We start from the raw sequence: 144,179 nt of genomic DNA, 5'->3' as shown, positions 1-144,179 counted from the left end.
TATCATTTCTAAGGAAAAATTGTTTTAATTCTGCCTCCACCCTACTTCCCCCTCCTTCATCATGGATCAAGCTGTCATCCAGGCGCCACATCGGCCGCTGACTCCTTTGTCTAGCTAAAATAATTTTCATAGAGACCGGAGCATGGTCTGATACAGTCATAATTCCAATTTCCGTCTCCATGATTGAGTCAATCAGCCTGTGGTCCGCTAGGATGTAGTCGATTCTAGAGTACGTCCCGTGGGGGGGGGGAGAAAAACGTGTAATTATGTTCTTTTGGATGGTTAATTCGCCAAACATCCACTAGTTGACATTCCTGAAGTTTATGTTTAATTCTCTGCAGATGCCCACTCTCTGTCTCCCTCCCGCGGGACGTACTATCATCAGTTGGGTTCAAAACAAAATTTAAATCGCCCATCAGGATTATAAAACCCTCGGCAAAATTATTCAGTTTTCCCAGGATTTTGTTTAAATATTGAGTTGGACGTACGTTTGGGGCGTATATGTTAGCTAATGTGTACATAATATTATCGATTCTTAATTTAAGAAACAGGAATCTCCCTTCTGGATCCGACAACCTTGCCTCCAAGGTATACCCAAACCCTCTTATGAACCCAATCGCTACTCCCCTTGCGCGTTTCGAAATGGAGTCAGCGTAGAACCAAATAGGGTATGCCGGGGAGTAGAGCTTGATGTTTGTATCCAGAGTCAAGTGGGATTCCTGGATAAAGACTATATCCGCTCTAAGTTGTTCGATCTCTGCTAAGACCTTTAATCTTTTTCCTGCTGAGTTTAGTCCCTTTACATTATAGGATAAAAATTTTACCTCTGTCATTTCTAATAACTAAATCACCTCCTTTGACACAAAGGACTTTACAGGTAGATCCTGGGAGCCATGATCCCCTTCCCGCCCCCCTTTCCCTCCCTCCCCCCCTTCCCATGTCCCCCCCCCCCACCTAGGCCTATCCATCGCCTCTGAACCGTAGGGATCCTCGATCTCCCCTACCCGTCGGTTCTCATGGATGAGGTAGAGCCTCCAAACCATCCCGCCCTCCCATTTCCCCCCCCCGAGATATTCTTCTGGGGGTTGATCTTACATGGGTAGGGTACGGACCTGGCCTCCTTACTCCCCTTCTCAATCTCAGTCCCCCCCTCCCTCCTTCCCCCCTTACCCCCCCTTCCCCCTTGATCATCCTAGCTCAACCTTCGTTTCACCGCTTTAAGAGGCGGTCTGTATCAAATGAACTATTCATCCCAACCTGGGATCTCCAACACCGGCATGTCCAGTTTGCGACAAAACCCTACCAAGTCCTCAGGAAATATTAACTTTGCAGAAATCCCTTCTTTACGGCCGATCAGACATGCCGGGAAACCCCATTGATACTTAATATTAAGCTGACGCATCTGTTCCAGGAGAGGTTTAAGAGATCTTCTCCTGGCCAGAGTCTCCCAAGCCAAGTCCGTGAAGATCTGAATTTCAGTCCCGTCATAGCGTAAGGGGGCCTTTCTCCTGAGTTTTGTCCAGATCTCATCTTTGTCTTCGGAATGTCTGAACCTCACAATAATGTCCCTAGGCCATCTACCTTCTCCCTCTCTCATCTTTCCTACGCGATGTACACGTTCCATTTTGAGGGAGCCCTCCGTGCCGTTATCGAGGAGGGGGAGGAATAGGTCGTTAAGAATTTTTCTCAGGTCTTCCCCTTTCTCCTCCTTAATAGATCGCACCCTTAAATTTTTTCTTCTGTTACGGTTCTCTTGGTCCTCTAGTCGGTATTGTAACCACCTCTGGTTTTGTTTCATCGTCTGATGTTGGATTTTTAGGTCCATTAATTCTAGATCCTGTTTTTCCATTTTTTTTTCCACTTCCTCCACCCGTTCCAACAAATGGAATAAATCCTTTCTTAATGCGCTAATTTCTTCTTTTATCGCTGTTTCCACTCTTCCTAACATCCCATCCAGTTCCCCCCTTGTGGGGATATGAGTGTCCAGTCTGGGGTCGTCCTTTTGACTAACCTCGTGTTCACTTTCTATTGAGGTGTCCGTGGTTGGGGTGACTGCCCCCCCTACACCCTTTTTAGTTGTACTAGTTTTTTCAGTTTTTTTTGACAGGCCTGGGCTCTTGGAGCTCCCCTCAGATGTCATGTAGTGCCTAATCGTACTGGTGGGGGGATTATCTTTGGGGTTTTTAGGGGCGGCCCCCCTCGTAGACTTATTCATATTGTATTTCTTTGTCCCTCTGATCCGTTTCCCCAGTTTGAACAGCAGGTGGTCGCCTCCCCGCCTCCCCTTTTTTTTTTTTTTTGGCAAGGGTTTTATATTAATTTGGGAAGGGAGGATAATACCAAGCAGCTTTAACCTCACCTTCTGGGGGTTACACTGACGCTTTAGAGGGTCACGGGGTCATCTCCCGTTTCTCAAGCTATGGACAAGGGAGATCTTCCCACGCACATGCGTGCTTCAGTGGGGAAGATTTACCCCCCACTGAACCAATGTCATAAACCAGAAAATGCTCAGAATGTGGACACACAGTCAAATGGTGGGGGGTGGGGGACAAACAGCTGGAAAGATTAAGTGAATAAGTAAATGAGTGGCGCCAATTTCTCCACCCGTGCTTCAGTTCCTACCCGTTGTGTTTTGACGGTATTTGGCACCGAGGGGGATATAATGTCTCTAGTCAGCCGGGGCCCTTACAGCCGCACCCCCTTGCTGATGTCCTCAATATTTATGGGATATTATTGATATACAAATTAACCGTCCGTGGATTTTTACTTTTTATGATGCATTCAGAGACAGACTGTATAATGGTTATAAGTTGTATCTTAATGGGTGCTGGGCGGCTGAGCCTCACAAAGTGCCCAGGACAGTATTGTACAAGTTAGTTCAGACTAGTTCAAACTATTACCATAACCAATTGCTCTGGCTAAATTGCATGAATTGCATATAGGATGAGCCTTTCATTGCAGTGGTATGCTTGATTATCTTACCACCTCATCCTGCTGTCAGGGCACAATCCCAAGTTGTTCACTGAGATTTACCTCCCTAGTCCCATGTCATTTTAATAGGAGAAGGATAGGAGAAGGATAAGTAAAGGGTTGATATTACCTGGAGGGTGAATTTTCTTCTTTTTTTTTTTTTTTCTGTTACACAGCTAGATGTTAATAGCAGCAAATATCACGGCAGGCAGAGGGTGTAACGGTCGGCTGCTTTGTGAATGGAGGCGCCCGTGCCTTCCTCTGCACTATACCGTGCCTACCTTCTCCTCGGGGGGGGCTGTGGTTTAGGGGGAGGCTGGGTTCCTGGAGAGCGGCGTTCCTGGAGAGCGGCGTGGAGCAGCGCGTCGGGTGTCCGGCGAACTCAGCCCCCTATCAGCTCCGCAGGCTCCCGCTCTGCATCGTAGCTGCTGCTGCTGCCGAGACGCCGTCAGATCTCCCTCCTTCCGTCTTCTGCTCACAGCTCAGGCCCGTAGCATGGGGAAGCCCTCACCTCAGACGTGCGTGCTTCACGTGCACCACGTCATCCCTGTGAAAGTATTATATATCTAACTGTAAATAGTAATATCTACAGGCCAGGGGTAGGAACATCACAACTTTTTCTGTTATTTATCCACTGTTTTTGTGAAAAGAGGATAGTATTAGAGGTGCCAAATTTAAAACCATAAAAAATGGCTCCAATTGTTATTTTTTCCAAGCAAACTGGTATAGTTTTTATTGTGTTTCTACTGTATTCATATGCAACTTAACTACCGGTACTTCTCTACCGAGCCAATTCTGACACTTCTCATATATATGTTATAATCAAATGTTTTTTTTTTTTTTGCTAGAAAATTATTTTAAACCTCCAAACATAAAAACATTTTTAAGCATAGGCCCTACAGAATAAAATGGCAGGTGCCAAACTACCAGTCTTTAGTGACACAGTAGATATGGGGTTAAAATTATTGCTCCCACTCTGACGTTCGTGACGATATCTCACATGCGTTGTGTGATCACTGTTTACATATGCCTGCGGGACTTCCCTATATGTTTGCATTTGCACGTGAGCACAGGGGATGGGGCACTTTAAAATCTTTTTTATTATTATTTATTTTATTTTATTTAAAACTTTTTTGCACTGCACCTTTAATTTTTTTTTATCAACTTTTAATCCAGTGCCTTCAATGCAGTCGATCAGACACAGATCGGTCTAAATTGGCTGCTTCACTGGCTGGTAACAAGCCAGTAAACAATCAACTGTAGCCAGAAGTGATAAAATCCTTGTTGATTCCAGTTGTCACAGAGTGGGAGGAACGATGTCAGTCTCTTTGTTCACTCCAGAGAATGCCGCCGGTCAGAGCAGTCCCAGGCTCCTCGATTGGACAGGAAAGCCCAGAAACGGTGGTGGTGGGGGCATCCATTCTGCCACCTGTAGAAGTGATCATGTGGATGTATAGCCTAGCCACTTAAATCACTTCTACAATAAAGAGCATTTCAGGCTGCAAATTTTAATAACAGTATGACGCCTGTACCACTTTGTGGTGGCCACCTTCATTTCATTTTCCAGGTGTTTTTTCCTTTTTTATTTCACTTGGTAAACCTGCCAGTAACACACTTTCTGTCTTAGGATGACAATGCTACTCACTGTACTGTATCTATGGAGGAGCAGCATAGTTAACCTAGGACAAAAGTACAGAACACCTCCTCCTCTCCTCATAAGTTATGAGTTTCTTGGATTTTCTTGCAGAATTACAAGGTATTTTGTTGCACTAATTTGCTCAGGTTTTCCCAAGAATGGGCAAATGTAACTAGCAGCTAGGATTTTTTTTTTTTTTGCTGAAAATGTGCCTTCAAACAAAATTTAATTAGAAAATAAAAAATACAACAGATTCACAAGACGTGTTTATAATCATTCATTTTATTTAGCTTTCATCTGGTCTATTCTTTAATTTTACATTTTGTTTCTTTTGCAGTATTATAAGTTTCAGCCAACAGCACTTATGTATCTGTTTAACTACTTGAGACCCCGGCCATTGTAATTTGACGGCCACAAGGTGGCTCTACAGGTCCGGGAGGCCGTCTATTGACGTCCTCGGCTCCTCCAGGCCACTGGGGGGCGCATGCCCGCTGCGTCACTCAGGTGCCGATGCGCTTGCCTGGCGGCCACGATGTTCTCCGGGTACCCACGATCGGCAGTTACAGAGCCAGGACGTGGATCTCTGTGTGTAAACACAGAGATCCACGTCCTGTCAGGGAGAGGAGACCGATGGTGTGTGCCTTGTACATAGGGACATCCATCGGTCACCTCCCCCAGTCAGTCTCCACCCCCCACAGTAAGAATAACCTAGCAGGGAACACATTTAACCCCTTGATCGCCCTCTAGTGTTAACCCCTTCCCTGCCAGTCACATTTATACAGTAATCAGTGCAGTTTTATAGCACTGTTCGCTGTATAAATGTGAATGGTCCCAAAATTGTGTCAAAAGTGTCCGATGTGTCCGCCGTAATATATCGCAGTCCTGACATAAATCGCAGCTAACCGCCATTACTAGTAAAAAAAATAAAAAATCATAATTCTTTCCCCTATTTTGTAGGCGCTATAACTTTTGCGCAAACCAATCACTATACGCTTATTGCGTTTTTTTTTAAACAAAAATACTTAAAGGAATACGTATCGGCCTAAACTGAGGAAAACATTTTTTATTTTATTTTTAAATTGGATATTTCTTATAGCAAAAAGTAAAAAATATTGTGTTTTTTCAAAATTGTCGCTCTTTTTTTGTTTATACTGCAAAAAATAAAAACAGCAGATGTGATCAAATGCCACCAAAAGAAAGCTCTATTTGTGGGGAAAAAAATACATCAATTTTGTTTGGGAGCCATGTCGCACGTTCGCGCAATTGTCATTCAAATCATGACAGCGCTGAAAGCTGAAATTTCGCCTGGGTGGAAAGGGGGTATATGTGCCCAGTAAGCAAGTGGTTAAAGGACAAATCAGCATCTACCCTTGCTAACCCAGACCCTTAGACCCTTAGACCCTTTTCAGACTGAGGAGTTTTTCAGGCGGTACAGCGCTAAAAATAGCGCTGCTATACCGCCTGAAAAACTCCTGCCCAGCAACCTCAATGTGAAAGCCCGAGGGCTTTCACAATGAGGCGATGCGCTGGCGGGAGACAAAAAAATCTCCTGTCAGCAGAATCATTGGAGCGGTGAGAGGAGCGGCGTGCATACCACTCCTTCACCGCTCCTTCCCATTTAAAACAATGGGAACCGCGGCTATACCGCTCGCAATGCGCCTCTGCAGAGGCGCATTGCGGGCGGTATTAACCCTTTATCGGCCGCTAGCGGGGGTTAATACCGCACTGCTAGCGTCCGAATCCCGCAGCAAACCCGGCTCCTGCCCCAGTCTGAAAGGGGCCTTACTTGCCTTCAGTATGCAGCTGCAGTATGGTCCAGTCCAGTGTAAACACAAAGGTTGTGCTACAAAGGTAAGTAAAGCCCCGTACATACCGGCCGACATTCTGTGTATGTTGGTCTGTCCGACAGAAGTTGGCACCCGCAGACGGCCGACTCCCGATCAGCGTGTGTTCTGGCGGGGGGGCTGTCCCCCTGTCATAACACACCAGCTCAGCGGGGAGATCGATGGACTAACCTCACATGGTTAGTACAGCGTCTCCCAACCAAACCTGTCAGTTTTTTTGTGCAATCAAAGGGGTTGCATAAAAAAAAACTGTAGTCTGTACCAGGCTTAACGGCTCTGAGCGTGTGTGTGTGTGTGTGGGAGGTGTTAGTCCAGTTTAGCCCTAGGACGGCTAGAGGGGGGGGGGGAGTACTGGTTTAGATAAATCTTTTTCATAGGGATAATATTAAGCCTAGTACACACAAGCCGGGCAAAATTGGTTGGTTCAATAAAAATATTTGGCCCGTGTGTATGGCAGCCGGTCCGACAGATGTTGCCATTTGGTCGGCTTCTGTTGGACATGCATGCTGGAAAACCAGAAGCCAACTGACTCCCGATCAGCGCTCTCAGCCAATGGCACAACAGAACACAACAGCTCAGCAGGGGAGATCGCTGTACTAACGCCGGTTCATTAGTACAGCGGCTCCGACTGGAGCTGTTTTGGGTGAACCCCCGCTTTAACAGTGCAAATATCAATATTTAAACTATAAACATATAGCTAGTGCTATCAGCAATGGCCCAGATTCTCAAAAGAGATACGACGGCACATCTCCAGATACGCCGTCGTATCTCTGCGTAGCGCCGTCGTATCTATGCGACTGATTCTTAGAATCAGTTACGCATAGATATTCATTAGATCTGACAGGCGTAAGTCTTTTACGCCGTCGGATCTAAACTGCAATATTTTTTTGGCCCTCTAGGTGGCGCTTCCGTCGATTTCCACGTCGAGTATGCAAATTAGCTAGATACGCGAATTCACAAACGTACGCGCGGCCGACGCAGTAAAGTTACGACGTTTACGTTAGGCTTTTCCCGGCGTAAAGTTGCCCCTGGGTCTATGAGACACAGCCAATGTTAAGTATGGCCGTCGTTCCCGCGTCGAAAATTTAAAAATTTACGTTGTTTGCGTAAGTCGTCCGTGAATGGGGCTGGACGTCATTTACGTTCACGTCGAAACCAATGTTCGGCGCGTTGACGCGCTTCATTTAAATGAAACACGCCCCCTACCCGCCTAATTTGAATTCCGCCGGGTGATTTACGCCGCCGCAACTTTACAGGCAAGTGCTTAGTGAATAAAGCACTTGCCTGAAAAACTTGCGGCGGCGTAACGTAAATGAGATACGTTACGCCCGCACAATTTTGCGCCCATCTACGTGAGTCTGGGCCAATGTGTTTAAGTTAAACAAAAGTCAAAAAACATATTTCTCCATTGACATCAAGGTCAGGTTACTATGACACTTCCGAAATTTTTGTATATCTTCCAGAGCCTACCAATCTGCATCCCTGGGGCATATTTTAGGACCCTGAGAAGTCTAATACAAAAATTTGTTTGGAAGGGGAGAGGAAGTCGTATCTCATATAAAGTAATGAGTAGATCAAGAGAAAATGGGGGGGTACTACTTCCAGACCCCCAAAAATATTATGAAGCAGCAGTAATAAAAAGAGTAATAGACTGGGTCCATAATATATCACATAAGAAATGGGTGTCTCTAGAAGAAAATATGAGTAAAATGGAGTTGGGACAGACTATTTGGATCCCGAAAAAATACAGAGATCTCCCGAAGGCATCTTCCCCAATTACAATAGAAACATTTAAGATATGGGATAAAGTAATTAGAGATTCGGAGGGGAAATATAATAGCCCACTGATGTCCTTAATGGGAAATGATTATTTCCCACCGGGAAAAAATAATAAACTATACCTAAAATGGACACACTCGGAGAGATTAAGGTTAGGGGATGTTTTAACGGGGAATAGGCTGTGCCAATTAGAAGAACTACGAGAAAAATATGGAAGATCGCAGTGAGATAGTTGGAGATATGTACAGCTCCAACATTTCACTGAATCCCTTCCAAAACCTTTGCGAAGTATTGAAAGATTAAATCCCTGGGAAAGATTAATAGATCAAGGAGGGATGAATAGAAAGGGGACGATTTCTAAAATTTATAGGTTATTGATATCCACTAATGAGGAGGGGACCACTCACCCCCTGGAAAAATGGGAAATAGAACTAAAACAAAAAGTTCCGGAGAGGTTGAAGAAAAAGGTCATGGATTATGTACACTCTACATCAAAGGACACAAAGGTGAAAGAAATGAACTATAAGTTAATGTCCCCACTAAAATGCGTAAAATAAATTGTGATACATCGCCTCTGTGCTGGAGGGAATGTGGGGAAGAAGGAAACCATGCTCATATCTGGTGGCATTGCAGATTTATCCAAACATATTGGGTGGAGGTACTAGGATTAATAAAACAGATAGAAGGGAAGGAGATAGGATTGGATCCCTGGAAATGTTTATGTCATGCTATGGAAGGTCAGAGGAAAGATTATAGAGCATCCCTCACCCCATTTCTTTTAAATGCAGCAAAAACATTAATCCCGAGAAATTGGAGAAATAAAGATCCACCAAGGATAAAAGAATGGTTTAGTGAGGTAGATAAAATAAGAGTAATGGAAGAGTTAATAAGTTATCAAGAAGAGGCAGAAATAAAATTTCAAGAAATTTGGGGGAAATGGACACAATTCAAGCAATCCCAGATTTATCTAAGGATTATGGGGAGAGAAGAAAATCTGCTGGCGGATAATTATAAAGGGATCCTTTTCCCTCCCTCCCTCCACCCCACCCCCCCCCCTTTTTTTTTCTCTTTTTTCTTCACATAATATGATATGATGGTGGACAGGGGGACCACCATCTCACTTCCTTAAAAAGTAAGGGCAAGTAAGGGCAAGTAAGTGTATATTATAAAAGGGATAAGTTCCCAGGGTTTTTTTTTTTCTCTTGGTTTGAAGACAAGAGACAACTGGGTGTACATACATACATATATATAAAGGAAGGGGTTGGGCACAAAGGAGGAGCAGGTACAACCCCTTTTTTCCTGCTCCCTCTATCTTAAATTATTTGTGTTTTTTTTTTTTTTTCATTGGGGGGGGGGGGGGGGAGAAGAGCGGGAAATGTGGTATTAATTAAAAGGACATCATTATAGAGACAGTATAGTAAGGTTGGACCCAGCTCTGTACCCACACAAGTGTTTATTGTATTGTTGTAATATGTAGTCTGTATATGTTAATGTTATGTGTATGAGGAACTTGTGAATTTTATAATGATCAGTGAATTTAAAAAATGTTTTTAACGTAAATATGTAAAGTTCTTCTATTTATGTGAAAACAATAAAAATAATTTAAACAGGTTACTAATTTGACGGCCACAAGGTGGCTCTACAGGTTCGGGAGGCCGTCTATTGACGTCCTCGGTTCCTCCCGGCCACTGGGGGGCGCGTGCCCGCCGCGTCACTCAGGTGCCGATGCGCTTGCCTGGCGGCCACGATGTCCTCCAGGTACCCACGATCGGCAGTTACAAAGCCAGGATGTGGAACTCTGTGTGTAAACACAGAGATCCACGTCCTGTCAGGGAGAGGAGACCGATGGTGTGTGCCTTGTACATAGGGACATCCATCGGTCACCTCCCCCAGTCAGTCCCCACCCCCCACAGTAAGAATCACCTAGCAGGGAACACATTTAACCCCTTAATCGCCCTCTAGTGTTAACCCCTTCCCTGCCAGTCACATTTATACAGTAATCAGTGCAGTTTTATAGCACTGTTCGCTGTATAAATGTGAATGGTCCCAAAATTGTGTCAAAAGTGTCCGGTGTGTCCGCATTACTAGTAAAAAAAATAAAAATCATAATTCTTTCCCCTATTTTGTAGGCGCCTATAACTTTTGCGCAAACCAATCACTATACGCTTATTGCGTTTTTTTTTTTAACAAAAATACGTAGAAGAATACGTATTGGCCTAAACTGAGGAAAACATTTATTTTTTTATTGGATATTTATTATAGCAAAAAGTAAAAAATATTGTGTTTTTTCAAAATTGTCGCTCTTTTTTTGTTTATACCGCAAAAAATAAAAACAGCAGATGTGATCAAATACCACCAAAAAAAAGCTCTATTTGTGGTGAAAAAAATACATCAATTTTGTTTGGGAGCCATGTCGCACGTTCGCGCAATTGTCATTCAAATCATGACAGCGCTGAAAGCTGAAATTTCGCCTGGGTGGAAAGGGGGTATATGTGCCCAGTAAGCAAGTGGTTAAAGGACAAATCAGCATCTACCCTAGCTAACCCAGACCCTTAGACCCTTTTCAGACTGAGGAGTTTTTCAGGCGGTACAGCGCTAAAAATAGCGCTGCTATACCGCCTGAAAAACTCCTGCCCAGCAACCTCAATGTGAAAGCCCGAGGGCTTTCACACTGAGGCGATGCGCTGGCGGGAGACAAAAAAATCTCCTGTCAGCAGAATCATTGGAGCGGTGAGAGGAGCGGCGTGTATACCACTCCTTCACCGCTCCTTCCCATTTAAAACAATGGGAACCGCGGCAATACCGCTCGCAATGCGCCTCTGCAGAGGCGCATTGCGGGCGGTATTAACCCTTTATCGGCCGCTAGCTGGGGTTAATACCGCACCGCTAGCGGCCGAATCTAGCTGGGGTTAATACCGCACCGCTAGCGGCCGAATCCGGCTCCCACCCCAGTCTGAAAGGGGCCTTACTTGCCTTCACTATGCAGCTGCAGTATGGTCCAGTCCAGTGTAAACACAAAGGTTGTGCTACAAAGGTAAGTAAAGCCCCGTACATACCGGCCGACATTCTGTGTATGTTGGTCTGTCCGACAGAAGTTGGCACCCGCAGACGGCCGACTCCCGATCAGCATGTGTTCTGGCAGGATGGCTGTCCCCCTGTCATAACACAACAGCTCAGCGGGGAGATCGATGGACTAACCTCACATGGTTAGTACAGCGTCTCCCAACCAAACCTGTCAGTTTTTTTTGTGCAATCAAAGGGGTTGCATAAAAAAACTGTAGTCTGTACCAGGCTTAAGGGCTCTGAGTGTGTGTGTGTGTGTGTGTGGGGGGGGGGGAGGTGTTAGTCCAGTTTAGCCCTAGGACGGCTAGAGGGGGGGTGGAGTACTGGTTTAGATAAATCTTTTTCATAGGGATAATATTAAGCCTAGTACACACAAGCCGTGCGAAATTGGTTGGTTCAATAAAAATATTTGGCCCGTGTGTATGGCAGCCGGTCCGACAGATGTTGCCATTTGGTCGGCTTCTGTTGGACATGCATGCTGGAAAACCAGAAGCCAACTGACTCCCGATCAGCGCTCTCAGCCAATGGCACAACAGAACACAACAGCTCAGCAGGGGAGATCGCTGTACTAACGCCGGTTCATTAGTACAGCGGCTCCGACTGGAGCTGTTTTTTTTTTTAGCAGGTTGAATGAAAAAAAAAACTAGTATTGTGTACTAGGCCTTAGTTTAGGTGTTTAAATCAAACATGTCAACCACTTAAATGACAGAGGTTCCCAAGGCACCACCTTCTACTACCAAATTAACCTGAACATTCTCTTCTTTGCACCACCGCTCTGCTCCTTTGCTTTAATAGTTTGAGTTCCCCCAACTTAGTGCCTAAACCCTAGTTGCCAAAAGTGCCTCATATCTCACCAGCCCCCAGTGTGTGGCCCAAAGTTTTCCAGACCTCCACTTTAGTTCCTGCTCCATAAAAAATTGGCTCTGACATATATAGTGGAGACAAAGAAAACACCTTTTAAGAGTACTTTTCAGGCACCATAATAGGTCTATACAGCAAAACACAATTAAGGAATTGTGTATAAAAGTTGACAAAATCTATTAAACAAAGATAATAATTTAAACATATAAAAGCATATGATATCCCTGTAAATTGGCACTGAGTCTCAGTGGCTGTGGTAGGGGTTTATTGCTGAAACCCCTGACTGTAAGTGACAGCTGTTCTCCAACATTAAGCACAGGAGCTGATCTTTATTAGAATGCTCAGTGAAACACTGAAACACTATGCTTCTGTGTGCAAAAGTGCTAACAGGCACTCAAAAGAGCAATGTCTCTGTGACTCAATAACAGAGTTGCAAACCTCCCCGAAGTGAAATTTACTGGCAGGATGGCAAAATTTACAAACATCATCAATTTTTTACTAACAAAAATCATAAAATTTACTGACAGACACATTTTTTACTGACACTGCAAAAAAGTACCTAAAATTACAATTTTCAGTGCTTAAAGCGGGGGTTCACCCGAAAAAACACATTTTTAACATTAGATTGAGGCTAATTGTGGGAAGCACAATCGGGTGTTTTTTTTTTAAATCAATGCAGTACTTACCGTTTTAGAGATAGATGTTCTCCGCCGCTTCCGGGTATGGTCTGCGGGACAGGGCATTCCTATTTGATTGACAGCCTTCCGACCGTCGCATACAGCGCGTCACGAGTTGCCGAAAGTAGCCGAACGTCGGTGCGCAGGCTCCGTATTGAGCCGCACCGACGTTCGGCTTCTTTCGGCAACTCGTGACACGCTGTATGCGACGTTCCCACGTCGAAAATGAAAAAATTTACGTTTTTGCGTAAGTCGTCCGTGAATGGGGCTGGACGTCATTTACGTTCACGTCGAAACCAATGACGTCCTTGCGACGTCATTTGGAGCAATGCACACTGGGATATTTTAGGAACGGCGCGGGGACGCGCTTCATTTAAATGAAACACGCCCCCTACCCGCCGAATTTGAATTCCGCCGGGTGATTTACGCTACGCCGCCGCAACTTTACAGGCAAGTGCTTTGTGAATAAAGCACTTGCCTGAAAAACTTGCGGCGGCGTAACGTAAATCAGATACGTTACGCCCGCACAATTTTGCGCCCATCTACGTGAATCTGGGCCAATGTGTTTAAGTTAAACAAAAGTAAAAAAACATATTTCTCCATTGACATCAAGGTCAGGTTACTATAACCCAGCCAGCACAGAATTCCCCCTTACATTAGAGTCTGCAGGATCCCCCCTTACAATGAAAGGGATCTCTTATGTAAAGGGGAACACTGCAGATCATGATCTAAGGGGGAACTCTAATGTAAGGTGGGGCTCTGGTGACCAGAGACCACCTTATATCAGAGTCTACTGCATTCCCTTTATGTTAGATTTCCCACTTGCATCAGGGTCTGCAGAATTGCCCTTGCACTGTAAGGGGGAATCTTGCTGACTCTGATTTAAAGGGGTACGCCAGGAACTCTGATATGGGGGGGGGCACTCTGGTGACCAGAGACCACCTTCTGTAGAGTGAAGATGGAATCCATTCGTTCAGTGGTAGCTGCGCTCCATCTGGGGGACGTCCTGGCGACATCAGGGACGCATAAATGCATGTCCCGTTTTGCGCATGTCACAGTGTTTTTTTCTGTGCTTCGTGATGAGAGAGGGTCTCTGTCAGCCTCTGGCCCTGCCTTTTGATCTGGCGTCAGCACCATGGGTTTTCAGCTGGGAGCTCGCACTTATCCTAACTTTGTTGGGACAGCGAGGCTTTGCCTCATTGGCTACTTGGACGACTTTCTTCTGAGAGCAGCTTCTGTCTCAGACCTAGTGGATGTGTTGTTCCCATTCAGACCCTCCGAAGATTCGTGTGGGTGTTAAACGTTTAGGCCAGAAGGTGTAGCTTAGTGGCAGTAAGCCTGCCTTCCATGTGTGCGACCCAGGGTCCAAATCCTGCGCATGCTAGGTTCCAACTTAGCGTTGGAGTATCTAGGGTTGATCCGGACTCCACGGTGGCAAAGGTCCTTCTTCCCCTGGAGAAATTGCAGACTCTTCAGTCTTCGGTGAAGGGATTGGCATCACGCTATCGGTCTTCTCTCCGGGCACCTGCTGGTCCGGGGCCTGTGGGTAGCCTCCTTCAAGGCGGTACTGTATGCCCAGTTCCACACTCGGTTTTCCAGGGGAAATACTGTCCAGGTGGTAAAAATCTCTTGTCTCTAAAATCATCAGATTCCGGTGCGCCACCTAGTCAGAGTCTCTCTGAGTTGGTGACGGAGATCCCCGAATCTTTGATCCGGGAAGTTGTTTCCTTCAGTGGTCAGTGTTTACGACGGATGCCAGACTCACGGGTTGTGGGGGCACCTGGGGGGTCCAATCGGCCCTGAGTGGCTGGACTTGCGTGGACCTACAGCCACACCTCCCTGAATGTGCCCGCTCTCGTCTGGTCTCGGTAGCTACCCAGGGTCGGGCCTGGCTAGTGCCTGGGTGGGAGACCGCCTGGGAATACCAGGTGCTGTCTAGCATTCATTGTCCTACTATTTTAGGTGATCTGGCTATGCTTCTCCCCGTGGTCGAGGAGGTTGTAAGGTCGTCCGATCTGGTTTCAGCTGGACAACGCCACGGCCATGGCTTCGGTCTACCATCAGGTATATCGGCAGACGGACTACTGGAGTTGCCAGATGCTGGACCAGGGCGACTGGTCTTTGTGCTTGGGGTGTTTCGGCTCCCTTGCAGGAGGTGAGCCTCACAGGGCATGGATCTCCTGGCCACTCGTCTCCACCGCAAGGGTGTCGAAGTTAGTGGTCAGGTCCAGTGATCTGGTACAGACTCGTCAGTTGGCCCTGTGGGGTCTGTATCGGTGACTTTTTGCCGTTCCTCCATTGTAGTTGCTTCCTCGGCTGATCCACAGAGTGGAGGCTGAGGAGATCCCGATGATTCTAATCGTTCCAGATTGACCTTGGCGTCCTTGGTACGCCGATATCTGGCACCTGGTAGCGGAGGTACCCTGGCGGTTGCCAGGGTGGGAGGTCCCTCTTTCTCGAGGTCCCATGCTTACTCCTGTTGTACAATCACTGACTTGCTCAACATGGCTATTGGAAGCCAGACTTTAAGTGACCGGGGTCTGTCCGACTCGGTCATCTCAACAATGCTGAGGGCACGGTAGTCTTCTTCCGGAGGATCTACCGTCGCACCTGGCAGGCCTACATCTCTCGGTGCGAAGGGATGGAGTGACGTCCATGGACATACTCGTTGTCCAGGGTCCTGCTGTTATTACAGCTTGGAGTGGATCTAAAAATAGCTTGAAGCGCCGTTTGGGGGCAGATTTCAGCCTTGACTGTTCTCTCAGTGGCCTTTTTGCGGCCCGTTCTCTGGTGAGTCCCTTTTTGGGTGCAGGGGGTTTGTCATATACTTTCCCCTCTTGGCCCATCTCTTCCCCCATGAGTTTTGACTCTGGTGCTCTCGGTTCTTTAGGAACCTTCCTTTTGGAAACATCGGAGGGATTTTCTCTTGACACTCTCTCAGAAGGTGGCCCTTTTAGTGGCCTTTACCTCTGTTAGAGGGATTTCTGAGTCTTGTCTTGCAAGCCGCCATGCTTGATCATCCATAAGGATTAGGTGGTTCTTCTGAAGGTGGTTTCGGCCTTTCGCCGGAATAAGGACATTGTTTTTCCATCCTTCTGTCCTCGGCCGGCGCATCCTACGGAGGTTGCCTTTCATACTTTAGGCGTAGTACGCGTTTTGCGGGTGTACCAGCCTGCTACGGCTCCATTTCGGATTTCTGACTCTCTTTTGTGTCAGTGTCTGGTCCACAAAAGGGCCTGGCAGTCTCGTCGACCACCATTTCTCTGTGGATCAGGCAGGCTGTCATACAGGCCTATGCTCTTAAGGGGCGGGCCCCCCTTTCCGGTCAGGGCACTTTCGATCAGGGCAATTGGTGCTTCCTGTTTTTTTTTTTTTTTCGCCATCATGCATCGGTCTCACAGGTGTGCGAGGCAGCGACTTGCTCGTCCGTTCACGTTTCTTCCAGAATTTACATGGTTGCTGTGAGTGCATCTTCTGATGCTTTTTTCGGCCGCTAGTTTTTGCAGGTGGCTGTTTAAAGTTGCACCTCCTCTGTTGAGGAGCTCTGCTTGTTTTGGGGTGAAGTTAAAATTGGTTTTACTGATATATTTCCCACCCCTCGTTTTTGACACTGCTTGGGGATGTCTCACTTGTCAAGATTTAAGGAGCTGTGTCCGTCCATGGACGATAAGATAAAATAGGATTTTTTGTACTCACTGTAAATGGACGGACACAGCACCCACCCCTCCTTTATAGGTTTGTACTGCTTGTTACGAACTGAGGCTGCATGCGCAATGAGGAGGGTTATGTCTGGAGGGACCGCCCCCTGGGCGGGGCTGTTTAACTCTGTTAATGTAACATGTATTTAATTATCTAACTTGTCAAGATTTAAGGAGCTGTGTCCATCCATGGACTCAGAGAAAGGATTTTACGGTGAGTACAAAAAGTCCTATTTTTTTCTAACACGAACCGATAAATAGAAGTTGAGTTATAGTAAATGCTATTAACCTTTCTCTAGGGTGGTACATGGTTGAGCATATTACAGTCTTCACTGTTAACTAATAGAAATTATTATTATTATAAATAAATATATAAAATAAAACCTGGTTAAGAGCCTTCTTCAAACGAGAGGGTATCTATTTGGGTTTGTGGTAACCATTCAGCATTTAGATTATCACCTTATTTATTTATTTATTTTTATTTTGGCAAGATCGGACAAGGATCATGTAACGTAACATTCAAAGTTTCCTATATCAGCCCACATTTTCAGATGAATGAATTTAATAGAATCTATTTCACCAGTAGGGATGAGCTTCATATTTGAGTCGAACTCATGTTCGACTCGAACATCATATGTTCGATCGTTCGCTGAGTTACGAACGTTTTGGGCCGTTCGCGCCAAATTCGAGTTACATTTCACAGCCCATAATTCACGCAGCGTTTCGTGTATAGAAAACACTCCTCAGGGGCAGATGAGATGGGATATCTGGAATAACAGAGTAAAAAATAATCAGAATATAAAACTGGACTTCCACCAAGAAGGTGAAAAGTCAGTTAAGGTTACTTACAGGTTGTGCCCCGTTGTGATGTATGCGAGATAATATGGAGCCAAGAGGCTGTCCGCTCCGGGAGCTGAGGTGGCAAAAGTCAAACAACTGGCAGCACGCAAAGGCATCCCCAGGTAACAGGTCGCCGTGAGTGTCATGGAGTGGGATATTCCCTCAAATTCCCGTGAGAGTCTACAGTAAATAGGTGAATACATTAGAAGTAGTCCATAATGTGAAAGGGTAGTGGGAAGAGAGCTAAATATGGAGTGGTTGTAGTTACCTTGTGGATGTGTGGGGAAGCAGCACTAACCAGCATTGGGGCGTCTGAATGCCTGGGGGGGACGCCTATATAGCGTGCTGCACGTGCGTGAGGTTGCCACCAACGTCACGCATATTTACACAACTTTAAGAAGATGCAGCCTTCTTGCTTCCTATAATGTTTGTCCCAAGTGATTAATCCTGCATATAGCCCTGCTGAGAATCATCTGAGAAGGGGCAATGTACAAAGCGTAATCAGGTGAAAATCCCTTCCCTCCTCATCATGCCTGGAAATCAGCAGGTAGACAAAACCCATAGATTATGTATAAACCCCTTAGAGGCATCAAAGGCCACTTACACATTAGCAGGTAAGGAATTGCTTTTCTTGTCAAAAAAATATATATCCATGTGTATAAAATTATCTCTGGGGACGGCATGTTTGATAATCCTGCTTTAATGATAGACTTTCATTGGGTCTAATATGCAATCATACGAGGCACAAAACAGATTATTATCTATGGAAAACTTAATACGATTTTAAGATTAGTTTCCTCTGTAGCAATAGACAATACCTAACAATTACTGGGATTTAGACCTCTCAAAACCAGTTTAGCAATTCTAAAAGAATAAGGTTTGGATGTTCTGTACACACTATGAGTACACATTGACCAAACACCTATAATTCTGAACACCTACCATCACCCAGATCCAGCTCATTTTAGGGTCCTCGTTTGAATGAATTATCAGATATGTTACAGACCGATTCAATATGCATTTATAGCTGTTTCACAAAAACAAAAACATAATTTTGTAATAAAAATATGTAATCTGCATATACAGTCCACCGGAGTTTTATATTTCATTTCTATAAAATAAATAATTATGCAGATACATAAGAGTGATTGTATTATTTTAAAATGTGCCAACATTAAATGTTTTACTGGGATAACAGCATAAATTATTTCCTCCAGCAAGGATAATAGATAATTGGAATTTGAAAATAGTGATCTATGATTTGCTTGCATTAAGTTTAACAAGCACAGATGCTGCTTGTGTCTGCCATGCCAATAAAATCTTGTAAAAGAAACTAGCCTGTCAACTCACCTTGTATCTTCTTAAAGTGGAGTTCGATCCAAAAACTGAACTTTTTGGAACCCCCCCCCCCCCTCCGGTGTCACATTTGGCACCTTTAAGGGGGAGGAGGGAGCAGATACCTGTCCAATACAGGTATTTGCTCCCACTTCCGGGCATAGATCACCTCAGTAATCACGGTCACCTACGCCACTTCCTGCGCCCACACAGGTCCCAGAAGACAGCAGGGACCAGTGAGGACGTGCAGCGCGACTCACGCATGTGCAGTAGGGATACACTTCCTGATTCCTTCACAGAGGATGGTTTCCTCCCGGTACTTTGATCCCCCACACTCCAAAGGCATGCTGGTAGGTTCATTGGTCCCTGTTCAAGCTGGCCCTAGCATGTCTGTGCATGTATGGTTGCATGTGAGATGGGGAATTAGATTGTAAACTACTTTAATGCAGTTACTCATATGAATGTACAATATGATATAGAGTGCTGTGTAAATTGCCTGCAATAATATAAATTTTATAGGACTACTCAGAAGGAAATACAGCATTATAACATTAATCCAGAAGCCGACAACAAGGAATCTCTGGTGGTCTCCTATTAAGCAATTAATAGAAGCAGACTGGTGGATTATAGAATAGGTTCACAGTCATGGAAAAAAATTGAATAGTTGGCAGCAATCCAAAAGCAATGAAAAAGAATTAAAGTAGAACTATAGGCAAAACTTATTTTTTTCATTTTGGAAAGGAGTAGGGTTTATTTTTGCCATCTTTGTCCCATTGGGGAGATTTACCTTCCTTCCTGTCCCATAGCCAAACAGGAAGTGAAAGGAAATCCCTGCAAATTAAGGGATTTTCTTGGGGACCCCCTCATCACCAGAACTATTGTCCCCATTGGAGGAACATTTTTCCTCTGTTATTTTTCTGGGGACTACCCAATATTTGGGATTTTCTTTTACTTTCACTTTGAATGATAATGTTAAACATTATCGGGGACACAGACAACAGTAAAAACCCAATAGATGTTACAATCCCTTTACATTCTGGAAAAAAACTCTGCCCTTAGTTATACTTTAAGCATTTACCTGTTGGCTGCTGGCAAAAAGCTAAGTAATTGTTAAGGAATATATCACAGTTGGAGTTATTAAAGTGCAAAACCAGGTATAAAATGACATATATAGATATCTATGGGGGAATAGTGCTGTCGCCCCCAGGCTGCTTTTCTGATTTGGACTGCAAACACCTCTCCCTCATCAGTACAAATGGAGGTGGAAAGTGTTTTATAGTTCAAAGAGGATAGCTTGGAAGGTTGATCTGGTGTTCATACCTCTGACCTGTAAATGTCATAATTTACAGTTGTTCCATGTATAATATATTATATACTCTGTAAAAGTTCTAGTTATTGTTACTGTTATGATATACTCATCCTGCAAGTCTCATTATGGCTGTCTGAACTTGTTTATAAAGCAGTCTATTTCTACTCTGCCTCTCAGACTACAGAACTCAACAAGACTGGCAATGAGGACATTATCTCTACAGCAGCCTGCACCTTTTCTTCAGGCACACTGGTAAACCAGCAATTTCTTTAACCGAATTGTATGTTTGAGAATTACATACTTGCTGCTAATCTAGACTTTCCTACTGCCAGAAAGCCTGCTTTACTTATTCACTGCTTGAAAACAAAAGCATATTTTTCTTCTAAATGTGCCTAAAGTAAACATGGTTGCAGAACGATATGAAGTAAAGCAACATGGACTGCATAATGGCAGATCTATAGTACAGCCATGGCCAAAAGTTTTGAAAATGACACAAATATTAATTTTCACAAAGTCCGCTGCTTCAATGTTTTTAGATCTTTTTGTCAGATGTTACCATAGTATACTGAAGTATAATTACAAGCATTTCATAAATGTGTAGCCAAGTCCCGGGTCCCCTTTGGTCTAATGAGAACCTTTAGAGTTAGGGATAGATGACATCCTTCTATGTAGAGTGGGTGACGAGGCATGGTGAGAGTAGTGCAAGGTAGATTCATAGGCGCCAGACACTTCTTGAATGCAAAGAGATTTATTGTCTCTTAAACAGAACTGTGGGAGAGAGGGTTTAGGACCAGGACACCCTTTAGTAGTTGCAATGTTAATTGACAGACTCTGAGACTTCTATTGGTAGACAGCCATGGGCAATGCACCCACATCTGCACGTGTAGACGCGCTGTCTCTTATGGCAACAATCGTGAACAGTTTGTAATGAGGGTTACAATTAACTCTTTCACTTCCTCTACAATCTCCTATTGTAGATCTTCACTCAACCGAGCTCCCAGTCTCTCTCACTAGACTTGCTGATTCACTGCCACTGGATCTCCTGAGCTCTTCCAACCTTCTCTCTCAGTATCTTTTTCAAGCGTCACCCCCGCTTCCCTGGTGGGTCTCTAGCTTGGCATCCAAGATACGCCTCAAGCATCACCCCACTGGCCTGCTTGGTCCTTGGCTTGACACACTGCTCTGCAAGCATTACCTCCACTGGCTGGGTCACTGGCTTGACTCCTATTGAAGTTTCCCAATTCTTCACCATCCCCGGTTGGTAAGAGTACTTGCTTCAGCTACTCACAATGGTCCCCAGTAATAAGGTGGATGGTCCCTTAGTGGCAACAGCTTCCCCTCTACCCATGACCATGCCAAGTTATCTGGCTGGATAGGCCCTCAGATAGCTTAGCAGCCAGATGTCCCCAGGATAGGCCTTAGGCTCTGGCCTAGAAACCTGAGGCAGCACAACACACTTCCACCCAGACAGCCATCAAAGTTGCACAGAACACTGATCAATCAATTGATCCCCTATCAATTGGCCAAGGCCATCATGCTGGAAAAGGCATTGTTTGCCACCCAAAACTCAAAGGATGTTTTTGTACCATTCTTTATTCATGGCTGTGTTCTTAGGCAATATTGTGAGTGAGCCCATTCCTTTGGCTGAGAAGTAACCCCACACATGAATGGTCTCAGGATGCTTTACTATTGGCATGGCACAGGACTGATGATAACACCCACCTTTTCTTCTCCGGACAAGTTTTTTCGGATGCCCCAAACAATCGGAAAGGGGATTCATCAGAGAAAATTACTTTAACCCAGTCCTCTGCAGTTCAATCCCTGTACCCTTTGCAGAATGTTAGTCTATCCCTGATGTTTTTCCTGGAGAGAAGTGGCTTCTTTGCTTGACACCAGGCCATCCTCCAAAAGTCTTTAGGTTCCCGATAAATAGTTTTCTCTTTAAGCTTGTTCCCAGCCCAGGTGGATAGATTTCAACTTTGCAGGGTCAGATTGCCTTGGCCCAAAACTATATTTTTTACTAGTAATGGCGGCGATCAGGGACTTATAGTGGGACTGTGATATTATGGTGGACAATCAGACACTAACTTTTTTGGGAACCAGTGACACAAATTCAGGGATCAGTGTACTAATGACACTGGGTGGGAAGGGGTTAAACATCAGGGGCGATCAAAGGTGTGTGCCTAGCTGGTGTTTTCTTACTGTGGGGGAGGTGCTTTTACTAGAAGAAGACATGGACCCTAGACCCTGCTTTGCAGGAACACAGGATTCATGTCTTCCCTCCTGGCAGAATGGCAATCTGCCTCGTTTACATAGGCAGACTGCTGTTCTGCCTGTGTACCAAATGATCGGTGGGTGCTGGCGGACATCAAGTCCGCGGTACTCATCCATCGGATCCTGCTGTGCTTATGTGGGTGAGCCAGCGGTGGCACGCATTTGCGCCCGCTACCCGAAAGTTCAGTATCACGTATATATCGCTAAGTGGTTAAGCGCAGTTCTCATTGTATGTTAATGTAACACAAAGGTACAAATAGGCCCTTAGGCCAGCTATTGACAGATTGCAGGGCAGGCTGATTGTCAACCAGTATGTTGGATTTTTAGCATGTGATTAGTATCAGCGGTTATAGCCAATAGAAATAATTATTGTGTTCTCCCAGCAGGGACAGCGCCTTGCACCCAACACCTACCCCCCCACGCCGTAAAAACAGAACAGCTTCGCAGGAGGTATTCCCCCATCAACAATGACTGTGTTGATGGGTAACTGAGCATATTCTTCAGGAAAGAAAATCACATAATCTATGGCCTGCATTAGTAGCTCATACAACTGTTACGTTTGTAGAGTACTTGTTGTTAATCTGCAGTCAGAAATGAATATCACCACTAGCTGTTAAAGACTGGAGGGCACTTAAGATGGTTTGTAAATTGGGTTGTGACACCCATTTCAAATGTTTGTTAACCTAGCAAGCATACAGGGAGTGCTGCATGTTTTATAAATAGGTCTATAAAAATAAAATGCTATACAATGTATACCTTTTGCATTTTGTCCACCAGTGTATCAGTGTAGTCTGAACCTTGCATACGTAAAAACTATTATCTTCTTAGTAACTTGCATGCATTAACTACTTTTTTGCAAAACATAATTCACTTGCTGACATTATGCTTTTCACAATTCAATACACAGGACAAAAAATTGGTTTTATGAAATATTGCATTAGTTAATTACATTAGGAACTGTCAAACTAATGTAGTTAAACCCTTTGGAGATTTTCATCCTTCATATCCATCTTGTATGATGCCACCGGGCACTGGCTGTCATTGTGCCAGTAAGAATTAGAGATATTATTTGCTTACTGCAGGGGGAAGAGTTGTACTGTGTCTCAGGTTCACAGCTTATTACACCCACATAATGCACGCCCTAGTAAATTATTGTTTCAAGTGTTCTGGTTATTTGAGGTTTATTTACATTTATTTTGCATGGTTATTTACTTACCTGGTAATATGAGTTGCAGAGTGAATGCTGGATATTGAAATGCTTAAAGGTCAGTCCACCCAAAACTGGTATTTGAAGGTGTTTTAGATGTTAACCGCTTTTTTTTTTTCTTGCAATCTATTGGTAAGGTTTGTTGCAGGCACTATGAGGGTTAGTAATATTTCTGCTAAATATGCAAAACCAAACAGAAGGCATAATTATTTGGGGTAGGGATACCAAACATTCTAAGGTGGGAAGAACAGAGACAGGCACTGAGGCAGGAAGACCTTGCTGTTGGCTCCTAAAGGGGCATAGGAAGCCAGAAAAGGACTCAAGCCACCAGACAATACCAGTAAGTGAAATAACACTTTTGGATGGACCCTTTAGTAAAGAAATCATATTATCGGCCTATAAGAGGAGGTGTTTTAAAACTGTCTCTTAGTGTAAATTGTCATTACACAAAAAAAATCTGTATCTCCTGCATACTGTTTTCATTTTTCTTCTATAGTATGACAAATGCCCAGATCACTTGTAAGTGTGTTAACGAGTTAGCTTCCAAATACAGGTTGAATAGATAGATCTGAATAAACACCACGAATACATACACAAAGATTATATCTAACATATGATTAGAGCCTTTGTGACATCAAACTCTCTAAAAGACATGAGATTCTCCACTAGTTATGTTCGGCACTAAAAATGTTCATTCCAGAATAGGCCTGAACCTGGTTACATACAAAACCATGGCAGTCACCATAATATGATCACAGAAATATCGTCTTTTTCCTAAGCACTAATATACGCTTCAGTGACCAATGGTCTTTGGTTGTGTGGTGGTGGTCTGCAGAGCCTCCCATAACATGCTGATTGTCATTATACAAAAAAATCTGTATCTCCTGTATAATGTATTACTTTTGCTCCTATGACAAATGCCCAGCTCACTTGTAAGTGTGTTAAAGAGCCAGCTTCCAAATACAGGTTGAATAGCCAGATCTGAATAAACACCACAAATACATCCAAAAACACATCTAACAATTGGTTAGTGCCTTTGTGACATTAAACTCTTTACACGACCTGAGATTTCCCATTAGTTATTTTCGGCACTAAAATGGTTCACTCCAGAAGAGGCCTAAACCTGGTCATGTACAAAACCACAACATTCACCATAATATGATCACCGAAAAAACTTTCTTTTTTCTAAGGACTAATGTACATTTTAGTGACCAGTGGTGTTTGGTTGTGTGTGTGGTGGTCTGCAGAGCCCCCATAACATGCTGATTGTGACTCAGTCCAGCCTAAAGCCCAAGACATGGATAATAGGTGTACATGAAAGAATAAAATTAAGGCACATATAAGAAAATGAATGAGTAATTAAATGGCATAAATTAGCAAGAAAAAAAAGAAAGCGTGAGTAGAAATGGTCAGTTATATCTTGCAATGTTCTAAGAATCAAAGTTTAGGTGTTTTCATGCTGAGCAAGAAATCACTCCCACAAGAACACTTCTGCCAAAAGAGCCCAGATTCAATTTTCTTCCTGTTTACCTTCATCTTCTTTCATGTTTGTTGCTCTTATCATCGTATTATACTTCACTGGTTCCAGATGTAGCTACACAGGGTTTCTTTGCTTTCTTCCTCTGAAATGTGAGTAGTGTCAGGTGGTGAATTCCACTGAGTACGTGAAGAGCTTTTGAAAATTGGATCAACTTCACTCAGCTCCATGAATGTTAATGAGACTGTGAGTTTAATTAGAAAGATTTTGCTGCTATTGTCTAAGCAAAGATATAATAGGATAGAAAGATAGATACAAGTTTGTAAAATATTAACAATACGTTTTCTAGATGAAGCAGTCATCTGTGAACACAATATAACCTCACATGAAGCCTCTGAGCACTTAATTGTTGTGTGTTCCTATTTACATACAGTGTATCTAGCTAAATACATACAATGGTATTTTATCCAAGCAAATTATGTAAAGATGTATCACAGATTGCTTGAAAAAGCTAAGAAATTTGTGGTGTGGCACTCACCATAAATTATAGTGACTTTAATACGGTTTTTGGCTGCACGGGCATGAGTCGATTAAAAGAAGTACACTGCTCAAAAAAATTAAAAGAACACTTTGAAAACATATCAGATCTCAATGGGCAAAAATCTCATGCTTGATATCTATACTGATATGGACTGGGTAATATGTTAGGAATGAAAGGATGGCACATCATTTGATGGAAATTAATTTTATCCACCTACAGAGGGCTGAATTCAAAGTCACCCCGAAAATCAAAGTGAAAAATTATGCAGCAAGCTAGTCCATTTTGCTGAAATTTTATTGCAACAACTCAAAATGGTCCTCAGTAGTTTGTATGGCCCTCAGGTGCTTGTATGCATGCCTGACAACATCAGGGCATGCTCCTAATGAGACGACGGATGGTGTTCTGGGGTATTTTCTCCCAGATCTGGACCAGAGCATCACTGAGCTCCTGAACAGACAAAGGTGCAACCTGGCGGCACCGGATGGACTGAAACATAATGTCCCAGAGGTGTTTTTTAGGACTTAGGTCAGGTGAGTGTGGGGGCCATTCTATGGTATCAATTTCTTCATCCTCCAGGAACTGGCTGCATACTCTCGCCACATGAGGCCGGGCATTGTCGTGCACCAGGAGGAACCCAGGACCCACTGCACCAGCGTAGGGTCTGACAATGGGTCCAAGGATTTTATCCCGATAGCTAATGGCAGTCAGGGTGCCATTGTGTAGCCTGTAGAGGTCTGCGCGTCCCTCCATGGATATGCCTCCCCAGACCATCACTGACCCACCACCAAACCAATAATGCTAAACAACATTACAGGCAGCATAAAGTTCTCTGTGGCTTCTCCAGACCCTTTCACGTCTGTCACATATGCTCAGGGTGAACCTGCTCTCATCTGTGAAAAGCATGGGGCACCAGTGGTGGACCTGCCAATTCTGGTGTTCAATGGAAAATGCCAATCGAGCTCCACAGTGTCCGGCAGTGAGCACAGAGCACGCTAGAGGACGTCAGGCCCTGAGCACAGTCTCAAGAGCATGGAGGAGATTCCAGGAGACAGGCAGTTACTCTAGGAGAGCTTGACAGAGCCATAGAAGGTCCTTAACATATCAGCAGGACCAGTATCTGCTCCTTTGTGCAAGGAGGAACAGTATGAGCACTGCCAGAGCCCTACACTGCCACCCCCATGAAGTCTGTTTCTGATTGTTTGGTCAGAGACATTCACACCAGTGGCCTGCTGGAGGTCATTTTGTAGGGTTCTGGCAGTGCTCATCCTGTTCCTCCTTGCACAAAGGAGCAGATACCGGTCTTGCTGATAGGTTAAGGACCTTCTATGGCTCTGTCCAGCTCTCCTAGAGTAACTGCCTGTCTCCTGGAATCTCCTCCATGCTCTTGAGTCTGTGCTGGGAGACACGGCAAACCTTCTGGCAATGACATGTATTGATGTGCTATCCTGGAGGAGTTGGACTGCCTGTGCAACCTTTATAGGGTCCAAGTATCGCCTCGTGCTGCCAGTAGTGACAATGACCCTAGCCAAATGCGAAACTAGTGAAAAACAGTCAGAAAAGATGAGTAGGGAAAAAAATGTCAGACACCTCCATCTGAAAAAACATTCCTGTTTTGGAGGTCATCTCATGGTTGCCCATCTAGTGCACCTGTTGTTAATTTCAATTAAGTGCATAGAAACTGAAACTGATTAACAACCCCCTCTGAATACACTCCTCCCCCTATGCTACTTAACTGACCAGATCAATATTCCAGGAGTTCTGATTCAAAAGTGTTCCTTTAATTTTTTTGAGCAGTGTATATCAAAAGTTATCTCAAGGTACTAACATCTCCAAGAACTTAAGGCTATATTATACACATATTACTATACATGGGACTTTATGGGTACCACAGATGATTATAACAACAAATTATGTAAAATTAAATGTATAAATGTTATTAACCGCTTGAGGACCGCCGCACGACGATATACGTTGGCAGAATGGCACGGCTGGGCACAAGGGCGTACATGGTCCTCTTCTCGGTGACCGTCCCCACGGGAACAGCGGGCCCGAAATGCAATAAAACTATCCCCTATTTGGTAGACGCTATAAATTTTGCGCAAACCAATCAATAAACGCTTATTGCGATTTTTTTACCAAAAATATGTAGAAGAATACGTATCGGCTTAAACTGAGGAAAAAAAAACGTTTTTTTATATATTTTTGGGGGATATTTATTATAGCAAAAAGTAAAAAATATTGCATTTTTTTTCAAAATTGTCGCTCTATTTCTGTTTATAGCGCAAAAAAAAAATGCAGAGGTGATCAAATACCACCAAAAGAAAGCTCTATTTGTTGGGAAAAAAGGATGCCAATTTTGTTTGGGAGCAACGTCGCACAACCATGCAATTGACAGTTAAAGCGATGCAGTGCCAAATCGCAAAAAGTGGCCTGGTCTTTAAGCTGCATAATGGTCCGGGGCTTAAGTGGTTAAATAGAATGTTAAAAACCCACTTGATAATTCGACTGAAAAAAATATATCTTTGTACAAATATAAATTAGTACATTAAAAAACACCTCTTAGTCATGCTACCACATGTGGTAAACACTATATTATAGAAGGAAAACAAGTGTATAGGTGCTGCAACCTTCCCACATAAAAGCTTCGCCCCGATGCTCAGACCTTAGGGCTGCTGACACCTCCAATGTACCAGAATAAAGAAAGGGATGACCACCAAAATAGTATTCCTTTATTAAATACATGTACAGAGCTTTAAAACATCCTATGCGTTTCGGACCTTAGTTCTTAGTCATGGCTGATAAAAAACAAAATAAGTAACACTCAAATAATATATACAAACGTCACATGATTAACCAACACAAGTGAATTAAAAATGCAAAAGGGAAAACCAGGCATTACTCCGTGCAATCACTATTTTAACGGTCACCACCGTTTACGATATTCCCATTCCATCAACCACGACAGCTTATCTGACACTCCACAACCAGACAGACACGATCCATTCCATTCCCCAGAATAACCGAGACTCACACAGCTCTGGTACTGGTTTCAAAATGTATGAATGACTTTAATGGTATCTTAGCTCTCTTATATACAGTACAGGCATGTTTACAGTAATCAAAGGAACAAATGAACTCTCCACCCACACATCACACAATGGGAGGGCTTCAATCACATTTTTTAGAGAATGACATTCAGAGAAGTTAATTATTCCCCAGACGTCCGGACTCCGATACTAAGTGATTCACCTGAATAATACACATTTTTATGTCAGACGGTTTCTCAGCTGTAGTAATTAGGTCATGTTAAATCGGTATTTAACATGACCTAATTACTACAGCTGAGAAGTCGCATTCCTTTAGTAAACATAATTCACATGCTAATTCTCTACCCCTGAAAGAAGACATCTAACCCTTAGACTGCTAACTCACAACAACACATACAGTAGGTGAACCCGATTTTGTGTCAATCTCGCTCTCTTTCTCGGCGAGATTGAGCACCTACGAGCCCCATCGCGGGAGCCACCGCCGAGCTGGTTTGCCGCGATGGAGACAGAGCCGTCATAGAAGCGACGGGAGATCCGACTTGGATTCCCGCCAATTCTACACGTGTGCGGCGTTTGTTATGAATCCTGAGGGGGAAGTCCCCGCCGGATTTTAAATAAAAATCTGACATGGGTTCCCCCCTCAGGAGCATACCGGGCCCTTAGGTCTGTTATGGGTTGTAAGGAGAGCACCCCTACGCCGAAAAAAACGGCGTAGGGGGTCCCCCTACAATCCATACCAGACCCGTATCCAAAGCACGCTACCCGGCCAGCCAGGAAGGGAGTGGGGACGAGCGAGCGTCCCCCCCCTCCTGAGCCGTACCAGGCTGCATGCCCTCAACATGGGGGGGTTGGTGCTCTGGGGCAGGGGGGCGCACTGTGGCCCCCCCACCTCAGAGCACCCTGTCCCCATGTTGATGAGGACAGGGCCCCTTCCCGACAACCCTGGCCGTTGGTTGTCGGGGTATGCGGGCGGGAGGCTTATCGGAATCTGGGAGCCCCCTTTAATAAGGGGGCCCCCAGATACCGGCCCCCCACCCTAAGTGAATGAGTATGGGTACATCGTACCCCTACCCATTCACCTGCAAGAAAAGTGGTAAAAACACAAATAAACCACACAGGGTATTAAAATATTTTATTAGTCTGCTCCGGAGGCCTCCCCTGTCTTATAAGCTCTTTTACCAGGGGAAGCTTCTTCTTTGACGTCTTCGGGTGGGTGGGGGCCGCCGTCTGGTTCTCTTCCACCGCCGGGGGGGGTCGCTTTTAAAAAAGCCCCCACCCCCCGGCGGGTTTCCTCCGGCGTCTTCGGCGGGGGGGGCTTCTTCTTCCGCTATCCCGACGGGTCTTCTCCGCTATCCGGGGGGTCTTCTCAACTCTCCGGGGGTCTCCTTCTATGTTCGCCGCTCTCCGCTGTTGACTCGGCGCACCCCGGTTCTTCGTCTCGCTGTCCGGTGTCTTCTTCCGTGCTGTACGTCTTCTTCTCCTTCCGTGCTGTGAGTTCTTCTTCCGTGCTGTGACGTCATGTTCTTCACTTCTCTCCTTCTCCCGATGTTGACACGCCGGTCCTTCTCGCTGAAATGACGGATGCGTGCCTTGCATCGGACCTATATAGGCCTCACAATCCCATCATGCTCTGTACCTACCCATGTGATACCTACCCACGTGGTAGGTATCACATGGGTAGGTACAGAGCATGATGGGACTGTGAGGCCTATATAGGTCCGATGCAAGGCGCGCATCCGTCATTTCAGCGAGAAGGACCGGCGTGTCAACATCGGGAGAAGAAGAGAAGTGAAGAACATGACGTCACAGCACGGAAGAAGAACTCACAGCACGGAAGGAGAAGAAGACGTACAGCACGGAAGAAGACACCGGACAGCGAGACGAAGGACCGGGGTGCGCCGAGTCAACAGCGGAGAGCGGCGAACATAGAAGGAGACCCCCCGGATAGCGGAGAAGACCCGTCGGGATAGCGGAAGAAGAAGCCCCCCCGCCGAAGACGCCGGAGGAAACCCGCCGGGGGGTGGGGGCTTTTTTAAAAGCGACCCCCCCGGCGGTGGAAGAGAACCAGACGGCGGCCCCCACCAACCCGAAGACGTCAAAGAAGAAGCTCCCCCTGGTAAAAGAGCTAATAAAGAAGACAGGGGGGCCTCCGGAGCAGACTAATAAAATATTTTAATACCCTGTGTGGTTTATTTGTGTTTTTACCACTTTTCTTGCAGGTGAATGGGTAGGGGTACGATGTACCCCATACTCATTCACTTAGGGTGGGGGGCCGGTATCTGGGGGCCCCCTTATTAAAGGGGGCTCCCAGATTCCGATAAGCCTCCCGCCCGCATACCCCGACAACCAACGGCCAGGGTTGTCGGGAAGGGGCCCTGTCCTCATCAACATGGGGACAGGGTGCTCTGAGGTGGGGGGCCGCAGTGCGCCCCCCTGCCCCAGAGCACCCAACCCCCCCATGTTGAGGGCATGCAGCCTGGTACGGCTCAGGAGGGGGGGGGGGCGCTCGCTCGTCCCCACTCCCTTCCTGGCTGGCCGGGTAGCGTGCTTTGGATACGGGTCTGGTATGGATTGTAGGGGGACCCCCTACGCCGTTTTTTTTCGGCGTAGGGGGCTCTCCTTACAACCCATAACAGACCTAAGGGCCCGGTATGCTCCTGAGGGGGGAACCCATGCCGGATTTTTATTTAAAATCCGGCGGGGACTTCCCCCTCAGGATTCATAACAAACGCCGCACACGTGTAGAATTGGCGGGAATCCAAGTCGGATCTCCCGTCGCTTCTATGACGCGCTTGCTGGGATGTGCTGTCACTATTCCAGTGAGTGCGAGATCTCGGCACCATGTCGCCGAGAATCAGCGCGATGCTGTCGTGCTAAAAACACAATATCACAAACACCTATCTATCATCAATAGCATCTTCACACAAACAGTGTTATTAGCATACATAATGAAAGGTCTTGGAGCAGACCCAATTAACACCTCAAAAGCATGTGTCCTCACATTGAAGGAAAACACTCCACTGACCTGGTGTGGGTCAAAATAACCAATTGAATATATCAAGATATCCTGCAATATGAATTATCAGTTATCAGTCACATCTCATGTAATTTATAATTAATATTTCTCAGTCACCCTATGCCCAGGAGAACCCCTCATCCTTCAAAAGTCTCTGGGTGTCATGGATCATTCCGTTACAACTATATTATAGACATTCAGTCGCCATAATATTGTTTATACATATTGTCCTATACATCCACTTATAACAACAAACGTGGCAAGACATTTTGTGAAAAGCAGAAACACCATTTTGTTGAAGCAACTGCCAACTTCTTCAGGAGAATTAAGGTAAACAATAAAAACAATAAGCATGCTTTGATAAATTACCAGCTGTGCATAGACATTCACCAAGTGGAGACAGGGAAAGAACTGTATGGAATCCCAGGGGGGAGTGCACTTAATTAAAAAAGGCGTTCATTATAATTAAACCTTTAATAGCCACAGGAGGGGGTCCATTTCTATAAAGTTCCTGAAATGGCCATATAGAATTAAGGAGTTTTCTGCTTTGGAAGTTAATAAATTAGCTGTGTTAGATAGGAACAATGGAGAAAATATAATTCTCTACCAAAACAAAACATCTACTTCAACAGAGAGGCTTCAACTCCAGTTTTTATATCTCAGCAGTCTTAACAAATTATCCAACTAGAGGTGGGTAAGTGCTGCTTAAAGTATAATACTGGATTTCCATCTATCATGCAGCTAGGATTTTACTTAAAGTATTAGCAATGGCACCCTTCATATTTATATATTGAAAGGGTTTCTATAAAGTGGACTTTAACTCAGAAAGTGAACATTTTCTGTGTTATAGGTAGATTTTAGAAACCTTAGTTTTGCTTAAGCGCTACCTTCAAAAATCTTAATTTTTGTCTTAAATTCCTCTAGAAAAAAAACATGCACTTCTTAGTATGTAAAAAGGGACTAGGTACTGCTGCCTCTGCTAGCCTTAAGATATTTCTTCTGTTTGCTGGAGGCTCTCACAATCTGGAAGCAAAACCCTGCCTCTTTTAAAGTGGAGTTTCCATCCCAAAATCATTTTTTCATTATTGTGCTCATTAGACCTAAAAAAGTAGGAAATGCCTGTTGCTATGCGGTCCCACGAAATCTGCCTTTGAAATCACCTAGATTCTGACATCATCTCCCTCTAATGCTCCTGGAAAAAGTGTGTCATAATTTCCCAGGATGCAGTGCGCTTTCCAATTATCACTCCCCATCCAAGACTTCCAGGAAGTAAGGGCCAGATTCACAGAGCAGATACGACGGCGTATCTACTGATACGCCGTCGTATCTGTTGTTCTATCTATGCGACTGATTCATAGCCATAAGATCCGACAGGTGTAATTGTTTTACACTGTCGGATCTTAAGATGCAATACCGCGGCCACCGCTGGGGGGAGTTCGCGTCGTAAACCAGCGTCGGGTATGCAAATTAGAAGTTACGGCGATCCACGACGGTTTTTCGCGTTCGCTACGTCGCCGCTAGTCTAGTTTCCCGTCGCAAGTTTTGGTGCCTTACCTTTACACAGCAATCGTATTGCTGTATAAAGTATGGCCGTCGTTCCCGCGTCGAAATTTAAAAAATAACGTCGTTTGCGTAAGCCGTCCGGGAATACGGAATTACGCTACATGCGTCACCGTTCAAAAAAATGACTTCGCGCAAAGCACGGCGGGAGTTCGGAAACGGAGCATGCGCGGTAGGTCCGGTGCGGGAGCGCGCCTAATTTAAATGGCACACGCCCATTTGAATTGGCCCGCCTTGCGCCGGAGGCCGCCGGCGTAGGTTTTCATTGCAAGTGCTTGGTGAATCAGGCACTTGCGATGAAAAATTGCGGCGGTGTAATGTATCTAGGATACGTTACGCCGCCGCGATTCTGCGTGAATCTGGCCCTAAGTGCTAGTAGGCTTCACAATGAACACAAGCAAAATGACAACGGTGTAGACATAGTTTTATAAACTATTTTTTTTTAATATCTATGCGGATCGGCGGCGGATTGTAAAATAGTAAGTGACCGGATTTATATTATAAAAACGCAGGATGAAAGGACATACATTTAAAAAATGCTAATTGTGGTTGGAACTCCGCTTTAAGTTGGCCATCTCCAACCAGAGTCTCGGCGTTGAACATGAGCGTGGTGAAAGATCAGCTGACGATTAGCCCTTTGACTTCTGTTTGGTTTTTTGGGCACAACTTTCAGAGTTCAGTCCCTCTAAAAGCTGAACTGAGAGTAGGTTGCTAAACAAACAGCAGAAATATAGATATTGTAAATATATATGTATTATTTGATGTCAAAAACTTGAATCCAGTATTTCTGTTTCATATGTAAAAGCAGTTGTATTAAGACAACAAAAAAATACGGAAGTATTTTAAGTCGTCTTAAAATAGCTAGCTAATTTTACACTTGGAACATACAGTGGATACTGGATTGCAATGTGTAAACATCACATACCGTGTGCATATATACTGTATATATATGTATGTGTGTGTATATATATATATATATATATATATATATATATATATATATATATATATATATATATATATATATATATATATGGATCAGCAGGGCTTTTTTCCCCCAGAGAATAGGGGCAGGAACTCTCTGCGTAGCAGCAGACCAGTCAGGGTGCTCATGATGCCCCATGTCCATAGCCAAAAGTTCTGGCAATAGACACATCAGCATCAGAAACTGGACCATGGAGCAATGGAAGAAGATGACCTGGTCTGATTAATTCAAGAATGGTTTGAGGAACACAACAATAAGTTTGAAAAAATGACTTGGCCTCTAAATTTCCCAGATCTCAATCCAATCAAGCAACTGTGGGATGTGCTGGAAAAACAAGTCAGATTCATGGAGGCCCACTTCGCAAATTACAGGATCTACTACTGATGGCTTGGTGCCATATACCACAGCATACCTTCAGAGGTGTAGTGGAGTCCATGTTTCGATGAGTTATGGTGTGTAGTCATAATGTTATGGCTGATCGGTGTACATATTTATAGTATGTAAGGTACATATTTTTGTAATGTACTGTAATACTAGTTATTTGTTAATTTGTATTGTCTTATATTACAATTTAATAAGAATACAAAACAATCAAGCTAGTATTAGTGCCAAGCCAAGCCATGTTATGCTTGCTGACTGTATATTCTGCAGCACTGAGTACAAATTTGTAATCTCCCTTGAGAACAAAAAGAAGAACAGTTATTAAATAAACAGAGGCCTATTGTAATAAAAATTTTAATGCATCATTTTAAATCTAGGTCACAGATCTAATGTAGTGTTTAGCTATATTGAAAACGTGCTGCTTAAAAATTATGTTTAATTAGACATGAAACCCTAGAAGCATCTTTAAAAAAAAAGATTAGAAATGTCTGCTATAAAGTAAATACAAAGTGATGCTGACTATAAAGTATACACAAGAAAATTAGACTGAAAAATATTAACGTGACAGGTTCGTGAACACAGTTTGGACTATAACGATATGCTATGCACTGTTTATTTTTTTAAATTAATTTTGAATGTACTAAAGTTAGCTAATTAACTCTTAAAGAGCTTTAGAGCCAATATTAACAACTGTGAGGCCGCGTACACACAGTCGATCCAAACCGATTAGAATGGTCCGACGGGCCGTTTCCATCGGTTCACCGCTGAAGTGGCCAGACGGTCTGATGTGCGTACACACCATCGTTCCAAAAACCAATCGGGTCATAACGCGGTGGCGTAAAACACACGACATGCTGAAAAAAACGAAGTTCAATGCTTCCAAGCATGCGTCGACTTGATTCTGAGCATGCGCGGGTTTTGAACCAATGCTTTTCTGTACTAACCATAGGTTTGGACCGATCGGTCAGCGGCCCATCGGTTCGATTTTAAAGCATGTTTTAAAATTTTGGACCGATGGGCCATACACACGGTCGGTTTGGACCGATGAAACTGAACTTCGGTCCATTCTCATCGGTTTGGAACGACCGTGTGTACGCGGCCTGAGTGACCTACATTGTCTGCTAACCCTTTATTCTGATGATATTTTTGTTAAATAATTCTTCATTTTACATTTTTTACTTTTAGTTTGGGCACTTTTTGTTAAAAAATGTAAGTACAATTCTATTCAAAATGTTGTTCCCCTTGCAGGAGTCATTATATTGTTTTACAGAGGTGCTGAATTAAATGGACATGTAACAAAAATAAACAGTAAATAGTTTATCATGTCATTTTTTTGTGTTTACAGTATATATTCAAAAAGGAAAAGCATTTTTTTGACATCTTGCCATCTATAGACATCTACTATATGTCATGTCTCTGTGTTCTTTTGCCTGTGTAAGGACAAGATCCTTTAGAATCCAACTCTAATTGTGGAATAATCAAAATACATGTGAAAAGTGCAATAACCTATTCCAACTATTTACAGTAAGTCTAGTGCTGTGACCGTGCTCAGTGCCTCTCCAAACTCTTCAACATAAGTGCTACATACATAAATCATTAATTATTATAATTATATCTGGTGTCTTCCACTTAGTACCTGCAAAGAATGTGAACCCTAAATTTCACACTGCACTAACCAGAAGAAATTGACTCCTTGACCTAACAAGTGAGTCAAAAAGCGCCAAAGAGCTCCCTTACTGGCTACACTCCAACTGGCAATCCTCTGCAGCACTTCAGGATTTCCCATGTTGAGAAACAGGCTAGTCCATAATGTATCTGACCTCCCTAAATATTGGTACCATTCCTCTATTTTTTCATGTGTTGTAGATGTATTCCTTGTGGAGCAGTGACCCATAAAGAGAGAAAAAGTACTAATTTCCAATCCAATACCACCAAGTATGCAATACCTACATTATTATCCCGTGACAGTACCCACACTACCTATCTCCTGAAGTGCCCCTGTGGTCTTCAGTATGTGGCTAAAACCACTAGAAAATTGGGAGTAGGATTAGGAGAACATGGGAATAATATCAAGAGGGGGTTCTGGAAATACAGTGTTTCTAATCACTTTAGGTTATATAATAATAGGGACCCCAGGGTACTGTCTTACTGTGGAATTTATAAAAAAAGAGAAGGAGTACTTATATTAAAAATGCAGTATTAAACAATGAATCCCCTTGGATTCATGAAATTGGGCAAATTTTACCCTGATAGTATAAACTGACTAATGCAAAATCTGGTGCAGCTTTGCATAGAAACCAGTCAGCTTCCATTTTATTTTTGTCAAAGCTTAATTGAACAAGCTAAACTTAGAAGCTGATTGGCTAACATGCATAGCTACACCAGATGTTGCACTCTCCAGTTTTAGTAAATCAACCCCTGTTTATTTATATATCCCCCAGATGGTGTTGAGTGGCATTTAGCATTAGATATACAACACTCTGCTATTTTCATTAGTGAGGTCGTTGCCCTTTTTAAATATATTAAGTAAGGTGCATCAAACGGGGCCTACTGTGCACTTCCGGCGCCAGGGACCAATGTATCAACTGTTACCAAGTTGAAGGAACCGGTGTAAGTAAATAAATAAATAAAAAGGAAATGTCAGTGATAAGGGTGATATTAGTCCCAAAAGCAGCTATTTAAAATAATGGAGTAAACCATTAAAAGTATAAAACAAAGTATCAAATATATAAAGAACCGTGGTTCAGATGATAAAACAGCGCTTATAATGCCCCGTACACACGACCGAACATGTCTGCTGAAACTGGTCCGCGGACCAGTTTCAGCAGACATGTTCGGTCGTGTGTAGGCCCGAGCGGACAGGATTCCAGCATACATTTGCCCGCCGGGCCTTTTCCCAGCGGGCAAATATTTCCAGACTTGTTTTAAAACAGCCCGCTGGAATCCTGTCCCCTCGGACATGTTCGGTCGTCTGTACAGACCTACCGTACATGTCCGAGCGCCCGCCATCCCTCGCATGCGTCAAATGACTTTGACGCATGCGTGGAAGCATTGAACTGGCAGGGTCGCCCACGTCGCCGCGTCATCGTCGCCGCGGCGGACACGCCCCGTGTATTGTTTACGCACAGATTTCTGTATGATGGTGAGTACAGCCACCATACAGAAATCCCCGGGCAGACATGTATGGTGAAAACAGTCCGGCGGACCGGTTTCATCGTACATGTATGCTCGTCTGTACGCGGCCTGAGTGTTTTTGAGAATAGCCCCAAAAGGAGCTTAATAAGAGAAAAAGGGGGGTGATGTGCTAGATGATCAAAAAACAAGGTGTTAGTGCACCCTACACCCGATTAAAGATTCACCAAAATAATGTGGATAACTCCCCCCTCTGGGGTGCAGGCTTACCACAAACTGGAAAGGAGATGCGTGTTAATGCTTTCCTTATCAGACACACCATCCACAATTTTCCAAATAACTGTAACGGTTAATCTCAGTAGGGGTACATGTAAGCAAGAAAGAAACACTAATAGTGTAGTATTGCTTTAAACTGGTAACCCCCACAGTAGTTAGGAAAAAACCCCCTCTAATAATGCCCGTACAGAAAAAAAGTATTGAATGAACATAAAAGACAAGCCTGGGTTCCCCGCTGTCACCGCCGTCCTTTGAGCACCAGGGGCCGCACGAGTGCTTGTAGCGCTGGTAAACAGTGAGATCCGACTGGTTAGCTGTGGAACGCAGGTAAGCTTCCGTGTTGCGCCATTGTATCCTGACGCGTTTCGTCACTTCCGACTTCGACAGAGGGCGTGGCTACACAGCGCTGTCTCTCTCTTTATACCCTATCAACAGCAGCTACTGGTTACGATCGTACCTCCCCCCTTTTCCGATTGGTGCATCCCAGGCCGGAAAGAAGGCTAGACGTCAGCTGTGTTGTTAAAGGGTTTACAAAAGAGAATCTGAAAACATAAAATCGTGATGTAATAGATCCTCTCGTCATATAAAGACAGGAAGATCGATACTACATGTTTCAAGTCAAAAAAGGAATTATACTATCTTTAATGTGTGAAAATATATTAGTCTCCACAAAGTAGATTTATATTTAAAATAGCGCTGTGTTGCAGCCAATCACAGCGAAGTTGGGTGTGTCAAAGCATCTGTATTGTTTTGATATACGTGTGTCTATTCATTCATTGGTCCTTAGAAGCAGATATAAGCTGGTTCAGAACCCATAGACATAGTTATTTTATTTTAACAAACGTTAATAGTGTATGTTAAGCGATACACATTAGTGTGGATGATCTGAATGATATAAGTTTTATAGAAAATTATATCCACAAAAACTTGCGCATAAATATGTTAGTATGTTCTCATGATGTGCTCTGGGAGGGGAATATATAGGTATTCCGTACCTATTGGTAGTATATACAGGTATTTTAGTAACCTATCATTGTGTTGCTCTAGTGGTGGTGTACATTTAGGTGTAAAGGGCAGGCATTTGTTGTATATAATGAGAGGAGATAAAGCTGACAGGACTTACTCCTGATAACGTTGCATGTTGATGACGAAATGCATAGGGCGGGATTTCTTGTAACGTCACATCAGGTCATTGGCTTGCATGCAGGGCATACACAGCAGTGCTTTCTTATGAGATCTCCTAAAGACTTTTATTGTAAATGCACTGACTTTTCATTTTCCATAAATAAAAACAGTATTTCACGATGAGAGGATCTTCTCCCTTCTCTTTATGGAACTGCTACATGCTTTCTGCCTACATATGAGTGATCAAAGTGCTGCAGAGGATTAAAGATTGCTAGTAGGAGTTTAACCAGGTTGGGAGGTCTTTTGTGCTTTTTGACTCACTTGTTAGGTCAATGAGTCAATTTCTTCTTGTGAGTGCAGTGTGAAGACACCATATGAAATTATCATTTATGTGGCGCTTGTTGTTGAAGTGTTTGGAGTGGCACTTAGCACAGTCACAGCATTGACTTATTGTAAATTGTTGGGTAGGATTATTGCACTTGAATATAATTATGCATTCTTTTTTTTTAAGTGTAGTTTTACTATTTTCCTTTTACAGCGCTGTGCCTAATTATATTGGGGCCTTATATACTCATAATTGCTGAAGCTGAGACTAGTTGGAAGAAACAGTGATTGGACTGAATAGAAGCCCCTGTTCAATGGCTATTTTATCACCCATAAGCTGGAGTCATTGAAGTATAAGGTCAGCCTCAGGGAGATTTTCTAAAAATCCTCCTATGCAATTCCATATCTTCTGAATAGTACATACCAGCATTCCTCTTGTATTAAATGCTGCACCTCCTCCCAGTACACATGTGGCTGTGGGGGGGGGGGGGGCCTCACCACAAACACTGCTAACCCCTCTACCCCCCTCTGTCCTGCTGTTTGCAAGACAGCCTGGATAATACATAATAATACAGGCAGGCATTATTCATACAGGAGCCACTGTTAGCACTCCTGATACACAACACTTCATATTACACAGGGAAACAGTGAAGATTGGGGGATGGGAGCCTGTGTGATAGGGAGAGTGCCCAAACCAGAAACCCTGAATAACAATTAAGAACTGAAAAGTTGTTATAAAAGCTACATCAGGAGTGCTCAACCCGGGGCCTACAAAGCGCTCTAGTGTGGACTGCAACATCACACCAGGAAAGCACATGCCCATGCTCTGAGATGACAAGCCCAGATGGTTGGTCAATGGTTTGCCAACCCGCCATCCCAGTCCCCAGAGCATCAAAGTGCATAGAGGCACATAAGCCGACGCTTGCTATGTAGCACCAGCTTCTGTCCCAGGCTTAGTGATACCAAGTGCACCTCATCTGGGACCTTTCTAGCAGAGAGCGTTTTAAACATCACATTCACTGCACTTTTGCAATGGGCATATTAGCACGTATAAAAAAAGGGTTATTAGGTTTCTTTCACACTGATCTGCAGATGCGGCTTTCCTGCTGGTTAGCTGCACTGAGCCATTATTATATCCTGTGGGTTTGGTACGCGCACCACACCGGCAAGACGCAATAGAAGTCTATGGCTCAGTGCAGCTAGCCCACAGGAAAGCCGCAGGTGCCTTTTGCTGCACCCGCAGTGTTGATAAACTGCAGCGCATCAGTGTTAAAGCAGCATAGAGGACTCAGGAACTTAAGGGATAGTTTACATTTGTGATTGAGGACAGGTAAAACCCCATTGTTCATTGTGGACCCTTATCTGTTACCAAATCCCTCTTCAAAAGGCTGAGCACCTCTGAGCTACACTGTCCAGTTTAAAAAAAGATAGATGCTTGCTTTTTGTTTGCAGTGGGTACATAATGATATTTCACCTTTCACAATGTAAGCAAATAAACTCAAGACAAAATCACTTTTAATTCTGATTGTTATAAATATCAACAAGAATTTTAAGCGCTTGAAGTATTTTCATTTGCCCATTACCATGTGCTTTCAGTATTGAGGCCTCATATAACATAGTTGTAGTCTCCAGATTTACACAGAATATTTATGAAGACAGAGCACATAATTAGTTCAGTGGGTGAGAATTACCATGAATACCTTTTCACAGCTGATTCATCTGACTTAAAAATAGGAATTATATATCCAGCTGATTTTAAGAAAATACCATTTGGTGAAAATTAGTATAATTATATATACTTCCATGCACATTTTCCCTTTTGCTTCTGTCTTGCTCAATTATTGTAGCTTAATGATACACATAGACAGATGTTCTTAGTTGAATAAAAAAAACTGATATATCAAATAGTGACTGTACTTGTGAAGTCGTATGTCAGAAAATCCAGGTACGGAATATACCTTGGAAAATTATAATACTGCACCAACAGGTCATGCCTTGTGGGGGGGATATGGATACTGGATCATATGCAGATATAATGTACAAGCTCAACAGGTCATGCCTATGTGGTGGATATGAATACAGGATCTTATGGAAAGATAATAAACCAGTTCTCAACAGGAAACATCATAGATATTTACAAAGCATATCTGGCATGTGTTTGGCTGAAAATATGCACTAAACATTGTTGTGGAAATTTAATGAAGATGTGTTTAATATGTATTGTCCTAGTGTCACCCATTAATGGTTTTCCCGCAGCCTGCTCTAAAGAACTGACTGGGGCAGACTGAGACTGGTTGAGATACACTGCCTGATTTGGAGAAGGGTGTTTGTGGAGTGGGGGTGTCGGCCGGGCAAAAGGGCCCCTGTGTCATGCACAGATATTCGCCTGTCGGGTGCGTCCACTCTGCAAGCGCATTGTCAGTTTGGCTGGTGTGCGCTCCTGTCATCTCTCGGTGCCTGATCAACACTGTTTTGTGATGTGAGCGTACACCTGCAGATAAGCTCCCCTCATCATTAACTGGGTTCATTGGTTATTGAATTATTACTGTATCCTATTGTTGTTATTACTGTATCGTTATTGTATCATGCTGTTGTTGTATTATGTTGTAGTATTCTCCCATCCATATATGGGCATTTGCTTTGTCGAGCCCACATGCTGTGACATCACTTCCTATGGTCACATGCTGTGACATCACTTCCTATGGTCACATGCTGTGACATCACTTCCTATGGTCACATGCTGTGATCTCCTCCAATCAGCTGTGGTCTGTAAAGTCTTTTGTGCTAATAAATAGACTCTGTGTGGGCATCGCCAGGGAGTCTGGTGAGGATGTCGAGATGAGAACAAGCTACTGGTGATGGTGTCTTATTGAATGAATGGAAGGGGATGAATGGTGAGTGAATCTTTTACCTTAACCACTTAAGACCCAGACCTTTAGGCAGGTAAAGGACCTGGCCAGTTTTTGCGATTCGGCACTGCGTCGCTTTAACTGACAATTGCGCGGTAATGCGACGTGGCTCCCAAACAAAATTGGCATCCTTTTTTTCCCACAAATAGAGATTTATTTTGGTGGTATTTGATCACCTCTGAAAAAAATTCAATATTTTTTACTTTTTGCTATAATAAATATCCCCCAAAAACATAAAAAAAACATTTCCTCAGTTTAGGCCTATTTTTGTAAAAAAAAAATTGCAATAAGTGTTTATCGATTGGTTTGCGCACAATTTATAGAGTTTACAAAATAGGGGATAGTTTTAATGCATTTTTATTAATTTTTTTTTTTTTACTACTAATGGCGGCGATCAGCGATTTTTTTTTGTGATTGCGACATTATGGCGGACACTTCGGACAATTTGACACATTTTTGGGACCATAAAAAATGCATTGTTTACTGTGAAAATGCCAATTGCAGTTTGGGAGTTAACCACAAGGGGGTGCAGAAGGGGTTAAGTGTGACCTCATCTGTGTTTCTAACTGTAGGGGGGTGTGGCTGTAGGTGTGATGTCATTGATTGTGGTTCCCTATATTAGGGAACACACGATCGATGACGGCACCACAGTGAAGAACGGGGAAGCTCCATAGGGATGTAGTCCCAAGGGAGGGGGCGAGCATGCTGACTAACCCCCAGCCAGAACGGCTCTGATGATGGGGGCAAGCTTATTGAGGAGGAACAGGAAGTGAGAAATTCAGACAAAGGAAAAAAACATTTAGAATGGAAATCGAGGGAAAAGGTAAGTGAACCAACAATGCACTAGCTTAAAGGAACCTATTTAGAAAATAAAAAATAAACCTTTACAACCCCTTTAATATGATTGTGTAGTGGCCCTGTCTGATTTTTTTAATTGTGGACTAAGCAGGGGTCAAGCTTCAAGCCTGACTGCTTTTTTACATTACCCATTAGTCCTGGGTAGACGTTTTATGGCATGCTATGTATTCCCTATCTCCCTGCTCCCCTTTTAACTCCTTGAACGTCTAGTCTACAACCAACTGAGCATCCACCTTGCTGATAATAACCTTCTTGATCCCCTTCAGTCTGGATTTCGTCCCCAACATTCCACAGAAACCGCTCCCCTAAAACTAACAAACGATATACTAACGGCCAAAACTAAGGGACACTATTCTGGACCTCTCTGCTGCCTTCGATATGGTTGACCACCCACCCCCTCCGCCTCAAAAAACTCCACACCTTTGGTCTCCGTGACTGTTCTCTTCGCTGGTTCTCTACCTACTTATCCAACCGCACCTTCAGTGTTGCTTACAATTCTACTTCCTCCTCTTCCATTCCCTGTTGGGGTCCCCCAAGGTTCTGTTCTTGGACCTCTCCTATTTTCAATCTACACCTCCTCCCTGGGTCAGCTGATAGCCTCCCACGGCTTCCAATACCACCTTTACGCTGATGAAACTCAAATCTATTTCTCTACCCCTCAACTCACTCCTTCAGTCTCCTCACGTATCACTAATTTACTATCAGATATATCAGATTGGATGTCACACCACTTCCTCAAACTCAATCTATCCAAAACGGAATTTATAATTTTCCCTCCCCCACATGCCTCTTCCCCTGATCTCTCTCTGTCAAAATTGATGGCACAACTATCAGCCCATCCCCACATGCCAAGGTCCTAGAAGTAGTCCTGGACTCTGAACTCTACTTCAATCCCAACGTCCAATCACTGTCCAAATCTTGCCGCCTCAACCTCCGCAACATCTCCAAAATACGCCCCTTTCTAACCAATAACACCACAAAACTCTTAATTCACTCCCTGGTCATCTCTCGCCTCGATTACTGCAACTCCCTCCTCATTGGCTTACCTCTGCATACTCTAACCCCCCTTCAGTCCATCATGAATGCTGCTGCCAGACTCATCCACCTTACCAACCGCTCTGTCTCTGCTACTCCTCTCTGTCAATCCCTCCACTTGCTTTCACTCACCCAACAAATTAAATTCAAGTTACTAACAATTACCTTCAAAGCCATCCACAACTCGGCCCCCAGCTACATCAATGACCTAGTCTCTAAATACCAACCTAATTGTTCTCTTCGTTCTTCTCAAGACCTCCTACTCTCTAGCTCTCTCATCACCTGTTCCCAGGGTTGCCAACTTTCAGAAAATTTACGAACAGTTTGTAAAATCCATGATTGTTGCATCTGTCCATGAATGTCAGTTACGGACATGCAGCCTACGTGTCCGTAATGGACATTCAAGGACAGATTTAAAAAGTACAGATTTTACAACCTGTTCGTAAATTTACTGAAAGTTGGCAACCCTGCCTGTTCCCATGCTCGTCTCCAGTACTTTTCCAGAACCTCTCCAAGCCTATGGAACTCCTTACCCCAATCTGTCCATCTATCTCCTTCTCTATTAGCTTTTAGAGGTTCCCTGCATCCTCTTCAGAGAAGCCTATCCTTCCCACACCTAACAACTGTATTTTTATTTGAGTCCATCTGATCATCCCCCACAGCTAACTACTCTTTTTTCCACTTGACCCTCCCTTCTAGATTGTAAGCTCTAATGAGCAGGGCCCTCTGATCCCTCCTGTTGAATTGTATTGTGACTGTACTGTCTTCCCTGATGTAAAGCGCTGTGCAAACTGTTGGCGCTATATAAATCCTGTATAATAATATTAATAATATTCCAAATTAATTTGATTGCCCTTCAAACCACTGGTGATAGAAATGGATTTTGTTATAGTTTTTTACGATAGATCCCTTCCAACCCCCTCAGAAATGTGATAAGCTGTAGGCGTTAATTGCTAGCAGACCCTGATAGATCTCTGGCCTCAGTGGAGATAACAGGTTCTTTGAAATTAGAGCTAAAAGGCTATGAAGGCTAGAATTTCAATGCTGCAATGTGTAACTGTTCTACCTAAAACCATCATGGCCAAAGTATGATTCTTGGTCAATATGTAGATACAAGGATTGGAAACATTTTACTTTTCAGGCATATTATTATTATTATTTTTGTTAAAAAATAAAAATGTTTATTTATTACAAATCATTAATGAAAAAAGACTAGGACAAAGTTTAATTTGAGGGTGGAGCTCCGCTTTAAGTACGTAAGAAAGGAATGTGGGACTTTAAATGAGGCAACTGACTTGTGAAAGGGTGGTTAGTAAACATTTTTTATTCGTAACAATAGTATAAAACAGCTAAAAAAGTATTTTCATATATATGTATTTTCATATATATATATTGTAAGGGATTAGCTCGGTAGCGGGGGTGTGTGACCCCCTGGATGGGTTCACTACACACTTAACGATACAGAGAAACAGCCGAAGACGGTTGAAAACAAAGAATTTGGTTTATTCTTCCATCTTGCTGGAAACAATTGCAAGCATCCAAACAGCATAAACAAAATCAAACATAAAATAAACCCTGGCCACTTGGGGCGTCTACCTTCACCACACAGGAACCTATCTATGGAGTCTGGCACAGCCTAGTGCTGGGCAGACACTGCTGGTCATACAGCAGAAAACAAATAGTCTTTTTGATTTTTATCACACAGAAAAATCAACAGCACCTCACCTCTTCAGAAGTATTTCTGTCCACTGCTCTCCTTTACTCAAAAAGCCTCAGGATGCAGCAATCAGTAGTAATCCTCTGGATTACTTATAGAGGCCTTAATTGGTGTATTGTCTAAACAAGGCAGAAATGTATCTCCTGTCTGTGACAACACCCACAGATTTACCTGACTTCCTGTCACAATATACACATGCACACATGGCATAAACATAACAGATACATATATGTCAGCTTGGCAGCACATAAGAGATAGTGAATATTGATAAAATGTAATACAAGGTATTTCCTATTAGCAGGCATTGGTACACCATATGCAAAAGAGCTGCTGTAAGATGCACATACACATTAATGGTTACATACTACTCAATGAATTTTGAATGTATAAAAGATATATATGGGCCAGTAAATAGGTAACGAGCCAGACTTGACTGAGCACCCCATGGAAACTCAATGCGTTTCATGGCTATATGCCATTCATCAGGAGTAGGTTACAGAAGTAAAAGGTCGGCTAGAGCACTGTGCTTGACTAGCATTGAGCAAGATGGGATCCAAAATGGTTGTCTATTCTGTAGCTGAGGCAAGGAACCTCACCCCAGCCAAGAAAACATCCACATAGCATGCCCGATTAGCACAACACATTCCACATGTGTGGGGATGATTGCAAGTATGGTGTTGTGTGTGTATCCAGTAAATGGGCTGTGTGTGTTACCTCCCTGGTGTCAAACACATAGGGCCGGATTCAGCAAGAATTTACGCCGGCGTATCTATAGATACGCCGCGTAAATTCAAAGCTGCGCCGGCGTATCTTCTTTCTGTATTCAGAAAGCAAGATACGCCGAAATTAGGCTAAGATCCGACTGGCGTAAGTCTCTTACGCCGTCGTATCTTAGGGTGCATATTTACGCTGGCCGCTAGGTGGCGCTTCCGTCGTTTTCGGCGTAGAATATGCAAATGACCTAGATACGCCGATTGACAAACATAGGTGCCCCCGGCGGAATTTTTTTTACATAGTTTGCGTAAGGCTTTTCCGGCTTAACATTGCTCCTACTTCTATGAGGCGTACGCAATGTTAAGTATGGACGTCGTTCCCGCGTCGAATTTTGAATTTTTTACGTTGTTTGTGTAAGTCGTTCGCGAATAGGGCTGGACGTAATTTACGTTCACGTTGAAAGCAATGACGATTTGCCGATGTCATTTAGAGCATGCGCACTGGGATACGTCAACGGACGGCGCATGCGCCGTTTGTTAAAAACGTCAAAAACGTGGGGTCACTACTATTTTACATAGTACACGCCCCCAACTAGCCTATTTTGAATTAGGCGGGTTTACGCCGGCCCAGTTACACTGCGCCGCCATAAGTTTCAGCACAACTTGCTGCTCAAACTTACGGCGGCGTAGTGTATCTGAGATACGCTACGCCCGCCTAAAGATAGGCGCTTCTCTCTGAATCCGGTCCATAGTGTTTGACACCAGGGAGGTAACATATATTTGGTTATCTCCAGTGCAGACTCCTGACAACGAACCAGAAGTGCACATGCACAGGTGGCTCCATGAAACCCTGCAATGGACAGAAGCCACCTCGAAAGGGGATGTCAGGACTAGCGCTCATTGGACAAGATCATTCGGAAAATAAAAAGTTGAATATAACAAGGAGAAGCAAGTACTGTAAGTTATTTCAGACACATCTAAAATATCTTTAAAAAGTTAGGGCCAGATTCACAAAAGAGATACGACGGCGTATCTCCTTATACGCCGTCGTATCTCTGTTTCTAACTATGCGACTGATTCATAGAATCAGTTACGCATAGATAGGCAGAAGATCCGACAGGTGTAATGGACTTACACTGTCGGATCTTAGGATGTAGTACCGCGGCCGCTGCTGGGGGGAGTTTGCGTCATAAACCAGCGTCGGGTATGCAAATTAGGAGTTACGGCGATCCACAAAGATTTTTCCCGTTGTTACGTCGTCGCGAGTGTTAGATTTCCGTTGCAAAGATAGGGCACCTTTAACATGGTGTAAAAGTACTCCACCATGTTACAGTATGCCTGTCTTTCCCGCGTCGCTTTTGAATTTTTTTTAAATCTTTTATTTTTCCCGGCGTAAATCTTTTTTCACGTCGCGATTCACAAAACGTTGGCGCGTCATAATTTCACGCAAAGCACGTCGGGAAATTTGCGATGGGAGCATGCGCAGTACGTCCGGCACGGGAGCGCGCCTAATTTAAATGGTACCCGCCCCATTTGAATTGGGCCGCCTTGCGCCGGACCTGTTTACGATACACCGCCGCAAATTTCCAGGTAAGTGCTTTGTGGATCGGACACTAACTCGGAAAAATTGCCTGCGGTGTAACGTAAACCGGTAACGTTACGCTGCGCCCGCTGTACGTGAATCTGGCCCTTAGACTTTAAAATGTTAAGTTCACCTTCTGAAAAAAAAATAATGCATGCATATTCTTTGCAGGTAAAGGAATATGCATTTATATTTTCTAAGGAACCTACAGAGCATTGCACTCGCAATCAGCAGATGGGGGTTGCAATGTCTGGCTCCTGCAGACTCTCAGGATAGCTGTCTACCAGTTACCGGAGAGCAGAAAGTTAAATGAACTACGAAGACGCTCACCGAGAACTACTGTAAAAGGCATCAGCTGCAATGGCTGATGGTACTTGTAGACATTCATTCACAGGAAATTGTAAATGAATGATGCGGCAGTATAGGAGCCCCGCATGGGCCATGCTGTCAGCTTTCACATGGATGAGGTTCGGACACTGTTACATGTTCCACCCTAAAAACAGGTGGAACATGTAATATGTTCCACCCTAACAACGGGTGGAACATGAAATATGTTCCAAAGCTGAACTTATCCTTTAATACCAGCTTAAGCCTTGTGACATGATGGGAGCACAGCCCAACTGCTCAGTTCTTCATGCAGACTTTGCTGTAGTGTGCCAATTTACCCCACTTAACTGTAAGTGCTGTTGAAGTTAAAAACACACACACACACACACACACAAAAAAGCAGTACAAATGTGTACTATTGTGTAATGTGGTGCCACAGCTCAGCCCCGTGCTGGGGAGTATGTCCTCCACATGCACAACCATGCCATCTGGTGGGGGAGAACTTACTCTCTTTAACCCATTCCTGCCCAGCAAAGGTTGGCTAAACGGCACATCAAGAGGCCACAGACCTGGTCTAACTAGCACCACAGTTGTCCATCCCATGCCTTTCTTGGGTCTTATGACAGAAGACCCCAATAGTAGTCCACATAATGGAAGTCTTTTAACTCTATACTGTTGATTTGTTGAGATACGAGCAGCACATACCTTTAGGGGTATTTAGGTCTTATATCCCAAGCAATCCTTATTCCTGCAACTCTCCTTCCTTGCTTCCTCCTAACGGGAAGCTCCCAGACACTAGAGCATCAAAGATTCCTTTTTTGCATGCCCTGGTCCTTGCACCTACGACCAACTCTTTAGGTGGACTTTATACAAATCTCTCTGTTCAGGATGCTGTCACAATTGGGTTTATGTGAGGATCAGAATATTCAATCAAAGTATCAAAAAAGTACAGGCTAGCCCCAAAGGTTTCCTTCCCTTTATTTATTTACCATACACACAGGCTGCATTTTGTATGAACTATGAATAGTGACATTTCCTTTTGTGGCTGGTTTTCATTTTATATTGGGGCCAAATTCGTTTTGGTAAATAGAACTGTGGGTGATATTTTTGCATCCTGTCCATATGCAGGTGGTAGCATCCTAACAGACTGGAAACCTTCACCCTAGGTTACAACATAGGACATTTGCATTGCATTTAGCAATACATTTCTGATCCTTTGAACACTTCTATTCACAAACAGCAAAGTTGTATACTGTACATCCAAAAAATCCTTGGGATTGTGTAAAATGTTTCACAAAATCACATTAGTACAGTAGGATGTAGACAGAGGTAGATTGTGTCTTCTTTTTGAATTACTCTAAAAAAAAGTATTGGATTTCAACTTCTTTTGGCAACAGCATAGTAAAGATGTTTTAGCTGACCCAATACTTTATAAAAAACATTTTGGTTTGTTACAATGATCTATTAGCTCTATTACCCTTATGTACAGTGCTTGCAATTGTGCTGTGCTTAGAAATGCTGATTCATCCTCCTGTGTAATTGATTGCAACATTTTAAAAGGTATGCTATAAAGATTTACTGACCTATAAATTGAATTGTATGACTTGTTCTGTTTTTCTGAGTAACATTACTACATTATATTTGCAATATTTCTGTCATCAAAAATGATTCTTGTAAAAGGAGACAATTAAGAAAAACCGATAAGATGCAAATAAAATTGAAAACAGCAGTTTTAAATCATTTTATTTACAGATTAAAAGCTTGGCAATAAAAAACAAAAAAACTTTTGTATCAATGTATTCTGTTGTGAAATAAATGTTGACTGAGATGTGCATTTGAGTATGACAGATGATACTTAAAACTAATGTTTATTTTATTGTGTGTGACATTTAAAGGTAAGCTGTAAAAATCTAACACAGAAAAGTGACTGTACTAAAAAGCAAGCCTTCCATTTTACTACTGCTAAAGACTAGTTAGGTAACTTTTTATATACTAGTGGGTATACTAATCAATGATAAACTTAGAAATTTGCTTAATGAATAATAGATATTCACTCTAGAGTGATTCAATGGGGTTTGCACTGAATTCCACAATTCACAATTGAATGGATGTGCACCAGGGCCCGGATTCACAAAGGACTTACGACGGCGTATCTCCACGTACGCCGTCGTAAGTCCGAATGTGCGCCGTCGTATCTTCGCGCCTGATTCATAGAATCAGATACGTCTCACGGTTGCCAAGATACGAGCGGCGTAGGAGTCTCCTACGCCGTCGTATCTTGGGGTGCATATTTACGCTGGCTGCTAGGGGCGCTTCCGTATATTTCCGCGTTGAATATGCAAATGAGCTAGATACGCCGATTCACAAACGTACTTGCGCCCGGCGTATTAAAATACGCTGTTTACGTAAGGCGTCAGACCGGCGTAACTTTACCCCTCATAAAGCAGGGGTAAGTCATGTTAGGTATGGACGTCGGAAACGTCGGAACAGCGTCGTATTTTACATGGTTTGCGTAAGTCGTCCGTGAATGTGGATGGGCGTAGGTTACGTTCACGTCGACTAAGCACTGAGCCGGCGTACGCCTTTCGTTAGGTGCGTCATTTACGTGGGGTCACGATTCATTACCATACAACACGCCCCCTACCAGCCTAGTTTGAATTAGGCGGGCTTACGCCGGCCCATTTATGCTACGCCGCCGTAACTTAGGGCGCAAGTTCTTTGTGAATACGGTACTTGCCTCTCTAAGTTACAGCGCCGTAGCGTATCTAGGATACGCTACGCCCGCACAAAGATACGCCCTCCTACGTGAATCTGGCCCCAGGTGAATACAACTGCTCATGGACAATCATCAAATCTCACAGTACAGCATCAGTAAAGATTTGGATAGCCTGAGGGCAAATGACCATGAAGCAACTATAAAAAGCATTTCTAATGTGCAAAATGGTGTGCAAGGGCATTAAAGTGTTACTATATTCACTATATCTGGTCTCCCACAGTACACAGAACATGGAAATGAAATAATTTAAGTAATTTTCAACAGCTAAATACCTTTTCTCATCAGCAGTATATAGCACAGTCTTGTGACTTCTATCAGTGTTGTGTTAAAGCTAGTAGGATAAGTTTTCATACTGCACTGAGCGGTCCTATCATGATGCAGGGCCCCTGACTCTCTGTCTTGACAGTGCTTGGCTCTGTGCTGATCCCATGCACTCTTCCAAGAAAAAAAAAACTATCTAGCAACGCACAACAAACTGAGCATGTGTAGCCTGACTCCAGAGACGCTGTCTTATCCGGACATGTTTTGGAGTCAGTAGAAGAAGAGGAGGATCTGTGAATACAAGATCAAACAGTCTTTTTACACAATGCAGAGAAATAACACCTTAGGTCCACATTGAGTAGAACAAGCATGCTTTACTGCATATACAGTACAGACTGATTTTACTGTTGTGGGTTTAGTAACACTTTAAAGAGGCGTTCCGACCCCCCCACAAATACTGTAGCTACTGACTTTTATTATTAGTACACTTACCTGTCCAGGGTTTCCCGATACGTCGGCACCCCAGCCGATTTTTGGATCGACTCTCGGGTGCTGCCACTGCCATTTATGGTAAGGGAAACTAATACAGTGAAGCATTTCGGCTTTACAGCCGGTTACCTACTGCACATGCACGAAGTGTCAATATTTGTTTGGAAGTCATACACAGGGAAATCCAATCTAGTAGAGCAGGGCAGACTAACAGGCAGCTTGATCAGTTATTACACACTCTATCACAGTCTAGCCACAATAAATTACCTTGCAGGTGGACTGACAGACAAGAAGAATGCCATAGCCAAAAACCAGGATGCTGGAACCAGCAGCTATGATGGAGCAGGAGTGCATACGCTCCTGACAACATATAGCTCTGTGAAGGGTGAGTAGAAGAAAAGTAGGAGTTAACTTCCTGAAGCCCATTCTGTGTGACTTAATATCTCTGCTTCCTGCATCACCTCAAAGGTAGATTTGTGTCCTAATGGGGATTGGGAGATTTTTTACACAAGTGCTTATATATCAAGGCCAGTGAGACCTGTTTTTATATTATCCCTTATGTGTGTCTTGAGGAAGCCGGCCAACGAAATGCGTTGATGCACAGGGGCTCACACATTTGTGAATCTGTAATATCAAGTAAGTTTTGAGGCCATTTTTGGCCAATCGTGTATATATATATATATATAGATATATATATATATATATATATATATATATATATATATATATATATATATATATATATATGTGCTCCTTTTAAATAAAATGTTGTATGCATTTTTCCCTTTCTATGTAAAAATAAAATATGAATTTTTAATAGGATTTTCGGTCCAATCTGCCTTTAAAGTCCGGTCCAGTGGTTCTGTTTTTTTGTAATTTAAAGTTTGATTTACGGATGTGGCTAAGGAGTGACACTAATATTGACAAAAAAAGTTTTATTTAGGATATCTGTTACAGAACATTGTTTAGTGGCCAAGCAGTAATTGCACTCAGACAGCAAATTTGTTTCTAAATGCTTTTGTCAATCAAACTCAAGGTTGTAACACAATATTCGATAAACCAGAATAAGTTGTGTAATTTTCCTTATCCTTACCCCTCAGGCTTGCTGTCTCACTGAAAAGATACAGCTGACATGACTAACAGGCAGTTTGCTCTACATCCTGATGCCGCGTACACACGGTTGTTTTTTGGCATGAAATAAAATGACATTTTTAAAAACGTCATTTAAAATGATCGTGTGTGGGCTTCACATCGTTTTCCGTCCTCTGAAAAATGACAAAAATTCGAACATGCTTAAATTTTTTATGTAGTTTTTGAAAATGTTGTTTTTTGTGTTGTAAAAAATGATCGTGTGTGGGCTAAAAGGACCTTTTAAACCCCGCGCATGCCCAGAACCAAGTTATGAGACGGGAGCGCTCGTTCAGGTAAAACTACCGTTCATAATGGAGTAAGCACATTCATCACGCTGTAACAGACAAAAAATCGCAAATCTTCTTTTACTAACAAGGAGTCAGCTAAAAGCAGCCTAAAGGCGAATAGAACTTCCCCTTTAGAGTGCCGTTGTACGTCACCGTGCTTTGTTCATCATTTTTCAAAAACAATGGTGTGTGGGCAACGTTGTTTTTAATGATGAAGTTGGAAAACCGTCGTATTTTTGACATGCTGAAAAATTACATTTTTTTTTCATGCCGAAAAACGACCGTGTGTACGCGGCATTATACTTTTCCATCGTTTCAGTCAAAGTAATGAAGATACCCATTACTGCAGTGAGATAAAGAGCCCTTTCTTTACCACCTTGACTCTCTACAGTTACTGCATATGAGTTAGTGTTGAGCTTCAAATCTAGTGCCCACCTAACGGTTCTCAAAACATGGTGTGAATTCTAGATTTTTCCCAAGCATCTATTATCCAGCACTTAGTTAAGCTTGGGTTTCTTTGATGAAGCCCAAAACCCAAACATTTTAAACATGTGACTGAAATACAGAAGCTGCGAAAGTAACCTGAAGCCTCGTTCACGCGATCCGATTGTTGGCAGGAGATTGTCTGTTGACAGACTGTTGGCCTAAAATCTGACCGTTAGTACACTCCTTCAGACAATTGGGGCCAGATTCACAGAAGAAGTACGCCAGAGTATCTACTGATACTCCGGCGTACTTTCAAATTTGCCGCGTTGTATCTTTAGTTTGAATCCTCAAACCAAGATACAACGGCTTTTGGCTTCGATCCGACAGGCGTACGGCTTCGTACGCCTTCAGATCATAGGTGTAATACTTTGGCGCCCGCTGGGTGGAGTTCGCGTTGTTTTCCGCGTCGGGTATGCTAATTAGCTTTTTCCGGCGATTCACGAAGGTACGCGTGGCCGTCGCATTCTCTTACATCGTCGATAGTCAGCTTTTCCCGGTGTATAGTTAAAGCTGCTGTTTCGTGGCGTATAGATAGACTTGCCATGTTAAAGTATGGCCGTCGTTCCCGCATCAAATTTTAATTATTTTTTTTGCATAAGTCGTCTGTGAATAAGAAAGGACGTCATTTCGCGCAAAGCACAGTGGGAAATTTCAAAACGGAGCATGCGCAGTACGTTTGGCGCGGGAACGCGCCTAATTTAAATGATCCACGCCCCCTACCCGGATCATTTGAATTAGGCGGGCTTGCGCTGAAGGGATTTACGCTACGCCGCCGCAACTTTACAGGCAAGTGCTTTGTGAATCAAGCACTTGCCCGTAAAACTTGCGACGGGGTAACGTAAATGCGATACGTTACGCCGCTGTAAATGTACCTGAATCTGGCCCTTGGTGTCCAACTTTCTGCCAACAAATGTTGGATGACATGCTAGTAAATTTTACACGGACAATGGTCTGTTGTCAGATTTTCTGATGGTCAGTACACAAGTCTGTCACACAAAAGTTGAAATTATAAACACGCCTGCTCGGAATCAATGCTCACCAAACACGAAATTAGCAGAAGAGACCCAAAGGGCGGCGCTCAAGAGCTGAAATTCCTCGTAGTACGTCACTATGTTCGTGTTTGTTGGCGACAGTTGTGTAACATTAGTATGCAAGACAAGATCCAGGCACACGCCCTGAAGACAAAAATCAGACTCTCAGTTGGCCAACAATCTGATCGTGTGTACCAGGCTTCAGGCCTTGTACACACGACCGGACATGTCCGCTGAAACTGGTCTGCGGTCCAGTTTCAGAGGACAGATCAGATCATGTGTACAGGCTAGCGGACAGATTTCCAGCGGACAAATGTTTCTTAGCATGCTAAGAAACATGTCCGCTGGAAAGCTGTCTGGCGGACATGTCCGCTGGTTAGTACACCTAACCAGCGGACAGATATCTCCTGCATGCGTCGAATGGATTCGACGCATGCATGGAAGTATTTTACTTCCTGGTTTGGTGACGTGGCGGCGTCAACGTCACCGCCACGTCACCACGCTGTCTGTCCGCGGGGATTTCAGTTTGATGGTGTGTACAGCCATCAGACCGAAATCTCCGAGCGGACATGTCCGATGAAAACGGTCCGCGGACCGTTTTCATCGGACATGTTCGATGGTCTGTACGAGGCCTAAGACATACAAGAAGCTTGGGTGTGGGAGTTGATTCAGCCCACCTTGTTCCAGCCAGGCCTAAATTATAATTTTAAGTTTACTAATCTTTAAAATAAAATTTTCAATTGCGTACCTGAAATAAAATGAACAAGATGTGTTGGGCCTCCTTTGGATTGTGTGCATGTGTAATTGAGCAGCACCTGCATATTTGCTTAGCACAGAAGTGTCAGGCTTAAGTAATTACAGGTAGAAAGCAGCACGCTGTCCATTTATAACACAATAACACAGATCATCAGCACTAGCAACTATGCAGTCCACAGGGAGGGATTCACATTGTTATAGAAATACTGGCTAAGCATATTTCCCTATTTTCTGTCGAACTCATTACAAATTAGAATATGCAGCTCTTATATAATGCCTTAGAAATAATTGACTCAAGTGTAATTACATTTTGGGAACAAGCTGGATTAGTATTGTACATGTCTATGGTTACATTTTTATTCTGCTATACCTTCAAATAAAGCATTTTTCTGGCAGACAAGAGATTATATTGAAAGTACACAGAGCACTATATATTATTATCAATAACATACACTGACCTTTATCCAAAAATTTGACAGAATTCTAGCTAGTGAAAAAGGAATTTTTCAAATTCTCATTCCCAAAGGATTAAGATGTTATATGACCATCAATTAACTGCAATCAGACCACGATGACACTGTAGGATCCACTGCGATGGCACTCTTATGGCATGTGAGCAAATATTCAGTAGTCTCTAGCCTTTTGCCCCTTGGGGGGGAAGGGTAGCAGTGCTTCTGTCCCTTCCCCCCAGCACTGGCATTCTTCTAAAATATGATACTAGGTCTAGTATGTTTTTTGGATGCATAAACCACTTAAGGACCGGAAGGTTTGCCCCCTAAATATGGGGCAACCCTGATGGGTTTTACTTCCTCTTTGTTTCCTGCAAAGTTAAAGCATAATGGACTAGTATGCATCACATACTAGCCCATTATGTGCCACTTCCCTGCAGAAGAAGCCCACGATGTCAGCGATGTTCCCTCTCTCTATTCGTGTCCATCTTCAACCCCTCTTCCTTCCGGGGTCGTGGACTTCGGCTCTGCTATTGGCCGGAGTTGCGTGACATCACTCCCATGCATGTGCCCTGGAGCTGATGGTCACGGCACAAGTACTATCGTGCCCTTTCCTCAGTGTGCATGTGCTGATTATGTCGGCGCCAGCATATATGGCGAATATCTCCTAAACCGTAGAAGTGGAGATATTTCCAGTACCTACAGGTAAGCCTTATTATAGGCTTGCCTGTAGGGAAAAGTGGTTGTACAGGGTGTACAAGCACTTTAATGACCAGGCCATTTTTTTGCAATACGGCACCGTGTTGCTTTAACTGACAGTTGCATGGTTGTGCGAAACTGTACCCAAATATAATTGACATTCTTTTTTCCCCATAAATAGAGCTTTCTTTTGGTGGTACCTTTTTATTTTTTGCGCTATAAACAAAAAAAATAACAATTTTTTACTTTTTGCTATAATAAATATCTAAAAAATAAATAAAAAACAAATTTCTTCATCAGTTTAAGCCAATATGTATTCTTCTACATATTTGTGGTAAAAAAAAAAAAATCACAATAAGCTTATATTGATTGTTTTGAGCCAAAGTTATAGCATCTACAAAATAGGGGATATATTTATGGCATTTTTAGTATAAAAAACAATTTCTACTAGTAATGGCGGTGATCAATGATTTTTATCGGGACTGCGACATTGTGGCAGACAGAATGGACACTTTTGACACTATTTTGGGACCAGTGACATTTATACAGCGATCAGAGCTAAAAATAGCCACTGATTACTGTATAAATGTCACTGGCAGGAAAGGGATTAACACTAGGGGACAATCAAGGAGGTGTTTCTAACTGTCGGGGGACTGGACTGACAGGGAGTAGAGAGAGATCGCTGTTCCTGATCTCTAGTAACAGCAGATCTCTCTCTACTCCCCTGTCAGAATGGGGGATCTGTCTGTTTACATTGACAGATCCCCATTCTGGCTCTCTGAGGAGTGATTGCGAGTGGCCGACAGACATCTTGGCCGCCAGCCACGGGCATTGGCTCCTACGTCACACCACGCCCCCCTATACCCCTTAAATCGTCCGCCATACAGCAACGGCGATTCGCGCAGGGGAGCCAACCTGCCACTGTATAATGTCAGCGGCTGGTTGGCAAGTAGTTAAAGTAAAACAATCAAGTGTGTACACAAGAATTCCATATTTAGGCATTTGATATATGCTAATCTAATCAACTCTAATGGATATTGATCTGCTACAATAGGGGCAATGATGAAAATGAAAATCAATTTGAAAATCCAGCAAGTGTCAAACAGCAAAGGCAGGCAACCCTTTACCTGTCCAATTATACTACACTAAGCCAAGTCATTACAATGCATAAGTACCATGTTGAAAAAATAAATAGATATAGCTATATATATCTAAATATATATATTTTTTCTTTCTTTAACTGTAAAAAAATTAAAGTAATGTTATTTACCTTCCACCCAACCTTTTATGTTGGCAATGAATGATTTTATGTAAAACGTGCAGAATGGGTTAATGCTGGCATACGAGAAGGAAGTTTTCACAGGAATAATTACTACAGTGGTCAGATGTCAGTCTAGCACATATTGGTTCCATTTGGCAGCCTCCAGGATGCTGGTAGTTCAAAGAATTCAGTGACTGTACACTGCTACCTAGCTCCAGGTGAATCTCTTGCAACCGTGGCTATCCTGGATCTCTCTACCTCTAGAAAAAAAGTCTTTATCTACTGAATTATAGTCATAGAAGTACTGATACATACAGTATGTGTCTGAAATAATGAGTACTGCTAGCTATGTTGTGTGTGCATCTGCCATACCCCCCATTTTGCTGTAAAGCATGGCCTTAGGTTCATATAAAGTTCCCCTTGGATGAAAGAAAAAGCGCATTCGGTGAAAACGTCCGATAATTTGATCGTTAGTACACAGCTTTCAAGAGCTGATCTCAGCAAATCATGCAAAAATAGCCACAGGGACAAGCACAGAAAAGTTTTTTGTAAGATAACAGAATTGATGATTTTTGTGTTTTAGTGTGGTACTTGTACGAAAATAATCAAGTGGTCAAGACCACGTATGCTTGGAAACAAAATAATACATTACAATACACTACACTACAATACAATCACTTCTGAAGTTGTATTCTGTTTTACGGGAATTTTCCTAAATTTAGTAACCTATTTGCTTTCGATATGAAACTAGCATGCAAAAAGAATAACGGACGATCATCCCTCTGATATTCTCATTGGGGTAGATTCAGGTAGCAATTGCATCTGCGTAACCATAGTTACGCAGCGCAATTGCTTACTTGCGCCGGCGTTTCGAATGCTCCTGATTCAGGAACCTCGATACGCCGACTGCAGCCTAAGATATGACTGGCATAAGGCTCTTACGCCAGTCATATCGTAGGCTGCATTCTTACGATGGCCGCTAGGGGGCGTTCCCGTAGTGGTCAGCGTATAGTATGCAAATTGCATACTAACGCCGATTCACTACCCTACGCAAGCCCTGCGTACGCAGTTTACGTCGTTTCCGTTTGTCAGGTTTCGCGTAAGGCTGCTCCTGCTATTAGCAGGGGCAGCCAATGCTACGTTTACCCGTCGTTCCCGCGTCGCGAAGTTTAAATTTTACGTCGTTTGCGTAAGTGAATCGTGAATGGCGCTGGACGCCATTTACGTTCACTTTGAAGCAAATGACGTCCTTGCGACGTAATTTGCCGCAATGCACGTCGGGAAAGTTTCCCGACGGAGCATGCGCACTACGTTTGGCGGGTGAACGCGCCTAATTTAAATGATCCACGCCCCCTACGGGATCATTTAAATTACGCGCCCTTACGCCGGGCATTTTTGAGGAGCGCCCACGCAAATTACGTGGCTACTGCTTCGTGAATGAAGCGTAGCGCAGATAATTTGCGGGGGCGCAGGGCAAAAACGCTACGCTGCGCCTCCGTAAGAAGTGCGCAGCGGTACCTGAATCTAGCCCATTGTGTGTACAAGGCTTATAGAATAACCTCTTTCTTTGGAGGAAAAAAAAAACTGAAAGAGTCTTCATATTTTAATTCTATCCAAAAAACATAATGAAAAAAAAGTCAGTTGAACAGAACCCATAATTTTCCTTTTCTTAAGACATGTTTGTTTGTCTACATATCGAGACTCGAGACTAGGAACATAAAAATGGTTGACATTAAGAATACTCTGTGCAAGGTTTTCTGTAAAAATATTTTATTGAAAAACAAAAAAAGGGACAGGAATACAGACATCATTAATCTTATACAGTACATATATATATGGTTTCTGAATACACAGCATGACATCTGAGAATACAATTGTCAGCACAAGTGATAACTGTATGTCTCATAAACCTTATTCTATACAAAGATCTCTTAAATATAGATGGTAAAAAAAAAAAAAATCTTACACAACTTAAAATATTCACCCTTGTTTAGATAATATTAAAAATACAGCATATGCAACACAAACTATTGCTTTTTTTTTTTTAAATGATGGTGTTCTTTATAAAAGGAGTCTTGTAGAAATCCAGCTCTACCACATACAAATAGTAGTAAAATGTCCATGTACAGCAATGTGCCATCTTACACAGACCATACATTTGTAAATTACATATAATCCAATAACCCAAGTACCGACAATGACATAATTCTGCCGTGGTACACATGTGAATGCAAACCAGATTTGTAATACAGATTGATACTTCAAACGTTACATACTACGGTCCACCACTTCTGGTAGCCACCCTGAGATTGCTTACTCAATTACTAAGTGCAAACAGAAATTGTGTTTTGTGCAGAAGCTCAAAGCTACCAGATTTCAGTTACTAGAGTCATATCTGTGAAGGTTGACTACAGAAGCGCAAGTGTCAAACATTATGCAGCACCAAACAGAGCATTCTAGTTTGGAATCAAATACCAGGCCACTTGTGCGATTAACAAATTGTGTGTTTTCTTATTTAGATTTATTATACAGTACATAGGAAGAAGAGACTGTTTATTTACAAATGGTCCAAGTACAGGTAACTGTTGGCTGTGAACTACCTCTTCATTGCAAAAGAAAGAGCCTGGTCAGAATTTCAGACAGCATGATCTATATTTGTGTCAATAATAAATAGAAAGAAACTAATAGTGCTTTTATCGTTTAAAATTATGGCCGGATTCACATACATCGGCGCATATTTATGCCGCTGTAGTGTATCTTCTTTACGCTACGCCGACGCAGCGCAGAGAGGCAAGCACCAAATTCACAAAGCACTTGCCACCAAATCTGCACTGGGTTTCCTATGCGTAAGTCGTCGTAAGTGGAAGTGGGTGTGAGCCATGCAAATGAGGCGTGACCCCATGCAAATGATTCCGACGTGATTCTGAGCACGTGCACGGGATGCGTCCACGGGATGGTGCATGCGCTGTTCGTTATTTGTATCTTTATGGCGCTTGCCCCATCCCGTGGACGCATCCCGTGCGCATGTTCAGAATCACGTCGGAACTACTCCCTAAGATACGCCGGATCACTGCCTACGACGGGAACGTAACCTACACCTAGTCATATTCACGTACAACGTAAACGACAAAAGATATGACGGCTTGTGTTCCCTGGTCCATACCTTTGCATGGGTTGCGCCTCATTTATGGGGAATAACTTTACCCTGGACGTATGACTTACGCAAAGCGCGTATATAATCCCCCGGGCGCAAGTACGTTCGTGGATCGACGTATCTCCCTCATTTCCATATTTGAATAGGAAATCAATGGGAGCGCCACATGCGACCAGCGTAAATATGCGCCCACGATACGCCAGCGTAGGCAAGTTACGTCGGTCGGATGAAGCCTATTTTTAGGCATATCTCAGTTTGTGGGCATGGCGCATAGATACGACGGCGCATATTTGCACTTACGCGGCGTATCTCGAGATACGTCGGCGCAAGTGCTTTGTGAATCCAGGCCTTGGTTTATTATAAAATAATGCAAGGATAATGCATATTGCTGGTGCTTCCAGTGCACCAGTCTATAACCAGCTTAAAATGATCTGTAGTAGGAAAACCTCTCCCTCTCACACAAGCCTCGCAAACGTTCACAGAGATTGTTTGCTAAGCTTGTGCGAAAGGGAGAGGTTTTCCCTACTACAGTTCTTTTTAGGGCTCTTTCACACGGAGCGGACCGTTTCTGGGTCCGCTCCGTGTGTCCGCCAAAGCTCAGCGCTGAGCTGTCGGCGGATAGGGCGGTCCCCGCACACAGTGCAGGGACCGCCCTGTCTCTGCTCCGCTGTCCCCTATGGGGGACCGGATGCAGACGGACCGTCTGTCCGTCTGCATCCGGTCCGTCCCGACGAACGGAAGAAAAGTAGGGTTTCTTCCGTTCGGGAAAGCGGATCCCGACTGACGCGGACGCTAGCGGATGCTCCATCCGCTAACGGACGCGATCCCATAGGGATTCATTACAAGTCCGTTAACGGACTTGTAATGAGCGGACGAATGGTCCGCTAGTGTGAAAGGACCGTTAAGCTGGTTATAAACTGGTGCGCTGGAAGCACCAGCAATATCCGAGTACCCTGCATTATCCTTTTATATTGAACTCAATGTTTAAATGATATAAGCACTATTCGTTTCTTTCTATTCAATATTTTGGCTACCACGAGCCATCTGGGAGCAAGAAGTGGAGAGGAGATCTGGAGCTGCCACAGTGTAGCCCTGGAGAGGCTAAAAGGTTTTAACTGACCCTACTTAGTTGTGGTGGTCGCATTACTTCAGTTGAGAATACTGCTGGAGGGGGGGGGGAGCACCTGCAATGATTTATATCTGCACCATCTTTGAGCACTAAAGGAGTGGATTGAATTCAACCACTCTTGTGGCTTACACTAGTGTGGGACACTTTCTTGGATCAACTCTTTACTCTTTATTTATATATTTTTTATTTTTTGCATGGACACCATTTTTCACTTCTTAATGATTTTTATATCTTGCATTTATTATTGAATAATGTTTTGTATTATTGTTTGGAATAATTTCACAGCACTTATGCACTTATATATTTGGAATATATTGTGTTTTAGGTTAATATAGCGCTGCACATTTATATTTTCACATACGGGATTGTGATCAGTGTCAGCACCTTTTGGTAGACTCATCTTTAAAGGGTCACTAAAGGAAAAACTTTTTTTAGCTGAAATGACTGTTTACAGGGCATAGAGACATAATAGTTAACTGATTCCTTTTAAAAATGATTAAAAATTGATAAAAAAACAATCATATAATGTGCCTGCAGTGTAGTTTCGTTTTTGCTGTTGTTTTCTGGTTCTCTGATGTACAGAGAGCCACTAGAGGGCAGTCAGCCAATAGAGAGCAGTGATACTTTGTCTAAAACTCCTCAGCACCAATCCAGTTTCGTTTTACACACAATAATCACATTAGTGACCACCGTGAGAAATCTCCCAGCACTGTGGTTATCAGGAAACAGGCAACCAGCAAGTGTCCAGAACAGAGAGGATTTACAGCAACATGAAAGCAAAAACGAACAATGAGGACATGAAACCAGGACTGCAGTAAGGTAAAGGAAGCTATTTAGCTAAAAAAAAAAATTCCTTTAGTGACTCTTTAAGTAGTGGCGCGTAGGCTTAATTATTCTTTAAGTATGAAATACATGTTTCTAAAGATGAGTGCATATTTACCTAATTTAGAGCATACTACGTGGCCCGGATTCAGATACAATTGTGTATCTATCGGCGGGCGTAACGTATCTCAGATACATTACGCCGCCGTAACATAGGGAGCAAGTTCCATATTCAGAAAGAACTTGCGCCCTAAGTTAAGGCGGCGTAGCTTATGTGGTCCGGCGTAAGCACACGGAATTCAAATTCTCCATGCAGTGGCCGTGTTGTATGGTAATGAAGGCTGACCCCACGTAAATTAAGTTTTTGGCTAACGGAGCATGCGCGTATACCAGTGCGCATGCTCCAAATTAACCCGCAAAAAGCCAATGCTTTCGACGTGAACGTAAATTACGCCCAGCCCTATTCGCGACGACTTACGCAAACGACGTAATCGACGGAAAAATCGACGCTGGCCCGACGTCCATACTTAACATAGGATACGCCTCATATAGCAGGGGTAACTTTACGCCGGAAAAAGCCTAATGTAAACAACGTAAAAAAATTCGCTGGGCAGACGTACGTTTCTGAATCGGCGTATCTACCTAATTTGCATATTCCTCGCTTAAATCTACTGAAGCGCCACCTAGCGGCCAGCGTAAATATGCAGCCTAAGATACGACGGTGTAAGAGACTTACGCCGGTCGGATCTTAGGGAAATCTATGCGTAACTGATTCTATGAATCAGGCGCATAGATACCACCCTGCAAACTCCGGAGATATGCTGTCGTAACTCCTATCTGAATCCGGGCCCATTTTTGTAAAAAGAAACATAAATATAATGTATTTATATATTTAGTGACGAATACAAAAAAAAGTAACAGTTATTACATTTAAACATTTGTATATGTGAAATTGTGAATTTCTAACAAGCTATATAATCAGATAAATCCATAGGAAATAATCGTTAGGCTAGATATTCACTCAGATATTTGAATCCTAAATATTGTAAAGTTTCTCATAAAAAAGAACATACTGAAAAGAGTGAAGCACTTTTGCAGGACTTAGATGTTCATTATTAAAATATCCAATGCAAGCTTTTATTAGGAATGTGAGTCATGGGGCATACAGAACATTCTGAACAAGCTTTCTTACATGTTATTCGATTCATCCCAGTCCAGTGTGCTTTTTAGTGAATTATTCTGCAACTACAAGTCCTGAAGAAGGAGAACTGGTAAGCCCCTGAAACATATTGGAGCCTCATAACTCCAACTTAAAGTTTGGTGAATCAAAGTCAACTGTAACCTTTAACTTAATAAAATACATGAACAAGTGCTAACATAATAAACAGCATGATGGAGGATAGTATTTTTTTTACCTTATTAATGCTACCTTACATATAGTGGCACACTATACTACTGGTGGCACTAGAGTTGTGTATTGTGCTAGCCATTGATATAACCAAGTAAAGATAAATAAAATAAAAGAGTTATAATGATACAATGTATTGATAACAAAGTAGCTGTAAAACACAAGAAAACCCATTGATTTGTTCATGTCATTGGTATCACTTTTTCTTCCCTTTTTCAGTCTTACTGCTTCTCAAAATGATAATCTCATGGATAGAAAGGTTTATAAAGCCGTGATTTATGATGCTAGCCATATGCAAACACCACTATAAGTTAAAATCCTTGAGGTTTTAGTGCACCTTTTAATAAGAACTTCAGATACCCCACCCCAGTACCAATACAAGTAACATTTCTACTGATCTAGATTATGCAGTTATAGGTGGGATCCTGATGCAGAGGAAAGAAAAGGGGCATGACTATGTACATTAAGGTTTACATACTGTATTCTTAAATAACAGTAAAAAGGCTATAATACAAGCCTTCAATGACCTCTGTAGATGCATACACAGTTAATTAGTCCTCAAAGATCACAACAGAAACACTAAAGCTGGGTTTACTCTATCTTGTTGTGGTAGCACACGTCACATATGTTAGTGTGCCACAGTGCCATTTAATCTGAAGGCAACGTACCTGCGCTTGTGCTCTTCAAAAGGGCTTAGGTGTGGTTTTTGGCTGTACTTGGGTGTGTAGGCAGCTGATTCAATATGAACACAGCACAGCATAATATGTATTAATGTATGTGCATTACCGCACCAGACCAATGTTCAAGGAGAAGTACAGCAAACGCACGTTTGGTTGTACTTCTCCTGTGGATCGCAGGAGTTCAGTTCTTTCTATACTCCTGTGACCAGTTTTCAGCAGACAGCAGGCTGAACCCAGCTGTCGGCTGACATCACAAAAGCCGGTCCAGGCTCTGGCATGATTGCGACAATGAAGTCGGGATCCACTCACATGCCTGGACCAGCACCTCTCAGCAAGCTGCTGAAAGCCTGAGCTGGCTGCATCTGCTCTTTCCACAGCCCAGCGTTCCAGTCAGATTTCAGTCAACTTCTAATGGCTTCTATATCTAGTATCTAGTGTTTGTTTACATTATCCACTTCTGGACCAAGCCTATTTTTGACACTAGTTGTTTACAAGTTAAAATCTGTATTTTTTGCTAGAAAATTACTTAGAACCCCCAAACATTATATATATATTTTTAGTAAAGACTATGGAGAATAAAATGGCGGTTGTTGCAATATTTTATGATTTTATGTCACACAGTTTTTGTGCAGCGGTCTTTCAAATGCAGTTTTTGGGGAAAAAATACAATGTTTTGAATAAAAAAAAGTAAAGTTAGCCCATTTTTTTCTATAATGTGAAAGATAGGTGACATTTAAAAATTTCTACAGGTTACCAGTTTAGAGTTACAGAAGAGGTCTTGGGCTAGAATTATTACACTTGTCTAACAATTGAGGCGATACCTCACGTGTGGTTTGAACACCATTTACATATGTGGGCACGACTTGCGTATGTGTTCGCTTCTGTGCGCAAGCTTTTGTGAGACAGGGCGCTTTAAATTATATTTGATTTTTTTCTTATTTATTTTATATGTTATATTTTTATTTTTACACTGTCCCTTTGAAAATTGATCACTTTTATGTCTATTACAAGGAATGTAAACAAGACCTCAAATCTCACATTTACACTTAAAAGCAATAAAAAAAATAAAAAAAAGGTCCCTTTAAGGCCGGAGGGCAGAAGTGACGTTTGACGTTGCTCCGGTCCTCCAAGGGCATAGATTCAAGTGGGGGTCATCTTGTCCTCACTCGAATTCCTGCCCATCCATCCATCACATCGTTTCTGACAATTTCAACGCTCCAACGGTAAGCGGTGGAGACCACCGGGACGCGGCGAGGGGGGGGGCACCTCTCCCACCACCCATTTAAGTGATATCGCAGCAAATCTGAAACTGAGACCACTTTTATGCGTAAGCAGACCACCCACCATTTAAAAAATTACTGGGGCTATCTGCTGCCATAATCCTGGTATTTAAAGGCAATGTACCGACATATAACCACGGTGGGCGGTCCAGAAAAGGTTAATGATCTGTAATTGAGGGGAAAGCAATTGCAATTACTGTGCCTCTGTTGTGACGTTTGAAGATGCATTTCTCCACAATTTCTATAGCTACAGAGATAACTAGGGGCTTGTTTAAATTGATTTAATGCCTGTGATTGTGAGTATGTAAAGAATGTGCATAGTCTGGATCTCTAGGCACAGGTACAATTTGAATGTGCACCTTTTCTTTAAAGCATATTTGTAATGAACCAGCTTGGATGTTATTTTGAAGATCCTTGATGTGCTGGTGACTTATCTTCTAAACTGCTGTTTTCCGGTTCCCAATCAGTAGGCGCTGCAGCACCCACTTACCTTGCAGCTATTTATAGGAATTTGTGTGTTGGGAACATTTTTCCGGACTTTTCTTTACAGCAGCCTTGGGATATTGTGTAATTTTCATTGGGGTAACCCTATCAGTTGGATATCTCTCTCTGTTAACAAGCATTTCTATAAATATCCATATGAATGTTAGCGGAAATAGAAATAAGGTTTTAAATCTGATATAAATAGGTTTTCTGTGAACTGCCATTTGTGACTACAGTTACAAAATTATTAGATAACTAGTTCATGGTTTCACACCTACCACTAATCCTCAGTTCTGACTGTCTGGCAATGCTGCATACCTAATGCTTCTCCCATTCTCTGATATTTACCACTTTTGTGCAGACTGACATACCGTATATAAAATGTACATATTGAATTGTATAACCACAAAAAAAATAAAAAAAATCACAGGAAACAAGGTGACCTTCAGGTGCACTTTCCTTTCTGATAATAAAGTGACTCATAAATGGCTAGTTTCTATCATCTAAAGTTAGAAAATATATAAAAACCTATTCACACTTCAGTGCTACATTTTGTATAGTTTTCTTCCCATAATATTTCATATAATAATTATACAATTCCTAGATATTGGATTTCTCGCATTTGGCTTTGTTTTCCTTTTCAAGTTTATTTTCTGATGGTGTGATATTCTCAGCATTTGCAGTAGTGCCAGGTGACAAGCTGCACAAGCAATCTTTACTATGTTCATCAATTGTGTCAACTATTAAAATGCTGTCTGTATTGCTTTCATTGTAGAGATCTTCTGTATTTTGTTCCATCAATTCTACTTTAAGAGAAGAACTTGTTGTGTCACCTATGTGTGTGGGCAAATCGTTCAGTTTAGACTTTTCTATCTTGGCACTGTCAGTCTCTGTTGTCATTATGTCCTTAAAGTCCTCCACTGATTCCTCTGAGGGATAAACTTGTGCAGTTTCCTGTTTGGTCTCTTCTACTTGAGCATTTCCTGGTAACTTTTCCTCAAAGGAATCAATTCTTGCTTCTTCAGGTTCTTGCTCAGTCTTAGCATCCTTAGATTTTTGTGAATGTTTTTTCAGTACTCTATTTGAAGCTGTGGTCCTTTTAACCGATTTGCATCGCTGAACTTTCTGTTTTGTTGGGGGTCCCCAGATAAAGTGCTCAGGAGGTTGGTACCAAAGACAGGCGTACCGTAAAAGTCGTCTTCTCTCTCGCCTTACCTTTATGGTATAAACAAAATACTCCAGAGCACTTTGTTTCATATTTGGGATTGTGTTTTCGACAATGGATTCCTGTAGAAAAACTTTTACTAAGGGAGGCTTGAAATGTTCATATCCAAGTTCTCCAAGACTTTTCAATATTCTGGTGATTCTCAAGTAGTTGTGCTGAGATCTGAAAATAAAAAAATAATAATAACTAGAGTAATTTTTGTCCTAATACTAAATATTCTTGTTCCTCAAAATACATATTTCAAAGGCAGAATCAACACAAAATACACCATTCCAGACATAGATGTCAATATTATAGAGGCCCATTATATTTGTGTTGTGGTTCAGCTACAGTCACATGAGTGAAAGCAAATAGTTGATACACAATATACTGTAAAACTATTGAGTGATTCAAAAGTCTTCTCCATTCATTTCTGTACTAGATCCATGCCTTTACACTAATTAAACCAAACATGCAAGTTACTTTCAGCTAAATGGACATATCCTGTTTGATTTAGAAAAAGATATAAACTTTATGTCAACCTTGTCAACATGTATTTGCTTCACAGGCTCAAAATTTGGAATGTTTCAGCCTAACGGCTTTTGTCCCCTTGAGATAAAAGTGATGTAGTGAATGTCTATCTAGCGCACAAAAATGCATGTCTCTAAAATTTGAGTGTGCAAGTCTCTTAGGTTGTTGGGTGGAAAGGGAGATTCGTTTTCTGTCTCAATATCATTTGAATATCAAACCGCCATCTTATGTCTCTGGTTACATTTCAGTAGATATCCTCTTGCTAAATATAAGTTGTGAGAGTTCTGTCCGTGATAATCCTCATCAGACTGATGGGATCTGTTGCAATTTCTACCATTGATTGTTCTATGAGGGGTACATAATGTAGAGTTGGCCATTAATTGATCGTGGATACGTTACAGAAAACATGCTGGAAATAAATATACGTCATTACTTTGACGTTAAATACCATTGTTATGGCAGTAGCTAGCTGCCATAACCCTGGTATCTTAAGTTACAGTAGGCGGCCAACTTTCCGATAAAATTAGTCCCAGTGGCGGATTCGCTGCTGGATCACTTTTAAAGGCGGCGGAATTGGTGCTCCCCTCCAGACACTTTCTGGTGTTTTTTCCGGGCTTACCGGAGCCGTCGGTAAACCCGGAAGCATTTCCGGGCTAATCAGCGGCTGGGCAGGAAGTCAAGTAAAGGCAAGATCCTAGGAAACCCGAGCTTTGGGCCAGGGTTAAAAGACCGTTATTTCAATAACTTGAGACGGAAGGGAGCCTGCAGGCTGATACATTTCATGAGAGAGAACCACGTAATGCAGAACGAAGATTTAGAACTGGTATATGGGGAAGACTTAGATATATGGAGACGTAATCAGTTGAGAACGTTTTTAGGATCTCTGAAGACCCACGAGGCAGAAATAGGGACTCCGTCCAAATTTGAGGAAATCTGTTTAAAAAAAGAACCATCGAGACATATGCTATCATATATGTATACCTTATTGATCGAATCAAAGGCGCCACGAGAGCTTGTCTTCATACAGGCATGGGAAAGGGATCTGGGCGTTAAGTTTTCAGATACTCAGAAAAATAAGATCTTTGCATTTATACATAAAGCCTCAATCGCATCTAGGTACCAGGAGGGGGGATATAAAGTTATGACAAGGTGGTACAGGACACCAACAATACTAAATCGTTTTTTTCCCACTACGTCAAAAATTTGCTGGAGATGTCAGAAAGAGGAGGGCACCATGGTACACATATTCTGGGAATGTCTGGTGATAAGAGAATTCTGGAGGATGGTCTCGGAGACAATCCGGGAAATTACCGGGATAAACTTAGGAGACAGACCTGCGGCGTTCTTGTTACTCGACATTCCCATATCAATGGAAAACTATAAACAATCTCTAATCCGTCACTTGATAACAGCCGCAAAGGCGTGTATACCTATCCTATGGAAGAGTACCGCCTCCCCAACAAAACTGCAATGGCTTAGCAGAATAAATGAGATACAGATGATGGAAAACCTCACAATGGGAATACAGGAACGAGAGGAGACCTATTGGAGGACCTGGACTCCATTCATTGAATATAGGGAGCGGAGTTTATAGGGGGGGGGGAGGGGGGAGAGACGGGGGAGAGACCGGGGACAGATGCATTTCTTCTTTTTTTTTTCTTGTTTTTTTTTTTTTTTTTTTTTTGGGTGGGGGGGGAGGAAGGATTTTTGGGTGGACGATTAACATTTCCTCGGGCTTAGAACACCCCCTTGGAGGATAGCAGACGAAAATAGCGGGTTCACCAAGGATAGGGGACCTGGGCCAGTACAGAGGAGATTAGAAATGTAATAGGAGGCGGAAATATAGAGTATATGAGATGCTAAGGTGAAGATTACAAGGAATGTTATAAGGCTGTAAAATAGAGTTTATGAGATGTTAAGGTGAAGATCTCAATGAATGTTATAATGATGTAGAGATTGTAAAAGCTGCACCTATTGTGTCATGTCTGTGGAAGGAACAGAGGAAAAGAGAAAAAAAGATATACAAAATAAAGAATTATAAAAAAAAAGTAAAGGCAAGATGGCCCTCACTTGGCTCTATTCCCTTGGAGGACCAGAGCGATGTCTGACATCACTTCTGCCTCTCTGACTTAAAGGGATTTTTTTTCTTCTTAAAGTCAAAATTACATTTTTTTCTGTTAACCTCCCTGGCGGTATGATTCTTTCAGAAAAAACATGCTGAAAGCGGTACCATTATTTGCAAGGAAATTTGGCGTTTTATACTGTAGGCCTGTAATTTTTAGAAATAACTCACTTAAATCTGACCAAACGAGATTCTAATAGGCATCCCGGGTATGACATTTTTTTAAAAACAAAATTATAAATTATAATATAATAAATAATTATAAATAATTATAACAAATAATAATATAATTATAATAAAAATTATTCAATAATGTAATCAACTCAAAATCACTGAAATTTGCTCAGTTGCAGAATTGTCGCTGTCATTATTTTTTTTTTTTATGACGAATTTTCCCACAAATCGCTATCGCACAATTCTGCAAGTGATTATAATTTATTATCGCTGTTTTTTAGCTGATCTAAAACTATTTTTGACATAAAGGGACACTTTTGGTTGCTATGGACAATCTACAGTTTGCAGGGAGAAAGAAACGTTTTTATTATATAAAATGACATGCATGACACAGGACAGACCACTAGGGACAAGGGGTGTGTGTTTTTTTTTACATACAGTACTGTAATCTATAAGATTACAGTATACTGTATGTAAAGTGTTTGTTTACTTTTTTGAATTTGACGCCGTTCTCCGTCCCCGTGCGTCGTAACGTCGCAGGGAACGGAGATCGGCGGCACAGGAGGACGCTGTGTGAATCGAGCGAGGTCCCGCTCGCTCACACAGCGCGGTGGCATCGCTGGATCCAGGGACAAGGTAAGTAACCCAAGCCTGTGGATCTAGCGAGGCAAGCCCGAGTCTGACTCGGGGTTACCGCTCGCAGCAGGAAAATCTAACCCCGAAGTCAGACTCGGGAATACCGCCAGGCAGGTTAAAGGTAAATGAGAGATCTGGGGTATTTTTGACCCAAGATCTCTCAATAAAGATGACCTGCCATGCTTATTTCTATTGCAAGGGATGTTTACATTGCGTTTAATAGGAATCAAAGTCATCAATTTTTTTTTAAAGGGACAGCGTAAAAATAAAAAAGAAAAAAAATGAGTTTATAATAAAGATCTGCCTACACAGTGCAGACAGGGTTAACTGATGCCTCTGGGCAGATACACAGCTGGGAAGAGGGGGAGATAACACAGTTTAGCTTGGAGGGAGGGGTGGATTTTGTGAAAAAGCAGAAGTAAAAGGTAAATCTCACTTTATCTACTGCCCAGGGTTTTGTAACTATGCACAATCAAGTCTCTGCAGCTGCTAATGACTGGTAATGATCTAGGCTGTCTAGGCTTTAAAAATATTTTAAAGGCAATTTAGTGAAATTCAAGAAACAAGGACTTATTTGCATGCTAGTTAGTGTTTGAATGAACTGACATACTCATTTAAGTGATGAAATCGGTCTTGCCAGTTTGCAGCTCTGGAAACATTTCCATTCTTGTCTACCAACTTTAACCCAAAAAAATCCAGCATTATCTTGTATGCCATAATTAATCTTTTGGTTGCTTCTTTTGTTTTTTTAAATTCCTTAGCAAAAAAAAAAGAAAGATATAATGTTAATATACAGGCAAAAATAAAAAACTAAATTAAATTAAAGATATTTAATATCCAATTACACCTAAATGAGGTACTGGAGGAAAAACAAATAGAGACATTTATGCCATACAAACATTCTACATGAGCTCAGGCATGTTCTCTCATTTAACAACTTCCATACAGGGCACTTATACACCTTCCTGCCCAGACCAATTTTCAGCTTACAGCACTGTTGCACTTTGAATGACAATTGCGCGGTCATGCTACACTGTACACAAACTACATTTTTATCATTTTGTTCCCACAAATAGAGCTTTCTTTTGGTTGTATTTGATCACCTCTGTTTTTTTTTTCCTGCTAAAAAAATTAAAAAAGACCGAAAATTTTGAAAAACAAATGCTTTTTTTTTGTTTCCGTTACAAAACTTTGTAAATAAGCACGTTTTCTCCTTCACTGATGGGGCTGCACTGACGGGCACCGATGAGGTGGCACTGATGAGGTGGAATTGATGGGCACTGATGATGGGCACTAATATGCAGCACTGATGGGGCACCGATAGGCAGCACGGATGGGCACAGATAGGCGACATGGATGGGCACTGATAGGTGGCTTGGATGGGCACTAACAGGCGGCACAAATGTACTGTAATATATTGTACTGATGGATGCCAATCAGTGCCAAACAATAATGCCTGCCAATCAGTGATGCCCATTGTGGGCACTGATTGGCATCCATTGTGGGCACTGATTGGCATCCCTGGTGGTCTAGGGTGGCATACCTGGGGGTGGGCATCCCTGGTGGCCTGGTGTCATCCCTGGTGGTCTAGTGTGAGCATCCTCGGGGGGGCTGCGCTGATAATCGATCAGCACAAACCCCCCCTGTCAGAGGAGCAGCCGATCGGCTCTTCTTGTTTACATCGTGATCAGCTGTGATTGGACACGGCTGATCACGTGGTAAAGAGTCTTCGTCAGAGACTCTTTACCTAGATCGGTGTTGCAGGGTGTCAGACTGACACCCCGCAACAACGATCGCCGCGATGCGCGCCCCCTTATATCCTGAAGATGTCTTCTGACGTCGGGTCAGGGTATTGAAACCACTTTGCCGCCGTCATTTTGTAATAGGGCGGGCGGGAAGTGGTTAATAAGTAGAGGTCGACCGATATATCGCGTTTTTAAATTAATCGGCATCGGCCGATTTGTGCTTTAAAAAAGCCGATTTAAACTTCAGCACCGCGACTTGCAAAAAGCTTCTGTAATAGAAGTCAATGCAAGTTGCCTGAAGTTTCCCATAGAAGACTTCTCTCTCTCTCCTGGGCAGCCTGCCAAGTTTTGAGAAAGATATACAATGTTGCTACTTATCAATGAACTGAACTCTGTGTAGGAGAGTTCTCAGTTTAACCATTTAAAGGCTAAATCTTTTTTGACACTTGTTGCTTACAAGTAAAAATCCTGTATTTTCTGATAGAAAATCACTTGGAACCCCCAAACATTATATATATTTTTTTAGCAGAGACCCTAGGAAATAAAATAGCGATTGCTGCAATATTTAATGTTACACGGTATTTGCGCAGCGGTCTTTCAAACACATTTTTTTGGGAAAAAATATACTTTAACAAATAAAAAAAAAAAAACTAAACAGTAAAGTTAGCCCATATTTTTTTTTTCGTCCAAAAGTTTCCATTACCTGTTTTTGTGTAATATATATATATATATATATATATATATATATATATATATATATATATATATATATATATATATAAAATGTAATACACAAAAACAGGTAATGAAAACTTTTGGACGAAAAAAAAAAATATGGGCTAACTTTACTGTTTAGCCCAAAAGCGCCTGAAAAATCGGCTTAACATATCGGCCCAAAAAAATTGGCATCATAAATCGAAAAACCCATATCGGTCGACCTCTATTAATAAGTAATCATACTTCTCTCATGTCTGTGCACTGCCAAAACCCAAAGCACGTTTTCAGTACCTTCAATGTCCTACTTCATTCTTAATCCTCTATTTCCTATATTATATAGCTCCTTAACCTAGCCCTGTCTACTGGAATTTTCTCTTTTTCATAAAACCCTCTTGGCCCCCTCCACCCTCTTTAGTTACAATATCTTCACTCTGAACTATAAAACACCTCTCCACTAATTAATTTAATAAAGGCTAATAAACTGTTCACTTGCAATGGATTTTTTTCTTAGGCAAGTTAATGTTGTGAAAATTAATCTCACAACCAATACACAATCACGTGCAAAAAAAGAAACATGGTATGTTTTCTTGCACATGATTGGATGATGTCGGTTAGTAGTGCTTTACCTTATGCACCAAGCTAAATGAAAATTCCCTTGGAAAGCAACCCATTTGCCTTTATTAGACCTCAGTCTTGTTATTTACCTTTAGCTATTGGAGTCAAAGATGTGCCTCCATCCCGTATTTCGGGTAATGAAAAGAAAGACATTGGGACTTTGAATGAAGCGGTGGACTGGTGGGGGTAAAAAATTAAATTAAACAAGTAGTGTTGCATATGTGTATTAAGTAATAAATAACATATATCAAGGTAGCGTGTACATAAGCACATAGCATGATACATCCATAAAGAAAAGTTGGCATGGTAAAACATAACAATACATAGTTAAGATCAAGGCGACATATACTGTGTGTGAACACATAAAAACTGAGCAGCACATGACACGTTGTCACATAAATAAAAAATTGAAAGGTCATATAGACAATGGTATATCAGATTGAAATCCTATTCAGCGCATATAGCTACATCCTTCATTCCCGACATCGTTTCATGTGAAAACACTTCCTCGGGGGCAGTCTCACGCACACGTGGGACACATAAAGGACATCTCCCCAGACTCATAGCTTGTTGCCACACACGTGTAGATGCCATAGCTTTGACAGGCTTGTATTTTCAAGCACAACAACTAGTGACTTCTACACTAGTTTATATGTCATTACTTTGGGTTATTTCTAATGGACCTACTTATCCATTACAGATGCCCATATACAACCACAACCTGATACCTGGTCTCATAATTGTATTGGCGACTTGCTTTCTGGGGATGATGCCTTTGCGGCCTGTCGTATGCTGGATTTTCTGCCACCTCAGCTCCTGGGACGGACAGTTCCATCTATCCCAGCTCTCACTCATACCACAGCCTGGTATAATCGCAGGTACCAAGAATTGACATACTGTCTCTTCTGGTGGCATTAAGTCAATCATATGATTAGTCTATATTCTATTGTTTCAGATAGCCTTTTAGCATCCCCCCCTGAGGAAGTGTTTTCACACGAAACGCATCAGGGATGAAGGATGTAGCTATATACGCTGACTAGGATTTCAATCTGATATACCATTGTCTATATGACCTTTCCATTTTTTAGTTATGTGTCAACTTGTCATGTTCTGCTCAGTTTTTATGTGTTCACACACACTATATGTCGCCTTGATCTTAACTATGTATTGTTATGTGTTAACATGCCAACATTTGTTTATGTATTTTGGTCATGTGCTTATGTACACGCTACCTTGATATATGTTATTTATTACTTAATACACATATGCAACACTACTTGTTTAATTTCATTTTTTTCCCCCACCAGTCCACCGCTTCATTCAAAGTCCCAATGTTTTTCTTTTCATAATCCATTCTAGACTGCTGCTTGACTCGACAACATCTCTCCTTACTCCCCAATGGTGTTCCTCTTTGTCAGTCCTTCCACTGGCTAACAATTCAGAGAATCTAAATAACGTGTCCACTTCTAACCTACAGTGCTCTCTATAGTCTGGCATCTCCACATATTTCCAGATGCCATCCCAAAAGTAACCTGCACCCCCTTTAATCATTTTCTCACACTTAACATTCATCTACAACTTCAACTTGAATACCTTTACACATATTGTTCAGTGCTCTCCAACCCTGGAAACATTTAAACACATGCTCAAAAACCTTCTTCCGACTGTCATATAATCTTAGCCAAGATATTTTCTTTAGTTACTGTTATTTCCTTTTGACGCGGGGTCTTTCAGGGTGTTGCTAGAAATGCTGCCAGTATCCACTCAGCAAGTTACACACAGGCCGAGTGCACTTAATCACTTCCTTACTGGGTCATAGTAATATGACGCTGGCAGGAACTCTGCCTCCCTCTGGGTGGACGTCATATGACTTCCTTTCCTCCCTGCCATCTAGGGGGCGCGCGTGCCATCGCTCGTGACCCGGGCACCCGCGTGCATGGCAGGAGTGTGGATCTATGTCTGTAAACACACACATCCACCTCCTGTCAGAGGTGAGGAGACGGATGTGTGTTCCCAGTATAGAGGAACACAGATCGGTCTCCTCCCCTTGTGAGTTCCCTCCCCCTACAGTTAGAATCACTCAATAGAAAACATATTAACCCCTACAGCCCCCCCTCCCTGACAGTCACAATTACACAGTAATCAGTGCAGTTTTATAGCACTAATCGCTTTATAAATGTGAATCGTGCCAAAAACGTGTCAAAAGTGTCCGATATGTCCGCCGCAATGTCACGGTCACAATAAAAATCGCAGATCGCCACCATTACTATTAAAAAAAATAAAAGAAATAAAAATGCCATAAATCTATCCCCTATTTTGTAGACGCTATAACTTTTGCGCAAACCAATCAATATACGCTTATTGCAATTTTTTTTTTACCAAAAATATGTAGAAGAATACATATCAGTCTAAACTGAGGAAATTTTTTTTTTAATTGTGATATTTATTAAATCAAAAAGTAAAAAATATTGTGTTTTTTTCAAAATTGTCGCTCTTCTTTTGTTTATAGCACAAAAAATAAAAACCGCAGAGATGATCAAATATTACCAAAAGAAAGCTCCATTTGTGGGGGGAAAAAAGATTTAATTTGGGTACAGTGTTGCATGACTGTGCAATTGTCATTCAAAGTGCAACAGCTCTCAAAACTAAAACTGGTCTGGGCAGGAAGGGGGTGAAAATGCCCTGTATTGAAGTGGTTAACCAGGGAAGGTCGACATTCTTACATGGAGGAGTCTTAATACAACAGGCTTCTTTGATTGCCAGATGTAATCCCTTCTAACTATCATGCGGTAGCTTCCAGTCCGACACACACACTGTGACTGACTTCCTGTATAGCCCCTCCCCCAGCAGGCATCAGGAGAAAAGGGTCAAGGGTTACAGTGATCCCGCACAAACATCACAATTACTGACCTACTTTTTCATCTTTCAGAAACATACATACCCTAATCTCATATACAGTTTAGTAATTTCCTTTACCTCTTGTGTCTACCCCTTATTCCTCTAGTTTGTAAGCTTCTGTGTATGGAGGCCTCCTTTCAATATTTTTTTTATTACAACTCTGTGCACAAACCTATGGAATAGGTTACCTATTATACTACCTATACCACCCTTCTTTATTTTAAGATCAATTACTTTGCCACTGGAGATGATGGCACTATGAAAACATACAACAATTATATTTTCAGACAAATCTTTCCACAATTTACAATCTTTATATAACAATTATTGACAAAGATACTGTTTTATTTAGGGAAAAATAGGCAAGACAGGAGTACAGGAAGACAGGAATAAAAATACAAATATAAAAAAAGAAGAAGCTACTGAGAAGAGTGCTTTGCAGAACACCACCACACGCTCTTGCCCACTCTATAGCCTGGTACACACCACTATTTTTTTGGGGGTTGAAGGAAAAAAAAACTGAAATCTCTGGTCGGAGTCGCTGTATTAACTATCTAACGTTAGTACAACAATCTCCCCTGCTGTTCTTTTGTGTTCTGGCAAGGGGGGCGGCCCCCACTCCCCGACAGAACACTCTAGTCAGCACTCTCAGCCATTGGTGGTTTTCCAGCATGCTTGTCTGGCCGGCTTCTGTTGGACCGGCTGCCTTACACGCGGGCTAAATGTCAGACAGTTTTTATTGACTAAAAATAAAATAGATAAATATGGATAATTAGTAACTGAAATGTCATCTCCAAAAGCTGGCATAATGTTTACAACCAACATATGTAGAAGATGCAGTACTGCTATAAATATTTGTATTCTACTATGATTTTCAGGAGGAAAGCCAAAAGAAAAGGGGGCTTTTTTGCCTGCTAGCATGCTATTGGGTCTTTCATTGGTGTATTTTGTCTTCTACATATGTTGGCTATAAAGAGAAAGCCAGATACGTCTGCATGGCTGTCATCCCAGAAGAAAGCCTCTTCTAAAGATGATGCACAAGAAAGCCCGCAAACAGTTTACTAAAGATAAGCAGACTAAGGATTATTGGAACCATGTCCTGTGGTCTGATGAGACCAAGATAAACGTATTTGGTTCAGATGGTGCCAAGCGTGGGTTGTGGCAACCAGGCAAGGAATACAAAGTTAAGCATGGTGGTGGGACTGTCATGGTCTGGGGCTGCATGAGTGCTGCCAACACTGGGGAGCTACAGTTCAGGGAGGGAACAATGGATGCCAACATATACTGTGACATACTGAAGCAGAGCATGAGCCCCTCCCTTCGAAGACTGGGCCTCAGGGCAGTATTTCAACATGATTACAACCCCAAACACACCTCCAAGATGAATGCTGCCTTGCTAAAGAAGCTGAGGACAAAAGGTGATAGACTGGCCAAGCATGTCTCCAGACCTAAACCCTATTGAGCATCTGTGGGGCATCCTCAAAAGGAAGGCGGAGGAGTGTAAGGTCTCCAACATCCACCAGCTCCACGATTTTGTCATGGAGGAGTGGAAGAGGACTCCAGTGGCAACCTGTGCAGCTCTGGTGAACTACGTGCCCAAGAGGGTAAGGCAGTGCTGAAAAATAATGGTGGCCACTTTGGGCCCAGTTTGAATATTTTCACTTAGGGGTGTACTCGCTTTTGTTGCCAGCAGTTTATAAATTAATGGCTGTGTGTTGAGTTATTTAGAGGGTACAGCAAATTTATACAAGCTGTACACTCACTACTTTACATTATAGCAAAGTGTAATTTCTTCAGTGTTGTCACATGAAAAGATATAATAAAATATTTACAAAAATGTGAGGGGTGTACTCACTTGTGTGAGAGATTATATAGTGTACTGGGCATTTACAAGATTTTGTAGGTCGTTATCACAGTGAGGGCAGATAGATTCCAGGAAGTAAATGCTACATGAATCATCTGCCCTTATTTAAGAAATGCTAGGAGGTGTTTTTCAAAGTGATTGTAAACAAAATAACGAATGGGCACATGGAGAGATGGGTTAGCTTGCTCTAAATAATAAAAATAAATTAAATAGCATTTCGGGATGCATGCTCAGATACAGCTAAAGGGTAACTTAATTTGTCTGGGAAAATAAATAGCATGTAAAAAAGTCTATATTGTAATTGAATGTTATTAAAAAAAAAATCACTTTTACAATCTGCAGTGCTGTCATTTGCTGTAACATGCAATGTAATATGCCAACATAGAGGCATTCTGCAACATATGGTGTACAGAACGCACCCCAGAAATTTAATTTTCTGCTTGTGCAATTAGCTTGCTGATTTTTCCAGCAATCCCTACTAAGATATACTAGATTTTGGGCATTTCCTGTAGCAGAAAAGAAATTTTTGGTGAGATACCCCCTAAAGGGATACAGACCCTGCCAGTCTCCTCCTACAGATGCAGTAGCTGATTGATAATTATAAAACCACTTCCATTCATATTTTCTGTGCTCATGGACACAAACGGCTATTTCTTCAGAATAACAAAAGGTATAAATTTGCAACAACATTTTTTTAAATCCCTGCATATATAGATCATCCAGAGGGGAGTGTTTTTTTCTCAACAAAATTAAAGTTCCACTTTAATATAGGCTTGTCAATTTGTAGTGTACATGAAACTTTGATGTATGAAGTTTTAAATATTACATGATTAAATTATCAATTTAAACGCAGCAACATTACTAATGTTCTAAACCCATGTGTAATGGTGTGAAAACAGCTCTAAAAATGTATACTGTTGATCGTCTATGAAGATGACTGGAAGTAAGATGAACTGCAGACAGAAAGCTGGAGGAAAGAAAAAAAGCTGGAAACCAGATAAAAAAAGAAAAAGAAAAAGAAAGACATTCTCCCTTAATTTTTCTCTCTGGAGCTTATTTTCTACCAGCCTCTCAACTTTTAGGGCCATATTCTGAGTAAAGTTACGATGGAGTAACTCAGGATACTCCATCGTAACTCCCTTTTTTGACCCGTGTATCTATGCTCCTGATTCTTAGAATCATTTTTGCATAGATACACTTAAGATCCGCCATCTGTAAGTCACTTACACTGGCGGATCTTAAATGCAATGACGCCGGCCGCCACTAGATGGCATTTACATGAAGGAGTCATTTGCATATGCAAATGATCCTTCTACGCCGATTCACGAACGAGTTTGCGTCGCGTAACCGTCGCTAACGTCGTTTGCGTAAGCGGAAACTTACCCCTGCTATATGAGGGGTAAGTTTCCGCAAGTCTCGCGTAGGCCATGTTACGGATGGCGTCGGGTCCCCGTCGTGTTTTTTCGTCGGATACGTCGTTTACGTAAGTCGTTCTTGAATACGACTTTACGTCAATGACGCACACGTCTGCGTCATTGACGTTTTCCGCCGAGAACTGGAGCATGTGCACTGGGCTTTTTGCAGCCCGGCGCATGCCCAGTTCTTTTGTATCGGGGGCGCGCTTCATTTGAATAGAAGCCGCCCCCTTGGAGATCCGCCAGGCTACGCCGGGACACTTACACTCCGCTGTCCCAACTTATGGAGCAAGTGGTTGGGGAATACAACACCTGCTCCAGTAAGTTGGGACAGCGGAGTGTAAGTGCCCTAAGCGAAGCAGGCGGATATTTACTCAGAATATGGCCCACAGTAACTATAATTGTGCAGCACAACCATCAAAAAATTATGGATTTGAAAACACATGTTGAGTGTGGGACTTAATTTACAAATTAAAGTTATACAAAAATATTAATGCCAAATCCATAATAACTGAAAGAGGATCACTGTCTAGACTTGTCTATGCTCTTAAATACAGTGTTTAATTATATAAGACAGACAATCACAAACCGAGTATTATTAAGACGATTTAATATTACCAAGGTAATGCTACAAAAACAAAATTATACTGCTCAATTTTAATAAAAACTTCCAGATGAAATTACCATAAAACAAAAAATAATATGTAGGAAAATAAATATACAAGATTGCTAAAAATGTTTTTATAAAAATACATGAATATAATATGATAATTATAAATAATCTCCACAAGCATTCTATTACTATTCATTGTTTATTTAATAGATCTGAGGGTAGCACGTCAGCTGGAGACCTTGTTTTGCATATCTCTGTGCTCATTAGCAAAAAGCCACTAAACAGTTTTATAAAAGTGACAGCTTATTAAAGCCAGCATAGGGAAGTCTTCCCATGTCATTTGCTCTAAAATCTTCTTAGAGCTTGATGTATTAATAGATGTCACACAAGCACTTCTGAGAACATCAAAGATGTCTCCTACTCGGTTTCTCACAAATCCATGAAAACAAATGTCAACCCTCAAAGCGATAAGAGAGAGAGGGAAAAAATGACTATTTAGACACCTTTCAAGTTGGAACTGTACACAATATATTATGTGAAACACCCGCCTTCACAAGTGAGTATTATAAAATGCAGGCTGCACAATTTTTCAATATTCATGAATTTCTTTATGAAAACCAGTAATCATAAAAATTATACAAACAATTCTGGTTTACCTCAATTTCATATGAGGTCAGTTCCTTGGCGTAGAAATTTAAACCTTGCTCTCTTAGAGGAAAGAGCCTGCAAAAGAAAAACAAAACACTGCAGTGTGAGTGTTATCAAAATGCCTAGATTCAGGTGTTTTTTTTCCAAATATTTGTTATTTTACAGGTTAAGGTGATACTCACATAATTATTGAGGCACTGTGGGCTGAAGACAATCTTGGTCACAGGATATAATGCACAGTAAAAACTTGTAAGGTACAGGCTCTAGAGGTGAATCCCAGGCAAACAGCTAAATACAGTGTTTAAATACATGTATGTCTGTTTATCTTCCAAAACAGCTAACACACGCTTTCAACCTTGTACAACCAGACATGTAACACATGTAGTTACTGATTAAAGTAAGCTCCCCAATGTACCAATATACTAAGGTGACCAGATTTTTAAAATGAAATCCGGGGACATATTTTTTTTTCACTAGTATTGGTGGCAATCAGCGACTCTCTGCCCGCCGTCGCCGCCTGCTTCACAGCCTGTCAAGTCTTACTCTCCGGGCCATGGCTACTACTGGGTGGGGAGTGGAGGAAGATCACTCCACCAGGGAAGCCAAGGAGATAAGCAGGCAGGCGGCTGGCCAGGACTTGAGCCAAGAAAGAAGAACATGCGAGCGGAGCTGAATGGGCACCCGAAACTGAAGAAATATTCCCTCCGCTCCAACTAGCACATGATCATCAGATAGGGGCACAGATAATGGAAAAACAATACACCCCCTAAGCTAGTAGGAGCAGGGGGGGTGTAATTCAGATTTTTTTTATTAATTCTGCACTGACCGTCCTTGAAATTGCCCCAGCCCCTGTTCAAATCCAATCCCGGGACAAAACTGGGGACAGACTTGGTCTGGGGACAGTGTCCTCAATCCAGGGACTGTCCCCGGAAACCAGGGATGTCTGGTCACCCTACAATATACCATTAATGTACCTCAATAGCAAAAAAATAAAAGATTTATTTGATTTTGAAAACAAGGCCTTCCCTTAGACCTTATTAAATTTCTTAGAAAGGTTCAGAGACTTCCTGGTATACAGACAGAGACAGCGGAACCAGTAAGACACAGGAAGGAGTTTACCAGCTGACCTCATTAGCACACCTTCACCCATCAGCTAAGTTTTCACAGCACTCCCAGCTTTTCTCCACACAGGCATTTGCCTGGCTTCCCCAGTGTTCCTTCAGACAGGATCAGGGTGCATGCTAAACTCCCTGGGACATGCAGCCTACAGCACACCCCTGATGTAGTGCAAGGGCCTGCCTGATTGGATACAGAGTGATAGGATAAATGGTGTGTCCCTCTATTATATAGTTTTGTTATATAGTTATAGAGGCTTTCAGTGTCATTAATTGTTAACGGCACAGCAAACACAGAAGCAAACACACAACATGTGCAAAACAAAAACATGTGCTCCCACTACTCTAGGTGTGAATGGGGCCTGAAATTTAAAGTGAAATTGGTGTGTTTACACAAGAACAATTAGGCTCTATTCACATCTTTGTGTTTCCAAACGCATGGCAAACCACACAGAAAATGCACACTTTGTCATGCATTTCAGAAATGCTGCAAATGTGCATAGTTTGTGTGTTGTCATTACATGTTAAAGGCACCCCAAATGCGACCAATGCACCGAAAACTTTGGTAACTCCCCATGCTTAAATTCCAAAAATTTCTGGAGCTTCTCTGTGGCGATTGCTGCATGTAGGGCATCTCATTCAAGTGAATAGGCTGCCCTATGCGTGATGAGTGAAAACGCTCCAAAACAAACGCATGTGGGAATATGAGTTTTTCGCTACGTGGAAATGTGAACGAGGCCCGGCAACTGAGTGCTCCTATCCACTCCATCCTATGTACTCTGCAACAAGGAAGTGAAGAGTTCTGGAAGATGACCTAACAGGAAGTGAAAGCTGAGAGAATCTACAGGAAGTGATGGAATATGAAAATCATTAAAAAAAATTCAACTAAACTGGAAAAGATTTTAAATCTCCTGTGGATGAGATAAATGAGAAAAAAAAAGCACACTGGGATAGCTGAGCCTGAAGTCACATTGAAAACACTTCTATTTATTAAGAAAAGTGAAATTCTGCCCGAAAAGGTGAACTTATCCTTTAAGCAATTATTTTCCCTACTCAACAATTCACCTTCATATATCATTTGTCTGGCTTCAGTTTGTTCATTGGTCATATAGTTGTCATCATCACCTCTGTCCTACTAACAAGGGAGGTAATCAGGGAAGCAGAAAAACTGAACCAGGAAGAAGATTGTGCAGTGTGGCAAAGGTGTGCAAATCACAAGACTGGTTGTGCAGAATTACAATTCCCATGGCAGGAAAAATAGTAACCATATCTATTTTCACAGTATAGTTAGTTGCTTGCTTAAAGTTCCACTATAACAGGCATATATTAGTGAGAGCAGGTGCTAGCACTTACCATTGTATATAAGTATGATTATGTTCCAATTTATCATAGTCTGATTTCCATTTGTTTAGAATGTCTTCAATATATACTCCTAAATGAAAACAAAGCAGCATTCAAAAAAACAAACAAAAAAATCATAAGCATTGGCTATTACTAACTGTAGCAAACGTTTTAAGCAGTGTTAAACCCAAAACAACAATGTATAAAATTGCAGCTTACCAATTCTTAGATGTGGTGAATGCATTCTTTTTTTCTATGCTAGTAAGACTGTTATTTTTTTAATGTCCTCTCAACCCTGTTCTCAAGTACCCCCAACAGGCCATGTTTTGGAAATTTCTCTTAGATAAAATAGCTGTCCAAAATACCAAACCATTGACTGTGCAAGATAAAAAAATCTGCAAACATGGCTTGTTGTGGGTACTTGAGGAAAGGGTTGCGAACCACCGCTTTAACAGACCAACTTAGAGGGTTGAGACAAACCATTTAATACTGACAGGGATGCTTACAATGATCAGCTTTTAATCAGTTATAATAAACCTTTACCTCAAAAGGAAAAATACGTCTTGCTATAACTGCTTTTAAAGTTTTAACTGGAATTAAACTTTTTTTTCATACAAGAGAAAACAAAACTTTGGTTGTTCATTGGTATGCATCAACAGGCAGTACGCTCCTACAGTCAATAAACAAATGGCAATGTATCCATCACATATGATAATTAATTACAGGTACAGGACTCGATTATATTATCAGTGTGAACTTCATAGATCAACAGTAAAGATCAGTACATTGAAGTACGTGGCACGACCAAGAATTAATGTTAAGATGTGTTCACTTTGGGGGAAGGGTCAAAGGACTAGCTATCCATCTACCCCAGATTTTGGGAAATGTCTTATTCCATTTCCGGAGTCAATTGTGAGTTTATATCGGGGTATAGAATCATTAATTAACTTTAACCAGATTGATTTCAGAGAAGTCTGTGTTCCCTACCATGACAGCAAGATAGTTTTTTTTTTTTACATAAAATACAGAATGTGGCATAGTCTCTTAGCATGTGACAGTATGTGTAGGTCACCAAAGATGCCTAGAAGGCAGTTCCTGGGATGGACAATATTTGGGAGACCCATTGCTGAGGAAATGAAAGAGCCCACCTCTGCCCAGAAGTCTTGAACCACTGGACATGACCAGAAACATTGTAGGAAGTCAGCAGTTTGGCCACAGCCTCGGAAGCACCCAGCTGAGGGTGGTAGCCCCATTTTATGTAATCTAGCTGGGGTAAGACAGTAGGCTGCAGCGTGGATCAGTGTATTATAACAGTAAGGAGGCAGGGGAACCTCACTGCTGTCAACTTGAATAACACACTGCAAAAATGTGATTCAGCCCTAGACATACAGCAGGCAATGCTACCATGACCAAGGTGAATAACCTTAAACCAAACAACTTTTTTTTTATCTGACATTTAATTCTTTGCTTTGCCATTTTGTTGACATATTTCCATAATCTATGACCAATCCTGATCTACATCAATGGAAATAATTCTTCAATAATTCAATCTACCAGTGAAAAGCCTAAAATGATCTGGATCTAGAATTGATCCTTGTAAAACATGCTATACTTACATCTAACATGTATTTTGTGTCCTTAAACCAATTGTTTATCTGTGTGCATACATGTTTCCTAGTCTTTACATCCTCATTTTCTATACCAGGTTATTATGAGGACCAGTAAAAATATATTTGTTTTGCTAGCATTTTATATGAGCATGTTTACATGAGAACAAGTCATTTTGGGCCAGATCCACAAACGAGATACGACGGCGTATCTACTGATACGCCGTCGTATCTCTGTTTCTAACTATGCGACTGATTCATAGAATCAATTACGCATAGCTAGCCCTAAGATCCGACAGGTGTAATTGAATTACACTGTCGGATCTTAAGGATGCAATTCTAGGCCGGCCGCTAGGTGGCGAGGCCATTGCGGCCGGCGTAGAATATGCAAATTAAGACTTACGGCGATCCCCGAACGTCCCGAATGGCCCGTCAATCTAAATCTACGTAGTTTCCGTCGGGTTACGCCGCGTAAAACTAGGGCTGAGCCCTAGTTCTCTTAAGCCATGTTAAGTATGGCCGTCGTTCCCGCGTCGAAATTTAAACCTCAACGTCGTTTGCGTAAGACGTCCGTGAATGGCGCTGGACCCCATTTACATTAACGTCTAAGCAAATGACGTTGGTGCGACGTCAGTTAGCGCAATGCACGTCGGGTAATTTACCTGACGGAGCATGCGCAGTACGTCCGGCGCGGGAGCGCGCCTAATTTAAATGGGACTCGCCCCATTCGATTGGGCCCGCCTTGCGCCGGACGGATTTAAGTTACACCGCTGCAAATTTCCAGGTAAGTGCTTTGTGTATCGGGCACTAACTTGGAAAAATTGCGGCGGTGTAACTTAAATCGGGAAAGTTAAGTTGCGCCCGGGCTACGTGGATCTGGCCCTTTGTAACTAACATGATTTCAAGTGTATTTCTAAAGCTGGGTATACACTAGTATATTTTCAAATAAATGTTTGTACGAACATTCTTATTAAAATTCTTATCAGTTTATAACACACATCTTTCTTGCTGGAATTTGTGTTGTAACCAATAGCAAACAACAAGTAAACCATTGTTTCTGATGCGACTTATACAGAAGTTTACATACCGTATTTATCGGCGTATATTACGCACTTTTTTCCCCTTAAAATAAGGGGAAAATCGTGGGTGCGCGATATACGCCGATAGCCGCTTCCCGCGCTCAGTTTGAAATCCTGCGCCGACATATACCGAGTGCAGTACACTCGGGTACATTCGGCTAGGCTCGGCTTCGCTCGTGCTCACGCATAAACGTCACAGAGCGTGAGCGCGAGCGAAGCCGAGCCTTGCCGAATTTACCCGAGTGTACTGCACTCGGTATATGTCGGCGGAGGCGTTCGACCTGAGCGCGGGAAGCGGGGACTCGACTTGAGGCGCGCGCTGGAGAAGCCGGGAGGACACCACCGAGGCCGCAGATGGACGCCGGACCGGACGATGGACGCTGGGAAGACACCAAAACTGTAAGTAATAAAATCATATAACATTTTTTTTTACAGGAATTTCGGGGGCAACTTTAGGGGTGCGCGGTATTCGCGGGAGCGCGCTATACTGCGATAAATACGGTACTTTAATGTTAAAATGTCTTTTCCTATTACCGAATTCGAAACAATAAAAGTCACTGGAAAATAAAAATTTGATCAGTACATTCGATGACTTGACAAATGTAATTTTAAAAGTACTTCACATTTTCATTTAATTTTAAAATTAGATTTTAGAATGAATGTAATTTTCCAAACAAAAGTCACATTCACGGTTTGGAAATTTGAAATTAGAAATTTGTGCAATAACATTTTTCCATCATGTTCCTTCGTGTAGTCTCGTAACTGAAGTTAAAAACAAACGTCAGTTTTACTCCACTAACAATTCAAAAATCAAACACATTCCAGACACTAAAGTTGTCAAACAAAATGTTTCTAGAATATGGCCAGTTTAAAAAGGGATTGTAAACCTTAGCATTTTTTACCTTAATGCATTCTATGCATTAAGGTGAAAAACCTTTAGTGCAGCAGCGCCCCCGAGCCCCCCTATACTTACCTGAGCCCTGTAATTTCTGCAAAGGCAACAAGCAAACCAGTTCCAGCCGGTGTCTCGTGTCCTGATTAGATAGGCCATGATTAAGCACTAGCAAGAGTGCAAAACTAGTCGGCTGTCCTGGTTTATGGTTGTGGTGATTATGCATGTTCCTGCTTGAAAATAAAAGACAACTTTTTTGAAAAGTTATTTCGGAGTGCGGCTGTCCATCTCCTTCCTCCTGTTGCTACTCCTGATTAGATAGATTGACAGCAGTGCAGCCTCATGCTGCTGTCAATCAAATCCAATGACACAGGCGCTTGGGGCGGAGAGTAGTCCTGCTGTCTGTGTCACCAGACGCAGCAGACGCAGCAGCAGGACACAGGAGTGCGCCCATACGGGTGTCTCAAAGCGCTTCTCCGACGGGGCACTCAAGATAAGGAGGAACCAGGAGCGCCATGGAGGGACCCCAGAAGAGGAGGATCAGGGCCACTCTGTGCAAAACCAACTGCACAGCAGAGGTAAGTTCGACATGTTTGTTTTAAAAATAAAAGGAACCTTTACAACCCCTTTAAGTGTTGTAAATATTAATACTGTGTGATATGTAGAATATACAGTCTTGCAGGGGTATTCAGAACCTTAAACAATTTTCATTTTTAATGAATAACAAATATTTCTCATAGGCAAGAGACTAAATGCTTTTCAAATATTATGTATGTAGATACTATATAGAAAGGATTTTCTACCAAAAAAACGGTGGCTAGCAGCGACTAGGTTTCCCAACTGCTGTAGCTGGAGAAGAATATCCAGAAAAGGAGTTCTAAAACCCTGCAAAACATGAGGGCTTACCCTGCATTCAAATCTTATTTTTATCATTAATAAAAAAACTCATTTTAAAAACGAAAAAAAAAAAAAATTCCTTCTCAAATCTCATTCAGCATTATGATTTGTTAGTTGAAGGTTTGAGGCTATGCTACAGTCACTGCCTGCTCTTTTTAAAATCTAAGTGACTCTACTTTCTAAATTCTTCATTTAAAAAATGTAAACAATTCAGCAGCTAAACAGGACATCACAGTTAGGGACCCACAGCGGATGAATTTCCACTTTCACTTATTATAGCCCCTGATGAGAGCATATGTGAAAATTTTACTTTTAGCGAAGAAAAAAAAGATGAAGCTCTCACTTAAACTTAGGATCCATATACATAGATATTTAAAGGACTTTCGATACAGAGAGTGTTTATGAATAACTTTTTACACTTTTCCTTATTATCTTCAAGGTTGAAAAATGTAAGTTTGATTAGTAACCCCCCCCCCCCCCCCCATTTCATTTTGTCTAGCCAGGTGAACATTAAATAATGCATATTCATATTTATATGCATCTAGACATAAAGTCTAGACATAAAGTCTCTTTACAGAGCTCAATTCTTTAAGCTGAAGTTTACATACTGTACATGCATACCAGTATATGCCATAGAATTGACTTATCCCTACTCCCTAAAATACTTTGTTCACACTGGGCTGTATAAAAGAGAGCCTGAACACAAACAGCTTCTGTCTGTTTTTTAACAGTTTGTGACACCAGTCACCCTATATTAAATTCACATATAATATAAATATTTTAAAATAATAGTAAAAAAAAAAAACACAACACACACACACACACACACACCATACAAAAACAAAATAACACTGACCCAAGACCTTTATAGTTTCTAATTTAAACTATTACTACTACTACTACTACTACTACTACTACTACTACTACTACTACTACTACCACCACCACCACTGCTCAACTGATGCCCATTTAGCATTTTTAATACAAATGCAGCTATCTAATTCTTCTCTATTCACACTATTTATAATGCATGTAAACTTAATTCCACCATTAACATACCATCAGGCTTAAAAGGGATCTTGTTCATGTAAAATCTGAGATTGCACAAGTCATTTTGACAACGTAGATCTTTGAAATTCTGCTGGAAAACAAAGAAAAATACCTAGTGATATTCTGCCTGAACCAAGTATCATCATTATATATGGGAAAAAAACTGTGCTAAACCAAAGTGAATATAAAGCAGCCAGCACACAAACAAACAAACAAAGCCAAAGGAAAAATATAGAAACTAAGTGAGGCGCTATGGTATATAACTCAACACAGTGATGGAAATAACATACAAATAATAACAAATAAAAATGTGATAAAGTCTATATGTGAAAACTGAATATCACAAAAGTGATACAAAATAAGAATCCACTGTTGTGGAAATAGTCTGTGAAAAAAACTCTCCAGTCGCTGGTATGGACTGACGAATAATTGATTGTCTGAAGGGATCTTAAAACATCTAACATGTAAGGTGGGGTACTCTTACCACTCCGATCATGTGACCTTGGGTTGCGATCACATGGTCCGCTTTCGGCGATCAGATTGGTGGAGCGGATTTGTGTGCATCGCGCTTGCGCCGTGATGTCATCTGTAGGCGCCCCAGTGCTGACGTGATGGCACTGCTGCTCCTCCTTCTGAGGAGCATTGGTGTGGACGCCATGATGTCATCTTTGATATTATGCGGTTTGCAGTGTTATAATTTAATATTGAAAATTGTATTTTATTTGGATAAAAGAATGTTCAGGCATTCGTGAATTATGATTGTGATTGGTCATCAATGTTGTGACATTTTAAAATTGGTGTTATGCTAACATTACATTTCGGATACATTTAAGTATGTTTAAGCTAGAATTTTTATATTAATTCAAATGATATTGTGTCAGATGTTTTTTAAGGAAGTACTTTATACTACATTCTGTTCTGACTCCGCATCATCTGGGGAGTGTTGGACTGTTATTTCTTGTATAAGAGTGCAATGATATGCCCCTGTTGATGGCTGTTTGAGCTGAAACGCGTCGGGTTTGCATTATAGCACTCCATACTGCTTTTATTCATGTGATCACCTTCATTTTTATCTTTTGTCATGTATTATGACCTTTTAAATAAAACCTGTCAGGGTTTGTTTTGACCTGCACCATTGGAGCACTCTTTTTCTTTTTCCATTTTCGAGTTCATTTGAACCACCTGTTTCCTGTGTCCCTGCATTTGAAACCAGATTGGTTTGGTTCCTGCCGTTTATACCGTTCCTGATTCCATCTTAAGGATTGAGAAACGCACCAACATTCGGGGAATCCTGGTTGCAGAGACCAAGGTCCTGAGAGACCAACAAGCGCTTTTGACTCACTGCTGTAAAGCAGCTGGAGTCCACCATACATGGTGAGAGTACCCCACCTTACATGTTAGATGTTTTAAGCGACTGGAGAGTTTTTACACTTGTTTTCACTGACTATTTCCACTACAGTGGATTCTTATTTTGTATCACTTTTATGATAATCAGTTTTCACATATGGACTTCATCACATTTTTATTTGTTATTATTTGTATGTTATTTCCATCACTGTGTTGAGTTATATCCCATAGCGCCGCACTTAACAAGTATCATCATTAACAATGGATGTATCAGAAGCAATTTTGTATGGGGAAATAAAACATTTGTGGCTATCAATACTGCATATTCTTTACCATTACTGCAGAAGGAGATCCTGTCAGAATAGAAGTTTGGGGATTATCAATGCTGACTTGCCTTTAAATGTAAGCATATGTGTGGGTTATCATTGCCTTTCATTTTATGCTACTCTAGTAAGTCAAAAGAACAAGTATTCAGGCAATGCATTTGTAACTCTTAAACCTGCATACTTATTTCAGGTCAGAAACTCTAAGGCCTCGTACACACGGACGGACTGTCCGCTGAAAAAGGTCCGCCGGACCGTTTTCAGCGGACATGTCCGCCAGAGATTTCTGTCTGATGGTTGTACACACCATCAGACAGAAATCCGCGCGTACACGATACGCGGTGACGTGGCCGTGCCGTCGCCGTGCCAATTATGCGGTGAGGTCAATACTTCCATGCATGCGTCGAATCACTTTGACGCATTCGAGGGATGGCGACCGAGCGGACATGTACGGTGAGTCTGTACAGACGACCGAACATGTCCAAAGGACAGGCTTCCAGCGGACATGTTTCTTAGCATGCTAAGAGATTTTTGTCCGCTGGAAAACGGTCGGCTGGACAAATGTCCACTGGAAACCTGTCCGGTCGGCCGTACACACGACCGAACATGTCTGCTGAAACTGGTCCGCGGACCAGTTTCAGCAGACATGTTCGGTCGTGTGTACGGGGCCTAACAGTGAAGCAAGAATGAGGATGGAAGCCACAAATCTTCCCCCCTTAACCATAACATTTTGCCATTGGCAGCTCCCATATTTCTATCTTAACAGGTTAGAATTAAAAAAAAATTCCCCACGGTATACCGTCTATCTGAAAGATAACTCCATTCCACTATTTGCTATAAATATACATGCAGATTATGTTTGACAAAAAGAACATATATGAGAAAACACATTGCCTAAACCATAATCATCGCCTCATAATTACAAGAAATTGCAAATTACCTATGAATTATAAACCATATAAAACAGAGATTATTGCAGTACTAAAGATGGTTATACAATAAAATTTCAACATTTGCACAAAAATTCTTAGTACATATGATTATTTGACGTGTGTTGTTCAAAAGTACCTATGCTTTGTGCTCTCCCCTCCCTCTTGACACCTGCCCTTTTTTTTCTGCATTCTTCAAATATCCTCCTTGTTATTAGACTGGGATTTTCCCAGATACTTGATGCTACAGATGATCGATATAAACCGTTTTAATTTTCATTGTTTCTTTAAGATGGAAGCTTGTTGCAATTAGTTATATTCATAATATCTCTTATATTGAATGTCGTACCTTACCAATTGCACGACTAAGATGTTGTTAAGCTATATAACTGTATGCAAAATATTTTTCTTCAATAAACCTTGTTTGGAAAAGTACTTATTTTGCTTCTAACATTTAGTTTTGGTTTGAATGGACTTTCCCAATAAAAAAAAAAATTCTACCCTGCTCCTTCAGATTTTCTCTTCACTGCATTCATAAACAAAAGTCACTTTGATCCTACTAACGATTAGACAAACATTTCAAACATTAACAATTTCAAATAAAATTCTACTAGCCTACAGCTAGCTTTACACACTAACTGTGTCAGTCACCCAGTTGTGACAAACAGAAGGGAACATGATTGTTTAATGAATGTTCTCTGAGTTAAAATTTATGTTAAATTTATGAGGTATGTAGGCTACTATTCATAAGCGTATTTGACCAAACTTAGCTGTGAGGTCACACGCTCAGAGGTGAGCAGCCATTACCTGAGGGTGGGGAGAACCAGAGTGTGAACACCGAAGCAAGCTGTTTGTCACATTTTTTTTAAGTCACTAAATTGAGATATAGAGATATAGATATATATATATATATATATATATATATATATATATATCAAAGAACTTTATATCAACTACATTGGACCGATTTTCCATCTTGAATTAGAATATCACTGTTTTATGCACTGCAGCACTTTATGATTCACGTTTGTGGCACTATAATTTTACGAATTATCCATTTATTATATCCTACTGTGTGGCACTATATTTATACATTTGATTTACCGTGTTTACCTGAAAATAAGCCCGGGTCTTATATTAATTTTGTCAGTCTTCTCTACCCCTCTCCCTCACTGTCTGACAAGAATCCCCTGTGTGAAGTAAAGTAAAAGTGGTTGTGGGCTGCTAGACCCCTCTCTGTTACAGTAGTATATGGTGGGAAAGGTGTGTTTCTGTAATCTATTGTGTCAGGTACATTTCTTATAGCACTGCTCTGGGCTTCTGTAGCCTGCTTGAGCTTACTTTCATGAGCCAAGCAATGCAGAGGGAGGGGGGCCAAGATCCCCCACTGACAGGCAGGAGAAGGAGATCGGAGTGCCGCTCTGGGCTTCCATAGACCACCTGAGCTCTGTTTCACGATCTGAGCATTGCAGAGAGAGGGGGGGGGGGTCGAGATCCCCTGCTGACAGGCAGGAGAAGAGGAGGAGACAACCACTTCAAACTAGGGCTTATATTGCAGCTCTCTTGGAAAACTAAGGTAGGCCTTATTTTCAGGGTAGTTCTTACTTTCGGGGAAACATGGTATTTGCATGTTTTCATACAGTATAATAATTTACATTGATATATATTTACAGCGGTGTGTGACATATATCATAGTATAATTTACAGATAAAATATATGTCATTCATTTTAATTTGGGAAGATTTTGGGTGAGATAGCGCAGCACATTAATTTAATTGGCTTCACACGGTATATGAGACGTGATAAGCGCTAGCAGCTGTCACTTTTACTTTCATTTGTTGATCATCTTTTTAATTTAATTTAAAAAAATATATATTATATTTGCACTAGGTAGCTCGCAGGATTCTCACAATCCAGGTATGGAGGATACAGTTTGAAAATCCATGTGCTTGCCTTGTACTCCTGTCACAGACCTATTATACTTATTATTTTAAACCGCACTGTTCTATTACAACTTTATGCAAACACCTCAATTAAGTATTTGTAGCCATTCACGATTCAATAAACACTGATAGTTCTTTGTGAATATTGCATGGTTTTACACCAAATATAGGGCTTCATTCACAGGGAAAAAAATATATACTGCTGTTATTACACACATGTGTTTTCTAGGAGAAAAGTTCCTGCCTAACGACCAATAAAAGTCTTGTGTATAGATGCATTGAAAATATGTAAAAAGAAGCGTAAGAGTACATAACTTGTTTTTATAATAATTCATTTTCCCTCTTTGTTCAGACTTACGCTTGTACAAACGCACATAAATGTGTTTATATGCATAAGTGCTTAAAGCACAGGTTCTTAGATGCAGATTTTTGGATTATGTGTTATGGATCTGAAAGCAGCTCATGTTTATGCACCTGTGTGAATAATTACATTGAAAACAATGCAGCTGGGTTTAGATGTCTAATTAAAAAAAACACATATTTTTTACACATGTTTGAATGAAGTCTAAGTATTAAATCTAACAATTAGTAGTTAGCACGACATGGGGAATTTGCTAGGTGCATAACTACGTAAAAAACATGTTGTAAGAGTCATCAAATATGAGCAAATATGTGCAAATTCATTCCACAAACTGCTGTTCTTAAATACACTACACTATAACCACCAACTATGGGATATATTACAGTAGCATAAAGTGTAGCTTTCGGCACTGTCCCTCACCCATAGCACCCCCCTGCAGGAAGGAAAGACTGCCGGGTAGACACCCTCCAGACTGGAAATAGCTTGGTGCCCGTTGGGCTATATGAAAACCTCAAGAAGAGGCAGAGAGGTTGATTTACTAAAGGCAAATACTCACACTTTTAGTAAATGAGCAAAAGCTCCGCTGACTTCTGTCTTCCAATCATGTGCAAGCAAAAATGCAATTTTTTTTTTTTGCCTTGCATGTAATTGGGCAGGGGCGGACTGACCATTGAGTCACTCGGGCACTGCCCGAGGGCCCCATGCCACTAGGGGGCCCCATCAGGGTTGCCAGGCTCAGTAAAAACAGGGACAGTATGTAAAAATCTGTGTTTTTTTTTACATCTGTCCCTGATATGTCCGAAACCGACATGCTTTTGATGTGAAAATCCAGAGATTTTAGCTGCCCCGCCTCTGCACTGCCTCCTGGCGTGGTGGCTATCTGTAAGCCCAGGGGCCCCATAATCTTCTATTGCCCGGGGGCCCCATGAGTTGTCAGTCCGCCCCTGTAATTGGGTATGTTTTGCAAAGTGAAGCTTTACCTCATTTACAAAGCTCTGGAGCAACTGCACTTGAGGAGTGCAACTGCATTTTGCAAAGTGCACAGTAGGTTTGCCTTTAGTAAATCAACCCCAGAGAATCACAGGGGTTGATTTACAAAAAAAATGCAGAGTGCGAAAGTTGGTGCAGCTGTGCATGGTAGCCAATCAGCTTCTAACTTCAGCTTGTTCAAATAAGCTTTGCTAATACAACCTGGAAGCCGATTCAATTCCTTGCAGATCTGCACCAGATTTTGCACGCTCCAGTTTTAGTAAATCAAACCCAAAGTCTCCTCAAAAGAAAAAAAAAGACCGGGGATGAGATATGAATGGAATGCAAAATTTAGATATTTTAAGGCTGGGTTCACACTCTGCAATTCGGACCGCGACCACCCCAGAGGTGTGTAAGCCTGCTCCATTGAGAGCCATTCACACTCTCCCGACGTGAATTGGATGTAGGAAAACCCACATCCGATTGTTCTTGTTTAAATAGTCCCTAAGGGGTAAGGGTACATGTTATAACAATTCAAACGCTGAAATTATGATTTTTGCAAATGAGCAATGGTGACCCTTTCTGTTTAGTTCTATTGGAACACAAAGAAGACACTTTGAAAAACAAACTGATAGAGGAAAAGGATGCCATAGAAATCTTACTGGGTATTGGTGTCGATACTTGTACAAATCTCTTGCTGCATAAAAGCTTCTCTTTGGTTTGATGTTCTGTTCCAATGCATTGCTGTCATTCTGAAAAATACAGATTGAAAGATTAAAAGCACAGTAATAAAAACCCCATAGATTTCACTGTGGGAAAGCAACACATTTACCTAAAGGTTTAAATATGGTTTCCCATTGAAGAAAATCTACACAGATCATTATCACTGAGCAAAATATTCCCCACGTGTCTCCTGAGCTGGTTTTCTGTACGGGAGTTCTCATTTGTGCGTCTTCCTATTTAAATGGAAAACAGTGGGATCTGTCTGATCCCCCATGATGTTAGACTGAATGACTCAGAATAATGCAAATGACACAGGTACAGGAAAGCAGGAGCGTAGTGAGATCTGTCTAGGGAACAATTAGTATCTTTCCCAAGAGCAGTCTTTATGTGCAGTGCTGTACAAACATTTACTGCACTCTACTGTATACCTGATGGCTCCCAACAACAGTATACAATTCAAGTAGAGGCTTACATCTGTACCCCGTCTCCTGTGCTGTCAGGCCTTATCAACACTGCCCCCCAGTCTGATGGGCACACAGCTTAGATTACACAGCACACAATTATTTCAAATAATACAGTAAAACCTTGGATTGCGAGCATAATTAGTTCTGGAAGAATGCCTGTAATACAAAGCACTTGTACATCAAAGCAAATTTTCCCATAAGATATAATATAAACTCAAATGATTCATTCCAAGACCATTTATTCATAAATGATTCAGTTTATAGTCCATATAAAAAGATTATAGCAATGTGACCAGGTTGTGTAACCATAAAATGACCATCCAAAAATAGAAGCCTCCCCAAGGGGATTAAAAGCAAAATCCAGCAGGAGCTACAGAGTATAAAAGAGAAGAGAGGCGCCTCTAAGTGTAGCAATATGGTTACATTTAATGAAGGTACAACATTTAGCAACTCACATAGTTGATAAAAAGAGGTACATCTAAGTATGCAGGCATCCGGAGTAAAGCCGTCCACATAGACCATCCTGCAATCGTGAACGGGAAGACTACCCTGCAGTAGAGTGATCTGAAAGCGAGGCTTGAACCGCTCGTGGAAGGGACAACATCATTGGCGATGAGGAGAATGGTCTATGTGGACAGCTTTACCCGGATGCCTGCATACTTAGATGTGCCTGTTTTAATCATCAACCATGTGGGTTTCTAAATGTTGTACCTTCAATAAATGTAACCATATTTCTACATTTAGAGGCGTCTCTTCTATTTTATGCTCTTATATCAATACTAGAAAAAACAGCAATCGGCGCAAAAATGTTACAAATAAAACTAAAGTGATTGCAAGCTGAACACCAACAGAGGCAATCACAAAAAGACTCAAAACGTACAAATGATAAATAATAATAAAAGTGCAGCGCAAATAAAGTCCTTGACTGAAGAATCAAGAATTAAGATGACACCCAGTGAGATAGCAAAAATCTTTGGCAAATGTGATGATATCCTCCACCGATATAAGAAGTGCCTCCTTACCAGATGAGTTGGACCATATGTTTTCACAAGTGGTCAAAGACAGCTTGTTCTCACCATAAGGGAGATGGTGCAGTGGAGTCCAATGCAGCAGTGAATAGTAGGTCCAATGCGGAATAAAAAATGAAAACATGTTCTAAGTGTAGACTGTATTTATTCCAGGGAAAGGTACAGTCAGTCTGGTATGTCTGCAGACAATCTGCCAGAAAACAACTGGCCAGTAGGCGATAGGCAATGTAAAATAAAATAAAAACTCGGAGCCACAGCCACGAGCAGCAGCAGAAAGGACGTGGGTGATGTCACAGGAAAAACTCCTTCCCCGTACGCACGTTACGTCCGTATTGGACTTCGTCAGCAGTGGGTGGAGCTAGTACGTCACCCAGCGTCTATAAATGCCAGTCTGGTAACCAAGGAGAGAGTTACGGTGATTCGGCCGGCCCCCATTGGAAGCACAGGCAAAAACACACACCCCATCGCCTGAATTATGACACATCTATCCCTGGGGTCGCGATAAGACTAGCATAAATACTAAAAATACCCATGTGTAACATGGAGCATTTTAATCATAGTATACTGTAGACATACACCCGCGACCTTTCATGCAAATATATGCAAATATACACCTTAAATATGCATTTTTAATAAAACACAAATACAACCCTAAATAAAGAATATTTCAAAATGTATAGAACAGGGCTAGATATATAAAACTATATATTATCTTAACAGGAAACAAGAGGATGGGTAAGGTAACATACTGAAAATATTTCCCTAATACTCCCAACGGTATATAAAAATACAATAATGAAAACCATAACCCTATCATTTATTGGAAATAAAGCAGTTCAAGTCGAACTCGACGTTCAGGCCCCCCGGCACAAGAACCCGACTTTCATGAAACCAAAGTTGGCGAAAAAAATTCCACCCTCTCCAGTGAGGCTGCACCTTCTCAAGTCCCTAAAATGTTAAGCATTTAGGGTCCCTATTATGAAACTGTCGAAAATGTTTGGATATGTTATGGGTTCTCAAACCTTTCATAATGTTATTAACATGCTCTCCAATGCGTACATGGAGAGGTCTAGAGGTCCTCCCAATATACTGTAAACCACAGTCACATTGGAGAACATACACTACTTCTACAGTATTACAAGTAATGAGACTTTTAATAGGGTAGGTATTCCCAGTAGTCGAAGCTACAAACTCCTTAAGTTTTTTAACCCTTTGTCTACACTTCTTGCAGGGTGGGCACCTCCCACACGCATAGAAGACAGTTAAAAGGGGAAAAATCCCTCATACTTTTACAACCGGAGGGTCTACTACACTCGGGGCTAAAACATCCCTCAATGTGGGTGCCTTCCGATAAATAAACCTGGGACGTAGCGGTATGATTGTACCCAACACCTGATCCTTCTGCAAAATATTCCAATGCTTCATAACAATTTTCTCAAATTTCTTATGTTGGATATTATAGTCAAGAATGATCCGGAGTTGGGTATCGCCTGTCTTTGATGGTCATTTTGGCCGAGAGCCCATCACCAGGGGTCCTCGATCCACGTCGCCAACCTTTTTAATTTCGCCAACAATCTCCTCTTTATTATATCCTTTTTGCAGAAAGCGCTCCGCAAGGATATCTGACTGTGCATAATAGTCCGACCCTACGGTACAATTACGCCGCAGGTGGATAAACTGACCTCTAGGGATGTTGCACAGCCATGATTTGTGATGGCAGCTATCTAAGGGTATGTACCGTTTCTATCAGACTGTTTAAAAAAATAGTTTTGAAACAGGAACCTTCCTTGAAAATTTCCAAATCTAAAAAGGCCACACAGGAGGCATCTGAATTCCAGGTCAATCTAATGTTCTTATTATTCCCATTTAATTTGGCCATAAAAAGTTGTAAACTACTTAGATTACCTTCCCAAATAATAATCAGGTCATCAATATAACGAAAATAACGTTTTAGTTGTGCTGGTCTCTCACTAAATATGACCTGTTCTTCCCATAATGCCATGAATAGATTGGCGACGATGGGTGCAAAACGTGCACCCATAGCGACGCCAAAAGTTTGTAGGAAGAACCTATGGTCATACCAGAAGTAATTCTTAGACAAACAGAAATCCAATGCATCCACAAGGAAGCCCTGCAGTGAGATGGGTAAATCAGAAGAACTCAAGGCCCACTTAACTGCTTCAATAGCGTCCTGGTGACCTATAATTATGTATAGAGAGCCCATGTCAGCCGTGACAAGACTATTATCACAGGCTGGCGTGGACTCGATGATTTGGATAGCATGTCTTGTATCCTTGAGATAAGCAGTGGTAGTAGAAACCAATGGTTTGAGGAAATGATCAATATATTGACCCAGGCGTGCAGTAACTGAATCAATCCCATTAAGAATGGGTCGACCCAGAGGGGTCAAAGCATTTTTACGCACCTTAGGCAAAAAATAAATAATGGGCCTTCTGCACACACTGGGATCCAAATATAGCGATTCTTTCTTGTTTAATACCCTTGTAGTGAGGCCCTGTTTAATAAGTGATTGAAGCTCATTCTTATAAAGGAATACAGGATCATTGTTCAATAGTTTGTAAGTGGACCTGTCCGATAGCAATCTATTAATTTCCTCATTGTAATATATTTTGCTCATAACCACCAGACCACCCCCCTTATCGGCGGGTCTTATATCAAGACATTGCTTGTATTTCAAGTCAAAATGTATAAAAAAATTTAGCTTGTCTTGCAAAACGCTCTCAAACCAAGTTACTCTCAAACTAAGGTTTTACTGTACATGCTTTTATAAATCAATGAGAAAATATAGCTAATGACATTCCTGACCTCTGGCTGTCATTCTTCTCCAATAACTTCAATACTTTGAGGCATTGACAAGGAACAAGTATGTAAGTTAGGAGTTCTGACTTCACTCCTACTAACCTGTGAACCTTTTCCAGGTTAAAGAAACTATAAAAGTCACATACAGCCAGGGAACTAGTGTTTTTTGATGAAAGACAACAAGGGCAGCTTCCATGAACCTATAAATAAAAACTAAGGGGCAGATCCACAGAGTGAGTACGCCGGCGTATCTACTGATACGCCGGCGTACTTTCAAATTTCCTGCGTCGCATCTTTGGTTTGAATCCTCAAACCAAGATACAACGGCATCTGGGTTAGATCCGACAGGTGTATGGCTTCGTACGCCTTCGGATCTTAGATGCAATACTTTGCGTCAAGTATGCAAATTAGCTATTTCCGACGATCCACGAACGTACGCGCGGCCGTCGCATTCTCTTACGTCGTCTCTAGTCGGCTTTTTCCGGCGTATAGTTAAAGCTGGTGTTTTGCGGCGTATAGTTAGACTTGCCATGTTAAGTATGGCCATCGTTCCCGTGTTTATTTTGAATTTTTTTTTGCGTAAGTCGTCCGTGAATCGTCTATGTTAAAAAAAAATGGCGTGCTTGCGACGTCATTTAGCGCAATGCACGGCGGGAAATTTAGGGACGGCGCATGTGCAGTTCATTCGGCGCGGGGACGCGCTTCATTTAAATGAAACACGCCCCCTAATTGCCGATTTGAATTACGCGTCGTTACGCCGCCAGAGATAGACTACGCCGCCGTAACTAACGGGGCAAAATCTTTAAGGATTCAAACTAAAGCCAGGTAAGGTACGGCGGCGTAGCGTATCTCTGATATGCTGCGCGGGTGCATATCTCTGTGGATCTGCCCCTAAATCTAACCCTTAACCTAGCCACTCAAGGTAATACTTAACATTAACCAATACTTACACCTAAAGTGGTAGTAAGCTCTGGTACACCACCTGTACCTACAGGTAAGCCTATAATAAGGCATACCTGTAGGTACTGTGTATATCTCTTAAACTTGCACAGTTTAGGAGATAGTCAGAGTACATGCAGCCGATGACATCACCGGCGCATGCGCTCTGAAGGTTCAGCTTCCAGTGCCGGACCTTCAGAGCCCGTGCCGTAAACGGCATCATCGCATTAGCCGGAGGCCACGAACTCGGAAGACTGGGGGAAGATGTCAGCCATCTCAGCAGTGACATCACGGCGCTGGAGGGTTTTGTTTCTAAGGTAAGTCTATCATAATGTGCGACGCACATTGCCTTGCAGGATTTTTTTTTTTTTCCCCAACGACTGCAGTTTACTCCTGCTTTAACCCATAATCTTCATCCTTAACTTAAACCCAACATTTAAACTAAATGTCATTTAACCTAAAATGTAATTTAACCACAGTTTAACCTAACTGTGTCATTTAAACTAAATGTCAGCTTTTGTTAACTAATAAAATAAATAAAAAATATATGTACTTGAGTAAAATGTGGCAAATTCTGTGTAGAAAAAATGTCTGTTGTGTGAAAAACTACTGATTCACTACAGTACTGTATTACACATTTTTTGACAACTGTGCTGGCAGCATTGTTTCCATATGTTTATTGTAATTTTCATTATACATTTATTTTTTTGTAGGTATACGGAGGGTCTCATCATTGACGTGACATTGAGGTGTAAGCAAAGCCCAAATAATACACATGAAGTACAAATATAGCAGATATAATTACTAATAGAAAACTTTGCAAAATAAAGTTGTACAGTCAATAAAAAAAATATTTTCAAAATTAGTTTTGAATTTTTCACAGACTAGCTCACAGATGATTGGTAGGAATGAGCATGCGGCAAGCACATCTAAAGAGATGGTGGGGCTACCTACCTCCTTTAAAAAAAAAGGAAGAACAGAAAACACTTTGTCCTTTTTTTTCCTCCCTTTTGCTCTGTACACATTTTCCGTTGTACATGCTTCTACACAGTTTATGAAGGCATGTGCTTTAAAGTGGATGTAAACCCAATTCATGAAATTTGAGCTGGGCACATATATCTGCAGTATTGTGTTATCTCTTTTAAAAAAGCTAAGTCCAGTAGCTCTCTCCTGACTGGTTCCTCTGTTATCAGCCTTAGAACTCCTGACAAATTCTCAGACACATCAGATAAAAGCAGCCTGAAATTTCTGTCAGGGGAGGTTGCTATAAATGGATTAGCAGGGAGCTGGACCTGTTACAAAACACATCTGAGAGTCCCTGCCTATGATGAGAGGAGGGGTGTGTCTTTCCTCCAATCAGCCTTTTTAGCTATCTTGGCTGTATGCCCAGACATTACACTCTGTGTTAAACAGGAAGAGAACATTTTCTAACACGATCTGAACTTTCTAAACAGCTTATAAATGTGAAGACAGCAGATATGGATGTAAAACATGTAGGGAGATTTGGTTTGTCTCTGTGTTTCATCTGAGGCTGTTCACTTCACTGGGTGTATGGGGAGTTTACTCCAACAAATTATGATTTAAGGTTGCTGACATTGAAAAAGCCAAAAATATGTCAACATAACTGATAATCTGTATTTTTTTATCATAAAGATGCACTTATGCTATAAATGCTTAGCCAGTTTATTGTAATGCATCTATGATTTACGCTACAAAAGCGAAGTTCTCTTTCATGGATATAAATCCTTCATGGTATATTAAATGAGTCACTCTATCCCCTGAGACTAGCAGAAGTTGAAATGATAAGTAAAAAATACAGCTTAGCACAGAGAAATTTCTGATATGAAAATATATAGACTTGCATATGCTGCAAAGAAAATCTGCTTCATATGTCGCATTTGTTACAATAAATCAAACAGCTATTAGCCATGAGCTTGAGGCATTAACTCCACAAGTTTAAATGTTTAATTGAACACCTTAAAGCATAACTCCACAAAGGCTTCCACTAAAAACATACAAGATTAGCATATATTCTAATTAATAAGGATTCTTTCCAAGTATTTTACTGACAGTTTACAGGTTGTAGGGCTTTCCTCAGGGAGCTTATGCTCAAGTGGCTGAAAGCATATAAGCAAATATATGTTAAAGGGGCTTTTTACTTAGTGGAAAACCCTTTGACTTTTCATGCCTGGCAGCATAGATAGCAATCAGAAGTTCTCAAGCAGCTGCAGGGCTCCCGTACGTTTTTCTGGCTTTCTTCAGCTCTGTAGTAAGCCAACACAGTTTCTGTCAAACTTGCATATGATTCAAACAATCCATGATTTACTATACACATATTTTCAACTGGATGTAAAATGTAAATACGGAAATTTAAAAAATTATATTTAAACGTTATTAAACCCAAAAGCAAACATTTATTATATTACAGCTTACCAATTTTTAGATGTGATGGCTGCATTAATTTTCATTTTTTAGAATTTCTGTCTTCTATTTTCATTTGGTGATCCAGCCAGCATGTCTGTCTTTCAAAAGCTCTCCAGCAGAATGTATCAGTTTACAGGGATGAGCCAAACAGTTTAACCATGGCAGGGGTTTTAAAATGATCAGCTTTTATTTATTAATTGAAAACCTTTATCCCAAAAGAAAAAATAAATGTTTGCTGTAGCTGATTATAAAGTGTGAGCTAGAGTTTGGCTTCAATTTGTTAGTGTATTTAATTCTGCTAGTACATTTAAAAAAAAACTCTCCAGACTGACAAGGCTGCTGTCTGCTGTGCCTCCTGAGCTCATCCATCCAGGGTGGTGGCACTCTAATACAGGAGGAGTGTTACTGTCCAGATCACCGGGTGAAAACAGGGGAGGGGGAAAAAATGCAAAGAAAAGAAAACGGATGCAACCAACACATCTAATTAATGGTAAGCTTCAATATACTACTTTTTGGTTTTAATACCACTTAAACGTTTATTTTTATTTTTCAAATGAGCAAACTTACATGCTATTGCTGTTTTATAAATCTCCATTTCATACTGCTCACGCTGCCCAACTCCAGATTCATGGATGCCCTCCCCTCCTCCTTCACAGCAATCATTGACAGCAAGCAGCCCCTGAGTCAGCATGGCTTTGGCTCGGCTGCACGCAACGTTGTAGTTCTAAACTGGAGCAATTTTTTGTAGATCCACGAGAAACTATATAATCAGATTGGAACAGCAAATATATTGAGCTTAACCACTTGCCACCCAGGCCAATTCTGGCATTTCTCTCCTACATGTGAAAACCTATTTTTTTGCTAGAAAATTACTCAGAACCTCCAAACGTTATATATATATATAAAGACATGCTGGTAGGTAAATTGGATCTTGTCCAAATTGGCCCAGTATATATATATGTATATCTGTGTGTATGACTGTGTGTCCCTAGCGTGTCATGATCCTACGGGGTAAAAATGACCGCACCAGCCAAGCAGATACTGGCTGGAAAAAGCGCCCAGAGGCGATTCAGTTTGCATGCGTTGCGCTATACAAGTCATTCATTCATTCATATTTTGTAAAAGATGATATTATGCCGAGTAAAGAGATGCCAAACATGTCACGCTTTAAAATTCTGCACATTTGTGGAATGGTGCCAAACTACAGTACTTAAAAATCTCCATAGGCTATGCTTTAAACATTTTTACAGATTACCAGTTTAGAGTTACAGAGGAGGTCTGGTGCTAGAAATATTGCACTCACTCTAGCGATTGCAGCGATACCTCACGTGTGGTTTGAACACTTTTTACATATGCGTATGTGTTTGCTTCTGCGTGCGAGCACGAGGGGATGGGAGCGCTTTACAAAATATATATTTTCTTTTCTATTACACTTTTCCTTAAATTTTTTATCTATTGATCACTTTTATTCCTTTTACAAGGAATATCAATTGTAATAGGAATAGGGCACTGCAGGTCCTCTATTTGGAGAGATCTGGGGTCTATACGTTTCCTCTATGCTTTAAAGCTTGAAATAATTTTTTTAAAAACAATCCCAGGCTTTCCAACCAAAAAAATGGCTAGAGCCTGTAGTGACGTCATGATGTCGCTTTTGGCCTCCAAGGGTCATAGAGGTTGCAGGGGACCATCTGGTCCACGGCCAGCTCTATGGTAAACCAGCGCCGCCAGCGGAACAATTCTCCAGGGGTGAGCCTGGAGAAGCACAGGAAGGGGGGGGCGGGGAATGTCACCTCTAAAATGAATCAAGTTTAGCCGCTATGATGGCTTTTGCTTTGCAGGGAATCGTCGGCTGCGGCTGAAAATAAATAAATAAATATCTGGACAATCCCTGTAGCTGCAGGTATCATCCAGATATCTTCACTCAAAGTAAATGACATCATATGACATCTACCCGGGGGAAGTGGTTAAAATGGGCATTTCCGTTACTTTGGGAGATTTCCTATAACTTCCTGCTGAGTCCCTAGAACAGAAGTAGAAGGACATTTCCTCAGTGGTACAAAGGCAGCAAATAAATAATCTTGTTGGGGTTTTGGCTTTACATATACTTTTACATTCACAAACTAATAGAGAATTTCTTTAGAGACTTTTGTAAAGCTTTAATAAAGCTCTGCAAATGGTTTGCAAAGGTTGCTGTACACACTTGCTCTTATACATGGTGAAGCCATGGGTTTCAGCTGACCTATGGTGATATGGGTATTAAATGGAATGTTTTTCCACCCTTCAACAATATTTGGAAGTTTAATCCTCTGAACAAGACAAACATTGCCATTATTTAGCACCCGACTAAGTTGCATATGGTTGCAGGATTTTAGCAAAGTCTCACATTTCAAACTTTTGTTTGAAAACACAAAGTGCTTGAGTCATTCCTATTAGAACGGTTCCATTGAACAGAACGGGACGCGACTTGTCAGGCGGCTGAGTCGCCTGACGAGTCGCCCCTGTGTGAACTGGCTCTAAGGCCCATGTTAGAGTGTTATGACCTCCAAAAACTTTCAGATGAAAAAAAACACCACCTCCATAGCTACTGGAAATGTACCGTATTTGCCGGTGTATAAAGACGACCGGGCATATAAGACGACCCCCTGATTTTACAGTTTAAGATTTTTTGCCTGTACTCACCGTATAAGACGCCCCCCTTTACGAGGCTTCCGACGCTTCATATTTCTTCCTTCTGGAGCCATATTCTTCTTCATTCTTGCTGGAGCTCAAGCCATGTTCTTCTTCCTTCTTGCTGGAGCTAGAGCCAATAACAGTGAGCGATGTATTCTATTAATGAATACAAAGCCTGCTTGGATTGGCAGAGCCTGAAACATCATCAGCCCATGCCTCTCTGACTCTCAAAGCCAATCTGAGCAGGCTACTGTATGTAGCCTGCTCGGGTTGGCAGGGTTTGTTACTCCAATCCGAGCAGGCTCTATATTGATTTAAATACATAGCTCACCGGGATTGGCTAAGTGGTATAAACTGTATGTAGCCGAAGCTACATACAGTATTACCGCACATTCAGCAGGCATCTGAGCAGCTGACCCAGCGTATAAGACGACCCCTGCTTTTTGGCCATTTTTTTTAAGTGTAAAAGGTAGTCTTATACGCCAGCAAATACAGTACATTGTCCTTATACATGAGAGTCACAGGTCATGGTCTCCAAAACCAGCTGTTCATGTGGCTGCTGAGTCTTTGCAGGATCATTCTGCTGTTTTGCAACTGGGCCCTATGCTTGATTCTTGTTCAATAGTGTTATTTTCAGGTTCCAGTATTTAGACTTTTTTTTACACTCTCCAATGGTTCTTAGCAAGAAGTGCTGCTGAACACATCCTTTGTGGGCATGTCTAGGAAAGCTATTGGAACCTGCAGACACTTTGTGTCGGTTTTGTACCATGTTTTATTTGTGCCTACTGTCATCTGTACCTCTCCAAGTGCTACCAAGGGCAGAAACCTGAGAGCCATCTGCAGCAAAGCTCATCATCCCTTGCAGGATGCTCTGGTGACCGTTGGGTTGTTCCTCGTGCCGCGTACAGACGGTCGTTTTTTGTGATGAAAAAAAACGACGTTTTAAATCATGAAATAAAACGACGTTTTTGAAACATCATTTTCAAAAACGACGTTGCCTACACACCATCGTTTTTTCACAATGCTCTAGCAAAGCGAGGTTACGTTTCACCACTTTTTTCCATTGAAGCTAGCTTCATAACTAGCTTCTGGGCATGCGCGGGTTTAAAAACGTCGTTTTAAACATAGTTTTTTTGCTACACACGGTAAATTTCTGTGAAACAAAAAACGACGTTTTGAAAAACGACACAAAAAATTCAAGCATGTTCGAATTTTTTTTTGTGGTTTTTTTGAAGACATAAAACAAAGTTTTGCCCACACACGATCATTTTAAATGACGTTTTTTAAAACGTCGTTTTTTTTCATCACAAAAAACGACCGTCTGTACGCGGCATTAGAAGTGATTTTCAGATGGACCTATTGTATACTGCTAATATACAGTATATCATATTTTTCTGCGTATAACACGCACAGGCATATAACACGCACCCTAACTTTAAGAGGGAAAAAAAACTTTCCACAGCCCCCTGCATGGGACACAGACCCCCTGCACGGGACACAGACCCCCTGCACGGGACACAGACCCCCTGCACGGGACACAGACCCCCCATTCATTTTAAAGCCCCCCGCACTCCCAGGATACCCCCAGTCTCCTGGGTCAGCATTTCCAGCATACTCTAAAGTTGAGACAACATCACTGTCAGCCTCTTCTCATACACCGCTCCTCCTGTGTCACTGACGTAAATCGAAGCTTCTAAAAACCTCAATTAACACCGCTCTTTCATGGACCCGGTCATGTGAATGCTCTCATCTGCTGATTCATTGACTGTCACATGACCGCTCTCCTCCTCCTCCAATCAAAAGCTACACTCGAAGAGGCAGGGCAGAAGGAGAAGAGCGTCCAGAAAGAGCGGCATTAACGTATTTAGAGGCTTCCATTTACATTGAGGGTGGCACAGGAGGAGCAGTGTATGAGAAAGAACTGGCAGTAACGTTTTCTTAACTTTAAGGTATGCTGGCAGTGCTGTGCCAGCGCCAGGAGAGGCAGGGCAGCCGACCTGACACCCCCCCAATGGATGGCACCTGGGGCGGACCGCCCCCATTGGTAATAAAAAAAAGAATATTGGCGTATAACACGCAGGCACAGTTTACCCTCTATTTTCAGGGGGAAAAAGTGTGTGTTATACGCCAATAAATACAGTATATAATTTGTAATATTTATTTATATTTCATTTTATACTTTACTTTATGCTATGCATCTTTGCCTTTATTCTCTAACTGCTCCCTAAAAGTAGTATATACAGTAGCAAAAAAAAAGAAATCAATCCTATACAGTATATAATTAAGCTGTAACTTTTTATAATGGGGGATAGGCATTTTTCCAGCCAGTGGTCTGTGAAATCTAGTAAAGCCACACAGTTTTTCACAAGAAAAATTATAAATGAATGAGAGGTAGCATAGAAGTTCATCCATGAACTTTCCACCTAATTAAACAAATAATATTTTTTTTTTTACAGAGCTTTATGGCTAACACATACAATATAAAAAGTGTAATCGTTTTACTTTGGCAAAATTGCTTTGAGTACTAGTTTTAAATGCTAATAGTTTATTTTCTTGGCTGGGCAGTGGGTCGTGCCATATATCACATACTGTATACTGTTGCATAATTCGAGATTTTCCTAGCTTGTGACGGAAAATATTAATTATATGAAGACAGGAGGCGAGTATCTTATGCATTATCTTTCTTTAATAATGCCCATAGCAGAAATACAGTAAACATTTATTGTAACTTAAAAAAAAAAAATTCAAAGAACTACCCTTCCCAGCAGTCCCTGGGCCAACGTAGCCCCTCCCAGACCGTAACCTATATAAGGGACTGTCTGAGGTAACCTATTCCTCTTTCTTCGTGCGAATTAGCGTAAACAGGAACCGAAAGTCCATTTAGACATCTCCGCGGCTGCCGGGAACCTTCCGACCGGAACACGACATCCGAATCTGGAGGGAACGAAAAGGACAAGGCCAACACGGACCAACTTCATCCAGACCAACTTCATCCCAACGGGGGACTGTAGGAAACCCAAACCATTAGGAGCCGACCGGTCAGTCGTCTTCAGGAACATGGACCAACGGATTCAGTCAACGGCATCCCGACTCCGTATCTGGAACGTAGTAGGAGCCTCCATTTTTGGTCTGCGGTGAACTAAACTCATGGGTCGAAACGGAACAGCCATCTCAATTCCCGGGGCGTATCAGCCTCCGACTTGCAGGATGCGTGGTTCAACAGCCTAGAACGAGAGAGAGACAACACCGTGATAGGGTGGGGTCGGGAGGGAAGATACTCGCCTCCTGTCTTCATATAATTAATATTTTCCGTCACAAGCTAGGAAAATCTCGAATTATATATCAGACAGGAGGCTCATATCTTATGCAAGTTCAAAGCTATAACAATGTATATATAAATGATAACAATCGGAACAACTACAAACTGATACAGATATGTGTTCCTCCGGTCTGAAGCAGAATTGGCGGAAGGTGATCGGGACGACCAGTCCGCCGCTAGCCGTAAGTCCTAGAGGGAGTCGTTCGAGGTGACGACCTTAGTGATGGGCACCTAATGGGGTTATGTCAAACCTTATCCTTTCCATGACCGACCGTGCCCCTCTGGTTAGCGTAGCCGCGAAATCCAGAAATTGAGGTTTAACGTGGAAATAAGGGATTGGGAGAATTGCGAAGATCACAGCGGGACCGTCAAGGGCTCGTAAGCCTGTATAGAGCGGAGCACGCATAGATGTGGATGCGCGGGGAAGAACGGGTAGAAAGCCGATGGAAGACCCGTCGCTGGCCTACACATGATGGAAAAAACCTGACTTACTGAGATGAGACCCGACGCCTGGCTATGTCCCACGTCGTGAAGCCTGACACACGTAAGACGGAGTCAGACACGAGAGGGCAGTAAGCTGGAAGGACAATAACCTCAGGACAGAGTGAGATTGTCCCCCCCAGTCCAAGCGCATGGTCAGGACCTAGGACACAATTCGAGATTACATCCCAAGAGTGCTGATACTTTGGGCGTGGAATGCGTTGAAACTCAACGCCTGTCAAAGTCGGTACACCCATGGATGTTCACCCACCGGTAGTAAGACTACAAGGGAGCGGTAGGCTAGAGTCGCAGAGCGATAGACGTTAAGGGAGCCATAGGACCTCCCGGATTCAAAAGAGTCCGTCAGATAGTTGGTCACTACAGGCAGACGCCTGAACAGGCCAACCTGTCCTTGATCACACCAACTAGAGTCCCCAGTTAGATCGAGATGTCGATCTAGCCTCAGGGACCAGGCCCAAGCAAGGAGACCCCAGCTGAACTTTTAAAGATCGTTGTCCGCGACCGGCACCCCGAAGCCACCCAAGCGGGGCGAGGTAGGATGAGGTAGGATGATCAATCACTACTTGCTGCCTGACCTTGCTGCAGAAACAATTGTATATAGACCACTGTCCCCTTTGACTGCCCGGGGGCACATTACCCCGTGAAATGGACATTAATCTGGGGGGCGCATGCGCGCGAGTGATGGAGATGCCTGCCTGATTCCTTAGCTCCGCGCCGTCGGGATCAACAAACCAGCCTAACGTAGCACAGAATCAGAGGGGGCATTAATTACTCACCTCCGGGAGCTTGTGAGTACACGGGGCAGCCGGTGGTTATGCACCGCGCCGCGAAGAACAAGCAGAAGCGGCAGCCCGGTAAGCTTTCCCCGGCCTCGGGTAGGGGCCGAAACAAGATGGCGCCTGAGCCTCCGGAGCCTGATGAGGAAACTCGGCTCTCAGCTGCTAGTTCGGGATCCCCTGCTGACAGTCTCCATCTGTTTCCCATGGATGGGGAGAGCACTCTCCCTGCAGACTCGGAGACTTTGCTGGCCAAATTTCGCAGCATTGTGAGGGATGAAATCACCACTGCCTCTCGTAAGCTCTCCTCGGACTTTGTGCGGGGTCTTAAAGAAATAGGCCATCGCACCAATCAGTTGGAGCAACGCATGGATTTGGCCACCACTGTGTTAGACGGCCATGAGGAGGAAGTGTGCAGGTTGTCAACTGAGCTGGAAACACTACGGGACAAGTTGGAAGACGCGGAAAATAGGGCCCGCAGAGACAATCTGCGTGTCCGTGGTATCCCCGAGGTCATCACCGACTTGCAGGGAACAGCTACTGCTTTCTTCCAAGAATTGGCTCCTGGCATACCGGCAGACAGGCTCGAATTTGATCGCATTCACAGGTCCTTGGCCCCCAAGCCTTCTGAGGGGGCCCCGAGGGATGTGATTATCAAGTTCCATTACTATCGTACTAAGGAGAAGCTTTTGCAGTCTGCTAGGGAACGTCAGGATCTTTCATTCCAAGGTAATCCCCTCCAGCTATTCGCTGACCTTTCGCCGGTCACAATTGCCAGGCGACGGGGCCTCAAGCCTTACCTTCAAATCCTTCAGTCCCATGGGATAAAATACCCATGGGGATTCCCGTTCAAGTTGTCTTTCTCTCACCTGGGTCGCCACTACCAAGCTACCTCCCCTGCCGATCTGAAGCGCCACTTCCTGGATCTTCAACTGGGCCTCCCTTCATCCCAGCATGATGCTCCGTCTTCATCTTCCAGGCCCGGACCCTCCGGACCACCCCGTCAGCTCTCCCAGGCTTCTCAGGGCTCTCAGTCTGGATCCCAGGCCCTGCGAGATTTGCAGGCCCAGCGTTTTCAGCAGTCCAACAATGGCTGAACTTGCTTGATTTTTTCTCATTTTGATTGCACCCAATCTTTGTTTTTTGTTTTTTTTTCCCTTCAAAGCTACCCGATCCTGTGTTGCACCATCTGGACGTTGCTCTCTTGTTAGCTCCACACATGGATCGGGATGGCGGATTTTGGTTTGTGTCCCCCTGCTGTTACTTCGTCCTGTTTTGGCCGTGACTGCGTGGCCGGGGGGGGGGGTTGCCCTGCTGACCGCCCCGCTTGTGAGATGGTGGTCCGGGGCACTGATTGCTCTCCCTTTGTTGCCACGCGAGGCCTTGACCTGAGTGTGCCTTCCTGCCCCTCCTCCTCTGATGTCCCCCCATTTTGCCCGAGCGGGTCGGGCTGTGAGTTTACTTTTATTTTATTTTTTTTTTCTTATTTGTTCGTTTAACTATTTCTGTAATTTTCTGGGGTGTTGCGGAGGGGGGAGGGGGTGCATTTGGGGTGGGGGACGCTCCCGCAGTTTGCCGGATTGGGTGTGTTTAGGGATGCCGTGCCGCGGCCCTCCGCTCCTGCCCTGTGGGGCTGGGGGGTTGTGGCTATGGCTGTGGTGCTTCGGTCCCTCTTGCTTCCGGGAGTTGACGGCCCTATGTTGGTCGTCTCTGGGGGCTCGGGGGACCTGCACGTCATATGTTTCAATCTGTTGACTGCCTATGGTAGTCGCCATTTTAGTCATTGTTTGAACCATGTTTTTTCTTTTTGATTTTGCCCTGTTTTTTACTGATGTTTTAGTTTCTGTGCTAATGTTATTTAAGTTTTATAGTAAAACAATAGGCTGCTGGTCCCGACGGGCCACTGTTCCCCTCATGTGTTGGCACCTGACTAGGACGGCTGTCTTAGTCGTGGTCCCACCCCATTGTGGGCTTCAGCGCCCACGTCATGATGCATCTATGTACCTAGTCTTTGCTCTACTCCGAGCTCTATTTTGCTCTCTTTTGTCTTCTATTTTTTTCTCCCTTTCTTCCGCTTCTTTTTCTTTTCTTTTCTCCCCCTTTCTTCTTTGGTCCCCGGGGTGCGTGAACGGAGTATGTTGTAGAGATATTCCCCTGATTCAATGACCCTTCGCTGGTTGTCCCTGAATGTCCAGGGCATGAACTCCCCTCAAAAAAGAGTCAAGGTTTTCAAATACCTTAAACAGCAAAACATTGATATAGCATGTTTACAGGAAACCCACTTCTCCACTTCTTCTTGTCCTAAGTATTTTGCTTCAAGCTACTCCCAAGTTTATTTAGCTAATGGTCCTACTAAACAGAAAGGTGTTCTTATTGCCATACGTAATTCAGTTCCATTTATTTGCAGTAAACAGATCGCTGATCCGGATGGCAGATATCTCCTCTTGCAGGGTGCTGTTCAGGATAATGAGGTAACTATCATGACTTACTACGCCCCGAATGATAATCCGGGACCCTTTCTGACCCACGTCTGCTCCCTGTTAAGGACCCATCAGAAGGGCACACTTTTACTTGCTGGTGACTCCAATGTGTCGCTGAGCCCCTCGCTTGACAAGTATCCATCGGAACACAAGTCCCCCTCTCCCGCTGCTAAAAAGTTCCTTCAGGCTTTGCGTAATCATGACTTGGTGGATCTCTGGCGGGAGTTCCATCCCCTTGGTAGGGACTATACCCACTATTCTCACCCTCATCACTCCCATTCCAGGATCGACCATATGTTTGTACTCCGGAAACATCTTCCTTTGGTCGACTCTGTTTCCATTTTAGCGGCCCCCTGGTCGGATCATGACCCTGTTTTGACAGTATGTCACTCTCTTCTCAACAAACCGCAATATGCCCCCTGGGTCATGAACGACTCCCTCCTGTCTTTTAAATCGATTCTTAATGATATTCACGAAGCTTCTAAGGACTATTTTAACCTCAATACGGGGACTGTCTCATCTCCTGTGACGTTGTGGGAAGCATATAAAGCGGTCCTTCGGGGTCATGTGATTCGCATAGCGTCACAGCGCAAGAGAGAGCGTACTCAAGCTCGTCGGGCTCTGGAGCAGCGTTTGGAGGTCTTGTCTTCGGCCTTCAAGCAGACTCCCTCCCCGGCGAATCGCAGACTTTTAGATGCGGCCCGTACAGACTTAGATTTATGTTTAACTGATGAAGCCGAACGCACTTTGCGTTGGGCTCGCCAAAAGTGGTACGCCAAGGCGAATAAACCTAATGCGATGCTGGCTAATAGACTCCGAACATTCGCCCCTAAATTTGCTCCCATAAACCTGCGCACCCGCCACAATGTCCTCACGGGTAACCCACAACGGATATTGGATGAATTCCGCCACCGTCTCACAAAGCTCTATTCTCCCCCTACTCATTCCTCTACTCAAGGTCTAGATACCTTTTTGTCTAACTTATCCTTGCCTTCTCTATCAGACGCACACACGTCTTTGATGGATCGAGATATTCAGGTCCAGGAAGTTCTTCAATGTATTAAGGACTTGAAGGTCGGAAAGAGACCGGGCCCGGATGGCTTCACGGCCTTGTATTATCGGAAGTTAGCGGACGTCCTGGCCCCACATTTGGCGGCCATGTATAATTCCATAAAGAAAGGTCAGTCGTTCACGCCTGATCTGCTAACCGCTAACATTGTGATGATCCCGAAGCCGGATAGGGACCATTCCTCTTGGGCTAATTTTAGGCCAATCTCATTAATTAATATCGATATGAAAATCTTGACTAAGATTTTGGCCAATCGATTGAATTCTTTTCTCCCACGCCTGATAAAGAAGGATCAGGTGGGCTTTGTCCCTTGTCGACAAGCGGGGGATGCAATTAGACGGCTTCTCCAAATTCAACATATTGTACATGCCAGGTCCCTGGAAACTATGTTTTTGTCCCTCGATGTCAATAAGGCCTTTGACACATTGTCTTGGCCTTATTTGACACAAGTCCTTAGCCATTATGGCTTCGGTACTTCTTTTTTGGGCTGGATTTCGGCTATTTATGACTCCCCTCAGGCCAAGGTTCGGTACTATGGATTTGAGTCGTCCACCTTCCCCATTAGGAGGGGGACACGGCAGGGGTGCCCGCTTTCCCCGCTCCTGTTCGTCCTGGCTCTGGAGCCTTTGGCAGAGGCCATTCGATCCCATCCGGACGTGTCGGGGGTGGAGGTGGCGGGTACTTCACACAAATTGTCACTGTTTGCAGATGACATTCTGTTGACCATCACCAAACCTAGAATTTCTCTCCCCAATTTGTTGTCCCTTTTGGATTCTTTTGCTTTGTTCTCAGGCTTAGCAGTTAATCAGGCAAAATCGAAGGCAATGTCTATCAACCTTTCCCCCTTGGATTTAGACTCCCTACGGTCGGCGTTCCCTTTTCAATGGTTGACCTCATTACCCTATTTGGGGATTAAGCTTACCTCGAAGTACTCCGAACTGTATCAGGCCAACTTTCCTTCTTTGTTTGGCAATTTGTCAGCTATGCTCGCCTCCTGGTCCACTCTTCCGCTCTCTTGGTTCGGGAGGGTGGCGACGGTACGTATGACCTATCTTCCAAAACTGCTCTATTATTTTCGGGTTTTACCTGTCCAGGTACCCTCTCATATCCTTAGAATACACCAACGTAAACTTATGCAGTTTATCTGGGGCCATAAGAGGCCCAGGATTAAGAGGCAGGTGCTTTTTGCACGCAGAATTAATGGTGGCCTGTCGGTTCCTAATTTGCTTGCTTACTATACTGCGGCGGGTATCGCTCCATTGTCTCGTCTCCATGAGAAACAGCAAATGCCATTGTGGGCTACTTTTGATTTGGTGGACTCCCACCCGACGCCTCTAGCCTCTCTTCCTTGGCTCCCTCGAGCACATCGCCCGCCTTCTATAGGTCCTTGTCTGGCCCATTCCCTTCGGTTATGGGATTCGGTTAAATATTCTGCAGGTCTGATCTCCCCTCATCTTCCGTTGCTTCACCTTCTTCATAGCCCCCTATTCCCACCAGGTAGGGATAATCCCTTACAGTTTGCATGGTGGACTGAACATGGCTTCGTAGATGTTCATTCTATGCTTTCTCCAACCAAGATTATTTCTTTTTCACTCTTACGTTCCTCCCATGATATTCCCCTCAGGGAACACTATAGCTACTTACAACTCCGACATTTCCTTCAGCGCCTTCTCAGATCCCAACCTACCCCCTATATCATGACCCCCTTCGAAAGCTTATGTAGATCGCGCCCCCATTCCCCGGGTCTCATATCTCTGATTTACACAGCGATTATCAACTCTAAGAGACCGCCTTTGAGACCTTATCACCTCCAGTGGGAGGCTGAGCTTGGGAAGCAACTCGATCCGGAAGATTGGCAGGCTATGACCATGGCATTGTCTAAATGTTCTACAAATGTTCTCTTTCAAGAGAACGCTTATAAAGTGTTCTATAGGTGGTACTATACCCCGACCAAGCTGGCGAGTTTCATACCTTCCTACTCTCCTTTGTGTTTCCGTGGATGCTGTCAGGAGGGTACGATGGCACACGTCTGGTGGACCTGTCCCAGGGTATGCAGATTGTGGGTTAGAGTTTATGCGCTGCTCCGCAACCTCTTTGATACCAACTTGAAGAGGGACCCCTTTGAGGCCCTTTTATGGAAACCGATCACGGAGCTTCTCCGCCCTGAACGCCAGTTGGCGGCGCATGTTTTTACTGCAACTAAATTGATCATTGCAAGGGCCTGGAAGACCCCGGTTCTCAGCTTCGAAGCAGTTAAAAACTGCATTAATGATATTATGGTTAATGAGAAACTTACTGCTGTGTTGGCAGATACCCACGATAAATTCCTCCGGGTGTGGCAACCCTGGGTGGCTTACAACCACCCTTCACGGTTTGACCCAGCACTACTTTCTCTTTGATGAGCCTCCGTTCCCCCCACCCTGTGGACCCCTTTCCTTCCTCTTTTTTTTCTTCTATCTTCTTTTATTCTTTTTACTTTCTTCTTGCTGTTCTTTTCTATTTCTATTCCTCTTTCCCTTCATCGCTACTTGTTCATGCTACTTTTCTAGCTGGCTTTCTTTCTTTTCATCCTCCCTTTCTTTCTTTGTGGCTCGGGCCCTCAGGCTTGGTCCTGCTGGCCTTGGACACAGGATGCATTTTTTTCTTTTACAAATTGGAATACTGATTTCCTCTGTTATGTGCCTGCTTGAATTTTATATATATATATATATATATATATATATATATATATATATATATATATATATATATATATATATATGTTTATATTTATATATTTTATTTTTTATTTTTGTCACATCATTTGTTTATATATATATATATATATATATATATATATATATATATATATATATATATATATATATATATATATATATATATATATATATATATATATATATAAAATTCAAGCAGGCACATAACAGAGGAAATCAGTATTCCAATTTGTAAAAGAAAAAAATGCATCCTGTGTCCAAGGCCAGCAGGACCAAGCCTGAGGGCCCGAGCCACAAAGAAAGAAAGGGAGGATGTTTATATTTATATATTTTATTTTTTATTTTTGTCACATCATTTGTTTTTATATATATATATATATATATATATATATATATATATATATATATATATATATATATATGTATATATTTCTATTTTTTTTTTATTTTTTATATATATATATTTTTTTGTAAGGTTGTGTATTGTATAACAACTGTGCTTTTAAGTTTTACATTTACCCCGGTGTGATAACCGGAATGTTACCTAAGCCAGCATTAGGTCACTCTAGCAGGCCACTTGAGTTGAGGACATTCTATAGCCGGCCTTCTGGATTCGCTTTCGGATCCCTAGGAGCGGGACTAACCTCAGGTTTACGGACTATCTTTTCTGATATTTGATAAGCTTATGGTGTGTCCTCCACTGCCTTTTTTTTTTCTTTTGTATTCTCTTTTTTTTTGATTGTTGATGTGTTTTTCAATAAAACTCTTTTGTACAAGAAAAGGATTGTAGGAGTGAGGCAAGGTTCGTTCCCTCACTCATACAAGATTATCACTGTGAGGGGAGAAACTCCCCACTACAAGACTAGACATGCGGACCCGCATTCCAAGCCCTGCCCCGCACGCCGCACACTGTCGGAGTGATGCAGGGGGGGGAGAAGAAGGGAGGTAGGAAAAAGGCGCCAATGTGTTTAAATGGCGCCGTCCTACCTCAGAAACTGTGCTGAGTGTGCTAGAGCGCACCGGGAAGGGATGTGCATCGGCCGCAGCCCAACCGGGAGGCCGGGAATGGAGTACAAAGCAAGGGGACAAACAAAGAAAAACGAGCAACGGTCTTTCAGAGAATAACCATTAAAAAGCGCAATAATGAGCTCAATAATTGTACAAAATGTACACAGTAGCGGAGAGCTGCGTCCCCTACAAAAGGATGTTACATACCAAACGACATCCACAAAATTACATTTAAAATTAACATTAAATTAAAATGAAATTAAAATTACATTAAAATAAAATTAAAATACAATAAATAAAGGCGCACCGTAGATAGTGAAAAACTATCCACAATGCCACAGATGTCTATATTATACATCAGATATTAAAGAACAAACATATAACACATAGGAATACTTATCTCTGCCATGAGCAGAAAGAAAGAGGAATAGGTTACCTCAGACAGTCCCTTATATAGGTTACGGTCTGGGAGGGGCTACGTTGGCCCAGGGACTGCTGGGAAGGGTAGTTCTTTGAATTATTTTTTTTTAAGTTACAATAAATGTTTACTGTATTTCTGCTATGGGCATTATTAAAGAAAGATAATGCATAAGATATGAGCCTCCTGTCTGATATATAATTAGGATTGTTTATTCGACTGACTCAGGGTTTCATGTTTCTTTAGCACTCTATCATTAATGTAGTGTTACATAGGTTACATGATTCAAATATTCCCATACCTAATCTCCAGTATCAAATAGACAGTTATATGAATTCTCCAGACACAAACCATGTTGATGCATGCTATTTATTTTGTTTACATTAGCAGTTTTTGGTAATTGGCCTATTCTAAAATCTGTGGATAAAAAAAAAAGAGCATGGCAACCACTTTTTCTTACAGTTAGCCTCTAAAACTGTGATGGTTTGCAGTATTGTGGCAAATTGTCATCATTGCATTGTGTCATTCTACCCAATGAAATTGTAAAGGCATAAAAAACAAAACAAAGCAAAGTGTTCATACTCAATCGGTCACTATGAGATTTGTTTTCTGTAATCTGCAAAACAAACTAGTTGATCCTGCTGTTTTCAATCACCACCTTTTGTCTAAGTCCACAATTCAGTTAGGGAGTTTGCAGAGCAGTGTTGGCAGCTCTGCACATGCTCAGTTTCTATTCTGCGCATTTCTTCCCTATCACATCTGAGCAGCCCATGTGACTATAGAGTCACACATGTGGACGTATACACATAAGGAAACTGGAATAAAAAAAAAAAAAACTAAAACAAATGGTGAACTTAGCTGTTGATACCCATAAATAAGGTGACAAACACATGAGACTAGAAGTGTAATCAGTGCAATAATCAGAATTCCAACACCTGCATATGTTAATGAGCAATCATTAAACACAGGTTTGTCTATAGAGACTTAGGCCGGGTTCACACTGGTCCGACAAACGCTCCTACGTTGGAAGCTCATGTCGCATGAGGTGTGAAAATCAATGTTTCCCTATGGGAGCCATCTTAACCGGACCGACTTTGAAAATGCTGTACTATTTTGGTCCGACTTTGATTCTTCTTCAGCCCATTGAATATCATTGAAGTCGGATCAAAGTAGGAAAGCCGTCTTGCATGCTCTGACTTTGGCATGCGACTTGTGCTCTGCTGATCTTGAGGGGGAACTCCACGCCAAATTTTAAATGAAAAAACGGCACGGGTTCTCCCTCCATGAGTGTACCAGGCTCTAGGGTCTGGTATGGATTTAAAGGGGAACCCCTACACCAAAAAATTGCATGGGGGTCCCCCCAAAATCTATACCAGACCCTTATCCGACCACGCAGCCCGGCCGGTCAGGAAAGGGGGTGGGGCCGAGCGATAGCCCCCCCTCCTGAACCGTACCAGACCACATGCCCTCAACATGGGGGGTGGGTGCTTTGGGGCAGGGGGTGCCCTGTGGCCCCCCACCCCAGAGCACCCTGTTCCTATGTTGATGAGGACATGGGTCACTTCCGACAACCCTGGCCGTTGGTTGTTGGGGTCTGCGGGTGGGGGGGCTTATCGGAATCCGGGAGCTCCCTTTAATAAAGGGGGCAGCCCAGATTCCGCCCCCCACCCTTTGTGAATGAGTATGGGGTACATCGTCCCCCTACCCATTCACCTGGAGGAAAAGTGTCAATAAAAAAAAAAAAAACACTACACAGGTTTTTAAAGTCATTTATTAGGCAGCTCCGAGGGTCTTCTTCTGACTTTGGGGTCTCTTCCGACTCTCCGGCCTCTTCTCCGCGCTCTCTGGTGCTTCTCCGCACTCTCCGGTGCTTTCTGCCTTTTGCCGGACTCCTCCGCTATCTTCTTCCAGCGCTTTTACTAGTGGTGGCCCAGTATTTTGCATTGTCTTCTTCCCTCTTCTCTCCTTCCGATGTTGACAAGACGATCTCTCCCACTGTAATGCCGTGTTCATAGTGCGCAACGATTTATGTAGGCATGGGTGTGCTCACCGGTGATGTCACCCAGTGACCCTGCCCGTATGACGTCACAGTCCCGTGACATCACCCGGTGACCACGCCGAATGCCTATATTAATCGTTGCGGAAAGTCAGAAGAGACCCCCGGAATCGGGAGTCCCCCGAAGTCGGAAGAAGACCCCCGGAGCTGCCTAATAAATGACTTTAAAAACCTGTGTAGTGTTTTTTCTTGACACTTTTCCTTCAGGTGTATGGGTAGGGGTACGATGTACCCCATACTCATTCATACATTCATACTCATTCACATAGGGTGGTGGGCCAGGATCTGATTCCGATAAGCCCCCCGGCCCCAAAGCACCCACCCCCCATGTTGAGGGCATGCGGTCTTGTTACTGTTTAGGATGGGGGGGCGCTCACTCGTCCCCACCCCCTTTCCTGACCGACCGGGCTGCGTGCTCGGATAAGGGTCTGGTATGGATTTTGGGGAACCCCCACGCCGTTTTTTCAGCGTAGGGGTTCCCCTTTAAATCATTGCCAGACCCAAGAGCCTGGTATGCTCTTGGAGGGGGAACCCATGCCGGTTTTCTATTTAAAATTTGGCCTGTAGTTCCCCCTCAAGATTAATACCAAACACAGTGCCTGGCATTGGCAGGGATCCAAGTCGGATCCCCGTTCATTAAAATCAGATATATGTCGGCTTCAAGTCGCAGGACAAAGTCGGATCCAAAGTAGGAAGAGTGTCGTGTGAACCCAGTCTTAGCCAAGAAGCCTGTAAGTTAAGTGTTGCAGGATCCACATTTTATGTTTCTAGTTCAGCATTGGGGTGGACTTTAGCCTAAAAACAAGCACAAAAAAAGTCCTGTTTAAACCAAAGCAGACCCCTCCTTCCAAGCCATCACTTGTATTTTCTGCAAAAAAGTGTGAAAAAGAGAGCATAATCGACTGAGCAGACCCCACTGTCTCTGCATACCAACAGGTGTAACAAAAGTGTATAAAGTTAATATTAATATTATTAATAAATTGGAGATGTTGCTTGCCTCCAGTTGCTGGCACTCTGCTCTGCAACTTAAGAGTTTACAGCTTCAGCCCCTGCCTCCCAATTGTCATGCCAATGTCAAATCGGAAAACACAGCACATTCAGCTGCATGCCAACACACCTAACCAAAACAACCAACACCACAAGAAAGGATATCATCCCACAGTATGGGTATAGTAGGAAGAAGTTACAAAATTAGAGAGAAAACGTGGAAAGAGACACCAACCTAAAGCTACCGAATCATAATTTTTCCTGAGAAAAAAACAAAACACTTCTCCCTCCCCAATAATATTATTTCCTTGTGGTGACACCCACCATTATATTGTCTACATATTATTTATATAAAAGCACTGGAATCATTTTTTGGTGGGATCCCATGGTCAGTTGTTTGTTATCTATAGTAGGAAGGAGAGCTATAAAAAAAGAAAGCCAATTTACCCTGGATCTGTTGTTGCCCACATCTGACAGAATTGTGGAAGCCAGAATGATGGAATTAGACTGCATGATGTAGCACTGCTGACCAAATTAAATCTGCTGTAATACTCCTGGGAAGGTCCAGGTTTGCCAACTGCTCCATGCCCCACCCATTTACGCTCATGATATCTGTGGATGCTGGCACCAGGGTATACCCACACACCCACCATATTGCTGTCTGTTCAAGGAGACCCCTGGCATAGTGGCTTGGCAGACATGCCTCACCTGTCTGAAAACTGTAGTAGTGAGGGAAGCCGGACTTCTTCTGTTCCCATCTTGTCAACACCCGAAAGGGGGAGGGCATGGACATACTTCAACCGTGCATGTGACCTCCAATCACAATGGGTATGCTGTCAGCCTTGGTCCATTCACAACAATCAGCAGCATGTAGCAGGAGCTCAGCTGGCCACGTAAGGCTCCCCTTTACCCAAGACCTCCTAAGGGCACTGCAGGGAAGGACTTAGTGCATGATTAAATGTAAGGGAAAGCTCCACTAGAGCATCTGTGCCCAGGGAGATACTAAAAAAAGAAGCCAAAAGAAACTCAGAGGTGCAACCCCTCCAGGTCCACTGTCCCTGAAATCATATACTGGGAGCATATACTGGGAGGCCCTTGCAACTAGAACAACAGCCTAAGGGAAAATTAACTATTTCAATGTTCCTGTCAGGCCAGAGGAAACACAAATACTGAGGAAGTAAATGAAAATACCACGCTAATGTCCCAATAAAAACCATCCGGCACTACAACAGACAACTTGTGTACACAGATAAATGAAAACAGTACAGCGCTAATCACATGAATGAGAAAAATTCATAAACAATAAATAATAAGAATGTCACTATAAAATGCTAACAAATTTTGAGAATCAGTGTAATACCACACATAATGACGCGTACACACCATCGCTTTCTGCGATGGAAAAAAACGTCATTTTCAAAAACGTCAATTTAATTGACCGTGTGTGGGCAAAAACGTCGTTTTATGTCTTCTAAAAAACGACAGAAAAAAATTGAAGCATGCTTCAATTTTATGTGTCGTTTTTGGCCGACGTCGTTTTCTGTGTTCTAAACCAGAGGTCTCTAAAGTTTCTAAGCAAAGGGCCACTTTACTGTTCATCAGGCTTTAGGGGGGCCAGACTGTGGCCATCGGGAGTAGAAAAAGGTCCCGGCATCAGTTGGAGTAAACCATGCCCCATCTTCGGTATCGGTTAGAGGAATTGTGCCCCATCACTTGTGTCATTGGGAGGAATTATGCCCCAATCGTTGTTGTCTTTGGTAGGAATTGTGCCCCATCATTGGGCCCCATTAATGATGTTATTGGGAGGAATTGTGCCCCATCTTTAGAGTCTTTGGTAGGAATTGGGCCCCATGATTGGGCCCCATTAATGATGTCATTGGGAGGTATTGTACCCCATCTTAAGAGTCTTTGATAGGAATTGTGCCCTATTAATGATGTCATTGGGAGGAATTGATCCCCATATTTAGTGTCTTTGGTAGAAACTGTGCCCCGTCATTGGGCCCCATTGTTGATGTCATTGGGTGGAATTGTGCCCCATCTTTGGTGTCATTGCGCCCAATTGTTGGTGTCATTATGAGTAACTGTGTATCATTGTTGGTGTCAGTGAATTAAATAGTTCCCCAAGGGCCGGATAAAAGCAAGAAAAGGGCCGCATCCGGCCCCCGGGCCGCAGTTTGGAGACCACTGTTCTAAACATTGACCGTGTGTACGTAAAAACGTCGATTTAAGCCCGCGCATGCTCAGAAGCAAGTTAGGAGACGGCAGCGCTCATTCATGTAAAACGACTGTTCAGAATGGAATCAGCACATTCGTTAAGGTGTTTTTCAGCTTATAGACAAGAAAATAAAGCGCTTCTTTAACCCCTGCTTTTAACTGCTACCCAGAAATGGACGTTTGTTGCGGCTGATCTTGTTACATAGTTATGACAAGCTTTTAATTAGTTTCTTTCTTGTTTGATAATGTTTATGTTTGTGTTCTGTTATTTAGTTGTATCTTCCATCTTAAACATTTTAAATATATATATTGGTCCACCTTTTTTTTTATTTTTGTCACCAATTTGATTAGTAATCTCTATTTTGTTTTTATTTAGGAGTGTGTGAAGTGTCTGCAACAACCTAATTTTTTCTTTAACTCACCCACAAGCATGTTTTTTTACCTTGTTAATGTTTGCATTATTTATTTTGTAATGGGTCTGCCCACTCAATACTGATCTCTCAAATCTACAATAAAGAAACATGTTGAAATTTGGCTGAAAAATTAACATTTATTTTAGTCTTCCTAAAAATTTCAAAAAAAAAAGGTGGCAACCCAAAAACACAACATAATAAAAACAAAGATGCCAAGGTAGGCAGCACTTTAGAGCATGCTTGATTTTTTCTGAAAACAAGGGTCCCCGAAGCCACAAATACAGCCTGTGAGTCCACATTAAAATTCCATCAGGGGCACCGTATTATTTCTTCGCCCTTTTCTTCCCAGCAGCCTTCCCTGCAGTCTTCCCTGCAGCCTTCCCTGTAGCCCGAGTCCTTGGGGGCTGGGTTCCTGGAGGAGATGAGGTGGCAGGAGCCAGAGCAGCCTCATGAGGTGGAGGAGCAGGAGCAGGTGCAGGAGCAGGAGCAGGAGCAGGAGCAGGAGGAGCAGCAAGGACAGGAGGAGCAATCCGCACAATGTGGGTGTCGTCATCGAGCTGCCCCAGGGATGCCATGATTATGGCTTGGAAGATGAGGAGTTCGCAGCGCACACGCTGGCTCTGCTCCAGATTGTACATCTTGGCTGCAATGAGCGCTGCGAACCCCTCAACTTCACTGGGTGGCTCTCGGATGGCTGCAGTAGCTTGGCGAAGCAGGCCCTGGGTCTCCTCCTCCATTTGTCGCATACTCCTGAGCCGTTTATTGGGATTGCGGAATGGAGGGATCCGGGAGATGGTATCCCGCCGGCGTGCCTCCTGGGTCCCACTGGGGCCTGCCACCTCCTGGCTCCCAGTGGGCTCTGCCACCTCCTGCCTTGCAGTTGGCCCTGGCTCCTCCTGGCTCCCTGTGGGCCCTGTCTCTTCCTGGCTCCCTGTGGGCCCTGGCTCTTCCTGGCTCCCTGTGGGCCCTGGCTCTTCCTGGCTTGGGTCTGCCTGTGTATCAAAAAAAGGAACATATGTTATTTGTGTTTGTCATTAATCACACACATTTTTACAATCATGAGTGATGCAAATTGAATGTCAATATATATTACACACAGGGTCGCCATCCCTAATTATGTGGCCCCTTAAACACCTTCAGACATGGTCCCCCTGGAATTATGTGGGTTGTTGCATGCCTAATTTAGTAAATAAGTGGCCTTTTCCCCAAAAATTATTTTATTCAATTTAGTGTCAACTAGATAGTACTCAAAAAGGGTGTCTTCCATCTGGGACCCCTTGCAGGTGTATTGCGTTACTCCCTCCTACTGGCCTATCTGAAAATGCCACCCACTCCTTCATAAACATTATTAATTTGCCCATTTTGACCCCATCATGTTTTCCCACTACTGACTATTGATCCTATCCCTAAACTTACGAGATTCACATAGAATTTAGAACAATAGTAACATACATTTACCATTATTACTATACTTGTCATATACTAACTAAATTCATACAAAAAACACATACCATTCTCCATGGCTCACAATTGGGGTCCTCCAGGAACTCTTCCTCTTCCTCCGAGCTTGCCTGCTCTTGTCTGCAGGGAACACTGGAGGATTGGCTGCTGGGAAGCTGGGAGCTACCTCTTGGGGGAAGGGTAGACATGGATGTCCTGGTCTCAATGTGGTCGTCCAGGAACTGCAGCTGACTATAGTACCACAGGGTTGGTTTGTATATGGAGTCAGCTGCAGCCCCAGACCTCATTGAGGCCAGGACTTGGACCCGTTGGGCCCTGTAGGTGCCCCTGATGGAATTGATTTTGCTTTTCACAGTGGCTGTTGTGGCGTTGGGGACCCTTGTTTTCAGAAAAACAAGCATGCTCTGTCTAGCTTTCTCCCTGGCATCTTTGTTTTTATTTATTGTGCTTTTGGTTTGCCACAGAACAGGATGTTCCTTCCATTTTTGTATGAATTCTGTCAGGAACTCCGCATCCTTGAAGGGATCCATTCTTTCTGCACATGAAACAGAAGCCAAAACATAATGTAATTAAAGCCACTAGCTTACTTCCCCTAACTAGCCCACAAACTCATTCCCTATTCACTATAATAAAGTCGGAATAAAAAACTTACGTCTCGTCGTTAGGAAAGATCGTGATTTACGCCTTCTTCCACAGACTATGCACGCCGTTTACAAACACGTCCCATCCCTTTTACACTACGCACGCGTGACGCTCCGCACGACACCCCGCCCCTGACGTTCGGTATCGTCCTTTCCACGCCCCTTCTCTGTCGTTTGGTGAGTGAGAAAAGATGGACAACATGGAGGTGTATTCTAGCTCAAGCCAGGAGGCAGGCCAGGCCCAACCACGCCGCAGATTCCGGTGCAGAGCCTCCAATATGAGTTTTCAGGAAATGGTGGAGATGGTCACCATATTGAGGAGGGAGGACTATGATGCCAAGCATGGCCCCTACATGCATCCCAATAAAGTAAAAGCCCAAATTATGGAGAAGGTCATCCGTAGGCTCCAGCGGAAGTTTGGGAAAACCAGGAGCAGAGAGCACCTGCGCAAAAGGTGGTCGGATTTAAAAAAAAGGGAACCCCACCAACTTTACAGAATTAATAGGGTGATTCGAAGAAGAAGTAAGTTTTTTCCATGTGTATTAATTATTTTGTTGTGTTCTTTGTGCCATTTATTTTTTCCAGGTTGACCATAAAATGAATATTATGAATGTGGACGCATGATGCAGTCGTCGTAGTCGTCGTTCATTCGCTGACTTTCAATAATCCAAGACCATATTAATGAGAAATGGCATCATGCCTAGTTTGCATGTGCAAAGGGGAGTTGAAGCACTGTATCTGAACAAAAATCGTAAATTTAGGAATTGTGGGCGAATGAACGACGACTCCTATGACCAATTAGTCGACACAAATATGAAAGTTGTGACATTTTTGGGGCTTAAAAAAAAGGTGTATTCAATTCTGGAATTGATGGAAATGTGTTTCAGCTTATTTTAGAAGAAACGTAAATACCTTGAGATTCACAAAAAGGAGCGTTTGCTACTCCTTTTTTTATTGAACATGTGTACTCAGTAGCACAATTGTTTGTCACAATCACAACCTATGTTGGGTCACACACAGGGGTGAGCAGATCCAGGGGAGACTTGGTTAGCTTACATATCTAAAATTAAAAATTTGGTTAACAGATTTGACATTACTTTGTGAATGGATTAAATACTGGTCTATTTTCTTGATAATTGTTTAAAAATCAACAATATTGACCTTTTGTTTATAATTTATTAATTTTTGGGTGTCATTTCAGGCCGCTCGTAATGTTTGAACCTCATGTTTTCCCTTTCTTCAATCTTGTAGGGCACAATGAAGCAGAAAGGCAGGAGGCACAAGCCAATCAAGCCACACCCCCGAGGGATGTAGAGGAAGAGGAACCTGCCTCAACATCCGGTAAAGTAACATCTACCACATTTTCTGTGAATATAGATATAGGCATACAATCTTTTAACACATGTTTTGGTTCCACATTTCAGGAGGAAATCGGGCTGGTCAGGGACTGGACACGTATAGTGCCCAGCTCCTCATCGGCGAGGTTCTCACCTGCAGGGCCCAAGTCGAGGACATACGTCTGGCCTGCCGTGAATTACGCCACAAAGCAAAGACGCTGGAACGGCAGCTTAAAAATTTTATTAATGTTTTGGGGAGGGTTTAATTGTTTGTGTATTTTCTTTTTTCCTTGAATTTGAAAAAAAAAAAAAAAAAAAAAAAATTGTTGTACTAATCAAAAAAAAGACAAAAAAAAATATAAAAAAATGATATTTTGTACTAATCAAAAAAGACAAAAAAATAAATAAAAAAATTATATTTTGTACTAATCAAAAAAGACCAAAAAAAAATTAAATAAATTATATTTTGTACTAATCAAAAAAGACAAAAAAAAAAAAAAATATATATTTTGTACTAATCAAAAAAGACCAAAAAAAAATAAAAAATTATTTGTTGTACTAATCAAAAAGAAAAAAGTAAGAAATAAATAACATTTTGGTCTCCAAACAATTTGTGTGTAGTTATTGGTATCAATGCAGACTCATTCAATTACTCAGGCATATTTGTAGAGTTATTAAGATTTAACACTCATGGGAATTTATGACATCCCAAACACATGGCTGGATGAGAACCTAGGAAAAAGAAACATTACCCCCCAAAACTTACAAATAACTAAAATCAAAAAAATAAACACTGTTTCATTAAACAAAAAGTAAATTTTATTCTTTAGTCAAGATCAGGCATTTCAATGGCCCCCCTCCCCATAAAATAGTCCACATATGATTGACGCACTGCACGTGCGGTTTGGGGGGCCAAGCCTCTATGGCTAGCCTGATGTCCCGGCTCCGGAGCCACAACATCAGCCTCATCAGGCAATACCGTCAGGTAAGTTTGTGAATTTCGTTTCAAAAAATTGTGCAAAATGCAACAAGATAGGATGATGTAATTCCACTTGTATTCCGCCAGGTTTATTGCTGTTAAAAACAATCTGAATCGGCTGGCCATGATTCCAAAGGCATTCTCTACCACACGTCTTGCTCTGGCCAGCCGATAATTAAAAACCCTCCTCTCATGGGTGAGGGTGCGTCCGGGAAATGGCCTCATGAGGTGGGGACCCAAACCAAAAGCCTCATCTGCTACAAACACGAAGGGCAGACCCTCTTCGTTCTCCTCCGCAGGTGGCAATCCTAGGTCCTCCAACCGAAGCCGTTGGGCGAACTCCGTCTCCGCAAAGACACCGCCGTCCGACATCCGGCCATTTTTCCCAACATCCACGTACAAGAACTCGTAATTTGCAGAGACCACCGCCATCAAAACAACGCTGTGGAACCCCTTGTAATTGAAGAAATGGGATCCACTATGGGGTGGGGGCACAATGCGGATGTGCTTGCCATCAATGGCTCCTCCGCAGTTCGGAAAGTTCCAACGCTGGGAGAAGTCCGCTGCCACAGTCTGCCATTCCTGTGGCGTGGTGGGGAACTGGATAGAAAGAAAATAAAAAATACATTAAAACAAAGATTTTGAACAGAATATAGCTAAAATTACAAGGGATCCCACCAACAATTCCACAAAAAAGGTTAGTATTAAAAAATAACATGTGAACACTTAAGCATATTAATCACCCCCCTCTGATGTTGAAAAAATATATTTAGGGGGAGTGGGGCTCAAGATGAGTTTCTCACATGAGAAACAACCCCCCAAAAAAAATCTAACTAAGAAAAATAATTATTAGTATGTAGTTCAAAAATCTAGGGGGGGGGTTTGGACAATGGAGGCCACAAATAAACGGGGATATAGGGACACACAAAATGCAGCACTACAATGGAGGCCACAAATAAACGGGGATATAGGGACTATGCTAGGTGGGTTTGGCCACAACATAGAATGATGGACAGGTTGGCTAAATTAAATAAACATGTAGGGCTTTACAAATTGTGTAGAACAGCATACATAGAGACAAAGTGAGCATTCTGAGCATATTAGAAAAGTTATTTTTTTTTTTTTTTTTGGGACATAGTTTGACCATTGAAAGAACACCACTTACCTTAACATAGTCCTCCTGAAGAACCTGAATGATGGCCGAACAGGTCTCCGGGATTATGAGGCCCAGAGCCTGGGGGGAGATGCCCGTCGAGAACTTCAAGTCCTGCAGACTTCTCCCTGTTGCAAGGTAGCGCAACGTAGCAACTAGCCTCTGCTCAGCAGTGATGGCTTCCCGCATAACGGTGTCCTGCCTGGTGATATATGGCGACACCAAAGCCAAAAGCTGCTGAAATACGGGGTCAGACATCCTAAGAAAATTCCTGAAATCATCAGGGTTATTTTCTCGGATCTCCCGCAGCAGAGGCATATGAGAGAACTGGTCCCTGCGTAGCAACCAGTTCTTGGTCCACAACCTCCTCCTCACCCTGTTCATGGACCGTCGCTGGGATGCAGCACACATCCTAACAACAAGCACAGCACGATCTCGGCGACGAGTTCGTACCCGCAACATGGCTAGAAAACGGTCGTCAAATCAGATCAGACTAAAAATTACGCCCTGAAGTAAAGAATGGCCTTTGAAGAACGACCTGCTAAACAGCACCGTGCACACAAAACGTAATGCCTAAACAAATACGTCCTTAGTACAAGCACTGTATCACAGATCCGACAACAAATAGACAAACTGTACGACAGAAAACGAAATTTAAAGCACAGTCACTGAAAATCACGAATCGTATCTCACCAAACTTTTACTAACACGCAGCAACACGATATCAGCAAAAGAGGCCGTCTTCCGCATGGAAACGACCCTTTATAGTGACGTCGTGCGTGATTGACGGAACTGCGCTGTGCTAGAGCGTTGTGAAAAAGCGATGGTGTGTATGCTACGTCGTTGTTCAAATTGAAGTTTGAAAAATGACGTTTTTTTAAAGCACATAAAGCGTCGCATTTTTCCATCGCAGAAAGCGATGGTGTGTACGCGGCATAAGACTTAAACAATAATGACATTCAATGACATTTTAGCACTTTTTACAGTCTATATATGAATATGAAAAAGTGTAGCGCTTATTTTTGTGAAAAAGTCAGTTAACAACTCATATCAAATGTTGCAAACATACATATATATGAAATCTAAATTTCAGTGACACCAAGTGACTGAGTGTGATCCGTGAAAAAGAAAAATTATATGTAACAAATAAATCAGAACGAAGCAGTCCTCTATTGTGACCACACACAAATAACAGTCCAAAAGTATAGAAAAAACTGCAATGTTGAATTAAAAGTCCCACAAGGATGTGACCCTCTCTGTGAAAGGATAGAGACACCACCACTGATGTAAGGAGGAGGCTTACCAGATGGTGTTGAGTGGTAAGGTGTATACCACCCAAGTCAAAACAGGCTTATATAATCACTCAGCAAGATGTATCCAGCTGGTCCTGAATCCGCATATCAGTCTGCACCGCAAATTCCAGTAAATAACAGGAAGTGTAAATACATGTAGTCTTGTTGGAGATTTGGAAGAACATCATAGGCATATCACAAAGTGCAAGAGCGATGTGTGTGAATGGGTCCACCCAATGTGTTTCAACTAAACAGTCATCATCTGTTTAGTTGACACCAGATGATGACTGTTTAGTTGAAACACTTTTTCATATTCACCGGTTTTTGCTTTGTCTCAGCTGTGTTGGCAGATAATTTTTGTGTTCATACACACACACACATATTAGGGCTGTGGAAATTAAAGATTAATTCCTCGATTAATCATTCATTTTTTTGATCTATCAAAATTGTTTTGATCGGTACTAGTGGGGCAACGGATCGTAAATGATTTGTGATCTGAACGGGTCACCATATGCGGATTGGCACACCACGTGATCCGCGGAGCTCCGCTGCTGTCTCGGCCATAGAAAAGCCCGTGCTTCGGCCTAGCTCCCGGAGCGGCGGCCATCTTGGTCCACCTGGCGGCGGCCAAGGAGAGCCTAGAGCTGCACGCTGACGTCATCACCCGGCCCTTAACTGCTCGTGTTTGGCCGGCTTCTCTGGTAAGACTAAGCAAGCGCTAATCTTCCTATACAGTGGGAGAGATGTGGACCATATTACAGTGGGGAGATGTCTGTGGATATTACAGCGCTTATATGATTTTTTTTAGCGAGGAAAGGGTATTGGAACCCATGGATAGAGAGTGCTGCACACCCCTGATATGTCTTGAGAAAAGAGAAAATTACCCCTAGGGGCTTTGTGCTGCAGCAAGTAATAGAAACGTACCAAAAAATATATAAAAGTATAAATTTATTTAAATATGTTGTACGGAAAAAGCCCCAAACAGTAGGGACTCAAGATATGAGCTTGGTAAAAAACATAAGTCGTACATGGCAAATAAAAACACAAGGTAGAACAAGTACAGACATGGCATAACAGTACTGTAAGTATACAAATACTATGGGCGAAAAACACCCCTACGCGTTTCGACCTTTTATAAGTAGCGGTCTTCTTCAGGGAGTATTAGTTAGACGCTGCCATAGGTTCTGTAAGAAAGAAAATACATACAAAGAGAGATACATATAGATAAGTGGGACATAATAAACAGAAGAACACAAAGAGGGCCCGCCACCCACAGCCATATAGGTAGATGGCAGGATGCGGGTAAACCTCCTACAAAAGTGGACTAGTGTAAAAAATCCCACTGCACCTGAATTCGGAGTCTTTTTCTACACTGACCCAGGGGAGCTCCTCTCCCCTTTTTCCACCCCTCTGGTACCCCCGGGGGAGTTTGATGGTGCGGCAGTGGTTCATCTGGTCCGGGTCTAAGCCTTCCATTGGACGTCTTGGGTGAGTGGCAGTGGGATTTTTTACACTAGTCCACTTTTGTAGGAGGTTTACCCGCATCCTGCCATCTACCTATATGGCTGTGGGTGGCGGGCCCTCTTTGTGTTCTTCTGTTTATTATGTCCCACTTATCTATATGTATCTCTCTTTGTATGTATTTTCTTTCTTACAGAACCTATGGCAGCGTCTAACTAATACTCCCTGAAGAAGACCGCTACTTATAAAAGGTCGAAACGCGTAGGGGTGTTTTTCGCCCATAGTATTTGTATACTTACAGTACTGTTATGCCATGTCTGTACTTGTTCTACCTTGTGTTTTTATTTGCCATGTACGACTTATGTTTTTTACCAAGCTCATATCTTGAGTCCCTACTGTTTGGGGCTTTTTCCGTACAACATATTTAAATAAATTTATACTTTTATATATTTTTTGGTACGTTTCTATTCCTTGCTGCAGCACAAAGCCCCTAGGGGTAATTTTCTCTTTTCTCATATGATTTTTTTTAGTTGTTGTGATGTGATTAGCACTGCACTGTTTTTTATTTACAAATACTCAGGAAACTAGGTGATTGTGAACTTTTATTGATTATAGGTGATGGGTTTCCTGTTTTAGGTAAATTGAGACTCTTATTCATGTGCTGTCCTGGAAGATGATTTGTGAAAATACAGTGGGGATCGAAAGTTTGGGCACCCCAGGTAAAAATTTGTATTAATGTGCATAAAGCAGCCAAGGAAAGATGGAAAAATCTCCAAAAGGCATCAAATTAAAGATTAGACATTCTTATAATATGTCAAAAAAAGTTAGATTTTATTTCCATCATTTACACATTTTTAAAATGACAGAAAACAAAAAAATGGTGTCTGCAAAAGTTTGGGCACCCTGCAGAGTTATTATCTTCTACTGCCCCCTTTGGCAAGTATCACAGCTTGTAAATGCTTTTTGTAGCCAGCCAAGAGTCTTTCAATTCTTGTTTGAGGTATCTTTGCCCATTCTTCCTTACAAAAGTCATCCAGTTCTTTGAGATTTCTGGGCTGTCTGTCACGCACTGCTCTTTTAAGGTCTATCCATAGATTTTCAATTATGTTGAGGTCAGGAGATTGTGAAGGCCATGGCAAAACCTTCAGTTTTGCCATGGCCTTCACCTGACGAGTCGCCCCAGTGTGAACCGGCTCTAACGCACATTCTTGCATACACATACTAGGGCCAATTTAGACAGGAGCCAATTAACCGACCAGTTTTTTCCACAATTCTCTTTTAAGTCGGTTATCCAGAAAAACATGCAGCCAATGAAATCTTAGTGAAGTCAGAACTCCTGATCTGCGTATATGTTCAAATGTTTAAGTCACTGGCTTAGCATGAGAGCTAGGCATTTTCAGATGGAAAGGGGGCAGTGGTAGATTATGTACAGTACCTCACAAAAGTGAGTACACCCCTCACATTTTTGTAAATATTTTATTATATCTTTTTATGTGACAACCCTAAAGAAATAACACTTTGCTACAATGTTGTGAGTGTACAGCTTGTATAACAGTGAACATTTGCTGTCCCCTTTAAAACAACTAAACACACAGCCATTAATGTCTAAACCGCTGACAACAAAAGTGAGTACACCCCTGGGTGAAAATGTCCAAATTTGGCCCAATTAGCCATTTTCCCTCCCCGGTGTCATATGACTCGTTAGTGTTACAAGGTCTCAGGTATGAATGTGGAGAAGGTGTGTTAAATTTGGTATTATCGCTCTCACTCTCTCATACTGGTCACTGGAAGTTCAACATGGCACCTCAGAGAATCAAGAACTCTCTGAGGATCTGAAAAAAAGAATTGTTGCTCTACATAAAGATGGCCTAGGCTATAAGAGGATTGCCAAGACCCTGAAACTGAGCTGCTGCCAAAACCATATAGCGGTTTAACAAGACAGGTTCCACTCGGAACAGACCTCGCCATGGTCGACCAAAGAAGTTCAGTGCACATGCTCAGCGTCATATGCAGTTGTCTTTGGAAAATAGATGTATGAGTGCTGCCAGCAATGCTGCAGAGGGTGGGAGGGTGGGGGTTCAGACTGTCAGTGCCCAGACCATACGCCACACACTGCATCAAATTGGTTTGCGTGGCTGTCGTCCCAGGAAGCCTCTTCTAATGATAAATGATAATGCACAAGAAAGCCCACAGTTTGCTGAAGACAAGCAGACTAAGAACATGGATTACTAGAACCATGTCCTGTGGTCTGATGAGACCAAAGTAATTGTATTTGGTTCAGATGGTGTCAAGTGTGTGTGGCGAAACCAGGTGAGGAGTACAAAAACAAGTGTGTCTTGCCTACAGTCAAGTATGGTGGTGGAAGTGTCATGGTCTGGAGCTGCATGAGTGCTGCGAACACTTGGGAGCTACAGTTCATTGAGGGCACCATGAATGCCAACATGTACTGGGATAAACTAAAGCAGAGTATAATCCCCTCACTTTGGAGACTGGGCCGCAGGGCAGTATTTGCCAGCATGATAATGACCCCAAACACACCTCCAAGATAACCACTGCCTTGCTAAAGAATCTGAGAGTAAAAGTGATGGACTAGCCAATCATGTCTCCAGACCTAAACCATATTGAGCATCATTGGGGCATCCTCAAACAGAAGGTGGAGGAGCGCAAGGTCTCTAACATTCACCAGCTCTGTGATGTTGTCATGGAGGAGTGGAAGAGGACTCCAGTGGCAACCTGTGAAGTTTGGGTGAACTCCATGCCCAAGAGGGTTAACAGGGGTCACTGCCGGCTGACGCGTTTCGAAGGAACACCTTCTTCTTCCTGTTAACTCCTCTGGTACCATCTGGAGTCTTTAGAACAATTGCTGTCATTTGGAGACCTCTTGTTATTGCTAGGATACCCCTATCCTTGAAGGCAGCATGGCCTGTGACACCATCCATCCCAAACCCTAGTTTACCTAATACCCACTTGTGCGCAGGTGTGTTGTCTTTCTGCTATCAAAAAATCAACATTATGCTGAGTGATAACAAGACCATAACATACTGTAATCCACTCTCAGTAGTAACATTAAAGGGGTTTTCCACCCATTTTTTAAGTTTATTAAAAGTCAGCAGCTACAAAAAGTGTAGCTGCTGGCTTTTAATAAACTGACACTTACCTGCTCCAGCGTTCCAGCGACGCGCCGGCCGGGGGTCCGCTCCTCTCCCCCCCTCCCCGGCCGGCGTCTTCATTGTCACTGTGGGCACCCGGCCGTGACAGCTTTCGGCTTCACGGCCGGGCACCCACTGCGCATGCGCGAGCGGCACTGCGCATGCGCGCGCGGCCAGGCGCTGCGCTGTTTGATTGGACAGGCGATCGCCTAGGACCTGTCACGTGTCCTAGGCGATCGCCTACAGAGAGGGGCTGCCAAAAGGCGATTAAGCTTAATCGCCTTTGCAGCCCCTCGGCGGAAGGAGGAAGTGGGACAGGAAGCCCCCTTCTTCTGAAGCCCCCACTCCCCCCCAAAAAAAATTACATGCCAAATGTGGCATGTAAGGGGGAGAGGAGTGGGTTAAGAGGAAGTTCCATTTTTGGGTGGAACTCCTCTTTAAGGGCTCATTTATTATTTTACGGTGCGTTTACGCACATTAGGTTATGTGCATTGCATTAAGGCAGCCAATACAAAAATGAATGGGCAGCCAGTACACCTCAACGTTCCTAAAACTGCATCTCACACTTTTTTTTTAAATGCAATGCACGGCAGCTGCATACTGTGCATTGTTTTAGTGAGTTGGGGTACCATTCAAAATGAATGGCACCGCAATGCAGTAACGCATGTCACATGCGTTACCACAACATGGAAATGTGAATCTGGCCTAAGGCTGTATTCATCAACGTGCATATCCGATGTGTTTTGGAAGTGTTTTACATACTGTACATTACTATTGAACACAACAAAACACATATTTTTCTGAAAACCACATCAAAAGTACAGCAAGCGGGACTATTTCAAAAGCACTGACAAAGCAAAAATATTGTGTAGATGTGAGCAGAGCATTGCTTTCAGGTCTGTCACCTCAACTATATAAAAAGAATAGCTTGAAAGTGTAGTTCAAAGTACAAACTAGTTTCTATAGTGCTTAAAATGTCATAATCTACCTAGCTGTTCTGTGATTGGCCTTGACCTAGAAAAAACAAACAAAAAAAAAAAACGCACTACACAATACAATTGCTTAAAATGTTAAAAGAACTTCTTCCCCCAAAAAATTAGATCTATGTAATAAACAGCTGCTTATGAAATAGACAAAGTAACATGTCAGGATCACCCATACGTCTCCAGATTGCCCGACGCTCTTGACAACAGAAAGCCTGACCTGCCACAGATTTAATTATCCACAGCGTTGGGCGAATTTGACAGATACAGGTGGTCCAGGGAGGTGTGCTGTCTGCCCATATTGTGTAGAAAATCATAGATACAGCAATCTGGTGAGCTGTGTTCATGCATCAATACCCCTGATCCTCCAACCCACCCTAACAATATTCACCTGGATAATGATCAGTGAGAAAAGTTGACGCAACTAAAGATCGTATAAGGTCCTGTAACGGGAGTCACTTTAGGGGCACAGGGTGAATGAGAACCCCACTATGGTCTGTGCTAGTCACATTTAATGTGGTATAGATATTGTATATATTGTATATATATTGTGTGTTGACTGATATGTACTATTAAGCTTGCTGTGGATAATGATCAGTAAAAAAAGTAAAACGAAAGATCGTATAAGGTCCTGTAACGGGAGTCACTTTAGGGGCACAGGGTGAATGAGAACCCCACTATGGTCTGTGCTAGTCACATTTAATGTGGTATAGATATTGTATATATTGTATATATATATTGTGTGTTGACTGATATGTACTATTAAGCTTGCTGTGGATAATGATCAGTAAAAAAGTAAAACTAAAGATCGTATAAGGTCCTGTAACGGGAGTCACTTTAGGGGCACAGGGTGAATGAGAACCCCACTATGGTCTGTGCTAGTCACATTTAATGTGGTATAGATATTGTATATATTGTATATATATTGTGTGTTGACTGATATGTACTATTAAGCTTGCTGTGGATAATGATCAGTAAAAAAGTAAAACTAAAGATCGTATAAGGTCCAAACAATCATAACAATTAATCACGTGATAAAAAAAAAGTATTAATAACAGGAAATGTTTCATCTTATCAGTGATACAGAAATGTAGCAAGCAATGTTTATTGGCTTATATCTAGGTGTACATTTATTATGTGCAATAAATCAACTAATAACTATCTAGGTGCACATGTATTATGCTCAATACATCAACTAATAACTATCTAGGTGTACATTTATTATGTGCGATAAATCAACTAATACCTGTAGTAGTAAAACCGTATCAATCAATGTTGTCATAAGTGACGGCGTTTCCACTGACATCAAAGAGCTGATTTTAGGCCAGGTGAGGCATTTTTATTGGATTTGGTAAGCCCGATGTTGCCATTGTTTGTGATGTTTATTGATCCAGCCATGTGCACTCTAAACACAAAGATGAAGTGATGGGTGATGGGGAATGAGCAGGCGGTAAATACAGACAGTTCTGATGAAAAGTATAATATCAATGATGTGGAATTAGTTATAAAATGATCTCCCCAATACATGTCTGTACTCAGATACTCTTGTGTGTAGCCTATGACTTACTCTGCTCTCTACCTACATAACTCCATGATAGAAAGCTCAGGCTTTTGTACTGTATATACACAGGCAGCGTACGCACATATGTATGAAAGTACATGTATACTATATACGCATGCTGTTACCTGGCTGCTGTCCATAACCTCTGATCCCAGCTCTTCGGCTCCGCTGTCCTCAAAGCCATCCTTGTCCGCTTCCTCATCCTCGTCCCCCTGCTCCTCGTCCCCCCCGGAGTCCGTCTCCCAGGTGGAGTCACAGTCCTCCACAGTGGTGGGTTCCTTGAAGCTGACCCCATTCAGGAGGTTCCCCATTGGCAGAGCAGTGCTAGTGTGGTGGCAGCCCAGGGACTGTCATGTCACAGTGCGGATGTAGCTGAGCCCCAGGCCACACACACACACACACACACACTGGCCTCCTGAGTGCTGTATGTGCTGAGCTGCCACAGATAGTAGAGGAGAGAGGTGATCCCCTCCTATATTAATCAGCCCCTGATAAGAGGAGGAGCAATAAAAGCCCTGACTGAGGATTACTCTGACAATCCTCCTCACTCATCTGTCTGGACTTTCCACACCACAGTGATGTGTCCTATTGTATCCGGGAACATTGGAACAAATGAGCATTGGGGAAAACATATTTTAGTTACACTTCACTGGTAGGCTATTATGTACCAGGCTGGGGGCAAGGGGGGGGCAGCTGCCCTGGGTGCAGTGTTTTCATTTGGGTTGGGGGGGGTTCCACAAAAATATACAGCACACGAGACATTCCATTTACTGTGCAGTATAGACAGCTGTTGGTGTTTGCACATCTGGAGGGACGCTGGGGATGTCGCTTTTTATATACAGCATGAGAGGCTTCATCTACTGTGAAGATTAACCACATCAATACCGGCATGTTCTATGCCATTCTTTAGTTGTCAGCGTTGTGATCGTTTGATTTACAATTATGCCGCGTACACACCATCACTTTATGTGATGAAAAAAAAAAACATTTTGAAAAACGTCAATTAAAATTACCGTGTGTGGGGGAAAACGTTGTTTTATGTCTTTTGAAAAACGACAAAAAAAAATTCAAGCATGCTTAAATTTTTTGTGTCGTTTTTCAAAACGTCGTTTTTTGTGTCAATTAAAATGATAGTGTGTGGGCAAAACGACGTTTAAAACAACGTTTTTAAACCCGCGCATGCTCAGAAGCAAGTTATGAAGCTAGCTTCAATGGAAAAGAGTGCTGAACGTAACCGCGCTTTGCTAGAGCATTTTGAAAAAACGATGGTGTGTAGGCAACGTCGTTTTTGAAAATGAAGTTTCAAAAACGTCGTTTTATTTCATGATTTAAAACGTCGTTTTTTTTCATCACAAAGTGATGGTGTGTACGCGGCATAACTCGCTTATGCACGCTGGACTCCAATACATTGTATATCCTTTTCTGAGGCAGATAGAGATTTCTTTTGGACCATAACCCACAATAAACTGTTCTCTTTTCTTCCAGTTCACACCATAGAAACGCAGTCCAGACGCAATCCAGATGCGTTTTTGACGCATTTTGATGTGTTGCAGTGCATTTTAGTTACGTTTTTGATGCAGTCCAGTTCTCTGCCCCTCTTTTTTCTTAACCTTAAGGGCCAGTTCACACCAGACGCAGTTCCGTACAGTTCCGTGCGCATTTTTTCTGCACACAAATTGCATGCACAGTGTTTTCCATGTATTCTAATGGCTCTATTTCACACCATGGATGCAGTCAGTTTCCGTTGCAGAAACTGACCAGAAACTGACTGCATGGTGTGAACTAGAGCCATTGGAATACATGGAAAACACTGTGCATGCATTTTGTGTGCAGAAAAAATGCGCACGGAACTGTACGGAACTGCGTCTGGTGTGAGCTAGCACTAAATAGGGTTTTTGGTGCGTTCAGGTGCATTTCAGGGCGTTTTTGATGCGTTTCACAGCGTTCCAGTACAGTCCAGTGCAGGAAAAATGCATTATGTTCTACTTTTTTTCTGGAACTGAAACGCACTGGAACTGCAAACGCTAGTGTGAACGATGCCATTGAAAACCATATAACCTACTTTCCATGCGTTTTTCGATGCAGAAAACAAAAGGCACTAGACTGCTTGTGGTGTGAACTGGCCCTTATTCTTAACTTTGGGGCCGGTTCACACCATAAAAACACAATCCAGATGCATTTCTGCACGCATGTTTTTGATACGGGTCCGGTGCGTTTTTAGTGCATTTTTTCCTGTTTTTTTTCCACTATACTAGGGTCCAGTGCGTTTTTAATGCATTCCAGTTGGTTTGTGATGCATTTTACTGTGTTCCAGTACAGTCCAGTGCAGAAAAAATGCAGCATGTTCTACTTTTTTTTCTGGAACTGACTGCACTGGTGTGAATTATGCTATTGGAAACCATATAACCTACTTTCCGTGGGCCAGATTCAGATAGAGATACGACGGCGTATCTCCTGATACGCCGTCGTATCTCTGAGTCCGGCCGTCGTATCTATGCGCCTGATTCATAGAATCAGGTTACGCTTAGATCTCCCTAAGATCCGACAGGTGTAAGTGACTTACACCGTCGGATCTTAGGCTGCAATCTCACGCTGGCCGCTAGGTGGCGCTTCCGTTTGTATACGCGTCGAATATGCAAATGAGGAGTTACGCCGATTCAGAAACGAACGACCGCCCGGCGCTTTTTTTTTACGTCGTTTGCGTTCGGCTTTTTCCGGCGTATAGTTACCCCTGCTATATGCGGCGTATCCTATGTTAAGTATGGCCGTCGTTCCCGGGTCAAATTTTTTATTTTTTACGTCGTTTGAGCAAGTCGGTCGCGAATACGGATGGAAGTAATTTACGTTCACGTCGAAACCAATGACGTCCTAGCGACGTCATTTGGAGCAATGCACGCTGGGAAATTTAGCGGACGGCGCATGCGCAATTCGTTCGGCGCGAGGACGCGCCTGATTTAAATTCTACACGCCCCCTAGCCGTGGAATTTGAATTCCGCCGGGGGATTAAAGATACGCCGCCGCAATTTTAGAGGCAAGTGCTTTCTGAATAAAGCACTTGCCTCAAAAACTTGCGCCGGCGGATTGTAAATCAGATAGGTAACGCGGATCTAAAGATCCGCTAACCTATCTGAATCTAGCCTCGTGTGTTTTTGATTTATGATAAAAACACACTGGACTGCATGTGGTGTGAACTGGCTCGAATTAAGAACATGTGTATTCCAGTGCCTTTTTGGTGCATTTAGGTGCATTTTTAAAGTTTTTTCAGCTTTCCAGTACAGTCCAGTGCAGGAAAAAATGCAGCATGTTCTACTCTTTTTATTTGAAACTGGAACACACTGGAACTGCAAGCACTGGTATGATCTATGCCATTGAAAACTATATAACCTACTTTACATGTGATTCTGATGCAGAAAAAAATGCACTGGACTGCATGTGGTGTGAACTGGCCATAATAAAACATATCAAATAAAAATGGTAGGGCATTGCAAATACCCTCAACATTTTCGGGGGAAAATAGACCCCCAGGGTGATGTTATTGTTTGTCACAAAATATTAAGGAAATCAGATGCCGACTGCCCCACATGCATTCAGGGCCAGTTCACACCAAATGCAGTCCAGTGCGTTTTTTGTCTGCATTAAAAACGGATGCAAAGTAGCTTATATGTTCTTTAATGGCATAGTTCACACCAGTGCTTGCAGTTCCAGTCAGTTCCAGAAAAAAAAGTAGAGCATGCTGCATTTTTCCTGCACTAGACTGTACTGAAACGCTGTAAAAAGCATCAAAAACGCAGCGGAACGCACTGGAACATGCATGTCCTTATTTAAGGTTAAGAAAAAAGTGATTGGCTGTCACAGTGGTCACATGATCGGTAGCCACAGGCTACTGGTAATTAGTGGGTAATTAGTAATTAGTGGGGACTGAGAGCTGAGTGCATTCTCAGCACAGAAATATTGACTGCCGAGTGAGCCATATGTGCGGTTTGTGGGTGTTAAAGTGATTGCAAAGGCAGAAGTTTTTTTATCTTAATGCATAGAATGCATACAAATCCTTCTGTGTGCAGCAGCCCCCTCAGCCTCCCAAATACTTACCTGAGCCCCATCTAGATCCAGCAATGTTGTAGGAGTGTCTCGGCTGCCAGGGACTCCCCTCCTCATAGGCTAAGACAGCAGCGCGGCGCCATTGGCTCCCGCTGCTGTCAATAAAAGTCAGTCAGTCAATGAGAATGTAAAGGGGGTGGGGCCGGGTCACGGCTCCATGTCTGAATGGATACAGGGAGCTGTGACTCGGCTCGGGTGCCCCCGTAGAAAGCTGCTTGCTGTAGGGGCACTCAACAGGAGGGAGGGGCCAGGAGCACCGAAGAGGGACCCGAGAAGAGGAGGATCCAGGCTTCTCTGTGTAAAACCAACTGTACATGGCAGTAAAGTATGACATGTTTGTTATTTTTAATAAAAAAAATAAAATATATTGACTTTAGTATCACTGAAAAGCCCACCCTTTTGCTTCCATACATATGTGTTATATTATGCGGGAAAATTTGAAATATTATGTTATATTATGTGGGAAAAGGTGGAAAGTCACTCTTTTTATTCAACATTGACTATTTTTAATCTATATGCTGCTAGCATTAGTAAATAGATAGGACAATATTTTATATTTACTTTACTTACTAATTTTTTTTTTTACATTTCTTCAGTTACTTCCTGGTTTCCATGCCTAGGCAAATGATGTCACACATCCCAGGAGTCTTCAGGAGGGTTCTCAGATAAGCACACCCTATCAGATAGCCTCTACTCATCAGAAAGTGCAACCTTAGTGACATTCCGTCGTGGCCATCTTGGTACACCCGCACTCAGTCACACTAAGCCTACAGTCTGAAGGCGGCACATCGGACATCCTTTTACACCCACGGAAGTCTTGCATTTCACACTTATTTTTACCAGTAATCTGAGTTTATATCATGAAATTCAGGATTTTGAAATGTGTCAGTCTGTTCTGACAGATTAGCAAACCTGTGAGATCA

The 144,179-nt window shown here is 42.5% G+C and overlaps 1 protein-coding gene across 1 annotated transcript; it reads right to left on the bottom strand.

Moving 5' to 3' along the window:
- Positions 1-66,393: 66,393 nt before the first annotated feature.
- OGFRL1 (opioid growth factor receptor like 1) lies at positions 66,394-139,734 on the bottom strand. Its single transcript, XM_040347754.1, has 7 exons — positions 139,181-139,734; positions 96,778-96,881; positions 90,253-90,334; positions 84,731-84,809; positions 82,271-82,337; positions 72,358-72,503; positions 66,394-68,467 (listed from the first exon to the last, which is right to left on the bottom strand). The coding sequence occupies exons 1-7, from the start codon at positions 139,467-139,469 to the stop codon at positions 67,681-67,683; spliced, it is 1,554 nt and encodes a 517-aa protein (XP_040203688.1). The 5' UTR covers positions 139,470-139,734; the 3' UTR covers positions 66,394-67,680.
- Between the last annotated feature and the right edge of the window lie 4,445 nt (positions 139,735-144,179).

The sequence above is a fragment of the Rana temporaria genome, chromosome 4, assembly GCF_905171775.1.
Source record: "Rana temporaria chromosome 4, aRanTem1.1, whole genome shotgun sequence".
NCBI classification, from domain to species: domain Eukaryota; kingdom Metazoa; phylum Chordata; class Amphibia; order Anura; family Ranidae; genus Rana; species Rana temporaria.
This window is presented reverse-complemented; position numbering and strand designations above follow the sequence as displayed.

What these genes read in the sequence shown, in the direction of transcription:
- OGFRL1 (XM_040347754.1), bottom strand. Translation starts at nt 139,469, where the DNA reads ATGGGGAACCTCCTGAATGGGGTCAGCTTCAAGGAACCCACCACTGTG. An exon ending in AGTATCGACACCAATACCCA is followed by an intron (nt 90,335 to 96,777) that starts GTAAGATTTCTA and finishes TTTGTTTTCCAG; the next exon opens with CAGAATTTCAAAGATCTACG. An exon ending in TGACCTCATATGAAATTGAG is followed by an intron (nt 72,504 to 82,270) that starts GTAAACCAGAAT and finishes TTTTTTGCTAAG; the next exon opens with GAATTTAAAAAAACAAAAGA.